The sequence below is a fragment of the Harpia harpyja genome, chromosome 18, assembly GCF_026419915.1.
Source record: "Harpia harpyja isolate bHarHar1 chromosome 18, bHarHar1 primary haplotype, whole genome shotgun sequence".
Classification (NCBI taxonomy): domain Eukaryota; kingdom Metazoa; phylum Chordata; class Aves; order Accipitriformes; family Accipitridae; genus Harpia; species Harpia harpyja.
In genome coordinates, this window is record NC_068957.1 from 3593924 (window position 1) to 3736537 (window position 142614).

At 46.4% G+C, this 142614-nt stretch overlaps 2 protein-coding genes across 6 annotated transcripts; both read left to right on the forward strand.

Annotated features, from left to right (window-relative positions):
- Positions 1–3372: 3372 nt before the first annotated feature.
- Positions 3373–16947, forward strand: PGK1 (phosphoglycerate kinase 1). The gene is made up of 11 exons (XM_052813629.1): positions 3373–3527; positions 5894–5944; positions 7094–7249; positions 7369–7513; positions 9612–9715; positions 10444–10563; positions 13176–13290; positions 13592–13771; positions 14213–14390; positions 14661–14759; positions 16470–16947. The coding sequence occupies exons 1-11, from the start codon at positions 3463–3465 to the stop codon at positions 16508–16510; spliced, it is 1254 nt and encodes a 417-aa protein (XP_052669589.1). The 5' UTR covers positions 3373–3462; the 3' UTR covers positions 16511–16947.
- Positions 16948–20180: 3233 nt separating this feature from the next.
- Positions 20181–82170, forward strand: AMOT (angiomotin). 5 transcript variants are annotated; one of them, XM_052813555.1, is made up of 13 exons: positions 20181–20379; positions 46852–47018; positions 48464–49382; positions 55895–56348; positions 58166–58310; positions 59722–59814; positions 62533–62678; positions 73191–73340; positions 75131–75321; positions 77586–77708; positions 78380–78612; positions 79469–79693; positions 80738–82170. In XM_052813555.1, the coding sequence occupies exons 3-13, from the start codon at positions 48511–48513 to the stop codon at positions 80836–80838; spliced, it is 2733 nt and encodes a 910-aa protein (XP_052669515.1). In that variant the 5' UTR covers positions 20181–20379; positions 46852–47018; positions 48464–48510; the 3' UTR covers positions 80839–82170. The 5 variants fall into 5 exon arrangements, with proteins under 5 accessions (XP_052669515.1, XP_052669519.1, XP_052669514.1 ...); XM_052813554.1 differs by lacking the exon at positions 20181–20379 and adding an exon at positions 32449–33238; XM_052813556.1 differs by lacking the exon at positions 20181–20379 and adding an exon at positions 41830–41974.
- The last annotated feature ends 60444 nt before the right edge of the window (positions 82171–142614 follow it).

Below are 142614 nucleotides of genomic sequence, written 5' to 3' on the forward strand. Positions count from 1 at the left end.
TATCTGAAATCTAGGTATATAAGGTTGAGAACCAGCATCTGGGGAAAAAAAAAAAGGCTATTTCGCAGTCTCATTCCTGAACTTTTCCTGTTTCTCTCTCTCAAGAATGCTCTCTTTCCTACAAGATACCTGTGCTTGAATATTGCACTACTGCAAGCAGAAAAGAAAACTTAAGAACTTGTGCTGAAGCCTGTTTTAAGTGGAAGCTTAAAATGCAGAGGGTGGTTATAAAAACAGAAAGTTTCTGGAGACTGGATCATGCAATATAGATGAAGATGCATATTACTGGTCTCCAAGCCGCAGCCCTTCAGTTTGATTCATATAAATATGCAGGCCAGTGCACCAAAGCCAGTGATCTGTCTGAACTTGCCACAATCCCATTCCTTTTGGTTAAACAAAGCAGGCAGGATCACACAGGCAACGGCTATGTCAATCTAAAGTACAGCTTCTGTTCTGTATTCCTAAAAATCACTTTCTAGGATGGTCACAGGTCTAACACCAGATCCTTGGTTTTTTCACTACCAGACCTTTGCCCTCCTGGCTTTGTTGTACTGGTTAATTTAAAAGTACAGGTTTTGAACTGTTTGCATGGGCTTTTTTCTTTAAATATTTGCAGTATATCCTAAATATTTCACAACAGGAGAGAAGGACAGAAAGGTGACTCAAGTGTGGAAATGAGCTTTGAGCCTCAAACACGTGTCTGTAATACTTCCCCTTTCTCTGTAACTTCTTTATAATGCACAGATTCTGGTGACCTGGCCATATCCCATCTGGAATTACATACTGGCACCGCCAGTTCTCGTGTGACTTCCTCCCTATTCCCCTACCTCATGTTCTTCACCAAAAAAAGGAGAAAAAGCAAGCAAGCATAGAACCAGAGTACACCTTATGAATTATGGCTGCAGTTCTGCCCTAAACAATAGATCCTTATAACTGCACTAAGCTGCTAATTTCAGGTGACTACACACTTCTTATACAATACTCCGGTAGCCTATTAGATGTATATAGTTGTAGTGGAGTTAGTCCTATCGAGTAGAGTGTTCTTGGCCATTTTTATGTATTTATTTTTATTTATGGCTTACTTAGTCCTTTATTCCTGAATGCACTTTTCTAACTGGGGATTAGCAAATCTGTCCCCTCTCCTCAGGCAGCTGTGGTATGTAGCTGTCTTCCATTTTACATTATTGTGGATGCTCAAGTTACTGTGTTCATGCCACCCACCGTGACATTTCTCCTCCATACTTTTTTACCCCTAGGAGGTGGCATGCAAGCCTTTTAAAAATAAAGCCTTGTACTAATGAATGAATCCATTTACTGGGGAAAGTAATAGGTGCTGCAAGGATGCTGTTGTGGACTGCAGCTGAAAGGAGCCTTCCTTTCTGAGTCAGCGTCAAGGAATTTAACCGTTGCCTTTGAAGAAAGCAGTACAGCACAAAGTAGAACAGGGAGAAGGAAATAGAGTAATTTCAGAACAGTTAAATAGTTGCAGCTCCTGTGGATCTGGAGTACCTGTTCCTTACCTTCTTACCCAGAGTCCCTTTAACGCGAGCATTTGTTCACCTGCTGTCGGTTGTGCTTCAGGCTCTGCAGGTAAAAGCGGCTCTTAGCACTCCTGCTTGTGTGTGGGCGATCCCCCACTCCAGAGACAGCTCTTTTGCTGAACAAACCCTGGAAGAGGATCCAAAAATGGAGCCCTCCCAGACGCTGGGAAGGGTGGATTCAGGACCAATTTAGGATTTGACTCTTGGGCCTTGGTGAATGTTGTATTAGCATCGGCAGTTCCCGATGTCCCTGCCCACTGGTGATACTGCGAGTGCTGTCCAGGTCCTCTGGTTTACAAGGACCCTGCTGGCTATTGCAAGTTCAGGGCTGGTTTACTAATTTGCAGGAGGGACCCTTGGATACACTCCAGATTTACTCTGCAGTCAATATTGAGACCATTACCGGACCTAATTTAATTTGAACCCTGATTGTATGATTTATAGCTACAGAGATGATAAACTACAGTGACACACACTGATAAACTGAGGTCTGGTCTTCTCCATCCTAATAGGTGACCACCTACCAAGGGATTTCACATCACCTACTAGTTTGTTCCTACTAGTTTGTTCCCACTTGTGTTATTTCAGATTTTAGTTCTGTTGGGTTTGCCATGTAACTTGGGTGAAGAGATGTCTCTATCCCATCTTGGAGGCCCACCCAGGCTTGTCCAAGCCTTCTGACAAGTCTTGCAGCAGGAGGCTCCCGCTCTTCTGCCCCAGAGCCCACGCAGGCTGGATGTTTTCATCGATGCGTGAGCAACGCATTAGTTTGACTCTCTACGTATCTTTGTATTTTGTTTCTCGTCAGTGCACACTTGTTTTCTTGTTTCGTCTGCACTTTCCTTGCCTGTTGTAGGCTGTTCCTCTGAGTTTGGCCTTTCTGTCAGCAAAGAACTGATTTTGTCAGGCACTCAGCTTGCCATCACGATTCTCTCAGCAGTGTCTGTGTATTTAGCGAGTGTGGCAAAAAAATCAACCTGCCAGCAGACAGAAAGGCCTAGATGTCCTATGGGTGAAAGTCAAAAGACCATGAGCTCCTTTCTCATACGTCCCATTACATTACAGACTACACACATACGCTTACATACGTCGGGCTATGCAATTTTCTGACCGCCCACGCAAACCGTACCTCTGGAAAGTGTCTCCCTTTAAATGGCTGATTTTCCCAGTTGTCTTGAAAAGTATTCGCCTATCTAGGTCATTTAAAAACATCCTGGGTTTTGTCTTGTTCTCTTAGTTGAGAGGCCAGGCCTACAGCAGACCCACGCATCGGCCGTGCCGGTGTCTGTCCTTCACTTGAAGGATTCCCACTGACCGACACGTGCTCGGCTCACCCCCAAATAAGAGCCAGAACTCTTAATTAATTTGGGTGTGCCGAGGTTGGAAATGCACGAGGATTCACTTCAGCGACATCTGATCGAGTACTTGAGGACACGGAACGGCCGGTTGTTTCCAGAAGCTGGGAGAAGTAACGTTGCTGTGAGAGCAGGCAGGTTTGTTACCGCCACGAACTGCCGTGCTTTGTTTTCCTGAAAAAAGCAGGTCTGTTTTTAATTCTCCGGCCAAATACATTTTTAAATTCGCGGCTGGATCTCCGACTGCCTCCCGGGACCCCGGCCGCCTTCCTCAAGGACAGACCCGTCCCTGCCCAAACGCCACAGAGGCGGCGGCCGGCTGCGTGCGGGACGTGACCGGGCCTCCCGCCGCAGCCCGGCCTCCCGCGGGGGCGGGCAGTCTACGGACGGGCAGGGGGCTCGACCAGTAGCGACGCGCGGCGGGTAGTGCGGTCCAATGGTTGACGGGCGGGGGCGGGGCGGGTTGGGTGCCGGCGGCGCTGGCGGTCGCTGCGGCAGAAGGCGGGCGGCGGCGGAGCGGATCGGATCGGTGCGGGGTTGCAGGCGGGATCGGGCCGGGAGCGAACATGTCTCTCTCCAACAAGCTCACCCTCGACAAGGTGGACGTGAAGGGCAAGAGGGTCGTCATGAGGTGAGGGAGCTGGGGCCCGCCGCACGCCTTCCCGCCGGGAGGGGAGGGGAGGAACGGCCCGGCCCGGCCCGGCGGCGGCGGCGGCCTTGTCCCGGGGGCGGCCCTCGGCGCCGGCCGGGCCCCGCGAGGAGGGCGGGAAGCCGCGGGGGGGTGGATGTGTGTGCGCCGCAACCGCAGGAGCTCTGCCTCGGTGTCATCATCCGCAGGCTGTTTGAGGGGAAAACTAGCTAGTCCGTCGTGGGTTTATTCGGGAGCGCTACAAAAAAAAAGTTTATTCCCCGGTTCCCTTTTTCCGTCCTGCAAATCCAAAAAGTGTCGCAATAAAAAAGTGAAAACGAGGCTCTGGCCAGCTACCCAATTAAAATAACAATTCTGCTTTTTGCAACGAGAGTTGAGTCGCAGGTATTCAGCGCGCCCTGGTGTAAAACCCTAAAATAGAAATTCATAGCTTATTTATAAAACATCAAGGCCTGCTGAAAGCCTAATGTTGGAATTGCTGCCAGATAGTGGGAGATAAGGGCACTGAGGTATATCGTAATATGTCCTGCTCAAAATACTCTTATTGTGGGATTCTTTGTCCAAGGTCACCATAATGTGACTACTACATGTCTCTTGCCTTGCTCAGTGAGTAGGCAGGTATAACAAAATTGTAACTTCTCTTCCTGTAGTCTGTGTCAGACAACTTGCTCTTTTTATCTTGTCTCTGTCATCTCATTTTGAAGTAGTTCCCTAGAAATTTGATTACCAGAAGCTAGCTGCCCGTAATGAGTATTGAAGAAGCTAGCTCAGAATTTGCATACACTTCCTAAATCTGATACAACAAAAGATCTTTTTATCTCTGCAACAACTGATTTTTTTTTTTTTTGCTATCTGACTGTTTTTTCCTTTTCTGAGTTGTGTTACAGAGAACAGTCTTGCATCGGCAGAGGATGGGTTAGCCAGCTCTTAGTCTGATAGTTAATGCACATACCTGTCTGTGCAATTCTGAGCGCGCTACTAAAACTGAGTGAAACAGCAGATGACGTGCCAATCTTTGTGTTTCCTGCCTGCACCTCATTTCTCCGAAGAGAGTCACCACGTGCTCTCAGTACTACTAAAATGGATACCTCTTTTTTCTTCTTATATTCATTATCATTTTGGCATACTCATAACCTGCTTATCTTCCAGTCCTAATGCCAAAGCTTCAAGAGAAGTTGGGAATGGGGAGGAGAAGGGGTTCAAGGGGAGCTCAGATTTCAGTTGTCTGCAGTGGGGAAGAACTGGTGAGCTGGGTCTTTCTTTTGTAGCTCTGATGGCTCTGTAAAGCAAACTATTCTTTTATTCTCTCATTTTAGAACAATAGCACGGTAATGGTGCTTTTCTTTCCCCTTTTTAGAATTAGTCCGCTGTACTGTGGGGCTGCCAGTTCAATTTCTTTCTGCTCAGCTACTCCTGTTTTGCTGGCAGCTTTTGTTGTTCTTTCCATCTGTTTCTCGTGCTGAGCAGGCTGCAAGAGAATTCAAGCAACTTCCCGAATTTTGTTGCTCTTCAATATAGATACAGAATGATGAAGGGTAAACTGTAACACCGTATTTCACTTTCCCCATTCTGATATGCTGTTACAGCCAGTTAGATGTTCCCTTCCCTCCCATAGCTGTGAGTAATTTCTGCCTTCGCTGTTACGCAACGCAGCTTCCTGCTGCTGCTAGTCAGCACATGGGCACAAGGTATGCTAGTGAGAAATGGCTGATGAAACTCCTCCCTTCCATCCTTTCGTCTGGTACAGTAGGGAAGTTACCTCTAGATCCACACCAGGTCTTCCAGGGGGAATGTGATAAGCCACAGCACTCAGCTGCAGAGAGACTTGAGCTTTAGAGAACAGAAATTCGAATTTGTAGGCGATAACTGGACAGCTTCCTTGAGCCTGCCTGCTTGCCACAGTAGTCCAACCAAGTATTTTAAAGGCCTCATTAGAGAACATAATGTCATTCTCATTATTTATTTCATTTCCCTTGGAAGCTCCTAGTCGGTGATCTGAGAGCATGTTGTTTAAAATGAGAAGGTTGTGGGGAGCTTGTTCAATCTCCGTTTTATTTCCTGCTTCAGCATCATTGCTACTGTGGTCGTGAGCATTAGGATATAGTGGTGGCGTAGCTTTACTAAGTCATTCTAGCAGATGTTTGTTCTCCATTTGTGTTCTGTTATTACAAGCAGAAATGGCTAATAATATACTGATTTCAAAATGGAACTTGTGTACAAGGCAGAGCTAAAAATCTTACTCTAATTGTAACATTGCTTTTCTAGCCAGAGCCTTTACTGGCAGGTTCCCTCACTCTTTTACAAAGAAATTTGTTGAGTATTTAATTTCATTTCTGTTTTTTTTTTAGGGTTGACTTCAATGTTCCAATGAAGGATCACAAAATAACCAACAATCAAAGGTGAGCCATAATTTCCATTCCAGATGGAAGGCCCAAAGTCTGTTTTCGCTCTGATTTTAGCCCAGTTTTGTTAGCAGTACCTGGAACACTACCATGATTAAGCTGTCATTACTCGTACCAGAATATTAAAGGTGTCTCAGAGAAGGTCCAACAGTTGTTAATTAAAACCCCTGTAGCTATTAGCAAGCTACGCTAACTACAAGGCTTCTTCTCACAGTAGCTGCTGTGAAAAGCATGTAGAAAAAGTCATTTAGTTATACAGATCCTAAACTTCATTCTTTAAATACTGTTGAAGTGTTATGACCATTTCACAACCACATCCCTTTGGATGTGTGTGAAAATTTGCTATATTTGTTGGTAGTGTCCAGGAGATTTTCTGCCTCCTGGTTATCCTGCTGTTGTTTTAACTTGTTGGCTTATGTTAGAATGATTGTTCTAGTGCAGCATACAAAGGCACAGGGTTTAGAAACAGTGATATCAGATGTTTTGTCTTGCTTGTCTGTCACTTGCAGGCAGATGCCAGTTTTGTTCACCACCATACGCTCACTGCTCAACGTTCCCATCATTTCTTTATTGGTTCAGGATCACAGACTAAACCAGGAAGCCCGGCGATGTTCAAGTGTGTCCTGGCATTTCTTAGCTACAAACAATCAGCAGAATTTAGATTACAAAATGCATTTTACTTCCGTGTCCTACATGGCATGGAAGATAACAGTGAAACATATGAAAACATGCTGGGACAGAGAATTTTGTTGATGCTTTCTGGACTGTGCTTCAGGATTGTCACAGTCCCTAGGAGAGGAGTAGGCTGGGTTAGCTCCGCAGGGAAAGCTGTGCTCTGTGGGATGTGGTTAGTCTCTTAGACATTTGTTCTAGCAAGGATAGGTTGCTAAGAAGCCCAGTGTCCCTTTCGGAGACTTACTGGTGGTGATGCCCTGCTGTCTTTTGATGAGAGGTAGGCTGAACTCTGTGAACACCAGAGGTAGGGTGGACTTCTTAAGTAATTGTTCTGCCCAGCTCTTGTGCTCCATTTCTTTTGTAATTTCTGAGGGACAGCTCTGAGGGCTCTTGTGTAAGTGGTCACTAAGTCTGCTTGCCTCGTAAACTCTACTTGAATCCTTTTTAATTTCTTCTTCTCTGCCATTACAGAATCAAGGCAGCTGTTCCTACCATCAAGCACTGCTTGGATCATGGAGCCAAGTCTGTGGTTTTGATGAGTCACCTGGGTCGCCCGGATGGTGTTCCCATGCCTGAAAAGTTCTCCTTGGCCCCAGTAGCTGTGGAGCTTAAAGCACTCATGGGCAGGTGAAGTACAAGAGCAGCCCAGCATGCATCAGGCCCTCTCTGTGAGTGGACCTGGATGCTTTCCTTTCTGAAAGGAAGAGTCACTGGTGGGATGACAAGTGTATATCTTGTGTTTGCAGGGAGGTCTTGTTCCTGAAGGATTGTGTTGGTCCTGAGGTAGAGAAGGCCTGTGCTAATCCTGCAGCTGGCTCCATCATCCTGTTGGAGAACCTCCGATTCCATGTAGAAGAAGAGGGGAAAGGGAAGGATGCTTCAGGGAACAAGGTGAAACTTCAAGTCTGGCTTTTGTGCATGCCTGCTCTGGTCTTACTACCTTGTTTGCTGCAGATTGACAAGGAGCCAGCGGCCTGTCTAAAATGCTGTTTATGAATTTGCTTTCAGAAGGATGTCATAGATAGTTGGCTGCCGAAGGTGGTGTAGTCTGTAAAAGAAGGAAAAAGGAGCAAAATAGGGCTGTGCAGGAAATTGGTTGCTGCTTATTAAACTTTATTTGGGGATGTCTAAAACAAAAACCAAGGTCTGTTGAAGACAGTTTGTTGGGGCCATAAGAATGATCCTTCTTTTTTGGTCATCTGGGTAATGTTTTAATATAATGTTTAAACATTCTGCAGCATAGGGGTTATCAAACCCTTTTATAAGCCTGTCTGCTCTTAAGAGTAGTGATCTAGAACCAGGCTGCCTTGCACCTCTGACATTTTCTTGAAGGTCAGGAAGAATGCTTGCTCCAGACAGCTGCTTTTCTTAGCGATGGTGACCCCGTTGACTTTAGGCAGGCCTTGGCTCCTTTCAGATTCAGTGTGTGGACTGGAATGCTGACATCATGTGGTGCCCTTTATGGGCTGACACAGTACTCCTGTAGCTTAGAAAAATAGCTCAGAGAACTAGTAAGCCTTTGCAGATGGCAATGAGAAATCAAGCAAGTCTGGATCATTCACTACTAGAACTGTGTGCCACTGAAAGCCAGTATGGTGGCAGGGAGAAGAGTGGGGCAAGAATTTAAGTGGCTTTGGGAAACAATCCCTTGGTTTTGTGCATTTCTGTAATTCTCAGATTATTTAGCTGGGCATATGCATAGAGAAGCATGCACTGCAGTTGAGCACAACAGGAGAGGTGCTGTCGACAGACCTGCTTCTTGTCCTAACAGAGGTGAAAGTCAGTGCTATGGAAATAGTGATGCAATACAAGACTGCATATTACTAACTGGTGCTTAGAAATTGTGGCTTTCCAAAGCAGATCAGGTGGTAGTGGTTCCTTCATTCAGAGCCTCTTGTGTTCTCCTTACAGATGTTACTGTTCTTAACAGGAGCACTTAATCTCTTTGTGTAAAGCCAGGCAATTTACCAAGTGAAGGAGCAGTTGACAGCATTGTTCTATAATCTGTATAGTCCCTTTGGCTTGTCTTCTGCTCAGGCTGTGTGAATAAAAGGGCACCCAAAGCCGTGCTGAACCCATCTGCCGTATATTAGAGTACCTTCCTACCATCATCCCCGTGGTGTTACATCTGGGTGCTAGCAGAGGCCTCACTTGGGATGGTGAGCTGGTAAAGCAGAAAGGCACTTGGAGAGGTGATTGCTTGACTGCCAGTCTGGGCTGTTCTTCAAGAGCAAGTGGCTGTAAACTAGGCCTGAGCAGTCAGTTGCTGTCAAAGTGAGCTCTGCTGTCTTTTCATGGTGGGAAAGAAAACTGAACTACATGAGTCGTCCCATCAAGATTTGGTAGGATGCTTAGAGGATGGAGGAAAATTCTTTTAACAGAAATGCATTTGTTCTTGCCCACTACATGCTAAGCCTATCTCTAGCTTTCTGATGTTGGCTGCTTTCACTGTGGCTTGCTGTAGTGTGCAGGCTATTTCTAAGTTAATCCTCGATGTAGTCACTAAAGAATCCTTCAGGAGCTCATCCTTTTACCTGTGGCACTTGGAGACCACGCTTTCTTTGTTCAGGAAGCGAGCATGAGTCTCATCTCAGCATTGCCTTGTCTCTACACACCCTTTCTGTGTTACCTATGTTCACTGCACAAAACTGGAAATCTGTTGGGAAGAGAAACTGAAAGGTTGGTAGTGCTGCAGTTCATTTCTGCTGCTGATGGACTAGAAACTTGAAGTGGGAACAGTCCTCAAGCCCGTAATAGCAGTCCTGGGGAGTTTCATGTGGAGTTTAAACCATTTAAACCTTTTTGTTGCTCCTACTGGTCTGGGAAAGAGCATATGAAATACAGTGAACCACAGAATGGACTGATGAGTTTCTCCAGCTGACCTTTCTTTGCTTTGGGTTTACAAGTCAAATTGCTGATTTCTACTTTAATTTCAGAATCAACTCTCTGTACCTCAATAGCACAAACTTGCCATTCTTTCTCTTTTTAGATCAAGGCTGATTCTGCAAAAGTGGAGGCTTTCAGAGCCTCTCTTTCTAAACTGGGAGATGTCTATGTCAATGATGCTTTTGGAACTGCCCACCGAGCTCACAGGTGTGTATCCATTTTCCTTCCACAGGCAGAACTGCAGAATGAAGTCTGCCATGGAAATACATACAGCTTTTCCCCCAAAGAGTTTTAACTTCCTTTTGGGTTTATTCCATTATCATTCTGCTGTGTTTGTTTGTGAGTAATGGGTTTAGTGGAGGTAGTTATCAATAGTGTATGCTCTTTCAAGCTTGCTGCTGGGAACAGGAGACAGCTGAGACTCTTAAGACTTGAATTGACTTTATAGGCTTTGAAGATATAAAAATCACTTGCTTAGGACATGTATAAATTGTCCTGCAATTACAGCAGATCTCTTTTCCAAAAGATTAATAGCTCCAAATTTATTATTCTCATGCAGTGTGTTTAGATATATGTACTTGCAAACTCTAGTGGTCCTCTTTGAGCTTGATTTCATAATCTGGTGCTACTGGAGGAAGACATCTCTGCTCTTGCTATGCTTATTTGTCCCTCAGTGGTTTGGATCACTAGTTAACACTATAAATGTCTTGCATATCAATATGTCTGTGCAAAAACAATCTTGGAAAGTAAGTGTGTACAGCCATCTTAACAAACCAGGAAAACAAAAACCTTGTGTTTGTTTTCATGCAGGTAGTAGCTATTCTCATGGCTGCAGCTGACTAAAGGATTGGCTTTATAATGCTGTGAGACAGGGGTGCTTGGACCTGTACTGATAGAAAATTTTTTCTTTCCTCACTCTTACTTTTATTCTGCAGCTCCATGGTAGGTGTCAATCTGCCTCAGAAGGCTGCTGGCTTCCTGATGAAGAAAGAACTGGATTATTTTGCTAAGGCCCTGGAGAGTCCGGAGAGACCCTTCTTAGCAATTCTTGGAGGGTAAGACTCAAGAACATACTGACTCCGTATTTCCCTTTAACTCCTCTGTAAGAAATGAAAAGTTATTTTGGCTTGGTTCAAAGAAATGCTTTCCTTTTAACTGTACCTACAGTTCACATTTGTAGCTAAGTCCCAAGATCTCTGTAAGATGTGGGTTAGAGAGGAGCTAACTGACCTTGTCCGTTCCTGTGATGATACTGTTATGGTCTGCTCGTCATTATCTCTAGACCTCTTACATTCTCCAAATCAAGATAGTCCGCAGAAGTTTGTTGTACAGATGAACGAAAAGAGCTGTTAGATACACATGATGGCCCTGAAACATTGTCAGTGACCTTTCCTGCACGGTTCAGAGTACAAGCATCCTGCAGGCTCAGCACTATGTAAATTGACACGATCTGTCATTATGCAATGGTGACCTACTGTAGCTGGATGGGCCTCCGCTCTTCCACAGCAGCTAGTGTGCAAAGCAACTTGAAGGTGCAAAACCAAGGGACTGCTTGTGTGTAGAAATAATTTCCCATTGCTGTTTTTTTGTCACGTGTGTACCCAGTTTAGCACTGTAGTTCTATGACGGTGTATTTCAGTTCATCACGTGAATTAAAATACTTTGCTAAGTAACACAAAGCTGGGACACTGTAACGTTCCTGTGTCCTTGATAAAGCATGTGGCTTATTCCTGGTCTTCGTACCCATAAATGTGTTTTTTAAGAAGTAGTATTCAGTCCTCACATAAAATTTTAAACTTCTTTTATGACCTCGGTTATGCTGAACAATGCTTTTTTTTCTTTTTATTAGTACCCTTCCAAGGTTTACAGCTGCAGGTGACCCATCAATAAGTGCTATGCACTCCTCATTGCCTTTGATGGAAGTTGCAGGTATATCACCAAGGGAAAGTTTGTTACCTTACCAGATGTTCGAGTTAGAACAGCAGCTAGGATGGCCAAAATGTTAAAATACCAGGCGTATTAGTAAAGTCTGGAAGTGTTGTAAATCCAGTGGGAACAAAATAACCTTTTTTTTGGGAGGTGCATAACAAGGGGGACCAGCATGTCCCAGTCTAGGAGCTTGATACTGAACTCATTTTGTGGCCAAGGACTGATGAATGCTGACTGCATTTTAGTGAGTCACAGGAGGAGCTCTGAGAGCAGTTCAGAGCCAGAAAATACTTTTATCTGTTTGAAAGCACCACTGTTCTGCTGGCGGTGCAGCTGGTTCCTAGGTGGGACGGCAGATTGAGCAGCTCTTGCTCAATTGTACCAGAGGGAAGTCACACTTGAAAGCCACGTGTGGTTCAGCTGCAGGTTTGCTACTGCTTATATATAACAAAATTGGGCCTAGAAGATGAACTGAGGACAACTGTGCTACCAAGTAAAGTGGAAATGAAGTGTGTTGGCAAAGAAAGACCATGTGCCGGAAAGTAATTCAGTGCCAGGAGCAGGGTATGAGCAAGGGAAAGAAACAAAAATCTAATTCACCTTCACATCTCTTTTTGCCTGACACTGCACATGGCAAGATGAGCCCCGCAGGGTTTTACTGTGGCTCTGTTCCATCCTATCAATGCTTCTTTACCAGTTCAGTTCCCACAGTGTAGCAGCATTAGTAACTTCACAGCTTAAACTGGGGTTGGTGGCTGGTTCACACCAGAGCTCTCCGTGGTCACTAAGGTTGGATTTGTAGAGGCAATACCTATTTCTTATGGTTAGGTCTGAAAGTGTTTTATTAATGAAATTTGTATCATTATCCCTGTTTTGGAGATGGGGAAACTAAAGCAAGAAGAGGAAATGGTCTTGTCTAATGTCACCAAGTAGGGAGGGCATGGTCAAACTAAGACTATAATGCAAGTCTCCTGAGTACCAGCCTAGGTTTAGCTCAGGGTTGTTTCCTAAGGTCCCTTATGAAGCTTTCTTTTAGATAACAGCAAAAATTCCATACATGGCATTAAAGAGGGAAGACAAGAGACTTGTGTCTATTTGCTGCCTTCTCTGCCATTCCCATATACTTCTGGTATTGTTGTTCCATTATCGTTTGTATCTTGTACCGAAAGCAGTCATCTGCTTTTGGGCAGGGGAGTTCTGTATCACAGGTCACCCTAGTAGTTTGAAGCTGTACTGTGAGTGTGGTGGGGTGCCAGACCTGGACGGTTTACAGGAGCTGGGCCTATGGTAGCTGGTACAGAGGATCTGGGGTTGGACAGTGGTTGTAAATGGCAGTGCTCTGATCTCTGCTCTGCCTTGCTGGACAGTCAGGGGAAATCAGGCTCTAAAGTGCCAAACGAAGTTTATATTTAAATAGGAAAAAAATGGAGGGCTGAATAATGCTCTTGTAAGTTGATGTTTAATGCTGGCTTGCTAATTTGCCAAATTTCCTTTCTGTCCGCTCCCAACAACTCCTTAACAAAGGATCCAACAGGATCATTCTCTCAGAGTGGCCTTGACATGCCACAGTCATGATACTGCCATTACTGAATAGCAGTTAGTTAATTCTGCTTTGATCCAAGAAGTCCTTGTGAGGCTTCATGCTGTCTTAACTAAAGATTACTACAGAGTAATTTCTGTCTGAGGAGTTTGAGCAGTGGTTACGTTATTCATTCTTTTTCCTTCTTTCTCTCGCCAGAGCCAAAGTTCAGGATAAGATCCAGCTGATCAATAACATGTTGGATAAGGTCAATGAGATGATCATTGGTGGTGGAATGGCATTCACCTTCCTCAAAGTGATCAACAACATGGAGGTATGAAAAGAGCAATTCTGTGTCTGCTCCTAGTAAAGAATACGGTCAAAATATCCCTTGTATATTCTGGTATTGAGAATGGCTGTCTCCACTCTCTGCAAGAGTAGGGAGCACTGAGAAGTTACTTGACAATCACTTGGCAAAAACCAGATTACTACCTATGTCTAGCTAGGTGCTTTAAGAAAGCAGTCTTTCCAGAATTGCTGTCTGAGCAGTTTGGTTGACTGCTGCCATTCTCTTCTGTAATGACCAGTAGCTAAACAAATGCCTCTCTCTTCCTTTTCCCAAATAATTTCTCTAGATCGGCAACTCTCTGTTTGATGAAGAGGGATCAAAAATTGTTAAGGACCTCATGGCCAAAGCAGAGAAGAACGGTGTGAAGATTACTCTGCCTGTTGACTTCGTCACTGCAGACAAATTTGATGAGCATGCACAGACTGGGGAAGCCACAGTGGCATCAGGCATTCCTGCTGGCTGGATGGTAGGTTTTAATAAGCAAGGGACTAAAAGAAATAACAGGCAGCAGTGGGGTGGGAAGGACACCTCTTAAAGGAATAGAAAAAGTAATTGTTAACAGCAAAATTCTTCTAAAACCTTCAGATCTGAATGCAGTAGAAATCCCTTTTATTTGACTGGAATTTAAGTAGAGTTGGCAAAAGTTTCTAACCAAGGCTTGAAGCATCTGACCTTCATTTAAAAATTACTTAATTCGTACTAGGAAGATAAATACCACACCAGACTCCACCCTACTACAGCAGCTGCTGGCAAATTTCTCTGTTCCTCAGTATTCAGTGCATACAGAGCAACTCTTGCTTCATATCCGGGGGTGAGGGGGAAGCTTCTGAGGATCCCAGCTAGACGTTGGTGATTTGAGATGAGGCTTGGCAGTAAGTTTATCTATGGCTTCTCTTACTTGTCTTAGGGCTTGGACTGCGGCCCTGAAAGTGTGAAGAAGTTTGTTGAAGTTGTGGGAAGGGCCAAGCAAATTGTGTGGAATGGTCCAGTTGGTGTTTTTGAGTGGGACAAGTTTGCCAAAGGAACCAAAGCCCTGATGGACAAAGTGGTGGAAGTAACTGGAAAGGGCACCATCACCATTATTGGTAAGTAGTTGTACATGTTTGTTCTTGTCTTTCTAAATGCAACAAAGAAGCTTCTACTTGCCAGTACCATGTTAAAAATACTTGTCACATTGTTTTTCTTTCCTCATGTTTTCATCTGTCCTTCAGCTTGGAGATAGGGCTTTAAAAACTGCTGTTATGTACTAATGCTGAGTATTTGGGAGCAGGACCAGCCCGTAGCAAGGCTATGACCCTTAAGCTGAACAAAATCTGAATTTCTTGAGTGTCTCATTGGTTTTGTTTGTACTACAGGTGGTGGAGATACAGCCACTTGCTGTGCAAAGTGGAACACTGAGGATAAAGTTAGCCATGTCAGCACCGGAGGTGGCGCCAGCCTGGAACTGCTAGAGGGTAACTGTTCTTTTATCTTAACTTGTTTGAGCAAATCGGGTAGTTCTGGGTGCTCTACCATGTGTTGATCTTCAAGAAAGCACAACAATAGAATGAAAGTCTTTTCTGTTCCACCGTGTGGAGTTGCACGTAGCTTTTGAGCAATGAGCTACTCATTGCTCTTTTGTAGTCCTCCTAGAGGAAGAGAGAAAAGAAAATGGAATAGTCTTGCAGACAGCACAGTCTGCCACTCCCAGAGAGCAAAAATGCTGGAATAGAAAATGAAACGGCCTTGAGAGCGGGCTCTCTTTTGTAGATGATCCCCTGAGACATGCTAATGAGACTGTTTAAAGTGCCCAGTTTCTGTTAGGGAAATCTCATCAGAATAGTCTCGAATTTTTGCCAGAAGTCTCCTTTTCAGCGCATTGTTTGAAATTCCCTGGTTTTGGGGAGCCCTCTAGTGAGCACTTATGAACCTGTACGAGGGTACTTGGAATTCAAAATGGTGAGAATTTGCAGGATTCTTCTAATGAGTTACATTGTACTCTAAATGAGTTTTCATTTCCTCTGGTAATTAGCTGTTTCCCAATATGTGTAAATTATCTAATGCTGTCAACTTCTCTGTAGAAGAGAAACTGCAATAAACTGCATTGCAGCTGTTAGTTTCCAGCAGTTATATGCGAGACAGAGCTTTTGTTTCTGTTGCCTAGGGAGTGATGGTAAAGGGAAAGAATGCAGATGGCTAGAAGGAAACACTGTGCAACCGATTTATTCAAAAGGACAAACTTGCCTAAGTTTTGGCCCAAAATGTGGGTTTGTGTGTGTGATCTTTTAAATGTAACGGAAGTCTAGCTAATTAGAAAAGCTTCTGAAGATTTAAAAAAAAAAAAAGGGCAAAAAAACCCAACCCCAAAACCCAGCAAACTATTGAGTTGTGAACAGTGTTAAAATTCAGTACTGCCACACAGCTTGAGCATTAGAAGGTAGGTTTTTTGGAAAAAAAAAAAAGCAAAACCAGAATGGTCTCTCTTCATTATTAAAGTAGGACAAAAAGCTAAAAGTGCTTTAGAAAACATTGCACTTTAATAATCTGGGCCCTCATACTCAAAAGATGAGCATATTCCTTGCTTCCATCAGTTGGAATGAGGCACGTAACTATCTAGACCTGGGTGTTTTAGTCCCAGTAAAAGACTTGAGGCTTGTAGGAGGCTTTGTTTCTTTTTCTTAATTCATTTTTAAAATTTCCACCACACACTCCAAAATTCTATTTACATGCCACAAGGGATTGAAGAAAGTATGCCATAACTCCCTAGATCAAATCAAAAATCTGTTTGCCATCAAACTTAATGGAAAAAGATCTTGGGTGTTTGGATCTGACCCTAGCAGAGACTTGGATAGAAATTTACCATTATTGTTAATTGAGAATTGATGACTGCGGTACGTTAAGAATCTGTCTGCTGACATACGAGTGCAGCTGCGCTCTGGATACTCACTACAGCCCTAAAAGGTATTTACTGTGTGGAACAGTTTAAATGTAACCCATATGCCTTAAGAGCCACAGTTGTCAACAGGGGTGTATGTAGACCCAAGCTCTTCCATTTTTAACCTATAATTTCTGATTTTGGGGGGGGGAGAGCAGTAGGTTTAAATGTTGCAGTTGCAATTGTAAAGCTTAGTTGTTTGAGGGCAGAGGGGTTCTTAACTTTATTGGTATTTTTTAACTGCTAACAGGTAAGGTTCTTCCTGGTGTGGATGCCTTGAGCAACGTGTAGAGAACAGAGTATCGCCCCACTTCCTGGTCCTGTGCACAGCCCCTGAGATTCAACACTTCAGCGCTTCTGTATTTCAACTCTGCGATAGGCAGATCACAGAATGTAAACCGAAACTGGACAGGGTTTGAGGAGAAGACAGCAGAGATATTTTACGACTGCAGTTTACATGATGTGGATTTGTCCACTGTTATCCCACTTGAATTAACGTAGTGAGTTTAAACTGTTGTTGTGAATTTAGAGTGTATATATTTATATTTTGCCTTTTCAAAGAGATTAATCCCTGTTAGATGTGTCTGTTTCTCAGAAAGGAGTGCACTGTTTAGCTTCAATGTTCTTAGCAGGCATTTTCATCACTTGACACGGTTCAGAAACAAGAGGGGACTCCAGTTTTTTGGAGGCAGATTGTAATAGCTGCTCAATAAACATATTTAAAGTGCTCCCAGTTTGTATATGGTCCTTCTTTCAGAATTTTAGAATGGTCTACATTAAAATATCTTCTTCTTAGCAGAAGGAGTCAGAGATATTTTTCCTTTCCTTAGCACTAATTATAGTATTCGTAAATATCCTTTTATTTTTGCTCAGTGGATCTATAGGCACCCAGTCATCATCAAAGTGAACTTTGTTGGTAAGGAAGTAAATTGCTACAGATGTGCTGTTAAGTTAAAACTTCCATGCCATCAAGTAATAAAGTAAGATGAAATTATGAATGTGCAAGTCTAGTAGAAAAAGTACAAATTTAAAAGTGTTTCTCATCCAGAGAGCTGCCTCATAGTAGGCAACTAATGTATCTAATCTGAATATAGGGGAAACTTTGAAGACACAGGCAGGTAAAAACTGAGTCCCAGGCAAACAGAACTGCAGTGTGCCTTTGCTGAAGTTTGTGGTCCTAAAAGCACTAAAACTAGCATAGTGAAACCACATAGTTGGACAATTAGGTTTGTGCGTGTGGCTTAAGCACATTGCAGAACCGCAAGTATCGTCAGTGGAGGACCACCAACACGGTGCAAATGTATGAAGTTGGGATTTCCATTTTGACTGTCATGCGTTGGCTCCTATGCTTGCTGCAGGATCCAAATGTGAGCACAGGGTGGCTCTAAACCAAACCCAGGACTACTCCAAACTCAGATTGGCTTCTGAGCATCCAAAGTGTGTTTTGGATTATGTTAGCAGTCACGGCTCTGCTGGTAAGAACTGTAAGAAGATGCAGTGCTCCAGCTGAGCTGCTTGTGTATCTTCCTGCTGGATCAGAGAAAAGTTAAGTGATGTAAAGCAGTGATTGCCTGTTTTTATTCCTAGTGAATTCCCAGCAGTATTGTTAGGGTGCTTCCCAGGAGGTTTTGCATGGTCTGAATAGTATAAAGCAGCCAGGACGAACCATGGAGAGAATCTGTGAGGTAAGCAGTAAGCCACAACACAGAGTATGCTTTTAAGTTAATTTGTATATATGTACATAATATTACCAAAACAAAATGAAAGCATGTGTTATAAACAGACACAGCCTATTTGCCAAATTTTACTCTGTCACGGTGGGATGCGAATTAAAACCCAGTAACACTGAAGTGTGTATAAAGCTGCATATGAAATACATACTCATTACATTTTAAAGCTGAAAGTGACTATTGCAAAGAAAAGAAACTAGAAATAATGCAAATGACTGCAGCGCTGTGGTTTTCTCCTCCTCCTTCCCTCCTTTGTAAATCTCCCAAGCATTGTCTGATTACGCATGAATGATGCAGATTTTTGCTAGGATTGCTTTCTCGCTGTTACTCATGTTTTCCAGGCAGGGGTGCAGACCTCCGACAGCTGCAGTAACGAGGCAAAGAAAGGAGTGAGCTTGTCGACCACAAAAAGACTATGGATTTTGGAAATCCAGTACTACAAAAACAAACATTCCACCATGTTTTAGAACAGATCATTCTTGTCTGGCTCTGGCAGACAAGGCCTCGTGACAGCACGGCCCATTTTAGTGTCACTCTTATACCCCTGTGTTGCTGGATTCCCATGGAGCAATAACAGACTTTCCTTCCATAGTTCCTTTCTTGGTGTTTACAGTGAAAGGTTGGTGTGTGACTGCTACCTCTGCTGGGTTTTTTCCCTTCTTCATTGAAAGCAACACAACAAAGCTATCTGTAATCAAATATGGCAAGGAGTAGTAATGCTCCATGAACACAGATGTCTGCACTTAAAAGCATTTTTCTACCTGGCTTTGGATGCTTGCTACTCATATCTCTAAAATGTCCTTTTGTTTCCCCATGGCTTGTTTTAACTAATGCAATGTTCAGGTCTGTGTGCTCAACATAGCAAGCCTTGTACAGCAAGGCCAGAGAGATACTCAGCTCTATGGGTCATAAATTAAAACGGATGAAACATCTCAACATGAGACCGCAGGAGCTGTACACTTGATGACCAGCAGCTGATTACTTGAGTTACAGAATTTCCAGATTTTTTTTTAAGCTTTGCCTATTGTTTTTGGCAACTGGCTATTGCAGTGATAAAATATTCTTAAGGCATCTAGAGGTTCCTTCTCTCACTACATTTTACATTCTCTGGAGTCACACTGGTCTTCCTAGATTATTTTGGTGTGTGTTCTGACAACTTTTCTAGACATGAATTTTTGACAGTTCTGCTTTTAGATTTTTATTGCTTTAGTTGAGAGTGTTTTTGGGGCAAGGAATATTGCTAGTTAGAAACACTGTGGAAGAGACATTGGAAGACAATGCTGTTGCAGAAAGCTCATGATGTGATGAAGGTAATAGATTTAGCACGTAAGTGGGCTGATAATAAGAGCCAGGTGAAATAAAAAGTGAAGAGCTCTAAATCCTCATGGCTGAGATTACAAAAACATTCAACATGAAAGACTTTAAATATGTTGTCAACAAAATAAGCTCCTCTTAGGCCAAAATATGTGAGCTCTCATACTGAGAGGTGTCTCGCTGCATAATTTACAATCTACTGTTAACTGCAGAAGGTAGAGAAAGTGTTTCCGAGTCATAAAACATGCAATCAATGGTACCTGAAAAAGTTAGTTGTAAAAATGGCAGTCACCCTGTAGCACTGGTGGCTCGGCGGCCATGTACGGTGACATCAGCCCTGATGTGGCAGAGGGGGCCCTGGACATCCTTGATATTTGCCGATCTGGCCGGCCAGGAAGCCAGCTGTGGCAAACGTACCTTTGTAAGCCCTAAAACTTCAAAACTTCTTGCTACGGCTCTGCCTTTCCGAGGAGGGGGGCTCCTGTGGGCAGCGGCCATTTTGTGAGTGACGCCATGATGGTGGGGAAGGCGTCCCCCTCTCTTGGAGGGAAAGATGAACATCTCCGTCCCCTTTTTTTCTGCGCGTTCCCCTTGACGCCTGCCGCCTTGGTGTGCCTCACAGCCCAGACGGTACTTCACAGAGGACTTTTGCGCTTTTAGCCCGCGGATGCCTGCGTGTCCCAGGCCTGCCGGAGAGAAGCTGCCTGCATGGGGCACCTGCCTGGACCGCCTCTCTTCCATCGACCGAGACGGGGAAACCTAAAGGAGCCTGCGGAGGCAGCTCCCTTCCGACCCAGGGCCGCGCAGCGAGGGTTGCGTTCCCGCTCAGCACCGAGGCGGTGAGGCCAGGCGAGGCGGGCCGGCAGCTCCCGCCGGCGGGCGGTGAGGCGGCGGGGCGGGAGGACTACACTTCCCGGCTGCCTTTGCAGGCGCTGGCCCAGCGGGGGATGCCGGGTGCCGTAGTTGCAGCCGCCTGGTGAAAGTTAATAACTGAATCTGGGGTAGGCACTTCCCAGAGCTCCTCGGTGTCTCTCATTGCCATGCCGGCTTTGTCACCTCGGAGGGAAGAGGAGCAAGATGGATGAGCGGGCGGCCGCTGGGGCAGGCGCCCGCGGGGTAAGGAGCGGGTGTGGAGGGGGGAGGCTCGGGCCGCCGCTGCGAGGCCGGCTGCCGTGAGGGGAGCGCGGCTAGCCGCTGCCCCGCCGGCCCCCCAGCGCCGAGGGGGGGGGGGGGGCCGCGGCCGCCCTTGCCCCGGCTGGGATGCCGGGCTCGGGGGCAGGTGCAGCGGGGAGCGGGCGCTGGGGTTCCCCCGCCGGAGGGGCTGCTGAGGCGGGGACGCGCGGCGCTGGCTCCCGCCTAACGGCCGCCGTGGCCCCGGCCCTCCTCTGGGCGCCCCGCTCCTGCCCGCGCCCCCCGCCTCCATCCTGAGGTAAATGCCGGCCCGTCCCCCGCGCTGCCCCCTCCTCGCACCTCCCGGGACGGGGCTGCGCGGCCCCGCGGCTCCCCCGAGGCGGGGGTCCCCCCTGAGAGCCCGGGGAAGGGGCTCCCGTGTCTCTCCCCAGCCCTCACGGAGACCATCTCCTTCCCCGGGCGAGGTGGGCGGGTGTGGGGCAGTGCTGTGGCTCAGCCCGTCGCCCCCCGGGACCGCGTCCAGTGTTTGGGGGTCACCGCAGGCACCCCCGGTGGTCTCGGGCAGGTCTCGTCGTGGGCAAGCGGCGAGGCGAGGAGAAGGCTGTGAGGGCTTGCAGCGGGGACTGTGTGGTGTGTGTGGTAGTAGGGACGGAGGAGTCGGTGCAGGAGCCGTCCTGTCCCTTCCCAGGTCCGTTTTCAAGTCCAGGTAATGCAAGGGGATGTTTTGCTACCTACAGTCCTGCAGAGGAGGTCCAGGGCCTCCGCCACAGCTGCAAGAGATGGTGCCTGCTCTGCCTTCCTTATCCCGCCAGAGTCCCTGTCCCTGCTGGCCCCAAACGCCCACAGGAGCTGAGCCGCATCTGCCCAAACTCTGAATTAAGCAGAAGTGACTCCAAGTCCTCTTGCTTTGATCTCTGAGAGAACAAAATGCCAGTCTGAGGGTGATAATCCCCAAAGAGTTAAAAGCTTTGCGTTTGCATCCTTGCCTGGTAGACAGTAGGGATCCCACCAGCCCCTTCAGGCTCTGGGTTTAGCCATCCCCGCTACTACTTCATCATCTGCCCTCAGGTTGAAAGATTATGCCTTTCATTAGCAGACTGATTCAGGTAGGCCCATAAATATTCACCGTGATGTTTACCACATGGTTGAAGCAGAAGCAGAAATCCCATCTGTCTCAATTCCAGGATGCTTTTTGAGGAAGGTGAGGGCTGGAAGGCCAAATCTTTAGTGTGGAGGAGCTGTGGTGGACACAGGAACTTGGGTGATCTTAAACACCCATTGCTTTTCCTTGATGCTGTAAATAGCCAAGAACTGACTGAATTCCCAGCATACGGCAGGATAGCCCAGCGCTTCCATAGTGCAGGCTCCTGGCGGGCTGTTCTGACTTCTCATGACATTCAGGTCCAGGCTCTGGCCCTTGGCATCCTCGCCTGGAATCTCCCATCGTGAGATGCATAGAGAAGATCCCCATTCAATTTTCAGGTTAAAATTTTCAGAGTGTCACCTCTGATAAATGATCCTCAATTCAGCCCTAATGCAGTATAAAATAGCAAATTCCATTTTAGTTCACTTTTCATTTTTGTTCCACTTCTTAACGATAATTTTTCATTAAGCATCTAATCCTGTCCTAGCGTTTTTCATGAGTGGGGCTCAAGGTGCTTTACAAAAGAGGTAAAAATATGATTACTCCAATTATCCTTATTAAGGCTTAGGTTTTGGGCAGCTTCTGCAGATAATATAGGTCATAAATAATTAAGAGTACAATCTAATTAAAAGAAATCCCCAGTCGTAAACCAAAGTGCCATACTGAAGAAGCCAGTCATCAAAGGCACGGCCTTGTAACCGAATCTCCCTGATCAGAACAGTATCCCATTAACCCACAAATCTTTGCTCTCCTGACCTGTCTGCCCCAACAGCAGGTACTTCCACGTGCCTGTGCAGGACCCAAGGGAGGGAGAGGGTCAGGGAGTTTCAGTGACCAAAAGCAGTCTGGAGAGTGTTCTATTAAAAGTCCCTTATCGTGTCATTTGAATAAAGATCTGGTGTTCGGAGGCTTACCAAAATATACAGCCTGAGCTGTACAAGGTTAGGCTTAGAACTGATTTAGTTTTTTAGTAGGAGTAGTTCCTGGAAATTAGAAACATTGCTCAGGCTGGAGTCCAGAAGATAGAAAGAAGGTTGTGGCCTGGATCCAGTTCATATGTGACCTAAATAGACTTCTGACCCCGAAACTTGCTCTGAACACCTTGTCAAATTTCATGAAAGCTGGACATGAACTTTCATGTTTGGGAGTTTAAGCTCTAGATTGCTAGTGCTGAACTGGGTCTGTGTCTCCTGACAGTTGCATGTCCCCACTGGAAGCTGACTATCTCAGGACTGCTGTTTATCTACATAATTCAGCAGTAGGGCTACATGGATGAAATCCTTGTTCTCATTCCAAATACCTGCCGTCACATATTACTTATTCTGTGGGAATGTTTTTGCTCCGATTTGTGGTTATGCAGTGTTCAGTGATGACCTAATTGCAACGTTCTCATTAGGCAGAGAAATTTCTGAGTTTGGCTTTATAGTTCACCTTCTCAGTAAGTAAATCATTGCTCCGTAACACTGTCTACCATCAGTACTGTCACTTTAGCCCAAGGTTTTATGAGGGATTATAAGGCTGATGAAGGCACTTCGAAGCGTGTGTATCTACAACAGCTTCTCACACTTTACCATTGTAATGTCTAACTTACCTCAGAGCGAGCATAGACCATCTCATTGATGAAAATGCCTGAGTCTGATGACCTGTAGCACCTTTCTTACCACTAAAGAAACTGCACCTGTGTTAGTTTGGTGTTGGGTAATTTCCTTGAAAGTTGGGGATATATGAGCAGCTACAAATAACGCTGAAAAAGGCCAGACTGCCTTTCTGACTGTCTCGTGATGACGCTTAATCTTGGCCAGGGAATGCTGGTGTAATTTTCAAATGTAACTCAAAGGGATGTTGGTTGCAAGTTACATTACAATGAGTCCCTAAGTCCCTTAGGGTCTTGGAGAGACCTATATCTTGATCTATCTGTGCCATAATATCTTCATTTGTATTGTGTTAAACTGTAATTCAGTCTCATATGCTGGAAGCTTTGACTAGTAAGGCATGACTGGAGCTCCGAGTAATGCTGGTGGTACTGGAAATGTACTACAAATGACAGAAGGGAACCTACAGAAATAAGGAAGCAGGGAGTGCAGACATTTTAAGCAGCAGAAGGAGGGAGGGTGAGAACAGAAGAAAGGGGGGAGGGACAAAGGACGGAAAAATATAAAACAAAAAGCAGGAAGAAAACTAAAACACCACCGTTCTAGGTGACAATCGGTGTGGTGTGGTATGGTGTGGGTGAGGCTTTGCAAACGAACCAAGTTTCCCTAAGAACACTATCATATGCCACTTACGGGAGGGAGGAGAAGGGAAGAGGGTTCCTGGAGAAGTGCATATCCACACAATGAAGTCTTTGGTTTCTTCCCTTGCACATTTGTAGAGCGCTCACGTCTTACCCTTACCCCAGGAGACATTCCCATTTCCTTTCATTTACCAGTGTTTGGAAGGCGGAAGGAGGTGAGGCACTGTTGGGTTCCCCTATTAACTTAATCTGTGGGAAGCCCTACATAAATCATTGAATTTCCTAGTCTTGATAGAACGAGATATTTGTACAGTGAAGTCAAACAGAAGATCGAGGTTCCTGCACAGGGAGGCTCTGACGCTGTTCCAGTCCTGTGCCTGTGACTCTTAACGCGTGCATTTCTTTGAAGTCTGAAGCTTAGGAGTCTGCATTAATGATCAAGGGACAGAGCTGAATACGGAATTCGTATGGTATGAAGGTAAAGGTGTGGGTATAAATGTGGGAAGAGAATATTTAAGAGCAGTCTGGCATGTATAGTTAATAATATTAAAAAAAAGTAATCATGTTAATTTCCTATAGTTACTCAAGTTCTCAAGGCTTTTAGCATCTTCTCATTCCTTGTAGACCAGTGATCTCTTGTGAGGTCCTGTCATGTCCAAAATATTAACTTCCTTGAAAAGTAGAAAACTTGAGGTTTAAAAACTTTTGTTTTTAAACTTCCCACTTTTGTCCAGTGGGAAACTTGCTCCGATCCCTTAGGCAGGAATCTCTGTTCCTCATGCAGTGTTCTGGAGTGCTGTGCTTGGCATTTGGCTGTCACTCTGTCCTGCTCAGCCAAGTGTTGGTGATCCCTGAATGCTTAAAAAGTTCCTTGGGACTCTCTGTAGATGTGAAGATCTTCTGAAGTTGACATTTGTCAGGAGCAGAATGCATTAGAACAATTATTTCTGACTTTGACTTACGACTATGTTAAAACTCAGTTATTTTTACCACTGTGTTTGTTCCTTTTAGGGCTCTTAGCTGTTTCTCTAATTCAGAAGCTGTTCTTCCCATTTTTTATTTCATAAAGTAAAAAGGTCAAAGTAAAATTCTGTGTATCTTGCTACACTTAATATACAGATACCTACTGACTGAAACAGTGAAATAGACCCTGGGTTTCAATTTCTGACCCACTATTTTAACTGCTTTTTCCAGAACTCCACCCTAATTGCTGCTTTTTCTTGATTGAGCAGCAAATCAGTTCCCCTCTAAACCCCAGGATTACCAAAATTCAGATTTTTCTGAAGAAGCAAAGGTCAGATTTTCAAGACTCAGCTTCTATGTAGGGACCTTATGAAGCAGATCCTAAGGTGGTATTTATGTCCTACCAGATATGGAGCTGCTTTCAAAATACAGGCCCTAGGCACCAGGGGGTTTGCAGTCTTGCTCTGGATGTCTCCCATGTGATGGAGGGGTATAGACCTACCACAGGGCTTTGGGTGCACTGGGCCCTCACTGGTACCGCTTATGCTCCCACATCATTTAATTCAGCTGTGCCTGCACACTCCACCTGATACGAGGGTTGACTCTGCTCCTCAAGCAGAAAAACTGGAGACCCCAGGCCTCTCCCTGTGAATGACTGGGACCCCTTTCTCCAACATATGTTGCTGCTGTAAACCGAATCTCTTCAGCATCCCAAATACTTTGAAGCCATCCTCATTAACAAGTTCCCAAGTGCCTTGCAGGCATTGAAAGGGAGGGATGGCAGGTCCAGCCCCAGCAATGCAGAGCTGAGCTGAGGCAGTGGCTCAGAGCTTCGCAGCCGTTCTCCAGTAATGGCTTTACTCTGACTCAAATAGATAGGGCTGCATTATGAAGTCTCATGTATTTTTTTTTTAAACATTGGATTTCTTTATGTATTTAATACCATAGTGTAAATGAATATTTATGAAGGTGTCTGAGGTCTTTGGATCAGATATGTCATATAAAACTCTGAAGCCCACTGTAGCCCAGCAGAAAAAACCCATCTCTGACATTGTTCTCCCCTCTTGCCCCCGGGGAATTAAAAAGACAAATTATTTTAAGCAGTTCAACATGTACTGAGCTTTAGTTCGTTAGCTAAGAAAGAGTATAATGTCTTTCCAGGACTACGTTCAAAACTAAAGAACAAAAAGCTACCTTGAAAAATGGCCATTGGGAAGCAGACCGGCAAAAGCCAAGAAACTTGAGCCCTTTGCTAATGAATACTCTGTCCTTAACTCACATTGTCTCTTTTGTTTCCCACACTTTCATGAGCTGCACATGGATTCAATTTGCCAGTCTTTAACCCTTCTTACTGATGCCTGATCTGTGCATAGTTTGGAAACTGGGACAGCTGTCACTTAGGCACTTGGCTTTGGTTTTGTTTTTTTGCTCCTGATCTGTTTGTCCCTGTGCAGTCTCTGGCTCAGATGCGGTAAAGTAATCTACCAGGGGTGTGGACAAGGCTTGGGTGCATGCTGGGGAGAGGGAGTCAAAGCTTTTCCAGCTTCCTGGCAAAGGGTGTAATAGAGACAGCGCTGGGAGCAGGTTTGCTTTGATTAAAACATAGTAGCATTTCCACTGTGACTACCGTAGAGGAAGATGTTGGTGCTATACTAGGACTTTTTTAAGAAGAGCTGTTTTTCTTGGCATAGCTCTAAAATTGATGGAAAGTCAGGGTGGAGCCAAGGGATTTGGCATCATGGGAACTTCTCACACCAGCTTGTCTTTGTGCTACAGCACAGCAGAAGTGCCTTCTGCAGAAAGAAGCATTCAACATCAGATGTTTATTTGTGACAGTGAAATTTATTCCAGTGAATGATGATTGCCCATAGTAAATATACTTCTTAGTAATAACTATATTGTTTCCAAAAACATAAGTAGCTCCTAGAGTTGCTGTTCGCTAAATTGATAGGGATCTATTTAATCATCCATTTAAAACAAAAAACAGCATTCCATATCAAACACATAATGCATTTTCATTCCTCATTTTTCCTCTAGATAAGTGTTGAACAAAGATCACCAGCAGAGAGTGCTGGTGCTCTTCCAGAACGTGTCAGCAGCTTCTGAAATAGATTGTAAAATCTAATCAGACTTTGTTCTATAATTCTATTTTTAGTATTTCATTTCTGTGAAAATGAAATGTTAATCAATTATCTGTAACTTGATATCTTTCTGTCTCTAATTATCAATGTTTTTGTAGTTTACTACAGGAGAAAGATCGTTTTTAGGAGCACAACTATGTGCTCAGAAAAATTATAATTGTCACTTTTTGAAGCAATTATTTAACAGAATTTCATATATTTTGTTCCAATGCATTTGACCTTTTTTGTACATAACATTATTTCTCCTTTCATTTCTCTTCTTTCATTTCATGTTCAAAGTAATCTGTTTACTATTCAGTACAGCTTCTATGTAGTAGGGGAAGCTGGTCCTGCTCCTACAATTATTAGAGCTCTAGCATCTATATGGCGCTCATTGGTTCACTGACACCATACTTTTAACCTTCCCAGGCAACGGAAGGTTGCTTCCAGCCAAAGATTACTTTTGGTTGGGCCTCTTTCATTTCTCAGTTCTGAGTCTGCTTCCGACATCCACATTAAAAACGAGTTGCAAAAGCTTTAAATCAAAAAGCACCCCCTCTTCCCTGTCCCCATGATATTTATCAATACCATTGCACCATTATAAGTCCCGGAGATTTTGAAGAGGTTAGGCTTTTTGGTTTCAAATCAGCCGTGGTTTTCCCCTCTTAATCTTTATGGTCATTGAAATATCAGGATTATCAAGTCTGTTTTTTGCTGCAGAACCTGCTGTGCATCTCGCTCTCTTGTGATTTCATACGTTCTTTAGTCATCGAGAGCAAACAAAGACTGTGTTGAAGTCCAGGGCCTCCATGCCTTACTCTTAGAGTTTACTGTGATCCAAATCCACTGGAAGTTGAGGGAATCTTTTAACTCATTTCAGCAGATTTTGAAGAGACATCTCTTTTTAAAGAGGCATGAGAGGCAAGAGTGCAGAGAAATGAGGGAGATGGTCAACTTTCATACATCAAGGTTGTTAACGTACAATAGACATCAGTTAAAGGCTTACAGGTCCTTCTTTGGGAGAAGAACGGTGTCTTGTAAGGAAATCCCTTTGTCCAGACTAACCCTGCTGTCCTTATCTTGCCAAAACTACACTTAAGTCTAGGGGACTGGGGCATGAATGCGTTTAGAGCAAAGCTGAAACATTTAATTTGTTTTTCCATAGTTGGCAGTTGTTCATCACTCTTCTGGTTACACAGCTTTCTTCCGAAATTCTGCATAAAAAGGGGCCAAGGTTCAGCAGTTAGAGTAATTCTCTTTACAGGTGGTACCTGATCAATCAACTCATGGGTGACACATCACTGCTGACCTCTATATTGCATTTCACTGTGGTAAGCTGTTCCTTTTCTGCCCCTTCCTGTGCAGGCCCTTTCTTCACCCAAGGAACCATGCTGAACTTGAGTTACACTACATTAGAGGTACCATCCAAACTGACATACTTTAAAAAATCTTCACACGTAGTAGCATACAAAACCTTAGATGAGCAGGAGCCATGTCACAGTGTAAATCACAATATAGACAGGACATGAAGTTGGCTATGCAAAAGTCTCTGTAGCAATTACTTCCCTCCCAAAAGTTATGTGGTCATTAAAGTTTTCTTATATAGAATTGATAGAATAATAAACTTATGTAGGAAGACACAGCAATTACTTAGTGAAGAGCAGAGGAATAAATAGTGCATAACTGCTCCTGCTCCTGTGTTTTGAAAAGTAGAATTTTTCTAGCAATTCCATGCATGTCAAGTTTCATGGTAGTAATTTCTGGTGTTGTTGGTCTGTGAATACCTGTCATTACCATCTGTTGGTGAATGATAGCTGGTTTTACATATAATTCATGCCTCAATCTCATGTCAGTCAGATTGAATTTGTTTCTCTTCAGAAATCATAGCTGGTCTGCAGCCGTACCCAATGGCAGGACCTGAGGGAGCCTTTCAGGGTTTGTTACAGCTTAGGGCTGGATTTAGCAGCAACATCAAATCCTCTAAATACAACTTAAACATGGCTGTGACCACCCTGAAGGCCCTGGCTCCTCTCCACCCCCGTGGTAAAATGGCAGCAAAAGCTGCAATGCTGTATGTCCCGAGTTCACTGTACGCACGGGCAGCAAGGCAGGTTCTGTGGCCTGTGACTCTCGGAGACTCTCCAAGTCTAGACTGAACTCCTGGCATGACTTTGGACAAACCACTTTGGAACCATAGGGTTCCTCCTGTGCCTTAGTGCCTCCTCCACACATTTCTTGTGATTCTTACATGGTTTTGAAATCTTCTAATCTTGTTTTGATTTGCATCCCCTAATGTATTTGTTCACTTCCTTTTCTTCAGTGAATGTATCTGTCAAACTGACTTTGGCTCCTATGGCAAGAAATACAAAGTAATCTCCCTTTTCATATTTACCTATTCCTTGCTCCTGCTCACCTAGTAAACTCGGCCTCAACTCCTCTTCTTAGTCTTTTTTACTGTTGCTTGCATTAGTGTTTGTTTACTGTAGGGTCGTTATTTCACCCAACAGCATTTTTACAGACTAGGCAAAGAACCCCCTGCTTTGGTGGTGGTGGAGATGTACTGTCTGGTCCCAAGAGCTAAATGGCACTTCTGAGCACTGTTAACAGTTTATTTTTATGTGCAAGAAGAAAAGCTCTGTTAAACTGGCCCGAGATCAGAGATCCACGGAAATTAATTTACACCCCTCTCAGCTGCACTGAATGGACGCAGGACTGAGCAGTAATTTCTCTCTGTACTTGAGGGATAATATCAGCAGCTTCCTGAGCTCCAGCTGCTGTGGACAAAGGACGGCAGAGTTACAGCGATTCCTGGAGGGAGGAACTTTAAGATGGAGGAATTTTAAAGAATGTGAAGGACAACCTCTTAAAAAATTGTAGGTGGAGCAATTCCAGGTCAACCAAACACTTCATAAGCCCAAGATTTATTTTCCTACTTTGAACTAGTTGCCGTTGTGCGGTTTATCTTTTGTGCTTTTTAACACATCTACTGTGACCTTTGTATGATTGCATAAATTGGCCCGAGTACGCTGGAACAGTTATTAGGAACCCCTTTCTTGTGTTGTTTCCTGAATTCCCACATTGTGGCGTGATGTGTGTATGGAAACTGCTCGCTTCCTCCACTGGCAGCCGTTCAGATGTGTGCTGGAGCTCCTGAGGACTGGGCTGGGCGGGGAGCTGGGTGAAGGGAGGATGCAAGGGGAGAATATTTTAAGGAAGAGAATGTGGATTTCATGCATCTTTGTTCTTTTCCAGTTCCGATAAAGCTCTTATCTCCAATTGTGTGGGTTAAACATGAGCAGTGCTAGTGCTCTGTAGAATAAACAGCAGCAGATGAGTTGAGGTTAATGTGCCTTGGGCAAGGCTAGCTGCTTTTCAGTGTCCGCATTAAGCAGTATTTTTATTTTCCTGATGACTCTACCTTCTCTCTTTACTCCCCACTATTTTCTTTTAGCATGTGGGAGGGAGACAGGGTGTGTGATTGAAGCACAGTTTATAACTCTCTAACTCACTGTAGCTATATATTTCCCTTACAACTCTACCCCATAGCATCTAGCAAATACGTGCTTCATTAGCTTGTTCTGTGTTGTCTTTTTTTGTGTGTGTGTGTTTGCAAACTGTAAGGTTATGGGATGTTAATGAACTGTTTACATGTCTTTCTACATTTGTTCCACTGAAATGTTCCAATGAATGAATGTCAGTTATGAGGGAAAAAATAGATGTTTGTATATGCTGCATTTGGGATTTCTGAAATTTGACTTCCTGAATTTTTTTCCAGATCTTTCTTTTCAATGTTAAGAGTTGGGAATGTTGGAAAGGATTCCTTTGCTTAGAGCAATTAAAAGGTAAATGGCTGAATCATGTTATCTCTTCTCACACGAAAAGCCCTAGTGAGGAGGCCAAGTTTCACAGGGCAAGGATTTGACATGTGGCCAGTTTTGCGCATTTAGTGCTTTTGGAAAATGGTGTCATCTTACGGCCAAACATTACCAAACTGGGACTACTTAATGGGCCTAATATTTGCATGGTCTGGCCTCAGTGTATTAAATCAGTTGTGGACACACCATGACAGCTTCTCTGATTTTTTGTTTTGCTCTTTCTTGAAATCACAAGTTAGTGAACAGGAGCCAGGAGAAAAGTAGAAGCTGTCACTTGGCGATCGTCCTGTCCTCTGGAGTTCACGGACCGGGGTGACCTCACAGGGGGAGGATTCGAGTGCATTGTATGCAAAAGCCAGAGGAGGAGGTGGACTGTGAGAAAGGCAAGGTACCATCCTTTGTACACAAATACGTCCCTATTGAAGGACCAGTTTGTTATCTCCGGCCTTGTTTAGACTGGGGATTTGCCCTGATTACAGGCATCAGGCTGGGAGAAGTTAAAGTTCTTACCCCATTTCAGAACAAGAGCTTTGCCTTTCTGGTACAGAGGTTGGTACCGCTGCAGAGATGACTGCGTTACTGCCATTCCCAAGTGCTATTAGATCTGCCAAAACAGGGAGACCAGCTTAAGCCTTTCTCTTTATCAGCATTTTGGGATCATTTTACTGGCTGCCTTTGAATGGGGAGACATGCACAAATTCTTTAAAGGTTGTTACGTGTTTAAAGCCAAACTATTTTTTTAAGTTGAAATTCTGCAGGGTGATTGAGGCACTAAAGCCTTGAACAAAAACCACCTCTGCATGTGGCTACCATCTTTTATCATGCAGTGAAATGATGAAACACAGCAAAATCATGGTTGCATTTGGGGAGAATACTGAAGTCTCTTCCATCTCCTCTTTCCGCACCAACCCTTAGATCCAGCTGTGGCAGAGGAGTAGAGGTCTGTGGGTGTTTCCTGTCGTGATAGCTTTGGAAGGCTATGTGATGTGTATTTTAGTTTTAAGCAGAACGTGATATACAGGGAACTCCTTTAATATCCTGCTTATATGCTGTTAGTCACGATCAGTTCTTGCCACGCTTTCAATTATTTTCAGCATTTGGCCAGCAAAAAGTGGGTGAGTCAGATCCTTGGCCGGTGTACGTTGGTATAAACCCATTTAACTCCACTGACTTAGCGGAATGGTTTTGATACCTGGGGCTAACCCCTGTGAACGCTTCTGCAGGTGGCCAAGGGACTGGTCGTATGAAGCCCTCCGAGCCACCCCCCCGGTGCCGAGCCGCGGGCTGCCGCCGGGCCGAGCGGGGCCAGGCCGGAGCTCCTTGGTGCCCGCAGCACAGGCAGACTGGGGCCAGCTGCCGCGGCTCTGCGGGGGCGCCGGCTCCCGCGGGGCGCGGCGAGCGCTGCTCTCCCGCGACGGGACGCGACGGGACGGGACCGGCTCGCCCGCAGCCCCCCCCCCCCCCCCAATAGCGGCCGGGGCTGCCCCGCGCCGCCGGCGGCGGAGTGAGGGGCGGCGGCGGGGCGGGGCGGAGGCGGGGCCGCCGGGGGGGGCGGTCTCCGGGCGGGGGCGGCGGGGCGCTTCCTGCCCGCCCTGGCGGAGCGCCGTCCCGCGGGGCGTCCGCGCCGCAGAGCGAGGCGGAAGGAGGCGGAGGAGGGAGCGGAGCTGCCCGGCCCGGCCCTACCCTGCCCTGCCGCCGTGTGCGCGTCGGTGTGAGCCTGCTGCCGGGGGGACGCTGCCGCCCCAGCCCCGCGTCCGGCCCTGCGGCTCCTCCGTACCCGCCTCGCCCCGCTGCGCACAGGTAACCGCGGAGAAGGAGGCGCGGAGCGGATCAGAGCAGAGCAGCTTCCCCCGGCCGCGATGCTGCGGGCCGCCCTTCCCTGCCGGGGCCGCGGGCGCTGCGAGTGCCCCGGGCGGCGCTGCCACTGACAGCGGAGCCTGCGCCGGGCCACCTCCACCGGGACGCAGTCTGCCCCTTCTTTTTGTTTATTCTGCCGTTCTTGAGATACCGCTATCCTCCTTCCAGGGACTGCGGGCAGGTCCTGTCTGGCCGTATTGGATTCTTACCCATCTGTCTTGATTGCCTGTCTGAAAGTATATTTATCTTTAATAAAAGAAAAAGTCGAGCCACAAATCCAGTTCATATCACGTTCCCCTTTCTGTGGAGTCCGGTTTATTTCTTCAGTTTAAAAAGTTTACTCCCCCCCTCCAGTTTTATTGACACTGGGGATGAAGAAGGATTTGCGAATGAAAGCGCCTTGAAATACAACATCTTTTGGAGAGAGCTCTGCAGTCCGCCTGTTGAGTCTCGAATTCCACCCTTTGCCCCTGCTGAATCCACTGTTCTGCCCTTTACTCTCCGGGGTAAAAAACCAAACAACAACAACAAAAACCCGAGGGGAAAAAAAATACCTTTGGCAGCAGGGAAGCTTTGTGTGACTGACCCAACGAGCTCCAAGTGTCCAGTTTCTGAAAAGAAGAAAACCCTTTTGTCTTCAGCAGATCAGTAGGTAAGAGACTCAGCGCATGGCGCAAGGGACTCGGCATTCATTCTTGCAGCCTAAACCTGGGAGTTAGACTGGCTCTCTTCTCTGTCAGCTTTTGCCCATCACTTCTCTCTCTCCTGTAAAGGTTACTCTTCATCTTGCAAAATTCCTGCAAAACAAATACGTTCATCCACTCTTTTTACCACTGGCAGTAAATAGCCAAAATTAGTAGTGATGTACTTGTGTGTAATTGGATAAAGTAAAATTCTGTGGAAGTCGCTGAAGTGGGTTTGTGTCAGGCTGTGTTTGAAAGCAGCCGTGTTTCTTGTGGTGCTCTTTTCTTTTGACAAAATAATCACAGTCATTGTGCTTGTAATCCACGTGTTAAGATTGTCTTTGCTCGTCATGCTTCACAGAGAAGCATGTATGTGCATTTACATATGCACGCGTGCAAACAGGGCTTCCACAATCAGTTGAGATTCCTTGTTTCACACTGGAATTTGTTTTACATTAAGTGCTTTACTGCTGTGTCACAAGGTGTAAAAGTGTTGAACCCATAATTAACACGCCTTAACAGATAATTGAACATGGCTAGGAACATGCTTGGCACTGTACAGAGTGAGTATGAGGATAAGTTTTCTTTGTTTTAAGATTTTTTTTAAAGTAAGACTGAAAATGCAGCAGGGACATGTGCACATAATAACTGGATGGAGGCCCAGTCTCTGTGCAGGGAAGCATATTTTGTAGCATACTCCTTTCTCTAGGGGCCAAGCGCTGAATGTGTGCTGCTTTACAAGTGATAATACTGCTGTGAATTTCTCATTTTCCTTCTCCCCCAGCTCTGTACCCCCGTACCCACTTCCTCACAGCCATGTTTCATTGCTACCAGTCTTTTGTGCAAGGCAAGGACCTGTGGAATTTTGCGTGGCTGGTAGTAGGACTCGTCTTTGCAGGGAGAATTATATTGTTCCCTGTGGAAACACACAGCATCCCCCGCCAGGAGGATCTGGCTGTTTATGTGTTGAAACCAGCCTTGACATCATGCTCTTCCCCACTGCGTGGGTTTTTCCTGTAGATGATACAGGAAATGCTACATATTGGTCTGTTGTGGTTTCTGTTCCTCTTTCTTTTTTTTCCTTTCCTCTTCCCTGGAGGGATATCTGTGGGAAAAGAAGGTGGAAAAGGTGTCCTGTTCCTGCCTTAGGGGGTGGGGCAGCAAGTCAGCGTGCTCTGAGCTGATGGACCCTCAGAGAACTGAGGGCGCCTCAGTCTTTGCTGAGGTGCAACAGCCAGCGGGGCACCTTGCAAGAGGACTGGGGCAGATGACTGACCAGCATCCATCTTGGGGGAGAGGACGTGGCATGGATTTTGGCTGCTGTGTCACTTTTTTCTGCTACCCTTGACTTTTTCTGGGAACTGAGCCTTTCTGCCATATCAGGGTGGGAACGCAAGAACCATCTTCTCGAGCTTGCCCTGCACCCTTGGGCTGCTCCTGTGTGAGTGATAGGCAGCATCACGTTGGTTTTTCAGAGCTGATAGAAAAACATGAACCCTACCATCCAGATCATGACCCTGTTAAATCTTTGGGTCAGACCTTCCCCAGGGTTACCTCAGTGACTGCTCCTCCTAGGAGTAGGGTCATGAGCTGACCCTGGAAAAATTTGTCCCATAGTTGAAGTTGCAGGTTCATCTGGGGCACTTGGTCTCCCTCTCTTTTTCTCCAGGACACTTGCAACATAACCCCGGTCCTTAAGACATTTCTGGGAGCCATAAACACAACACAGAATGATTTGTTTCTGCTCTAGCGCTTTCTTGAGGAAAGGCTAGGATTTCCAGGAGGAGGGAAAGGGGCGCCCGGTTTCCCCAAGCTTGTTGTCTTTCTGATTCTGGAGATGTTTTGCAGGCAGCGCTGCCTGTCCTGGGGAGGAGCCTGGAGGCAGAAAGGAAGCTGGGCAGTGCGGAGTAGGCAGAATGGGCCATATAGTGGGCCATGGGGTTGCAGTGGTGCTGGCACCTCGTAATTGTGGTATTGTTTGGCATGACACATATTTAAATTGTCATGGCTGTTTAATATACTGATAGCATGGTTCATCATTCTACCTATTTGTGGTGACACATGACATCAGATTGTGCCATAAGCATGGGAGAATGAAAGTATTGCTCTTTCCTGAAGCATGCTTGAGCGACTTTGGACTAACGTATGCTTTGTAGCACAGAATGCCGCAGCTGGGCCACAAGGTTTTCATATGCCTGTAATACAAACGTATAAAAATTCTCTGTAGTCTGTAATACAGCTCAAAGGGCAGCTGATTTAGACGTGCTTGAGTGTTAAGGTCAGGAGATCACATTCCATAGGTTACTAGATGAAAGTGCTTGAAGAGGCCATAGCATAAATATTTGATTCATATAGAAGGGATTGGTGCAAATCCTTTTGTCCTTCTCCAAAGATGTTCTGTAGGCAAAGCACCGTTAAGAGGAAAAAACCAGCAAACAACAGAAAACCTGTAACTTCTTTGTGCTAGAGGAAGTAGGACAGTAACATAGTGTATTATTGTTGAATTCCACTAAAATTCTTCTCATGAGATACACCATCTTCAAGAACAGCTAAGAAAACTAATGTTTTTAAATGTAAAATGACTCATAATGCATGGGCTCTTGAAGTTGGGTTTAACATTGTATGCAAACATTGCCAGCTGGTGGGGATCTTTCTGGATAAATAAGAACTATATTTGTACAAGAAGGCTTGAATGATGTATTTCAGATGCATCCTGATTAGCATAAGCCATTCACTTTGCAAAAGAATAGCAAGAATCCCAGAAGTGTAGATAATTTAATAGTTCTCTTGTTCTCTTTATCCTGTCTTTCATCAGCAGACTGACCAATCTTTTTGTTTATTTAGAAATAAGGTTGCATTGCTTTACTGCCGCATTTTCCTAACCATGACAGTGAAATCGAGAATTTGCAAGCCCCAAGTTCTCAAAGCATAAACGCTTCTCCCTCTTCTATCCCTTCCTTTTGTCTCTAGTTAAGTGTAATGTGATTTTTTTGGGGGGTGGTGGTGGTGGTGTTTTTTTGATGAACAACTTGCACCATTTAATTCTGTATAGCACCCAGCACAATCATGTCTTGGTCCATGACTAGGGCTCACTGTCGCTACAATGAATGAACAGCTGAAGTAAAATTTCAGCTCATTAAAGGCTTTATTTTCTTAACATGGAGCAAAATCTGATGTAGGTTTAGGTTGTTGTCACATTAATGTATATACAGAGATAAGTCTTTAATTCTAGAATTATCAACAGTCCAAGTGTATGTTAATGTATAAGTACTTTTAGCTGTGAATGAATTTATCTGTTCATATCTCTCTTGGGGCAGAACGCCGTTTTGCATTTCTTGCTTCATTCTTACTGACAGCTTTTAAAGAGCTGCAGAACTGTAACCCGACGGGAAGACAAAGCCCAATATAAGAAAGTTCTTACGTGTTAGGAGTTTGTATTAAACGAAAACCTGGCTCCAAACACCTGTAAATTATGAGATTCTCCGTTCAGTGCAGAATGTAGTGTATGTTAGGTTCTGTTCTGAATTAAAAAGAAAACTATGACCTTGTTCTTGGCAAAAGGTTCTTGGATTATTAGGTGTTCCCACTTCGGGGTAAAGTGTAAATGCTCTCAGAGTAAAGTAAGATGCCTGTTTTCCCCCATCTAACTGTTGTTGCACATTCCCATATTTCAAGGTATTTTCAGACACTCACTTTTGAAGAAGTCTTCTCAAAGGTTTCTTAATCGAAACAGCCTTATGGATTTTTTTTTTTTTTTCCCTCCTTGCTGTTGTGGACGGTATAGTGGGAGTGGAATGTCCTTGGTTGCCAATGTTTGCTGCTAGGTATCCCCCTTCATGGAGACCAAATGTTTATAATAGTGTGAGAACGGCCATTCTTGGTGATTGGCAATAAGGCTCAAGGCTCTCTTTCTCCTCTTCTATCCACTGAAATACAAGAGAGGACTTGGATCTCTTGGTTCTTCATAGGAGTGTTCCAAATTGCCTGTTGCTGGGGTTATAAAGTTTCAGGAAGCACTAGAGGATTTGTCAAAATTATTTAGTCCATTGTGTTGAATCTGGGCCACAACCGATTTCCATAAGCTCATTTTCTGCTTTTAGGAATTTTTTGCTTGTCTTACTTTCTGATGAGTAGTTACTTTCTAGATTAGACTTTCATCTACCTCTTGTGCCTGATCTTCTCTCCATATGTGCACCATAAATGGCATCATCATATTGTAGGCTTTAAATCATTGTCTTTATGAAAGAACAGGCACATAGCTGCCCTATGAGTCCAGTTTGGCTGCAGGAGCTTCTGAGTTGTTGAACCCTTTTAGACAGGAGTGTATTCCCAAACAGCTCTGGAATGCAGTGCCGGCCACAGGAAGAATTGCATACTGCAGCCTCTTCAGTAAGGCCATACCTTCAGCTTTTGTGAAAGTATTTGGTTCATGCTTTGAACAGTTCTGATGTTGAAATTGTATCCGTGTGAAAATACTGTACTTTATGAAGAACTCTAAAGTCAGCAAATATCCAAATCTTGCACTTTACTTGGCTCTCCAGAGTAGCCTTGAAATGTAATCTTCAAGACAGAAAAAAAAATCTCAACAACTTTGGGGAATAACAATGTAAAGGAGCTCCTAGGAGCAATTCATTTTTAAATATGCAATGTAATATTTGTCTTACTTGCCTACTGTGCCTGTAAGTGAAAGGAGTTCTTCAGGGTTGATGAAATTTGTGTTTACCTAGACACTTGGATGTAATTTTTCAAGTAAGAATATATTTGAAACTTACCTGTGTATAAATGGCTATTCAGGGCAAACCAGCCATTTGATGTAGGTGGAAGATTGGTGAATGAGGAATGAATAGTTGAATGAATAGGAAATAGGTGAATGAATAGGAATGGAAAAGAAAAAGTCATGAACAAAACGAAAAACTGAAAACAAAATAAAAAGGCCTGTGGAAACATAGAGTTCTCAAAGCCTTAAAGTAACGTCTTAGTAGAGTAGTGGTTATGTGAGGTGCTTAGCTTAAGTGAAGGAAGAACGTGTGTTGGAGTCTCCTGTGGTGCCTGGGGATCATGAGTTGTGGTCATCCTTCATGATGGTTGTTCGATGTGTCATGCTTTGTTGTGAGAAGCTCCCATATTGCTAGGTTGGTGCTGCAAAAGTGAGTGCTCTCTCCTGTTTCTAATAGCTGAATCGTCTCATATTTTACTGGCACGCAGTCTGCATTCTTGGTCCTGCAGAAGGGGTTCAGAGATAAATACTGCCATTCATGCTTGTTGCTTTTATACTTTCTTATCCTCTTTCAGAATGACTGTTGTCTAGTTTGGTTGTATCTAAGCTTAAAATAACCTTTAATTTTTTAAAATACTAAGTATTTGAAAATCTTTGGGAGTTTGGAGAGATCTTTGGCCATTTTCCTTGATAGCTACTGTTGGACTATGTAAGGTTCATCACTGTTGGTTAGAATATAGAACCAAGACTTTGTTTAAACCATAAAAAAGTTCACTGATCTAATAAAATTGGGTTTTAAAGGCCTTGCTATTATTTGTATTAGCAAAGCACTTACAGTGTCTAATTGTAGACCCAGATGTTGTTGAGAAGTTCTCTTATATGAATGTTTATGTATTAAGCCAATTTAAGTTTTCGTTTTAATGTATAAATTAGCATTTGTAAGACCTTGTCTAAGAGTTGTATCACAGTAGTGTGTGTTTGCTTTAAAATGCTTTGTGTCTCTACACAACTTGTTTTTTAAAAGAATTAATCTCTTAGGATTATTTACTGTAACCCTCAAGGAAAGTAATTCCACATTTCAGTGACTTTGTTCACTTCAGGGTTTGGTGGACTTTTCCTGCTGTTCTAATTTGGGTGGTTCTGTGTTCAGCTGAAACAAATTTTATTGCTTCATACTAGGGCTAGCCTGTCTTATTGTGGGGCTTGGGAAAAGCAGGGTGGGAAAACCTATCTTCCTGGTTTTCCCATTGTATTTTTGAAAAGAAACAAAAGCTGAAATGTCCTCCATATTTCTGGAGACACAGAACATAAAAACAGTGTAAGATAGCCTGTGGAGGTTCACAAGGAATTGGTAATCTGTAGTTTACTGAAATCATCACAACTGAATGCTGATATTCGTAATAGGTACAAACAAATTTGAAACACTTTTTACTGCAGAATGATAAAGGTTGAAGAGAGTGAGAGCAATTATGTAGTCTATTCCACCCTCCCTTTGGGTAAGATCAGGAAACCGTAGAGAGCAGGCAGAAAAGAGCACTCCAAAGTGACATGAAAAAAAACGGCCTTTGCTGTTGCCAAGTTGGGATCGGGTGTGGAACACTCAGGTCTTGTTTAAAAAAAGAAAAAGTAATAAAAAATCTTAGCACCCATGGGGAAAGAAGAGTGGATTTACCACCTGGCGAAAGACCAGTGCGTTTCTGATTTGGGGAAGTAGGGATGGCAAGAGAAAATTCGTATGGGAGACCACTGGCCCCATCCCAAACTGCTCAGGTGGCATTTTGAAGGGATGTTTCCATGGAGCAATCTCAAAAGGCTGAAATGGAGATCGGGGCCCAAGATGGTGCTTGTGGGAGGCAGACGGCTCTGAGGGAGGACTTCAGCTATGTGTTGCCTTGCGAGACACAGGATAGCAGGTTTTCCAGCCCGAGTGAGGCCCTAGCAGTCGCATTCCTCAGGCAGTGGAGAGCTCAACGCATTTCCTGCTGCAAGCACTGTTGGCATTGGCTACAGCTCTGAATGAGAGCTGGGGCAAGGTTAATTATTTTGGATTTGTGCTTAAGGAGCAATGTGTTACCTTTGGTTTCTGCATATTCAGTGAAGTTCGTTTTAGCACATCCTGGTGCTTGAGTGGCGTAAGATTGTGGTGCATTACTAGTTGCTGACACTGCACCATCAAAACAAACATGCAGATTTCCTTCATTAGGGGAATATTGTGTAGCTCTAACTTTTGTTTCTGCAGCTGCTAGGGATACCTTGCAGAAGTATCTTCTCCAGCTGTAGAAAATACTCAGAAAGTTCCCCTGCCATCTGCTTGCACAAGTTCTGGGATGCCTACATCGTCGATCCAAACCATTTAGGCAGGATCTGTGCTTAAAATATTTGCTGCTCCGGTTATTATGGAAAATCTTTTTAGTAGCAATGAAGTTTATATTAGCAAGGAAGAAGCTTTACTGGTATGGTTTACACAAGGTTTCCTAAGTAATATACCTAAAAACAATTATTTCCTAGTGTAACTGCATCTGCTTTAGAGTGGTTGCTGGAATAGTTACTTTGAAAGAAATCAATTCCCTGAGTGACATAGTTGTGGCAACAAAAACATAAAAGTAGGCCAGGACTTAGCCAATCAGTGCAGCACTAAAACGAACGTACTAATATCTTCCTCCCAGTGTGGTGGTGAGGCTTAATTAATCATCTTACAAGTCATTAAAGGTTTTTACAAGGTGCACATGAAAAACCCAGGTGGTTATGATAAAAGAACAACACCAAAACCACTTTTATAACATCCTTGCTTTCTAAAAATTTGGTGGTCTGGATCTTCTGTTGGGTTTTACTTTTTAAAAAAAATGCAGATCTGTCTTTTCAACCCGTGCTACCCATTGAGATCACAAAACGGGCTTTCTTCATGATACTGGGTTGTCCCAGTACTGCATTAGGTTTGTTCCCTTCCTTGAGCCACAGCATCTCTGAATGAGCTCTGTTAGGCTGACTGACAACTGGCAAGTTACCTGCATTTTAACTGTTTCTTTTTATAAAGAAAAAAAAAAAGCAGCCCTTTGAAAAAAGGAGAGGCCATGCCTGCTTGCTTTCCATATTCTGTGACTAGTCCCATTAAATTCTGTAAAACTGCTTTGTGAAATAAGAAGAGCTCCTCCATATGGGGGCTTAAAATAGTTTAAATTGTGGTAATGCTAGAAAAAGCCAGAAAATTCCATGCTAAAGTTAAGCCATAGTGATTGCTTTCTTCTCTATGCCCTTCTCCACCTGCAGTTTTTATGTGTGTCAACTTACAATACAAATTTTCAGGATGTCACAACTGACATATGAGGAAAAGCTACCTTAAGGTAGCATAAAACAGATATATCTGTCTGGGGGTTGTATTTCCATTGTTTTCAGGACTTAAGCTTTTAGGTTCGAATTTTTACTTTATTCTTAATGTAGATGGTGATTCTAATCTTTTTTTATCTCACCAGCAATTAAAACAGCCTGATCCTATCGGTAGGGACAAATGATGCACTGTCAACGTTTTTCTCCATTCTGATAATGCACATGAAACTGGTTTGCGTGTTTGAAGATTACATTTTACTCTCACATGGTTTTCATTATCTGAGAGCCCCGAGGAGAGGCCTGGACTAAATCAGTGAAGGAATGGAGAAACCACACAATGCAATGAAAATGGTGCTGAGGCATACTTGGGATAGTTGTGGGACAGGGGCTGCTGACGACAGAAACAGGGCGCTGCCTGAGTGCTAGCAGCAGCAAGAAGTGGAGCATTCTTAAAAGACAAAACAAAACTTGATCTTGAATTAACATTGCAGCTTGGGTTTACAACAATTCCCCAATTCTACAAGGATAATTACTAGAAATCTGTGAAGTTTGAAGCAGATGAATCTTGCTCGGTGTGGTCTGGGAGGCAGTCCTCTGAAATGAGACCTGATGTGACTAAACCTGTGTGAGCTTGATCTGGTTTTGTCAGGAAGACATCTATAAGGTGAGATCTTGGCCTTTATGAAGTTAGTAGCAGAGCTCCCATCGTCTGTGCTGGAATTAGTGTTTCATTAAATATGCAGAAATTGCAGTACATGCCACTAAAGGGTTGTCTCTCTGCAGATGTGTGAGTAGTGCTGTGTAATAGTTTAAGTTACTGAATGGTGTGATGTATTCACGTAGAGATATTCCCAATAAAAATAGCAGGATGAATATATCTAGATTGGTTTTGCTATTAGACCAGTATATTCAGAATAAATCCTTCTGCCCCTCTGACTTTGGAAATTTTGTGGAGGAACTTGAAATTCCATAGCATTCTTATCAAAATGCTTAAAAGCCATGAAGCATTCCTATTTATACCAGGCTCTGTAAGTGTTTATTCTTCTCTTTTTTTTTTTTTTCCCTTTGTAATATAAACCCTAAATTATGTTGGTGAAGATTATAGGTACTTCCCTGTGAAGAAATTGATACTTTATAGTGGGGGAGCAGTAATTCAAAGGTCAAGTAAGGTCCTTTCAGTTTTTTCCTTAGAGATGTTATTTAGAGGGGGGTCTTCCTGTGTTGGTGTCTTGACTTATTTATCTCTAGTCAGGCCAAGCGACTTGCTGCTTTTTCTTCAGGCCTGCCAGGCTTTCTGTGCTGTTCTGCGCCCAAATCCCAATACCATGAGCATTTGAGGAGAATGGTTAGTGGTTCTTGGCAAGGCAGTCTAGTCCTTGCTGAAGGTGGACTTGGTTTGGCCGGGAGAGTTGTTAGAACTGTGATCAATCTTCGGGTGTTCTGGTGGCCTCTCGCTATAATTGCCTGATGATCTAATATAATGGGTATGTGTATTATTTGCACCCCTCCGGGTGACATTGTTCTTGTTTTTAGTTAAAAGAAGGAAGTTTTTCTTGTTTGCCCAGTGACTCTTTCCTTCTGGTATGAAGATGAGTAATGTTGGCACTGTTCCATGCACCTGCTCAGTGCCACCCTCCAAGATCACCTGAGCCACGGTCAGCAGATCTAGGCAAGCAGGGACAGGATGGTTGAATGAAAGCTGGGGAAGTGTTTATGGTTGGAGTCTTTCGGTTAGGAGCAAGTGCTAAAAAGCTATCACAACTCTGGGATTCGTTGTGTGCCGCCTTGCAGGTTTGGGTGTGGGCACCAGGCGTTGGGAACCTTTATTCTCAAGGACTATCCTAGTGTGCATTCTCCCCCTTCCTCCTCCTTGGGTAGGACTGAAATGAAATGAAGAGCATTCAATGATAACCTGCACTATTCATTAAATAATTTTGGACCTCGCCCATTTGAGTCTGGTGCTCTTAGCCACTTCAAAGTGAGTGTGTGTGCAGAATAGCCATGTTTCCAGTGGTCTTATAGACACTTACATTAAGCGAATTTTGCAGGATCAGGCAACCAGCTTGCTGGGCTTTGTGTAGGCCATGTAGCAAAGGCGTATTTCTGTTAAACAGTGGGTGACTCAGCATGTGAGCTGGTCTCTGCGATTGCCTGGGGACCTCACAGCCAGTCCTCTCTATAGTATCTCTGTTTTGTGTTCCCCTCCTCTGTTGCGGTGTGCAGGTATGTCTGAAGATAACTCTGCACCTAAAAAAACAACCAAAGACTTCATCTAACTGATAGCATCCTATCACCTGTTGCCAACCAGGATAAGCAGTATCACATGAACGTCTTTTAAGAAAAACACAGAATTACTAACGAAAATTTACTGTTTGAGTTTGAAGTCTGTCACTGGGTTGTTTTGTGTATGAGTGACACAAAATTTAGTAGTAAAACTGAAAGTGCTTAACTGTACTCCAGCCCTTTTGAGGTGGTGAACCTGTTCCCATCCCACCTGATGCATAAGCTAATTAGCTTCTTGGCTAAGCAGTAATTCTGGGCAAGTATGTACAGGCTGTCCTCACAGGGACTCTTGCATTCCTCTTAGTTTCACAAGCTAAAGAAAGATGCTTCTCTTCGCTTGCGAGGTTATTATTGCTCCATGCAGGTTAATTGAGCTATAGCATTATAGCCACTCATCAAACAGTGGTGAGTAGCTCACTTGTCTAAGCTTGTTTACTTTTATAATGCTGAAAAATATTTGCATGCTGTACAGAAATGCGCTGCTTTGGTTCCTTACAGCCTGGCAGTATTATCATTTTAAATTCTTCATTAATCTTTCTTCCTCATGAGGGACTGGCAAGGTTCCTGTGTATAATTACATGATGTTTAAGACAGAAGCCTCAGCTACTGAGTTTTTACACAATGCCCTGCAAACGTGGGTCTTTTCTTCCTTAAATAGTACCTATCCCACCTCCCCTTTTATGCCCATTCTTGATCTCAGCGTGGTTACATGCAACACTATTTGCGATTCCTGTATTAGTTCTACCAGTTCTAGACTCTGCTGTTTCGCTCAAGAACATACAGATATAAAGTTACCATGAATAATTTCAGACTAGAAGTTAGAATAAGGTAGTAAGATGGTAGAGCTATGATGCTCAGGAACAAACTGCAAAATTGGTTCAGTCTGGGAAATCTACCTCACAGTGGTTCCTTGGAACAGAATTGGTCTAAAACTGAATTTTCCACTTGAGAAGCAAGGTGTTTCTAGGCTTTGTGGTTATGAAGAGTGTGCCATCCAATCCATAAGCCAGTACAATTTTGCAGAGTTGTTGGTAGTCTGAATTCAGCCCCATCCATCATAATAGATTTAGGCTAAACCCCCAAACATGTGTGTTTAAAATGTCTACAGAACCTATTCCGATTTCCTTCCAGCTCTATCATAACAACTTCTCCAGTGCACCTCACTAATTTCCATCTTTGGAACACTGAAAACTGAAATTGCTGGAAGACCCTAACAGAAATAGAATTTGGTGTCCAAATAAATAACACATGGGCTTCAGTACCAATTGTACTGTTCATTTTTGTGTTTCCTTACATAAAAAAGTTAACTCACTGATTCTGCTATGAGTTTCCAGCTCGCTTAGAAAGCAGATTCCAGGAATGCTGCCACCCAAGTTAGTTGCACAAGATTTTCTTTGTTAATTAAAAATAATGGGATAAAGCTGGAAAAAATAGGCTTAATGCTAACAGTTGGTATTTAAAGAAAGTGGATTTGTTGGCCAGAATATCTTCATATTGTATCTCAGTCTACCTTTCATTTTGGATTTTCAGGCTGATTTCTAGTTTACATCCACACTAAAATTAGTAGTATTCACTTCCAGCAAATACTTTCAGTGTGAATGGTGCCCTCCCTTCATCAGATCAGCAGAATAAGCTTGTATTGCTGTGAAGTGAAACTCTGTGTGTGAAATGGTTGTGTACAGAATTATTTCCTTGAACGTTTGAAGGAGTTAAACATGCACAGATTGAATTTGTCTGCTGAGAAAATCTTTAAGGCAGAAAGGCAGAATCTCAAGCTGGGTTGTATCTTTGTATTAAAAAAATAAACAACCCCACCCCCACCCTTAGATTTTTCCAGTTGGGACAAAAGAAATCTTTGGGTGGAAAGGCAGCATCATATTGCATAATAAAAGCCTTTTTATGCTCTAATAAAAAGGGTTGCTTAGGGCAACTTTGTTAAAAAAAAAAAAGAAGAGTCAGTGATGATACTAGTATGAGTGGGACAAGGAATCCTTAACTTCTGTTGTGCAACACTTGGAAAAGAGGCTAGAAATTGCTCTAGTTATCTGCTATCTTAATGCCTGGTTTAAAGGTTCTTTACTGCATATTTGCTGGCAGCTGTTTTCAATATATCCCTCTCGAGCTAAGTCACCAGTTAAGAATTTGACATTAGATGTTTTTTTCAACCACCATCTTGAAGTACCATACCACACAACACAGCCTTGTTCTCTAGTTAGATATTGTTCATGTGCCTTGAAATTGCTGTTGACACCTCAAGTATTTAACTTGCAGATCTGAGATAATTTTTGTTGGGTGTGGATGTGTGCCATAATAAGACAGAGACAGAAGTATCCACGTCTGCATTCCTTCACTACATCTGTTCACTTTATTTTTTGCAACATTCCAGGAAATTAAGTTAAATTATACAACTGAATGAATATTTTTAATTTCACTAGTTCTGTTTTAATTGCCTGCCCTTAAAGTATAAGCACACTGAGTGCACAAATATGTTCCACTTCTTTTGCATCGTTTGCCTTTTTCTTTAGGACACCTTCAGTAGTAGATTTAACTGCTTCTTGAATAACACACCTAAATACACATTATTCTATGTTCTCCTGATTCTCCCCTCAATGGTTAAAGTTTCTTTAGTACTTTATGTTCTGAAAGAGAAAAGTAACGTAATTAAAGAATGTTGGGAATTAGAGCTGTGCTCTGCAATATATTTCTGGCATGTACTTTGTCAGTGTCCTTTTCTTCCCCTCATTTTCCCAGTCTGTAAAATAAAGCTAATATTCGTATACTGATCATTCTCACAGTCATTTCTAAGGCATAATTTGTTGAAGTCATAAAGCATTTAACCATATCACCTTTCATCAAAGGATTTCTGCTGATACAGTTTGAAATATACAGCACCACTGGAAAAGGAGCCATAAGCACAGGGTATCATCATCTGTGCTGCAGCTTTCATTCTTAGCAAAAAATAAAACAATGGAGTTAAAGAATTAGCGGGTTTTAATCACTGTTTCGCTTGGAGGCACAGATGGGACAGAGCATTACTTGGCAACATTTAATCTTGGAGCAGAAATTGTCATGATTAAAGCAGCAGCTGGAGTAGATTGCTAGGGATAGGGGGGTTCATTCATCCTAAAGGGATCAAAATTGTTGGACTCTGGGAGAAAACAAGAAGCTACAAAAGAAAAATCTGAAATACGGGCCAAGGTTTATTATTTCTAGGGTCTCATCTGCTGATTAAAATGATGTTTTCAATGCTTTCCTCAGAATTATTTTGGAAGCGAGGAGAGTATCAAGTGATCTGGCCTACTGAAGAGGAGACTGAAGCCATCTCTGAGTGGAGATTTTGGACTTGCGGGAGGAAGGCTGTGTGTGTCCCTCCCATGTGGCAGAACTGCTCCTCCTTACCAAGGAAGTCAAAGTGAAGGAAATAGGTATGTGCCACTTCAAATAGGATTTCAGAAGAATCATGTTCCAGGCCAGTTGACAAGGCCTGAATTCCTAGTTTGGTGAGGCAGCCTGGAATGAGGTGCATTTTAACTTTCTCTTCATTAACGCTTGCAGAAGGGTTCTGTCTGCCTGATGCATTGAGGTCTTGTGTTACAGGGGTAGACTCCTGTCGTAGGTGGGCCTGAGGGAGGAAACTGGGTGGTTGTGGAGATGCAGAACAAAGCAGACCCTTCAGGTCTCCTGACTCCTGCAGTCCATCCCTGGTTCTGCCATGGAACAAGCTGTTGGGAGCAAGTTACCTTTTGCTAAGGGACAATGTTATACAGAAAAAAGGTGTCAAAATAAAGTGCTAGAATACCAATGGGCATTCTGCTTTCAGGGCAGAGCCACATCTTAGCCAACAAGTAAAGCATACTCTCTATTCTGAACTGCTCTAGCTCAAAAGTAGCTCTGCTTTTAGTTAAATGTCTCAAAGGTATCATTAATTTTGGATATTGCAACTCATGCAAGGCCAATGGGCTTGAGTTTCCATGACAAATTCCTGACTCCACTGGGAGACTGAGCGAAGTGTAATCACTGTTGGTCACTGGCTTAATCTGTACTTAGGATGTGCTTGACATTGGCTCTTTGTGTTTCTCTCATTGGTACACAGTGTTTTTTCCTGCCACTCAGAGGTCTTTTTCTGTTCCTTAGATCAGACAGCTCTTTTTCCGCCTCTTGCATTTGCATGCATTCAGCTGATGATATTTAGATGTGTGAGGATTTGGTTGCCTTTGTATAGCAGGAAGTTACAGAGTCCTCACTTGCACCAGTACATAGTGTTTTCTGCAGCAGGGAGACTAGGTGCTGATCTCACTCTGGGTATTTCATAACTCTGAAAACCTGCTGGCTAACGAGGTATTCATTAATTGCTTTAAACGATCTAAGCTAAGAGATTTCTTTACTTCCTTTGAACCATATACTATCTCAATGGGCCTCTCTTTTTTTTTTTTTTTCTTCTCCTTAAAACTGACAAATTGCTGATTTCACTCTTTAATCCTTGTCTGCCTGCAAATATGGGAAGTGTATGTCACTGTTGCTAACCCTAAGTGTAAAGCAAACAGGTCTTAGGCATTTTTACCATCATCCTGTGAATTATAGGTCTCCTTTCTGCCTGAAAGCAGCCTTGTTGTCTGAGGTATTCGGCATGCATCCCTACAGCTTGCAGTCGATTGATATTCCTATAAACTTGCAAGTCACCTTTCATCACCTTTCGAGGCTTTGCCCCTTGGCATGCAAGTCCTTCTTAGGTCAAGGGCCTTAATGACCCCCATTGTTATGGGAACCTTTGGTAATCTAACCTGCTTTTTTTCTGTATTTCAAGCCATTGCTCTTAAATGTCTCTTGCTTGATCCACTCAGGCGCTAATAACCGTGTCTCCTTTCCTTAGGTCAAGGGCAGCTTTTACATTCCACCCAAAAGGCACCACAGTTTGAGATGAGGAATTCAGAAGAGCAAGCAGCTACGACAGTTTTACAACGCCTGCTGCAGGAGCAGCTCAGATACGGAAACCCAAATGACAACCGTAACCTTCTTGCCTTACACCAGCAAGCCACAGGAAATGCCCCCCCTTTCAACAGCACTGGGAGTCCAGCATCTCAGAACGAAGGGCTGAGCTCCCAGGACCACCAGCTTGTGACTCATGCTGCCCGTCAGGAGCCCCAGGGCCAGGAGATACAGGTGGACAACAGCATCATGGAGAAGCAGCTCTCCCCGCGACTTCAGAACAGCGAGGATCTCCCGACCTATGAGGAAGCCAAAGTCCAGTCGCAGTATTTCAGGGGCCAGCCGCATGCTAGTGTCGGGGCAGCGTTTTATGTAACAGGGGTCACCAACCAAAAGATGAGGACTGAAGGGCGGCCCACAGTTCAGCGGGTGAGCCCAGGGAAGGTCCACCAGGATGAAGGACTTAAGGACCTCAAGCAAGGGCACGTCCGCTCCTTGAGCGAGAGGCTGATGCAGCTGTCCTTGGCCACCAGCGGTGTCAAGGCCCATGCGCCTGTCACGAGCGCACCGCTCTCCCCCCTCTCTCCGCTCTCTCCTCAGCAGTCCAGCGACCCTTATAAAAATTCTGGCTCCAATGAGTTCTACAAGAACTCAGTGCAGCCCCCTTCCCAGGCCAACATGAAAGGAATGGAGCAGCGGGGTCCTCCTCCAGAGTATCCTTACAAAAATGTGTCCACCCCTTCTATGAACTGCAAACCTCAGGACTCGGGACATTTCTATAGTGATCATCGCATGAGCCAGCAGGGAAGATCTGATGGGCCTATGATGAGGTATCAACATCCCCCTGAGTATGGGTCAGTCAGGTAAGCAAGATCTTAAAACAAACTCCATGACAGCCACATAAGAAAAGACAGTATAAAACTCAGTCCATTGCCCTCGCTCCTGAGGCTGGTTTTCTTTCAGCAAAGATCCCATCTTTATTATGTGAGATGACATACTGTGTTCAGCTACAGACTGTGTCTGGAAGGACTGTAACCCGTTTCAGTAGCTTACCTAGAGAGGCCTGACTCTTTTTAAAAACACAAACAAACAAACAAACAAAAAAAACCCCAAACAAGCCACCTTGATTTTATGGCATGGGCAAGTTTAATGCTGAGGCGCCAGAGCCTTACAAAGGTTTGCTACAAAAGCCAAAGTTATGGTGTGATTCATTGTAGAAACTTGCAGTTGCGTATTGCAAGACATAAGCTGTTCTTTAATTACATCTGCCCAGGCAAAAGATTTTTTTTTAGATTTAAACTGCATCTAAATGCCACATAGGAAAGGAGAAAGTGAATGAAAGCAATAATGGTGCAGGTAACAAAAATCACCTGACCTTCCTTTAGAGTTTTTAAAATTTTATTTTCAGTGAACCAAAGTGTAGGAGTGGAAAATGGAGTGTGCTTTGTGCCTCATCCCAGACTTGCTTGTTTAGCTTTTGCTGATTTTCCTTGCATCATTTGAAATCTCAGCCTGTTCTGGTTTCCTCTAGACAGGAAGCTAGATTTGGCTTGAGCCAAACACTGATGTCCGTGTGGGTGAAGGTGAAGTTTTATTCAGGTGGGCTAAAAATATGGCTTTACTTTACCTGTTTCCTTACCATCTCATCTCTGTCTAAGACCAGGTGAGATTTGGTGTAATGATTTTGGCCTCATTTTGAAGCTAAAAGGGTAATACAAAAGAGCAACGGGAGGGCGTTGCTACATAAGTAAATGGTGAGGTCTCTGTGCATTCATGTTTGCACATACCGTGTTGTGTTGTGTTGTGTAGTGAGGGGAGCATGAAGAAGAAACCAGTCTGTATTTGGGAACAGAGTCTGAGCTTTGGGGAATTTGAATCTGCTCAGAACCTTACTGGTCCTATGGGGAGCTATTTTCAGAGTTTGTCCACCATTGTTTGTGATCTGAAATGACTTCAGCAGCATACAAGCCTGATGAAAAGGCCCTTTGATCTGGCTAAATAAATAATAAAGAGGCCAGGAAAAGGGGAAGTAAAGGGTTTAGGGGGGGTAATGATTGTAGAAGCTCGCTGCAAATGTTTTTGAAAATTCAAAGCCCTCAAATCTCTGTGCACACAGGAAAGGGAAACAGATCCTTGATGGTTATGCTGCATCAGAAATACTCACAATATCATATATAGTGAATCTGAGACATAGCCTGCTTGCTGTTTAAGGGAGAGGTATTTGAAAACACGCCAACAGTCAGCTCCTCTAGACAGGGTGATTTTTGTCTGTATTGGATGGATCCTGGCTGCTTTGAAAGAACATGGGGGGGGGAAGAGGGGGGAGGAGAAAGGTTCAGCTGGCAAGGTTTCCAGTAGGGGAAGCAACTGAAATTTGTCTTCAAAGCATTGGGAATCTAATGAGGTTACTTTTTAACCTAAATAGCTGCACAGAGAAGAGGTTTCCTTTGCAAGCAAATGCTGTAGCAGTAGAACAATTGCAAGACTAATCCATAAATTACAGAGCAGCATAGCAAAGGAAGGGAGCAAGTCCTCTATTCCCCCTCCCTCTCCCACACACTTTAAGAGAAACTGTCATTTAGACAAGAAACCTTCTGTGTTACTAAAGGTGCAGCTGGGTAATGGTGTGAGGATTTTAAAGGCATACAACTTTGGTGAGTGCATTTTCCTCGCACCAGGCAGTGCTAACGAGAGTCTTTGCAGCCTCGCTGGAGTGATAAAGTATTTTCAGAGACTCCAGTTTTCCTGCGCTGCAGCTCTGTGTTTATCAGGATTAATTTGGATTGGTAAATGTGTGCATTTTTTGAACTGTGCGTCAAGGAAACAAAGCCCCTTCTTTCTGCTCGTGAGGCCACACCCTTTTCTGCGGGTTTTTCCCCTCATTGTTCGGGGGAATTTGAGGGTGACCTAACGATGTGGTTAAATAAAACTTGTTGAGCAAGATAAACATTGGGGAATTCACAGCATTCTCATGCTTCACCCTCCCCAGTCTGGGAAAGGAATGGGCTGTGTGGTAAGTTTAAACCAGTCTGCAAACAGTTTGCCTCACCTGCTCTTGGGCGGTGTAAGTTTGGGAACACGTATATGTTCGTAATGATGTTGGTTTAATGTAAATACTGGGCATGCCAGAGGCATCTATGCTGTTATTTGGAAATTTTAAAGAAAGTTCAGAAGAGTGCTGGCTGCATGTGAAGCTCCACAATCCTATTCTCTCCCTAATACCTCAACTGCCCTTTAGCATTGGTGATGAAAACAAACTTTCAGGTCTTAGAGGAGAAGATGGGTGCCTTGGGCTCAGCGTTCTGTGGAGCTGCAAGGTCTCCTGTGGCAGAACAGCGAGAGACGAGGGAGAAGGGGCTCGCGTTGATACAGTTTTGGGTGCAGAGGAAGCTTGCTGTCTCTCTGATTCAAGCGCCATCCTCTGTTCGGAGCCCAAATGACTGAGCTCCTGCTGTGGTGATTAATCCCATTGACTTCACAGAAACTTTTTGAGAAGGAGGTCTGCAGAATTTGTCCCATAATTAGTAAATCACTTCTGTGCGCTGCGTTCCCCTGAGCAGCATCAAAGCGGGGGATAATCAGGTATGACTAGGAAGCAGAACAAAAATGCATTGGTTTGATTTCAGCTGTCTAATCAAGTGGAGTCTGCTCCCTCCTGCAGTCAACGTTTCCCAGTTTGTGCAGGAGGGCTGTGCAAGAGAGGGGAACTGTAGCTTCTTGAATGCGAAACAGGCAGGAGAAGCTGGGAAAGCAGAAAAAATTTTAACGAGCCAGAGACCTTTCCTGATCTCTTCATTCTTCTGCCCTCCCCACTTTGTTGCTCTACCCGCAGCTCTTCTGCGTGACTTGATGTTTGCAATCCTGGCAGCCTCAGGACTCCTGACAGCTAGGTTTGCTTGCAGAGCTGCCCTTACTCCATTTCTCTGTCTTCATGACTTAGAAGCTAATGTGACCCTTGTAGTTGCAGAACCATAAATCCAGGTTTGTACTTGGCCTGCATGGTGTGTTCCTCTGATACGCGCCAGGGACTGTAAGGGAAGCAGAGATTCTTGCATGATACAGTCTCCAAAATGAAGTGGCCCGTAAAATTATGCTTAAAAACTTGTGGGAATTACTGCTCTGCATTTGGGGTTTTCAGGTCGTTATGACACTGAGGCAAATGGAAGGAAATTGCGTAAATTTGTTTTCCATGTATTTTGAGAGTCTTTCTGCATTTTTGCATGAAGTGGTTAGTTCGGATATAATTTTGCTTACTACTGCAGGGTTACCCGAGGACTGATTCTCTCATGGAGGGAAGTTTCTACTGTGATTCTATTAGCAATTCTGCTAGGTGACCCCAGTAGTGATTTGTACCTTAAAATTTTGCAGTCTGGCTTCAAAATCTTGAGAAGTCCAGTTGTGTTCATTTACCTTTCAGGATCTCTCAGTCCAAAATTGGTTTATCAGAGAAATAAATTCCGCAATTCTCATGTTAATCTGAGGGATCTCAGAGGTAGGTATTTTGAACCCACAAAATATATGTAAGTATTTTATAAGACAAAATTGAAAATAGTGGGATGCTAAAAAGTTCTTTGAATGTGTGTGTAAAAGTTTGCATACAAGATCTTAAAAGGTCTAGTTGTCACTGTGAGGTTACTAGGTTTTTGTTTTTTTTTTTTTTAAAGATAGGATGTATTAGCCCAGTTGCATTATCTTGTATTGCTGGGAATATAAACGCATTTGTGACATTTTGGAAGCTCTAATGCTGTTGGTAATGCAACAGAACTAGAGGCTCCCAGCTCCCATGTTTTAGTTTGAACCCACAAGAATGGTATAATTTCAAGATTATGAGAGGCTTTGGATGTGAGGCCAAGATGCTGGAAGTCTTGGAAATGTATCTTGTTTAGAAATACTCGGCCATGATTTCCTAGAGTTGTTCCTTACAATAGGTTTAAAAAAAATGTCATTACCAGGCATGTCAGTACAAAGACTGTCCCTTCAGAATTTAGCTGCTGCTGTTTTTTGTCTTTGGCCATCTTTGTGTTCCTTTCATTAGTGCTCATGTCCTGCAGAAATAGCAAGATTTTGCCCATGCGTCTCTGATGGCAGAATAACGAGATGCTTTTAGTCAAATAGCTCAAATTGTTAACATTGGCGTCTAAATAGTCCTCATTAGGCTTACAATATTGACACGCTGAGATCAGCGGAGTCAGTCTCTCTGAGTAACTGCTTCAGGTTGTTTTCAGACTGGAAGAGAGTATTTTGTAAGTTCAAAATTGGAAAGGTGGTTTTTTGCATCCATGAGGCAGACTGGCAACGTATCTCTTTTGATCTAACCTCTGTAGGTCATCATAGATTAAATGTCACAGCAAGGCTATTCCCTAATTGATTAAAACAGAGGTGCATGATGTTAGGTAAAGAATAAGCTCAAGGAGATGGGTGGTTTCTGAAGATGCAAAGTTTTAACTCCGCACATAACTGGGTGAGCTAAGAAAGGAGCTGGAAACCACCTGAGACAAACCAGATGACCCTGAGCATGACATTGTGATGGTTTTGCCTCATTCTTCATTATGAGAGCTGGCAAATAAAGGTAATGAAATAAATGCAACGATAAGTAGAGCTGACCCCAGGAGGGGAAGAACCAAATTGCTGCTACTAAACTGAACATTCCTGAGGAAATTAATTGCACATCTCTCTTCTGCATGACCCTGAGATCCTCATGCTGCATGTGATCATTTCTGGGGAAATACAGCTCCTGAAATGGTGTTGCTGGCAGGGTCACCTGAGTGTGAGAATGAGAGAAACAGTAACTAGAGCAGTAATTACTTGTTTTTTCCTAAGTGACAAAGCCTGGATTTGTTTCCCCATTAAGGAATTTGAGCATCAGCTTGGAGGTTTCTATGCACCTTCTTTGCTGGAAAGCAGGGAAGATGAGACATAAGATGCATGATATTGAAATAGCAAACCCTGTGCTGGGCTGAGATGTACAAACTCCTGCATGCACTGCCAGCCAGATGTGAGTAATGCAGACGTTTCCTCTTTGGACGGGTATGAAGAGTTGATGCGTTCTTTCTGCAGAGAACAGGAAGGATGATGCTGAGTGTTTGCACATCGGCTGAGAAGCCCGTTGTGTAACCCCTTAGTTCCCAGTTCGGCTTCATGCTTGCTGTTGTCAATTGACATGCCACTAATGCTTCTGGTGTGGTGGGAGAGCTATGCTGCAGGCTGTCTTGTACATCGAGTACCCCTACTGCACTCAGCAGAGCAAGCGTGTAGGGTCCTTCCTGTGAATGCAGGCAGCCGTGGGGGTATTCTGTAGCAGCTATGGCCAGGTGGAACAACATTATGTGCTTTTCCAGCTGCAGGGTTGAACTGCATCCCAAAGGGTGGGAAATCAGAAGAACAGGAGTGTTTCAGAACACGTTGAACTGCCAGACTGGGTCTACACCAGGCTGAGGCCTGTGCTTAAGAAGAGACTGGCTGCAGCATGGAGAGGGAGTGACTTCAACTGTTAGAATAAAGAACATCCAGAGAAGTTAAAGGTTGAATGTCTTTGGAGGAGGAAGCAAAACCTGCCTCCTGAGGTCATCCAAGCACAATAAATCCACACAATCTTCTAAGAGAGATTTCTTACTTGGCTAATCCAGCAGAAGTTGAGCTGGGGAATCTCCAGCGCCTGGGAAATGTGAGCTGGTGTAGCTTGGAGTTAGTTCTGTGATAGACTCAAGCATGTTATAGATTGCTAGATCTGTCTGATATCCTATAGAGGTTGTTGTTAGGAGCACTTAACATACCTACTACATAGGACTGAGGGTGGTTCTTAATCAAAAGGCTGCTTCTGACTCTTATATTGGTTTTCAGATCCTTTAACTGTGTCATTTGACCAGGCTGCAGCTTGTTGGTTGGTATTTCAGAAAGCTCGAATCAGTGGTGCTGGCATACTAGCACAGAGCTTAGCCAATCCCTTTAACTCTGTGTCCTGAATTGCAGAACAAAATTCATTGTTTTCTCCATGAGAGATGGCACATTTCAGGACACAACAAAAGAGCCCATTCCTAACAGTCCTCAGTTTAGCTGTTTTATCCACAAAGTGTGGAGAAAAGTTACAAAAATAATTTTGGTCAGTAGTTTTTGATGGAGTTTCTCTTAGTGTTTCTGTACAAAACAGACTCGAAGAAAGACCTTTGTGCACTTAGACTATATTTTCTGATAATGATTTGATTTTGAAGCATTTTTTTAAAACAAACTTACAAAAATGAGGAAAACCTTACATACGAGTATTTTGTGTGGGAAGACCTGTGCACAGGAGTTACACAGGTCATCCCACGCCTTGTCAGTGGGTTTGTGCACCATCTTCTGCATGACTTTGATGGAGCTTCTGCTCTTTATTTTCCAGGCAGAACCCCGATGTGCAGCTGCAGTTACAACAGAGACCACCTCACCACCACAGCCCAACTTCTTCCTTGACATCCCTGGGATCTTTGACTTTGCTTCAGTCTCCACCACCATCCAGACTGTCCCCTTCCCAGCATCAGCAACCTCTGACTCCAAGCCAGGGAGATCCTGGCATTCTGCCACGGACCCAGCAGCCATTCCTGTCAAACCAAGTCCATCAGGGAGATTTGTACCGACTATGCCAGCCTTTCCTAGGCCCGCAGCAGCAGCAAGGCGATTCCTATTCAGTAATGTCCCGGGCTCAGCAGATACCTTCCCCATATCAGCAGATGCAAGTAGATCCTTTTGCCATAGTTTCCAGGGCTCAGCAGATGGTGGAAATCCTGTCAGAAGAGAACCGGTCTCTACGACAGGAGCTGGATGGGTGTTACGAGAAAGTAGCCCGGCTGCAGAAGGTGAGTGTTTTGGGATATCAGGCACTCTCCTGTGTCTAGTACCATCCATAATTGAATCATCTAATCTGCAACTGTTACATTCCTTGCTTAAGGGATTGATTATCTACTTTAGAGTCTTTTATATGCAGACTGATTAGTCTGTATCTTGTCCCTTTGGGCAGCAGCTTAACTTTGTCAGAAGATAGAATCAAAGCCTTCAGTTTTATTCTAGCAGTTTATTGACCGTGCTCAAAAGAGCATCCTCATCAGCTGTCTTGAAGAGGCTGACTGCTTGGCTCTTTTGGTTAAATTAAAGCTAGTGTTCTTATGTCCAGGATAGCAGCAGGCTTCATTTTCCCATCAGTCTAAAAGACTTTAGAAACTGCAGGAAGGGCCTGTTTGGAATGACATGAGACCGTAGTCACTCAAGGAGGCAACAGGGGACGTTGCTACAAAACTGGTTGGCAGGACAGTGTGCAAGGCAAGTACTGCTACTATGGCTACATTAAAGACATTTGGACTGGAGGACTGTAACGCTTCTTTGTCACTCTCTCAGTACCACACAACTTCCCTGAAAACTTAATACCTTGGTTTGGATCGAGCTGTTTGCCACTTTTGGCTTTATGAAACAAGTAGAGTACGTGATACTAAAATGTTTTAAAAAAAATATCCCAGGGAGACCCATCATTAACATGCATGTGTAGAGGTATTTTCATTGCAGCCTCATAGAAATAACTTCTTGATGACCAGTGGTTTTCAGCTGTGCAGCAGGTCAGCTTTGCTTTTGCCTTGCAGCCGTGGAAAGGCTGATGCTACTTGCAATTTAGGACTTTGTGGGCCTTGCTGTGCTCTTTGCACTAAGCAGTCTCTGGGGCCATAAAAATGTGTGACTGCTTAAAACACTTTCTTGAGTTCAGGTCACCAGTGTGGCTTTCCACACTCATTATTCCCTATGTTACCTCTTTTCAGGGACGTATGTTCATTTTGTTGTATTTTTTTTGGAAGGTTCCTGGCCAGGAAATGCTTTAGAGAAAGTTTGACAGCTTCCTGATAATGAAGGATAAAAGTGCACTTCCCTCCACCCCCCTGTTGATCACTTGCTGTAGGCAGTGCTTATGAGGTTTGCTATTATGTGGATCCATACTTCCATAGCAATGCAAACCATGCCTAGTAAGGAGAGTTAGAAGTGAATCTCCTGCTCTGGGTGATCAGAGAAGCTTTATACTGAAGGCTAGAATGAAGGATAAAACCTATTTTACTGCAAACGTTTCCCTCCCCCATTTAGTAAATTGAATATTTAAAAGCACAACTAAGTTGTAGAAGTGTAAACATAGAACATCAGGAGGTTTTACTGTGAATTTTCGACCATAACAATTACAAAACTGCAGAATTCATCAGTAATGCAGAATCTGTCGCTAGCATTTTTTTAGCATAGTTTTGTCTGCCTTTCTTGTTTTATGTTACTCGCTCAACTTCATACTGCATTAGCTGTTTATATAAATGCTTTTTGCCCAAACTAACAGTAGTGCCAAACTGCCCCAGTCTCAGTAAAAAATAGATTACATTTACACTTCTTCAATTTGCCGTACCTATGCTCTGATCATATTGGGGAAACAGAGCTAGAGTCTGGAAGGAGAGTCCAGATCTTTGTTTCAGCCATTGGTATTCTTTATACAGAAGGATCCATCACAAACCTGAGACTGTCATTTTACTTAATGTATAGGTGTAGGTTTCTTTCAATAAAGAAAACTTGAGAGAAAGTAATCTCCTTTCTGAGACTGAATGAAAAGAATTGTTAGTGATAAAATAGTAAGTGCTTGTTTTCACTTCCACTGCAGCTGGAAACAGAAATTCAGCAAGTTTCAGAGGCGTACAAAAACCTGGAGAAATCATCCTCTAAGCGGGATGCCCTGGAAAAGGCCATGAGAAACAAACTGGAAGGAGAAATTCGTAGGCTTCATGATTTCAACAGGGATCTAAGAGGTGAATGAAGTAAAACTTCTGTTCTTCAATTTTTTTTTTTTTTAATTGTTGTACTTACTTGGTAGGACAGTGTTCTGCTGCAGAATTCACTGTGTCTGTTGACACAACTAGAATATGACAGGATACTCAGGTATATTCAGTAGTCTGAGATTTTAAGCGCTTGCTGAGAGTATGGAAAAGACAGGTTTAGAAGAGTGCTGTAGTCTCTCATTTCCAGCCTGTTTCTCATTGAGAAGAAACGTGATAAGCCAAGTACTATAAACCAGATGCAAGCCTGGAGTTCTCTCTTGTCTTATATCCTAGACACAATTTGTACAATTTGTTCAGTTTATACAATTGGAAAGACATTTTGCTGACTGCCTAATCCCACACCAGGCATGTTCACTTTATTTCCTGTCCAGTGACCCTTTTGCACTGACATACAAACTGCAGACTGTCTGTTCTTCCTGAAGGTCTTGTCATTCCTTATCAATGTAGGCATCTGGTTTTTTGGATCTCCCTTCCTTTTCCAGAGCGAGATGTTATTAGTGTCTGGTTCTTGCTAAGAGGCTGAGGCAGTATGACGGCTGGCAGTGGAGAGCGATGGTGAATGGTATTTGACCTTAACATGGGTAAAAGTTTAAGCATTGTGTAAGTTTGAAAGGCAAAAAACATCTGCAGTCTGAGATGTTTAAAGGTGCACAATCAGTCTTTTAAACTGCAAGTTTAATTTTTTCATGAAAGTTTTCTGATTATCTTACATGTCATCTGCTCTCACTGCCTCTAGTCTCTTACTAAGACTGTGTTCCCAGAAATTGTTTTGCATCCAAGAAGTAAGGCCATACAGTGCCCAGTGCTATCGAGAAGGACAGTACACAAAGGCCTGCATTAAATAATCTCATTGATAATAAAACACAGCATAAACATTTCATTCTTATTTTCATAGACTGATATAAATTTCTAACAGCCTGCAGCAGCAGAACTGTTAAGCTGTCTTTGGGGTTTTACACTTTTCCCTAAAGTCAGGTAATTAGACAACAGTGACTTAATCTTCTAGCTATTAAGATTTAGTAGAGAATTATAAGGGAATAATTTAATTGCACGGTGCGATTTATTTCAGTGGAAAAAATAAGGTGTCTTTTAACATTTGTAAAAATTGAAAAAAGAAACTTCCTATGTGTTATAATTGTTTAAAGTAATTTCATTGGAACTTTATTTAACCTGTTTTGTCTCATTGAGAATATTTTCTCAAGGACATAATTAGAAACATTGCAAAAGTGAGTGCCAGCTTCTGATAGGCTTTTTACTTCTGGCTGTGTAGAATTAGGAGATCCATTCCCCTAGCTTGCATTAGAAATGTCCTGAGCAGACGTGACTTAATGCTTGAAAGTTTTTAATTATTTAGTGTTCCTTTTGTTGAAAAATTTTGCAGAACGTATGGAGACGGCCAACAAGCAGCTTGCGGAGAAGGAATTTGAGGGGTCTGAAGACAATCGGAAAACCATCTCTCAACTCTTTGCACAAAGTGAGTTACGCAGTCATTATGGGTCAGTAGAAATGCTCCAGTCATCCTGGGAAGGATAACAATGCATCAGGTTAGCATAGTTCAGATCTGTTGCTTTTCTACCGAGACAGAAATCAGGGCAGTGACAGTCCAAAACTGGCAGTGGAGGAAGGAGGAGGGATTCAAGAATTCCTTTACTGTCAGTATGTAAAGTCCATCTGATGGCATTTAGTAGAGATATTGGAGCAGATGTAGTTTGCAGTTAAACTGCAAAGTTAATGTTTACCCCATAATGTACCGGATATTTTGTCCACCTATTTTGTCCCCTGAAAGCTTTGGAATTAAACCTTTCCAGGCTGACAAGGGTCCTGGTATGAGTTAGGGCCAGTGGGACTGGAACCTGGTAGGTCTCCTATCTCTTTCCTCTTTAAGTGCCACTACCCTATCCAGTTCAGCAAAAATAAAGGGGATGAACACTGCCTGCAGTATGCTGGGCTGGGTAAGGGTCACGAATTCTGTCCACAGCAGTGGATTTATCACAAGGCAAACCAAAATGACGGATGTGAAATGCTGCTTTTCCTTTGTACTGAAATGTCTTGAGGCTGATGGTGGTGAGCCAACTTTTCTGTCATCCCATAGTGTACTCCACCCTTCTGACAATGCTCACTTTTCTCCAATTGTTATATAAAAAGGTAGCGCAATAAAATTGCAAAACAGAGATTTTCTGTGGTGTAACGTGCACTGCTTCTACTCTGACAAATGCTGGTGGCCCTCTCTCATGTTGTCTTTAGCTTATTCCTTGTGGCTTATGTTGCAAGCAGATGGCTGTTGGGGTGTGAATTCAAAACTCCTGGTGGTAGTGGAAAGTCTGTGTGTTTAGTCTCTCATTCAAACTGGTTGGGTGGACTTTGAGGCTCATAGGTTCACCCAGAGAGGTGGGAAGGTCAAAGCTGTGAGGCCTCACATTCAGTTTCTCCTTTTGGATGAACATGGAGACCATAGTGCTACTATTTCGTCGGTCCCAGCATTTCTAGGGGTGCTGTAGGCACTTGTCAAGTGAAGCAGTACTCATTTGGGGAAAAGTCTGGAACAAAACCTCCAAAAACCTCGCTGCAAGCACTTACAGATTAACAGATTGCTGGCACTGATTGATACCTGCTGGCATAATGCCACCCTGTCTCATCTCCGCCCATTTTCTGCAATACACTTTAGCATGCTGACACTGTCAGCAACTGGTTTCCTGGGTGGAGGAGAAATACTGGGATGGGAGAGAGATGGGGAAAAGAATAGGCAGGTGATGACATTAGCCTTTGTCCTTGTGTCTTGTGTCACAGGCTAGTTCTGAGTTGCAGTCAGGGTTTGCTCTGCAGAGTTCTGGGTGCTGTTGGTGGACAGGTTTGTTTTGCAACCTGTGTGTGGGCTGTGTTGATTCCTTAGCAGAAGGGAATCTTTAGCTACTCTGTGTTGCTAAAGCTTTGCTCCTGGCTCTCTGCTGGCAGAAGAAGGGGAATAATTGTGGCCCTGTAAATATAGTTATGCACATGCTTGCACAAACGGGCCTGTGTACTCCATATGCAGTCTGTCCTAACACCCAGGATCTAGTTCCTGTTTTTCAAGCCTTCCACTCCTTGTCCTCATTCCTTTGTCGTGGGATATTGGTTTCTGGAATGCAGTTTCTCTGGTGTCATCAGTGCTGGGTGTAGATCACTCCAGGGAGTGTTCTGTGGTTATGTATCCAGCAAGTGTGCTAATGTTATCATTGTAGCTGGTTGGCTTGAGCTGGGAATGACAGCATATACAGAGGACATCAGCTCTGTGTTGTGGCTTCACTTTACACCCCTGTGTGATAATTTCTCCAGTCCCCAATAATTTTATCCTATTTATTTTTTTATGAATGCAATTCCCTGTTCCTGAAACACACAGCATGGCTTCTCCCACTAGGTCCAGCTCTTTCTGGAGAGCAGCAGAAAAAGACTAGCTGCTGTGCTTGGGGTGGCTTTAAAGTACCAGACATGAACTGAAGGAAGGTTTTATCCTTCCTTCTAGCCTTCAGTGCTGGGCAAAAAGCTTTCTTGAACTGCAGGTCTGCTTTGAGCAGTGACAGAACAGATATATGTGCCTCAGTTCTGGCCCAGGGGGTCGTTTTTAAGGGCAATAGAGGAAGACTGAGGAGTTCTCGTTGCTTACTTGTTTTGTGACTCCTCTGATGGTACCGCCAGCAAAGTGGGACAACTGGGTGTTACTTTGAGAAGGAGGACAGCTGCCCCAGGCAGAACAGCCTTCCTGTTCTTGGGGTCAGTGTGAAAAAAAGGAGCACAAGTTTTTCAGGCACAGAAGTCTGCCATCTCCTCTCCCCGCCTGGGATATTAAAATTACCCGGTTTGTTTTCCACCACTGAAAGCTCAGAGGTAAAGAGGTGCCAAGTTTCACTAACCATCTGCATAATCAGAGCAAATTACCTAACTGTACTGAGTGATGTACCTTCTATTCCTTCTCACTAGCACTGTGGCACAATTGTTACTTGAAGGTACCATGCTTGTTTTTCAGGGTTACGAGTCCTTCTCTTCCTTGAAAGCCATGCACTTCCCCCCTCCTCCCCCCCCCGTAGCACTAGATTTGCATTCTCTCTCTTGTGAGAAGTTCCAGTACAATCTTTCCTTCACCTCTGGAGTGAAAGACTCCTGAAAGGTGGGTAGAGGCAAGTGCTGTCCATTGATAACTCTCACTTTGTTTTGATAGACAAGGAAACACAGCGGGAAAAAGAGAAACTGGAAATAGAACTGGCTGCTGCACGCTCCACCAATGAGGACCAACGAAGACACATCGAGATCCGAGACCAGGCCTTGAACAATGCTCAGGCCAAGGTGGTGAAGCTGGAGGAGGAGGTAAAGATGCTGGGAGAGAGAAATTAGGGTAGCTTGGGTTCCAGTAAAAGTGACTGTGGGAATGAGTTTGTCTTGTGCAAATTATAAGGAAATCTGCTTGCTTCAAAGCTGTTTATATCAGCTTAGCTTTGTGTTGGTTAGCTAAACCACTGAACTGTGCAGAGATAAGCCCCAAGTCTCTATTTCCTTGGAAGTGCTTTCGTCTAAGCAGCCATGTTTCGTTTTCTTTTTGTTTCAACTGATAAAAATGGGCTGGAACTGAAATCCCTGCCCTGGCAACCTCCTGAACTTGGCAGAAATTCAGATCTGGATGGACTTTTAACTAATATCAAATGAATGCAGCTTGTCCCCTTGCCAGGTGTTCCACTTACACCAGGGTATCGTGGTGCACAGTGCAGATCACCGCATGTGCCCAGCATTTGTAATAAGCTGAGCATGACCTTGGTTGTTTTCTCTCCCTTTCCTCCCAAGAGGGGATAATGCCTTTGAGCTGCTTAGCTGGGCAGCTTTCACAGCAGTTTCTTTTGTAGCCTTGTCCCTGCCGCTCACACATGGCTCTCACCTCGCTGCCCTTCTGCGTCATAGTGTCCGTCCTCTTTCCTCCCGCCTACTCCTTTCCTCTCAAAGGCTCCATTTCCCACTCCCAGCCTCTGCTTCCTTTACTCCTACTCTTCCTCCATAGAGAGCCTCTGGAGGAAATCTCATGACCAAGCACACTTCCTCCACTGCAGATTTTTCTCTCCTCCTTCAATTCTGCCATCTTCCTGCCTACTAGCACTCACCGTCACCCTCAGTTGAGCACTGTGCCTATATCCACCTGCATCTTGCTGCCTTCAGAGACATTCCTCAAACCCTCCCCTTGTCTGCTTCTGTGTCTCTCTCCATTCAGGATCACATTGTGCCAAGAGAGGAGGAGTGATCAAATACAAAGTGAACATCCTCCTATCTTGTCTCGCCTGCCTTCCTCCTTTCCCAGGTACCGGTGTAGCTGCCTTCTTAATTTTAGCCTGCTCTTCTCTAAGCTCTGTGTTTGCCTCAGTAGCTCTTCTGAACCCTCCTGTGTTTCTCTCCCTGGTGTCCTTAATTTTTTCCCCTGGCAGTACCCTTCTTTTAATCTCTTTGGCTTCATAGAAGCCATCCCTCAATCTCTTCCTCTCCTGGATCTGCTCTGCTCATTCAGGATGTTGTTGCAGGGTTACCTGCTATCATACCTTATTAGCCTTTCTCCCCAGTGCTCCACCTTGCTTTCCTTTCTCCACCACATCAAATTCAGGCAGTTCCTCTTTGCTTTCCAGGCCACTCATGGTTTACCCAACCCTGTTTTTCTTCTTCCCCTGGTTGCTGAGAGGATGTCTTCTACCTTTGTCCTTCTCAATTTCCAACCAACCCTCCCTCCCCACCCCAAACAAGCACTTCTGTGCTTGCTCCCAGACTGTCCTCACCTTCACTGCAAACAGTGGCAAGGCTGCTTTGAAGCATCCCTTGCTGTGATGCTCACAACATGGTTGACAGGGGCTAGGCCACAGAGCCTACTGCTGTTCATACCAACCCAGAGACTGTCTACTTGGCCTGCCCTACGTGTGTGTTTCCGCCTGTTGTCTCCAGTTCCAGAATCAGGCTGTGAGCTTTGAGGGCAGGGAGCTTTCATTTGTACAGCACTTAGCGTTGCCAGGCTGTGGTCTGTCACTGGGGAACCAGGTTCTGTGCAATACAAATTATAATAATAAAAAAAGAAGAACAGAGTCAGAGGAATGCTTAAATATCACTGGCCACATTCAGCCTTGCGCACAGTTGACGAGTCCATTGATTTCACTAAAATTGCAGCATCTCCTGGCAAGCCTAACTTGCACCTTTGTTGCTCAGGGGGACAGGGAGCATTAGGTTATAGGGTAATTTAAACGTGACATGATTCTCTTTGGCTCTAAAACTATTCTGTCATTTGATCCTGCAGTGTTTTGGAGCTCTTTGGCTTTCGTTCAGATTTCACCACCTTATTACATTAAAAGTCTGATGTGTGACTAACTTCAAGTACACAGGACTAGTTCCCTGGAACTATTCGCATACTTGGAGTCAACATGTGTAGAGGTGCTGTGGTCAGCTGGGGCCAGCACACACAGCACTTGGCTAGGTTGAACCTCTCTGTAGGCACTAATATTGGCTCCCTCACAGTAAAGTTGAAACCTTTAGGGGTAATAATAATTGTATGTTTTCTTTTCAAAACCTCTCTCATTTTACTAGAAGAATTGGGTTCAGTGCTGTTGCAAAGTATTTCTGCCTAGGTAGAATAATAAAATGGTAAGTAACTCTGGGCTAGATTGCATGATAGCTTAAAAACCACACAAATGCTGGTATAGAGTAAAATGCCCTGCATGAAGGCTTGTGGTCATTTGCATCCAACCCTTGCTTGAATCCCAGGGTGCACAGGAAGTGCCACCCTTCCTGTTGTAGATAAATATGGAAGCGTCTGAGCGAGGGAGCAGGAATTAACTCTGCTTTTTCCTAAAGGTGAGGGGGAATAAGGGGAAACAGAAGTGGTAAAAAGTCACTTTTGCAGGTTTCCCAAATCACTTTTTAATTAAATACTTGGGATTATAAAGCATTTGTTGCCTCATTAGCATTAAATTGTGGGAACTTCTGAAATCCCCGAGCTGTTTGGTAACTTTCCGAAAGACAGCCAAGCAAGCTGCTCAGTGCTCAGGGCACTATTTAGAAGAGACTGTAAATGTCAGCCTGAGTTAGTGACATTCAGTGACCAAGATATATGGACAATTTGTCAATTATTTCTTTTATTCTTGCCAGCTTAATCTGAGTTACTAGTCCCTGTAATTGTCAGGAATTTCCAAACTAGTCCTGCAGAAGAGGGTGGAGTTTCTTATGCTAAGGTTTGGCAGCCACTCTGCTTCAGGGCCTGAGGGGGGTGTGCATATTTCAGTTGTTGCATCCTGTAATGTAAGTTTTCAGCTTCCCCCCCCCTCCGTTTTGACTTCCTATTAAGCAAAGTTACCCTGCCTTATATGCACCAGATCCTTTATGAAAAGAATATTTCCCTTCTAACGAGAGCTATGAGCCATATATCACTACAGCTGAATTTAAATGTTGCATTGGATTTGGAACTTCCAGATTCTTTTTAAATCCTTTGCCTGAATTGCCAGTTGGGACAAAACCACCTGTCTGTAAAATGCAGACACTTGTCTACTCTTACGGAGCTTTGAGAGCTTTTATATATACTGGATTTTAGCATCCAAGTTAGAGGGAAGAAAGAGATAAAGGGATGCTAAATGTGATGGAGAAAGGAATGATCTTGAAGATACCAAAGTATAGTGTGAAGCAGTTGGAAGCAAAAGCAGACATTCATAGAATACTTTCCCTGGACTGTTAGCAGGGGTGAAATGACCCTCCAAATTTGGAACAAACTGCCATTAAAGTTTTCGATAGTGTGGAGTTTATTTCTGCAAAGTGCTAAAAAGGGTGGATGATCATGAGTATTTAAAACAAGCTGAAATATGTCTACGAACAGACTTGCTAAGTATGTATATGTTTTATATGTAATATTTAAACTTGACTACTTCTCTACTCTACATAAAGATACCCAGTTATTAACCCCTATTTTCACTTGTCCATTTTCATTCTTCCCTATAGTACACATTCCACAGTTATGCATGTCAGCATCGTATTAAAATTGTTTCTAGTGAAGTATTAGCCTGTGTTTTTTAAAATCAAAACTTCAAATTATTTTCATTACATGCAATAAATTTGAGATAAGTTCAATATATTTGAGGTAAAATGCACGTTAGCTTAAAAACATATATGGCAGTCAGAAATGGTTAGTGATAATGATATTTGCAGCTAAAGCAATGAAAAATTCTCATTTTGGAGCATGGATTGCCATGATGGTCTCAATTTTGATGTAAACATTTGAATGGCTGCAGCGTGCAGCAGGTTTGCAGCTGGTAGATGGTCACAGATGGCCTTTATGTGTGAGCTTTTAAAATAGTCACATTACCATGATTTAACCAACACCTACTAGCATACACTTTGAGAGCCTTCAGCAAACAGAGCAGATGGTTAAACTTCACTTTGCTCTGGGCCAAAGGCAGAAATGCTGGGTTTACAGAACGGACCGTCCTGACCAGCCTGAGACTCGGGGTAAACGCTGGCATATTGTGAGTCCTTACCAGGTTTGTAATATTGCAGGAGGGAGTTTGATGCCAAATACTTTATCTAACCACAACTGCTGGATGTAGAGGGTACAATCGCTACTGTTTTTACACTTTTTAAAAGAAAAGGAATTTCCAGAACTTTTCTTGAACTTGGTCATTTCTGCTTACCCTGGTTAATTCACACCATGCAAGACCACATTTCAACTTGAAAAAAGTTTGTGGGGTTTTTTTATAGTAGCATAACTTCTACTCCTTTGCTCCACCACTTTACAAGCCACTGTTTTAATGAGTGCCTTAAGGAGACAGCTTTGAAAAATAGTGACTACCACTAAGAAGATATTTATATCTACTCTTTGCCATCCTCATGTGCATACCTTGCAATGGAAAGAGAAGCCAGACATCCTCTCTAATGGGTGCAAATTGGGGGCTGGGGAAGGGGAAGAAGTTTGAATGAAATATCTTTTCTAAAAGTGGCTTGTATTTAGAAGCGATAAGATCTTTCAGCCATCAGAATTCAACATAAACCAGATATCAGAGCTAAGATACTATATTCATTTCCCACTCAGCTATTGTGGAGAGAAATAGCACACTATTTCTGATAACAGTGATGGTTCTGTCTGTGGGGAAATGTAGGAACATTCATTTCCAAATGACATCTATTGTACTTTATATGCTGTGTCTGAGATACTTTCAGAACAGAGCTCTGGCTTGTAGGGAAGAGACCCAAAGGAGAGTTTGTGTGCTTGAAAGCTTGTCTGTTTTTTTCCAGTCACTTCTCTGGGTCTATAAAAAGATATTCCTAGTCTCCCCAGCTTTGTCTCGCTTAAATACTTAGAATCTCAGAGCTACATAACTACTCCTTTCAGGACAGAGTTGCTTTTAAAGGAGACACTTTTTGGATGGCTTATCATTCCTGAGTGGGTAGGGTGGAGAGGAAAGAAAACTCCCTCTCTTCCCTGTAACTAGTATGTGTGTATGTTTGTAATGACCTGCGTTCTTGTAACAATGCAGAACTGGCTTTTTATTGCCCTGTCGCTACCTCTCATGTTCTGCCTGTTAGTAATTTTCCAGAGGTGGCTTTCAGAGTTATAACTTACTTTAACACAAACAAACGGAGAGACGACATTATGACATTCCCGTGCAACGAACACTATTCCCTAGCAAGAGAGTAGTGTTACCAAATTGCTTCAGCATGAGTTCTTGCTGAGGCCAGTGGCGCCTTATTGGGCCTGAATTCAAACAAACTGAGGGTTCAAAGGCATCCTAGAGGAATATATTCCAACTGCAAGAGGGAGACGTAGTTTAAACGTGCTTGCTGTCTTTTTTTTTTTTACTACATTTCTGCCATAGCAGGCAAATTCTTGTGGGGAAACACATTTTCAGCTGCATCTGAATGGATTCAGCTTTAAGATAAACCAGAACGTAATGAAAACACCCTGAATGTATTAAACAAAGGACTTTGAAGACATCAGAAATAGTGGGTGGGAGACAAGCAGATGCTGGCGAGTGTTACCAATTTGCTGAAATAGGAGCTGTCCAAGATGAAGAGGGTAATGGCTGGGTTTGTCAAAATGCCTGGGAGAGTTTCTGAATCATTGCTAGCTATGCAGGAAGTCTTCTCTTCTTCCCCAGAAAAACTCTTTGCTGAGTAACGCATCTGGAAGCGATGAATCTCTTTACAAAAGAAGATCCTTCCTTCCCCCTCACCTGCTACGTCCAGGACTGTGTTTGTCCTGCAGAGGCAGCTCCAGTCTGAAGGATGTTACAGCCTCTAGCTCCCTTGCTTCTAGTGACTTGACAGTGAAAATTCCTCATTCCTGTACGCCCCTGCTCCCTGTGCTGCGTGCATGAAAACTCCATGCCCTTTTCAGAGCCTTTCTTCTGCAAGGACCTGGGATCCCTGGAAGAGATTGCATGGTTTGTCAAAGCCTAAATCAGATGAAGGAACAGGATTTGTTTGGCTTTTAGAATGTTAATCCATTTTCTGCTGGGCAGTTGTAGTAATAATCAAATGTCCCTATTTCTGACAGGAACGCTTTGTCCTTGGCCATTGATTTTAGACCATGCAAGTGCTCTCCGTAGCAGAGAAACCTGCAGGTTGCCTGCTGCCAGGCATTAAGTTGTCTTAGGAAATTTTCCTGCGAAAAGGTTCTGAGGACTAGTTTGTTTTCTAGGTTTAGTGAATTTGTTTAATCATTTCATCCCTGTATGTTTAGAGTGATTGATTCATTTTCCATTGCTGGAAGCCCTGCAGTTTGGGGATATTGGTGTGCGGACATTCTCAGGCAGTAAATCTTTCTGACTAACTTGGAAACAGATTGCTCTTCAGGTCAGCCAGACTCTTGTGAGCAAGGAAGCCTCCAAATCCCAAGCGTATCCTGCTTCTCCCAGCTGGCTCTCAACTGCAGAAAGCAATCTTGACAAGGGATAGAGGAAATAAAATGAAGATAGAAATACTTGATCAGGAGGCCAGGGAATCTTTCAGGGATATTCTCTGCATCAGTTCGCACTTTTGCATACTAGATTTCTGCAGAGTCCCAAGCCAGTCCTTGCCACCTTTATTTTTCTTGTCTTCGGTCCTGTTGCAGAATTTATGTAAGCATTGTAGTGGATGTGAACTGGAGAGTGACTGCTCTTGTTTACAATAGTTTAATTAGAAAATCTTGTTGAGTTAAAGCCTGACCTCTGATACTTGGTTAGGACATTTTCCAAAGCAGTTAGGCATTGACCTGGAGAAGATATGCACATGATTAAAGTTTGCCGTGTGCTGTAGGAAATGCTGGGAAGGGATACAGTCGTGCTGAGCTTCCAGACATGCACTGAGGTTATTTGAGATCTTACCGTCTTAAAGAGGTGTTATAATAAAGATACTATTATGAGTACAATGCTTTGCATTTTCAGAGCACCCTTCAAGGCAAAACAGTTACAATACATTATGTGAGCATGAGCTTGCTTATTAGTTAAATGCAGTACCATCAAAAGGAAAATTACTATCTTGTCAAATTTATTTAAAATTATATACTGAAGGGCGTGACTGCATCCTTGTAAAGCTTCAGGAATGAACTCTTATCTAGAGCACGTGTTCACTGCAAGGCCTGTTGAGAATTCCAGCATCCTTTGATGCCATCTCCCCCGTGGTAGATGTTACTGTGGCCCTTGGCACCAAGCAGCCAGTTTCAGTTCTTTGCTGGAAGAGAGAGGGTGGGGAATCCATGGCAAATGACCAAGAACAAGCCTCAGCATGCTGCCTTTTTTTCTTCCTCCCATCTCATTTATGTCTGCAGCACCCTGGCAATACTCAGGAAACTGTTTCCAATTGCCGTCTTAGGAAAACATGATCATACTCTCAATTTATGGTAATGAAATCCCTCTGTGCTTGGAAGAATGATTCCTGATCCTCTTTACATTGAGATAACAGATAAAGTCAGAAAGATTTAAAAAAAAAAAAAAAAATTAGATTTCAGTGCTACCACTTGTGGAGAATTCTGATTCACAGAAAGGTAAATTGTTCCTCACAAATACTTGCAGTAGCAGAGATGGCAGAGCTCTAAATAAATGACGCTGCCAGAATATGCAGTGAGTTGACCAAGTGCAGCAAGTACATGAAATGAAACAATCTCATATATAAAGGATAATTGTGTCAAAAGACACCTTAGGAAAGCTGAGTTGTCTAGAGCGCATGCATGCCTTTAAAGCTTACTGAACATCTGTGTTCCAAAAAATGGAAAATTATTTGAGGGATTCCTGATTTAATTCTGGTTTTAAGCCGTTAAAAAAAATACACACCCCCCACCTCCCCCCAAATTTTCTAACATTCCTAATTCTTCCTGATGCTGGAAGATGAAGTGTATTTTGTGAAGGAGAACAAAAAAGTTGTCTTCATGAAAAGCCACTGAACAAGCTGTGCCTGTACTTTAGGTCTGGTGCATGAGTTAGGCATGTGCAGGCAGTGCTGGTAAGTTGGGCAACAGCTTGTGTTGCAACATTTCACCTGCAGGTTTGGCTGATGGGAGCACTTTCAAAGTGAATGTTTCAGTGGAATTTCTGTGTCCTAATTCTTTTTTTGGCTGGGCTCTTGGTATTCTTTGAATGCAGGCCAAAACGTTAATCCACATATACGCATACTCAGGTTTATTAATTATGAAACTAGTAAAATGTTGTCGGTGGCTACTTTTGCAAGGAGAATTTTACCTGTGTGTTAAAAAACTTTTCAGAAATTTAAATGCTTTGTGGTAGGTAATAAGAGACCAAATATCCATCCATCCTTCCTTAATTTTTTATACAGAAGAGTGGGGGACGAGAGCTGATTTTCAAGAGATTATTATTCAGCTCAATGCATGATATTTTGCCGCTAGCAAGTTTATTAGGTTGTTCCTTACTCTTGTCCAGGTCAGTAAGCTCATATGCAAAACCAAGATCCTGAGTACTTTCCATTTCTAGGTTCTGCTGCTGACTCATAGTTTATCATTTTTGGCTAGTTACAGAACTACTTTGAGCTGCTGTTAATCTAAGTGTAAAACTAGTGCATTAATCTACACTTTACTGGAGTCTGAGAAAGCTTAAATCAGTGTAATTAAGCACTATAATCTGGAATAAAAAGATCTATTAAGTATAACATTTGTATTGATTTTCTGCAGAGCAGCAGTGGAATATTAAGTTGTATTAAAATGTTCTTGTTCCTCCCATTCCAAACAAGGGTGAAATCTTGAGCAATCAAAGAGTAAAAATACCTTTCTACTGTACATACACTGGTGGGAAGGCCTTTGGCTGGATTACTCACTATTTATTGTAACTTTTATTATAAAATACTTGTTTGGGGAAAATCCTCCAGGGCAGCAACATTCATGCTGTGAGATTAGATGCCTGCTGACTTTATGAAGAGAAGAAAAGGATACCATGTCTGTGATCACTAGTGTTTGGAGATTTTTCTCTCTCTGCTATTCACATTGCAGTCTCTAGATTGCCTCAAGGAACAGGAGCGTGAAAAGAGAAAATTTTGAAGAAACACATGATAAGACCTTTTTGGAAGGAAGGTGCGATATAAGAAAGGCTCATATTGTTCAGATCAAAGCCCAGCAAGCCTAGTATCCTGTCTCTGCCGAAACTTAAAGCAGATTCCTAGGGAACGCTATCAGAATGGGGCCAACAAACAGCAATACTTTCCCAGAATACTTTCTGCTTCCAAGAAGGACTTCCTGAGCCAAAAGTGGTGTCTTTTGTCTTTAATATCCCTCAGTGGACTTTTCTTCCATGAAGCTGTAGAGTAGCTCTTTGAACTCGCATAAGGGAGTCTGTATTTTGCATTGTGGTGCTTCTCTAGACTTTGGCTCTGACTGTTGGGAAAAGTTGCCTTCTTCCTGCTATTTTTGTATTTCAGGGTTTATGACAATCATAGCTAAAAAAGCAATGCCCCAGATTTGCCGCAGAAGGCCAGCTAATTGTGATTATTAGTCTTCTCCTTAACAGAAAATTATGTCCATAGGTGTGCAGTCTTCCATATATTAGAATAGAGCTGGGCCCTGGGTGTGTTTTATTCTTTTTTTTTAATTCATATTTTAGTTTGGTTTTATTCTGCCTGAACTGTGGATTAACCTTGCTAAGACAGTTATTGGGGGTCTCAGCATGGTAGTTTTCATTGCTTACCCTGAGGCAGGATAGCAGCTTGGTTTGCAGGATGAATGATGGAGGAGGACAGAAGCTCAGGGGCAAGAAACGGAGCAGGACCTCTCAGGTCACACTGGGCCAAGATGACCGAGATGCATGTCCAGACTGCTAGAATAAACCTGGCTGCAGTATGGAGAGAGCACAGGCCACGTCTAGTGTATGCTTTGATCCTGTTCATTATTTTATAGTTATGGGACTGGAATAGGATCCTGCAAGTTTTGATTCAGTTTCTGCTTAATCTCATAAAAACACTGCCAGCAATTTTCAATATTGCACTGAAAAGTGTTCCCAACCTGTGGACCAGCTCTAAATGCTGTCTTTGCTACAGTTACTTTGGTAATATGTCAAGGCATTTAAACACTCTTTATTATGAACTCAGATGCCCTTTCTAGCCCATTGCTGTTCTCAATCATTTGCAACAGATAATTACCTCAGTTTCCCCATCATTACCATGGGGTCGCTGAGGACAAAAAGAACAAATATACCTAGCAGGAAAGCAGAGGTGGGAAAGACCTGTAACATCCTGAGCGTCAAGTCCAGAGTGGGAGCCTGAGGCACACTGACAGCAGTCATCTGGACATGTTCTTCCCAGCTGCTGTTTCTGTGCTCTGCAGTGTTTACAAAGCCAGAAGTTCACTCACTTGTTCTCATTATTTAACTTATGCTGCATTTTCTTCCTTTGTTTCAGCTCAAAAAGAAGCAGGTCTATGTCGAGAAGGTGGAGAAGATGCAGCAGGCCTTGGTTCAGCTGCAGGCAGCATGTGAGAAACGGGAACAGCTGGAACATAGGCTGCGGACCCGGCTGGAGAGAGAACTGGAATCTCTCCGGATGCAGCAGGTACCTGCTGTTTCCCTGTGCCATACTAGGTTTCTTGTAGGATTGTACAGTATACCCCACACCACAAATAAAAGAAGGGCAGTGGTTTTCTCTGTCTTGTAAAATTAACAATTTTTTCTTTTGGTAGCTAGAATTATGGATTTGCTGGCTGTTGTATTGTTTTTACTTAATTTAATTCTCTGTTCCAACCAGAAAATTTAGATAAGAGAGCAATAGGGGATTTGTCACATGACAAGATTCAGACATAGCCATATAGCTAGATGGTGTTCTATCTTTAAGTAAGCTGGTTATATTTACTTCTAAATAATTTAAAAAATATTGCTCACAGTTTGAGATTTTATATAAAATTCATTAACAACTGGCCTGAAAAGAGGCCCTTCAAAAAGCTTTTCCATTTAAAAAAACCAAACCAAACAAAACCAGCAAAACCAATTCTATAAATGCAGTTGATGGAAATGGATGGGAGCTTCACGTAGAGTATATTCTTATGATTGTAACGTGAGTCTTTTTCAGTGAAAAGAATGAATGAGAAGTAGATTGTGCAGTGGTGTTATGAACTGGATGAGAAGTTTTAGTTTTATTTCAGTCTATGTCAAACATAGGTGAACTGTCAGGTTTGTAAATTTTACTGGATATAGGATGCAGGCCTGTGTTCTAAATAGCATTTAGTTTCACGTTATGTTTATCCCCCAACTTCCACCTCTGCAAAAGAATGGGTATTTAAATCTTATTTGTATTTTTGTATTGGTTTGAGTAGGAGTTACAGTAATTTGATAAACTTTTCTGTCTTACCTTTGGAAGAGTAGGTACTCTGAACCCCACAATTTTTGACATTGACCCTGAGTCAACACAAAAAAATAGCTTGCTTGTGAGCTGAACGTAAAGTAGCTTGTCTGCCCAATTTCTTTTCTTTTGAACTATTTTTTTTTAATTTTTAAGTCAAATATCCTGCTAATCCCAGAAGAGACTTCCATATAAAACTATGCATTTTATCCATTGAGCTATTAGCTCAGCAAATCTCCACTCTTCCTTGTTTTGAAAGGGAACACTGCCTGTCTTCCAAATCTTGCTTTAGAACTGAATTTTTAATCCCCAGCTACTTAATCCACAGGTATACACTGATCATATTGATTTAATAACCAAATCCTTTAAAAATATTTTGTATGTATTTTTTTTTTTAAAGGTGTGATAACCCTTGTCTGCTAGTTAGTGTCTTGCTGGAACAATGTTGGAAGTAAGTCTGTGTTACTTTAGGCATTATGGATGGGCTGTAGACATCAGCCCTGAATAGCATGATCTAGCTCCTGGATGCACATGTGGGCTTTGCACATGGCAAAAGGCCTTAGGAGTATTTTCCGTCTCAGATATTTCCTTGTTAGTATTGACCAGCTCTGGAATGGCACCAGGAAGCACTCTAGTGTGGGTGCTGTGAGTCAAGCTGTCTTTCTTGGGAGCAGTGCTTGATGTTTTATGACTTTTGAGCTTCAACATTTGGAAAACAGAAGGAGCCTTTCTTGCATTATATGAACTCGTTTCCTGGTTATGACAGAGTGAGGCTGAACTGCTCCTGGAGATGTTTCAGATGAAGCTCTAAAGGAGACCGTTACCATCACCTAGTCTGCCCAAGATGGCATAGGCCGCTGCATTTCACTCTGGGGGGTTCTTGCGTCAAGCCAGTGCTGCTCTGGACCAGCCTCCATCCTTCAGACAAAAAGCAAACAAACCAACCCTGAGTCTTACAGATGCATCCTGAGATGACTTTTTTTTTTTTTTTTGCTTTTGGAAATCAGCGTCAGGGTACATCTCAGACTGCCAACGTCTCAGAGTACAACGCCACAGCACTTATGGAACTCCTGCGCGAGAAGGAAGAAAGGATTCTTGCTCTGGAAGCTGATATGACCAAGTGGGAACAGAAGTACCTGGAGGAGAGTGTGATGAGACAGTTTGCTTTGGATGCAGCTGCAACTGTGGCTGCTCAGAGGTAAATGAGACTTTTCATAGTACAGGGATTATTTTCTTTTTCCAGTTGAATGTCATATTTCCCACCAAGGAATGTTGTCATATCACCCTCCCATGATACCTTGCCTTGTGGTCTGAATGGCTTCTCAGACTTCTGCATGCAAGTGGGGCTTGGCTGCTTTTCCTGGGAGCTGTGCAATTGCCTACAATTAGAAACTTTTTTCCAGGGGAAGATTCCTCCACATGCAGGAGCCATTTTCCAGACTAGAGTTGTTCTGAGCCATTCCTAGAAGCTGTTGATTCAAAAATAGGTGTATGAGAAGGGTTTTGGTTTTTTATTTTTTTAAACAGGAATCAGTCCTCACTGAAGTCATGTGAGATGGGGTAAGCTTGGTGATTCACATCATTCACCCTGAATGGCTTACTTGTTCTCCAGAATGTTTTTGCAAATTACTTTGTGGTATTGTCCTCAGCATGGTTACTAACCAGAAACATCTACTAGGAAACTCTGCTCAAAACATTCTGCTGTGTATGGAGAGCACTGCTTGTGGGGGTGGGAAGGGAAGGGTGTCTGAAATTTGGTAACAAGCTCACATTCCAAGACAACTGTACAGAAACACTTATTATGGCTGTAAATATACCCAAGTGCTTCAGCTAGTTGGTAAACAAGAGCTGTTATTGGAATGCAGCTCCTTAGTGTTAGGTATTGCTTACATATAATTTCATTGCTCGCTAGTTTCTGGTTCTTGATGGCAGATTTTATTTTAGATTGTTTCATGAACCAGATTCAAACAGGGATGTTATTGCAACTGGCTTCCTAGCTCATAAGATCATACTAGAATTACAGAGGTAAAGTTGCAGATCTGCTGTGTTAGTGTTTAAAAACTTATCTTATCTTGCTCCAGAAGCAAGCTGTTATTTTAGGGTATTGATTCTTCTTGTGCACTGTTTTCCGCCTCCCCAGAGATTCTCTAAAGGCTCTTGCTACTGCTTGTCCTTAGAGGCCATGTTATATTTTCAGAATGCGTTGATAAGTAGGGGTCTGGTCTATTGTTTATCATGGAATGAGAGGGGATGTATTAGGCCTGTTCCAAGTTTTGTTAGAATGCCTTCCAGTCAGGAAAGAGCCAACTTCTGTTTTTCCATTTCCTTCTAGCTGCTTCTCCCCTAAAAGAGAGTATTCTATTAGTGTCAATACTTCTGCAAGTTTATATGCAGTTGGCACCTATAGTATCTACTTCAAAAATACAGGCTGTGAGGGATTCCTCTAATTTCAGTGGCAACCTCATCTACGCTGTACACGAATTTCTTTCCCTTTTCTTTGATAGTGAAAAATAGCATCCCTTAAGAAGTTGAGGTTGCAGGAAGGATGCTTTACAGCACAGGCAGAAATCTGGGTCAGGTTACGTTTCTTTGGTGAATGACCTTCTTATGCCCTTCACATTGGTGCTTTGCTGTTCCTGTTCTGAACTTTTGCAGAGTTAAAGGTACATTTACCAGACAGTTCTTAGTCCTGCTGGGTCTGAGAGAACAGATTTCTTGTTACAATGAATTGGAGCTCTTGGTAACTCCAAATTTTTTTGTGTTTGGTTTTTTCTAATTATGTTAATGCATAGCTATGTCAGTAACATGCTCTTAATGTTATGAGTCATAGAGTGATACAGAGCATAGCACAGTGACTTTGTTCTGACTGAACAGCAACAAGTAGAATGAAATACTCATTATGTTTTGGTTAGTGGACTGAACAACTATCACAGTGTTAACATCAGGCACTATGTGGAATCAGTCTGTTTTCAGTCCAGTCCAAGTTTTTTGGACCAAGCTGCTTAGGATTCCTTAAGAAACTTCCATGCCTAGTTCCCTTTGATACTCAGATTCCCTGTATGATACTGTTGGAAGGGGAAGGGAAAAAGCTTTCTGGCTGAAGCAAAGTTTGCACTGTTTCAATTGAAGGAAGGGCCTAGTGTTCTATACCATCCTTCCCCCTCCCCATGTCCTTGGATTTGCCTCATCAATCAGTTTACAACGGTACAGTGAATCAGTTAGATTATAGACTGGCCTGAGATGGACAGTAGATTGTATACAGTATTCTTGTAGTGACTTGCATATTTTTGTAATCCTTCTTTCATTGGGGCTGGGAGTTGGATTTTTGGAAGACACTGAGCCAGCTGCAACTCAAAAAAAGTGGATATTCTTGTTTGTTACTTTTGAGCAATTATTTTGTGCTGTTAGGAGGAAAGCAGCAAACTTAGCTGGTCCTTCATCTGTTCTACTGCTTGTTCTCAGGGACACGACAGTGATCAGCCACTCGCCTAACCCTAGCTATGACACGTCACTGGAAGCTCGCATTCAGAAGGAGGAGGAGGAGATCCTGCTTGCCAACAGGAGGTGTCTCGACATGGAGGGAAGGTAAAATGCAGTTTGGTCCTATCTGGCTTCTTTAGGACAGGGATTTTAAGTTAATTGTCTGGGTAGACGCCTCAGAACCAGAAATTCTTGTGTCTTCACCAATAGCAATGATGTAGGATGCCAGACGCTCATTTGGCCAAGAAAGTATCTGCATAGCAATCCAAAACCTGTCTTGATACTGAGGGCTAATGCAAAAAAGTCATCTTAGATTTTTTGCATCTAGCTTCTTGTTCTGCTCTCTTCGGGGCATCTTCATCAGACCCCAGGCTCCAGCCACCTCTTAACAGTCTCACAGAACTGTTTTCCCTGGGGTTAGGTCCAGTGCAGGCTCCCCAAAGTGTGTTAATCCTCTTCTTTCTGTTGCTCTCATGTGCTGCCCATAACTCTCAGCTTTGTCTCAAAGCCCCTTCCGTGGCTGTTTAGAGCAAATTCCAGTAGCCAAAGCTGGGTGGGTATCTCAGTGCCTTTCTCTCATGCGTGTATACAGAAAGTCTCATGCATGATCTGCTCTGGTGGGCCAGTGAGCAGCCAGTATTCAGGGCAATAAGCTCACTGGCATCCTCTCTCTGCCTCCCCAAATGCCTGAGGGAGTCAGCCATGGGGGCACTGAGGCCTCAGTCCAAGGAGACAGGAGTACAAGTACATTGTTCTTCTTTGTATTTCTCAAAAAGGATTAAGACTCTGCATGCTCAGATCATTGAGAAGGATGCCATGATCAAAGTCCTGCAGCAGCGCTCCCGGAAGGAGCCTGGTAAGACAGACCAGCTCTCCTCAATGAGACCTGCCAAGTCACTGATGTCCATTTCGAATGCTGGCTCGGGCTTGCTGTCCCACTCATCAACGCTGAGCAGCACTCCCATTCTGGAAGAGAAGAGGGAGGACAAGAGCTGGAAAGGCAGCCTAGGTAATTTTTAAATAACAGCGGCAATCCAGATATGCGAGTCACTGCTTAGAGGGGAGGCAGGAGCAGCAGAAGGAAGAAGGTGTGTTGGACAGACAGATCAGCTGGCCTAGCGTGCAGTAAAGCTGACTGCAAGCAAGATGGGAGACATTTGGAACAACTGTTTGTTTTAGTCACTTTTGGGAAATAGTGACTTCTGATGTCCAGGCTCTGTCATTAAAACATGTAAGCTTTCATTCCCAATTTGGTACCTGACTTCAGGGATATTTGAGATAAAGTGTTCAGAGTTCCCAAGCCCTTGCTTTCAGCTGGGTTGTTACAGCTGTCTGAAGGTGTAAAGTCTCCTTGAATAGGAGCAGAGATACTAATCGGGATTGCTATCCTGTAGTGTTGTGCCTGCACTAACATGACTCCTGTCTGGAATGGCTCAACACCATTGTTCAGAGAAAATGCATTGTAACAAAGCAGATCTTAGATGATTTTTTTTTTTCCTGGGGGAAGTTAGGCCCAAAGGCCCTCCCTATGAAACTAAAAGACCCTGAAATGTAAATGAGAATCTGTTGTAGCTGATTTCAGAGTGTGCAGATTTATCCTGCCATAGATGGGCCACTGGTTAGAGACAGGGAAATAAGGTGTTAGTGCCCACTGCGTATCTTTGCATGCAGCAACATGAAGATGCTGCTATTCTTCAGGTACTTCAGCAACCAGTGCTGAAAGGTGCTATAGAAAGGTAAATTAGTGCTGTCTGCTGAAGCACGGAGCACTTTCCAGATCCTAGAGCAAGTACTACAGAGGGGTACAGAACTGATACCAGTTAGTTTTCTGGGTTTGTGAAATTTCCTTCCCTTTTTCCACAAAGGTGTTCTGCTGGGAACAGAATATCGCTCCGAATCCATTCCCTCCACCCCCTCTCCTGTCCTTCCTTCCACACCGTTGCTGTCAGCCCACTCGAAAACAGGCAGCAGAGACTGCAGCACCCAGACTGACCGGGGGAATGAACAAAGCAAAGCTGCACCTTCCACTGCAGCTCCCACACCAGGACGACTCCCCAGTACCAACCTGGCCTACAGCGCAGACAAAACGGGTAACAAAGCTCAGCTGCTCTCCCAGAGGGGCCCCTGCCATGGTCTTGCCAACAGTTCTGCTCTGTGGGGCAGGCCCTGCCATGCCTTTTTCCATTCAGGAAAAGTGGGTTTAGTTTTTATGAGGACAGATGGGTTTCAGAGGCAAGCTTGACAATGTTCTGAGGGGTCTCAAATGCCCTGAAGGAAAAAAAGCCTTAAGAGTGGTAGCATAAGCATGGACACACTGGGTGGAGAGGTATAGCAAGGTTTAAGAATTGGAGCAGTTATATGCAAATCCCTGGACAGCCTCTGAGTCAGTGTCTACTCTGAAGTAAATTGCGAGTAGCATGTGGGGTTTAAACAGTGTATGAAAATGGGCCGTAGAAACTGGCCATTGCATTTTAGTGGGTATTCAAAGCAAAGTGGGCTCAGGTAAGGGGGAGGAAGAAGAAGGAAAGGTAACTATCGTGATAAAGCTGTCTCGTTATTATACTGTCCCAGTCTCAGGACCGACTTCAGCATTGGCACAAGTAGATCCAGTTGACAGTGACTGTCACAGAAGCTGAATTTGCTTCCCACAGAGCTCCGAGCTGGCAAGAGCTGCTCATTTTCCAGCCCGCTCTGCCAAATCAATGCAGATTACACAACCTTGCCTCTTCTACTTACAGACACATTACAATTATGTTGTTCTTTATGGAAGAGTGGATTTGGCTGGTCTGCTGTGCATCTTGCCCATGCTGTGCTATTTAATGGGTATCGAGGGAGACAGGGGAACAGGTTTTGTGGTGAAAGTCTACACTGACTACATTGGTTTAAATGCAGTCACTCCAGTTTTATATGCCATTGTGTACCAGTGGGAGATACCCAAAGGGAATTTGATAAAATATCTTTATTTGTTTGGCTATATACATGAAGAATTGAATTTTTTAAAACAAAATAAGGAGTTGTGAGCTGTCTTTCGGCCAATGATAGAAGATGACTTTTAAAATGTTAACGTCATTTTTCTAACCTCATTGAAGTTACAGCTTTTGATTGTCTGTCTCTTGTTTTTCCTCATCACGTAGATGGGCCACTTTTCCACTCCAGCACTCTTGAAAGAAAAGCCCCTGTTCAGACCATGGGGCAGGACCTCCCAGATGGAGAGATGGTAGAATACCTCATCTGAAAGGCTGTACCAGGATCTGAGCTGGGATACAGTAGCAAGAAATTTTTAAAAGACATTTTTGTTGGGAAAAAATTGTCATACCTGAGTAATAAAAGAACACTCAGCTGTTTGCTCTTGTATATTATGTCTCAAAAGTATGGACAGGTTAATTTATAATTTGCTCTAAATTATAAAAAACCCGTAACACTTGTTCTTTGAAAGTTTCCCCCTTTATTTTTTAAATAATGGATCTGGTAACATCTGGAGAAAAACCAAGAACTTAGGTGCACTACATCTGATACTTCATTTCAGTATTTTTAAAGTCTCTTAAACAGAAGTACCTGCTCTCACAGCTGTTGGTTAAATGTCTAGCTTGAACACAGTAAGGTAAGCATAATGGCCTTATAACGATCAGAACCAGGGACTTAGTTGTGACCATCACTTAGTGGTTTTAGCATACAGGTGTTCTGAGAAACTTTTATAAATTTGAGCTGTGATCAAGGGAGATTTCTCTTTACACTTTCTCTTTACACTCAGTGTAAGAACTCAGAATAGGTATTTCACATTCATAGGCTGGAAAGATTTTCATTTTCAGTGTGGTAACATTTTTTTTTTTTTTTAAACTTCCCAAATTGTGTTATTTCTTTATTAAAAAAAAATGACTCCGGTGATTAATGTCGCATTTCACATTTTTAGTTTCATTGAAAGATTTGCCACACTTTTATACTTAAGTACTTTTTCAATAATTTATACAGTGGATAGTAAATAATATATTGCATTCATGTTTTACGTAAATTAAAAAAGGAGAGTTTACAGGCTCAGTCTTGATCTGTTAGATCAGATTTCTGCCATTGTAATGCCATTGGCTTTAGTGGAACTCCAGATTTACCATAGTGCAAGTGGCAAGCCCTGTTGCTTTTCAGTGTTAGCAACTTAATCTACCGCATCTGTGGAGATCTTTCTCTGTAGCAGATTTTTCTATATTTCAAATGCCCTTCTACTTTGTATGTCTCTCCTTCTTGGAGATACTAGATTCTTCTTCATATAGCAAAGCTTCAAAGGTAGAGCTTTAAAGAGAAGCTCTGTGTAAAGTTTCAGATGGCAAATTCTCTCCTTCCAAAATATTTTTTTTCTTCATCTAACTGGAGAGAGCAGCTTAAAGAAAGTCCCAGAGGCATTACAGAAGAAAGTTGCACATTTAAATCATCAGGTTCACTTTCAGATTTTTGGGAACTAGCACAGATGCAGCAATGCTTTGATTGCAGATGCTATAATGAGATATTAAGACCAATAGAAGTAAATGAGTATTTTTTGTTACTGTCTTTGCATTTTATTAAAACACTTCAATATTAATTTCTGTTAAAAACTACTTTTTTTTACTTGAATGTTAAAATACCTAATTAGCCAGTGGTCACACGTTGGGAACCTGGCTAGTCTCAGCTTTCTGTGCAACATTAAAGTAGCCACATTTTCATTTCAGATCATTTCACCCCAGAAATAAGGAAAATCGGCAATCCATCATCGAACAGTTAGTGAATGTCCTCAATTCCTACTTAGCTGGCACAACTGATACGGTGTCCAATTGAAATGGCCTTACCAGATCAACAGATTGTAACATGAATTTCACAGTGGCGGGTTGGGAGGTGAAAGGAGGTCCCTTCCGTCTGCTGCACGGGTGACGTAGCAGTGCCTAAAGATCAGCCGTGAGTTGGATTCTCTTTGTCTTTTAGTGATAATCACTTAAAAAACCAAGGAAAACACTTCAATCATTTCTAGCAGATTTGCTGCTTGTTAATGTTCTTCAGGCTGTATTCTAGACCCACAGAAGTTGGAGATGGCAAAATGCATATGGTAAGACAGGAACTAAGTCTAACTAGCCTGGCGTTACCAGTGACTGCTCTAACAGGCAGCACAAACTCCCTTCCATCACCACTGCTTAAGACACTTCAGAGCTGCACTCTAAGGCTTTGACTGTCTCTGCCATAGGGGACAACGTCCTTCTGGACACTGTGGTAGTCCCTCCCTAAGTGTATCCTAATAATCTGTTTGAATTAGTCCTCCACCCTTTTCTAGACAAACTGTTCACAGCCTCTTCATTCTCATCCCTGAGAATGTCTTACTTTTACTTCTCTTGGCTTAATTCCATCCCATTATATGAAGTAATGCCCACTCTGGATGATTTGAAGTGATTTCTCTTCCTCCTCCACAGCTGTTGGAAATGCAGGAGAAGCTTTTCTCATTAACTCTAAGGTGTCCATCTTTCTGCCATTTCAGCATGATTTTCTGTATTATATTTTGTGGTTTGGGCTTAGAATGAACAATAAGGGAGATCAAATGCCATTGAGTGTCTGCGTGAGAGAGGGGGACGGATGTTTGAGTGCTTTTCTGTTCTTTTAAAGTCAGGAAAAATGATATTCCATCTTTACAAGTACTTCTCAGCAGCAGGAAAGAAGTTTTGCAACTGCAGGGCTTGATAAACACTTCCAACTCGCTTGATTCACATTAATTCTAAAACATCTAGGAAAATTTGGATTCTTTACAGATAAAATCTGTTTTAGAAAACTGATTTTCCCCAATCTATATTGGCTGTTCAGCTGGACTAGGTAAAAATAATTTGTTTATCCTCCTTGCAGCTCATTGTTTTCAAACTGAATGCCACTGTAATCTATTTTTACAAAGAAAAAAGGACATAATAGCTTTCTGTGAAGAAAATACAGATTATGGACAGCAACTGTCTCCTCCAAAAATGGAAGCCAGGCGGTCTCTGACAGCCCAAGCCATCAGGATTGCAGGAGCCTTAACAGTTCTGTGCCCATGGAAGTAAGTTTGGAAGAAGATGGTGGAGTTTTACATTGCTTAGGTCAGGTTCTGTGCCCTATTTTGTAGTTTTGATTTCTTGCAAAAGCAAAACCCCCAGAACTTTTGACATGGAAGTTTGAGGTCATTTTCCTGTGCTGACAAACTAGGAGCCATCAGGAATGTATTCTTTCCCTCGAGCTTCCTCAGAGCCATCCTGATGTGAATGTAAAAGAGCTGCTTGCTTTGAGGAAGATGTGTACTATAGTCTTCAGTCTCTCTGTACAGATTTTTATTTTGTTTTTAAAACAGAAACTGCTTTAAGGAGACAAACTGCACACCTAGTTCCTTTTCCTTCTGTAGAGCTTATTTCTAGTAGAAAGTGATTTTTAACACAATGATTGCAATGACCTTCTTTGCAAACCAAAATTTTAGACTAAGAGTTTTTCTTAAACTCGGGTATTAGAAGCAGAATTGTAGCTTTTATAAAGAAAGCCACATATTCTTCCTTGTAGAACAAAACAAGAAAATCAAGTTTAGTTATTTTTCCTCTTTCCTTTCACTGCTTACAGAATGGCCAAACTCACAAGTCCTTCCCTTGGGCAGTTCCTTTGGGATTTGACGGCTCAGGGAACTGCCTGAGATCTAGAGGCTTTTGCTCCCATCTGGCTGTATGTCATTATTAACTTAAAGTAGGTCCTACCTGGCAACTCTTGGGGGGTCTAGAGCAGCAATTATCTGTCTGTGGTCTGAAGACTCATGGGGATCTGTGAGTTGCTCCTCGTGAGTCTGCAAAGGGTGGCTGAGGTCAGCAAGTACTGTCAGGGGGCTGAAATTCTTTATGTGTGGTCTCTGCCTCTGTTGGCAAGTTTGTAGAGTGAGAGGCTGAAAACTGGCATTCGCTTTGCTTTGGTTTTGAGGCTGCCTGAGTGAGGGGACTTGCAGAGTTTTAGGCCAGCACCGTTTCCAAGGACACCTCCTGCTCCAGGAGCCCACGCCGATGACCAGCAGCGCGTGAGACGTGTAACAACCGCATCCCGTGAGCCGTGACACCCGTACAGTGAATCCCGACAACCGCGGCCAGACAATGTGCTTTTTCCATTGATTATAAAATGGTGGCGGTGCAAACTCGGTGCAGTCAGGGCAAGCAAAACCCCGGGGGGCAATTTGGCTTTCTCTCCCTCCCTACGAGGGCTGGCACAGGTTAGCTGGGGATTCACTGTGCTTCTTCGCGCCGCGGCCGATGGTTTTGCTCCGTGCCAGGGGCGGGGGCTATGGGGAGGGGGGTCTCTTTTCATGTATTTGTATAGGAACTCTTTTTTAAAAGCTAGCATTTTTATGTCTAGAAAGTAAAAAGACAATGTAAAATGTAATTGTACTGTATTTATGAAGAAAATACATTTCTTTTCAAAAAGATCTTATTCTAAGTTGGTTTTAGACTCTGACTTCCAACAACAACATCTCTTAACCTTTCAGAAGCATTGAAACCCACCTGGTTTGCACTGTGCTGCCCCAACTATACCATTAGGGCTGTGCTAAACGATTGAGATTTAAGAAAAAGGCGACCGCCTGCCCTCCTGACTCGAGCAGAACCTGTGTTGCTCCGCGTTCTGAAGTATTTGAACACTCGCTTTCTTTCAGCTTGGGCTCTGCTCAGGATCAGCAATGGAGATGCTGAAATAACTGGAGAACAGTCTGGAGCAAAGTAGCTTCCAAGCCTTGCCTCCGGGGAGAGCGGGGAAAGAGCTGCCCTTTTGCTTTGACCCTGGAGCAGGGTTCATCCCCGAGAGATGTCGCTCAGGACTCGTCCTGTCATGTAGGTCTCCTCCATTTGCAGAGGAGGAGCTCTGGGGGCAAATGGCTTCAACCCAGTTTCCCTTGCAGTAGAGTTGTGGTCTAAAAGGGGAGAAATGAGTGATCGGTTAGCTGCTTCTCTTTAGGATCCAAAATAGCAAAGCATAAATTAAAACACTAGAAGTTTGCCATTTCACAACCTTAGAAAATGTGTCAAGAGAATGATCTTTCCTATATAAATCTATATTGAAGGGAATCGTGGATTATTTTTTCCTCTTTATTTAAACCATCAAGTTTATTTTGTAATTTGTGACTGAGCTGTTTTGTAATTCAGCTGTTGAAACAGCCCTAAAGTCTTTGAAGATTATGGCAGCTTTAATTCTAGGAAAGAAAACCAAAAAGTAAGTGTAAATATGCACCAAGAGAACTTGTAAATGTCTATTGTTATGTTTGTAGTTAGCTATAAAAATATTTTTTGTGTTTTTAAAGAATGGATCCTGTGTTTCCAATTTTTTTCCACTGATTTGCTTGCTTTACAGTAAATTTTCTTAGTATGAAAGCTTTATTGATTATAAAACAAAACCAATCTTCACCTTACCGAGTCCTTGCTGCTGCTTGGCCTCCATCTTTAAGTTTTCAACTCCTTATGGGAGATTTTGCAGGATAAAATAATTGTCATTCCTGTCTCTTCCCTTAAGCATCACTTTTTGTTTTTTCCTCTGACCGGTACTGCAGCTGGGCACAACTCTGCACACTCTCACACCTTTTTAATAATCAGATTAACAGCACTTGCTTACCATAACTTTGAGCCGCTGTGACAGTGCCAGTCATCTCTCCTTTGTTGGCTGGACTGTTTTTCAGACATCTAAGGGTAACGGCACGTGAGTAACCTGCAGTCATGTGAGTATTTTCTACATCACAGTCTTCAATAGACCAATGTGCTTTTTGTTCATGAATTTTTGGTGCGTTCTGTTGCCTCCAATTTGTCTTTCCTCTCTTGTCATGCTGTCGGAGGGAAGGAGCAGGGGTTACGGGGAAGCTGGTTGAAAGTGGTCAGCCTTGATGCGTTTTCACTGTTGACTTTTGAATTTGATCTTAACATAGTTGTCGCCTCGCCTGGTTGTCGGTGCTGTAATAAATACCAGCTTGACAAGTCCGGGGGCCGGTGGTCAGTTTAGCACATACATCCCCTACGCTTTCAGGCCTTTTGATGTTGTTTCTATAAATCTCTCTGGCATGCCAGAGTAGAAACAAAACGACCAAAAAAACCTGGCCAGACAAAAAAAAAAAAGCTACAGAAGCTTGCTAATAGCCGGCTTATTTAACAAAACAACTGTGGCCCATCTGCAAACGGGTGCGAGCAGAGTGTTTGGACATTTCGCAGCGCCCCTGGTAGCGTGACGAGCCGATCGGCGCGGCTTCAGCCCGGCTGTCTGCCGGGAGAGGAGGCTGGAGCTCCGTGGGGAGCAGCGAGAAGCCGCGCAGAGATGACTTGGGTTTTCCTGTCCCCTGAGCTTTCCTGGAAGCCTGTTGAGCAGCCCGCTCGGACATAACCATCTCCCCGAGGCTGTCCCTTCGCTGGTCCCCGCTCCGCACGATGCAGCTGTTGGACACGTGCGTGGTAAAGACATCTCCTTCAATCCCATCTCCTGCTACTTGGCGTGCCAAGATTTGGGGCTTAAAAGGGGAGAAAAAGATTAAAAGGTTGGGTTTTGTTTTGTTTTGTTTTTTCCTCTCAGCTGGCTCAGCCTTTAAATGACAAAGCCCCTTTGCTCCAAATCCTCACCAAGTGCAACTTGGGTAGCGGTGAGTTGTTTCCCCGTCAGTCCCGCTGCTCCCAGCACACTGTGAGCACAGCACGGTCCCAAGAGTTGCACTACCAGTTGCATTATTTTATTTATTGTAAAGCGCTGCCTATCATTGTTTTTAAATACCTATGAAGAAAAGCAAAATTCCATAATAACACAGGACCTTTTTAGAGACAGCTCTCTGCCTCCCCTTCCTGTTCCCCAAGACAAACAAAATGTGAGCATTTTCTGTATTCTGGAACATTTCTCTGAATTTTTTAAGGAAGAGTAATATAAAAGGGCAGCGAAAGACTGGCCTCATAAAGGTGCCTTTAAAGTCATATTTACATATAGTGACATGTTTGAATGAGAGAATCTTCATGTTGTATTTTGGAGGTAACCTTTAGAGGAAAATTTTCATTGATCCCTTGCCAAGAGAAGTACTAACCTTTTAAAGATAAGGCCTTTATGTATATACATACACAGACATATACATATAAATACATACAGTATATGAAAACTCATGTAATTTTGAGAATCTCATTGTATAAGATGAAATTTTCTTTTCCTCCCCAGTCATTTTTTAAACAAAAAATGGTCAGGTTTGGAACTTCATTATTTCTCTACCCTTCTCTTTTCTGTTGCTGCATTTTAGAACTAAAAAACAAGAAGAACACCACCTGTGTGCAGCATTTCAGTTCTGTATTTCAGTATTTTGGGGGTGGTTTGGTTGCTTTTCCCTCGCTGATGGGTCGAAGCACAAGAGGACAGGACAGGGATTTGCCTCCTGCCGAAGGGGTGTGTGGAGACAGGGCGATTGGGGCTGTTCATGCGCTGAGCACGACCGGGCTTGGTCCTCACTGAGCTGCAGTGCCCAGAGCGAAGCGCTTAGCAGCACACAGCCTTTTTCCTCATTAGGTTTCAGTGTTAACGGGGCTCACCTAGGCTGCTTTTTTGCTCTGCTTCAGGCCTCATGCAGCATCACTGCAAGCAACCAGCGCAGACTGGGGCTGGACTACTTCCATTCGTTTCTCATTTTGAAAGGCATCGCATTCAGATCACGAGACCTAGCATCAATTTTTATTAAATTACCATTTTCGGAGGTTGGCAGGAAGAAGCCACGCGCTGGGGCTGCCTGGGGCTGAGTCGGAGCCCTGCCAGCCGGCAGCGATGCTACACGGCAGCAACCCCAAAGGGACCTAGCCCTTTCTTCACCTCCAAACAGCGCGGGCTTTTTTGTTTCCTTTGTTTGAAAGGGTTTGGGTTTTCCGTGACCACCCCACAGGGAGAGGCTGTTCCCGGTTTGAGGAGAGGAACGCTTCTGCCTATTTCCCTGCTTGCGAAAGCTCCCAGCGTGACTCCCAGCAGCTCCTGAGCTGGATTTCTGCTCCCTGCCCGGCCGTCCCAGCCCAGACCCCAGCCCCGGCGCTGGCTGCAGCAGAAGGAAGAAGAAACCACAAGGATTTTCTTCCCGGAGCCAACCAGCATCAAAGGGGCAACCTCTGGCGAGGGCTGTGCGACCGCTGCGTCTGGCATCCTGCGTGCTCTGGGAACGCATCCCTTCAGCCTGTCCTGCTCTGGGAAAGCCCGTGGAAACGTGGTAGGTCTGTTGATTTTTTTTTCCAGATAAACTTCCATCTTCATTCAACTCCTTCCCATCCCTTTGCCTTCCCCACACAAAGCCGAGAGCAGTCCGGACCCTTTTATCATCTTCAAGAGCTTTCCTAGAAGGAAATATTTACCCTTTCGATTCAGCTCCGTGATTAAGTCCTGAGTTGATGGAAAGACCCCAGTGCTGAGCTGGTGTTCCAGCATCTCTGCTGCTTTCCAACCCGCAGCGACGCATTCGGGGGCCGGGGGGAGGCTGCCGGGTCTTCTTCTGGGGGGGTTAATCAGGCAGCGAAACAAAGACTTCCCATCAGAAGTCATTTACAGAGTGCAGGATTATGGTTTGCACAGGTTTTGGGTTTTTAAATGCTGAAGAGTTCCAGGAATGTCACTTCTTGGGGGGTGGGGGAAAGCAGTTTCTGCCCCGCCGCACGTCCCGGCTCCCCAGCCAAGCAAGCCCCATGCTGGGACAGCCGAGAGGGCACCAGAGGCTTAGAAAAAGAGAAAACAGAAGGATTGGGAATTGCTTAATTAGAAACAGTTTTCTCCTTTAATGTTCTGCAATTACTTTGAGGTCAGTAGAATTATTAGTATTATTAATCACTGAATTTCCAGAGAACTAAAGTTAATAGTACCATAATTGGGACATACCGTACAGCAGTAATTGCTAAGTGCCAGCAGGCAGCTAATTAAGTCTTCCAGCCTTTCTCTCTAGGCAGATCTCACTTCTTCGAAGTCTGCATCATGGATAACTTGGCTGCGGAGGGTTAAAAGTTTGGGGTAAGCGCACCGACAGCCGTGGATCGGTGAGGCTGAGGTTTTCAAGGACTCTGCCCGCGTTTCCAACCGTGCCGATCGCATCTCAGGCCACTTGCCTTTGGGTGCTTTCGGCGCATGTCCCAAGGCGGGCAAGGAAAGCTGCCGTCTGCGGGAGGTCCTCCAGCTGGAGCCGGGCCAAGGTGCTGACGTTTCGGTCCCGAAGAGGCTGGGAGAAAGCCTTTCTGTCCAGGTTTGTTGCTTCATGAGGTTGTTATTGCTCTACCTGCAGAGAGGGAAAGGGGATTTGGATAGTAAAGTATTGCCGTGCTCTAGTGAGAAAGGTAGAAGGCACCTTTCGGTGATAAGGAGTGAAGCATGGGGGGTTGCAGGATGCTGAAGTAAGGGATCTCCCAGCCCTTCATTTGAAGAGGGAGTTCCTTCTGGACTCGATAACCCTCAGCAAGTCTTTCGGCAGCAGAGGAGAGCCCCAGCTTCAGCCCCTTGCTAACACACCGTGCCATCACCCACCGCAGACGCTGCAGCCCAGCCTGCCATGGCGCTGGGATGGGCGATCTCTTGGGGTGCTTCAGAGCCAAGAACCAAAAGAAAAGACAGAGAAGAATAGGAGAAAACAGGTATATTCGCTAGTCCCGCTCTCTGGCTGTGGCAGCAGGGTGAGCTCAGGGTTAAGGTGAAGGGGGAGCACTCGCAGAGCCCAGGGTGTACGGGACAGACACGAAAGGCTGGCGGCAGCAGGAGCTCGGGAAGACGCGACACCATTTCAACGTCCTCCAGAGCAGCTTGTCTAACGCGAATCTACTCAATCACTCATGAGATACCCTCTCCCTCCTACAGCCTGCTTTGCAGACCCCCTCCAAACCCTTCAGCCCCTTGCGCTGTGCCTGTCCCCGAGCACCCACCCCTCCTGCTGGCTCCCCAAGCCCCAGGCTGGCTCCGGGGCCAGTTTATAAACCCCCGGTGCCGCTCTCTCGCCAGCTGCGGGGAATCGGCCCTTCCCGGCAGGTCCATCCCCTCGCTGCCCTTGCAGGTGGGATCCTGTCCCCGTTGAGCCCCCAGCCCTTGCTGCCCCAGCAGCTTTCACCCTGCCCCGGGCTCTCCCCGGGTGCCGCAGGCTCTTGCTGGCCATGGCAAACAGCATCTGCCTTCACTCCATGGTAGGAACTTCTACACGTTGATGCCAGAGTGTTTCTGGAAATTTGAGAACACGTGAAAATCTTTGCATCCCAATTCTAGAAGGAAATAAGAATTGCCATGTCATTGCAGTAGTGCCAACTACAAATTACCCACCAGTGGAAAATGAGGAGGTTAAAGCTGACTAAGGAAACAATACAAGTTAAAGACCCAACGGCCGGCATAGCCATGCGTTAGAAATGAAACTCAGGTTTAACCTGGAGAGTGAAAACCATTTTAGGTCGCTTGTGCAGCCACAGTGGGTAGCGTGTGCTCTCTTCCACGTACAGCCCTAAATGAATGCTGCTGAGTGACACCCTACGGTTACAAACCTGAAATCCAAATTGAGCCCATCCCACAGCCTACTAAGATAACGAAACCTGAATTTCTGTTTTATTTCAAATGCCCGGTGTAGTGAGGATAAGCAGCTGTGCCATGCCACCTCTGCTTGTGCGTGGCAGTTTGGTGGTTTAACCCTCCAATGCTGCTGCCCAGTCTTCAAAAAAGGCACCCTAGGTCTGGATAGAAAAAAAAAAAAAGCTTTATGGAGGGGCTGAGCAAATCAGGCTTCAACGCCAGCACATGTATTTATTCTTTATAATTATAAACCAGGGGTTCAGGGTGCTGGGGCCGCACGCTGCCTAAGCAAGGCATTGCCAAGAAGACGATGCTCTGCCGTACTCCTCGTTGCGATGGCACGAAGTGCTGCTCAGCCCATTGCCCTCCTTCGCGGGGCAGGTATGTTGATGGCTGTTAGCCAACTTTCAGGCATCGCACCAGCAAAAAGGCACATTTTCCAGTGTCCAGCTTGTCAGGGAGACTGGACCGAGCCGGGACAGGTCACCCCGAGGGCCCCCCCGGCCACGGTGCTGCTCCGGCGCGGCTGGAGACGCCCGTCTGTGCCTGCTGTGCCTTTTTCTCCTTTTTTTTTTTTTTCATGTGAAGGAAGGGAGGAATGAAACCATATGTTTGGGGAGGTCGGGGATGGATTCCAGGAAAGTTTTGTTCTGGGTTAACGTTAAACATTTCACTGGCGCTTTGTCTCCGTGTGTGTATGTGTGTGTATTGTTGGTCTTTGTTTTAAGTGGGCCATCGTGGTTATCCACAGCGCTCAAAGTAAATAAAACTCCAGCAAAGCATTTGAGCAGCTTTCACGGCTAAATTCATCCTCCCTTTTTTTTTTCCCCTCTTTGCATAGGGGCCGTCGGGGAAAGAAAGCAACGTTTATCTTTGAGGCGCAGAGCTGTGCTGAAATAATTGTTATTTTCTTAATTACGGTGGGTTTTAAGCCCAATCCCAAACTTCTCTGGAGAGCTTAAATTTCTCTTGTAAAATTTCCTAAAGCCTCTAAGGCGAGACCCCTCCAGGAGCGGTGATTTCCCTGGAAAGGTGCCTTGTGTTCGAGTTGGGCTGCAGCTCCCGGGGTCGGTGTGTTTGAACCAGCCTGGGTGGGAGGGGAGGGTGGTGCAGCCCAGCACATTTTGCAAAAAAAAAAAAATCCCTTCTTGGTTCCCCTCCTGATTTTCACAGAAAAACATCATTTAGAAGGAAATCTCCAGTCTGGTGAGAGGTGATATAAAAAGTGGCTACGCTTCCCAAACAAGGAGTTTCTGGCTAATTCAGAGCACTGTTACCGGCAGCTGTCTGATCTCCTCTTATTATTTATCTCGTACTTAGGTATTCCTCTGGCTTCTCATCATTTCTGCTCCTCCTCTGAACCTCCCCTCCCTTTCCTCCAGCTTTGCTGTACTTCTAAAAAATGCCCAAATTGCCAATTTTTCCGGTTTCCATTTTGGGTTTCCTCTGCGAGCCGCGGGCTCCTCTCCCACCCCCAGCTTTCTCCCAGCACCTCTGCTTCGCCCACCCCGGGACGGGTCCCCGCATCCCTCCGGACAGAGGCGGCAGCGACACGAACCTCATCTTGACTTGCAGCTATTTGTGCTTCGCTGGGTAAGCACCTTCGAAGCAAGCGCTTCTCTGCTCCGAGGCAGAGCGCCCGCTGGAGCTGGCGTTTGGGATTTTGGAAAGCAGCATTTATTCCAAAGAGGTTCAAGTAAAACACCGAAGTTTAGCAGCAGCATTTGGGCTTGCAAGGGCATTTCCACCTGCAGCTCAGTACAACTGCTACCTACCTACGGCAAGAGACATAAAGGAACCGACTGCTGACTTTCCTAGACATTGCTGCTTTAAAAAATGAGCATTTCATGCTTCATAAACATGCTGAATGAGGGGCACGTCTCATTTATCACCTAAATAGCGCTATCAGTGTCCGCTCCGTGCTGCGGGCTGGATTCTGGCGCCGGCGATGGACAGAGCTCTCAGCACAGGCGATGAACAGATCGATAAGAAAATGCAGCCCGAGGAGCTGGAGGTGTGACAAGGCAACCATGGTTTCAAAAACTTGCTGAGACCCTTATTAAATTCATTTGCGCTCTGAAAACAATTGGTGCCTTGTTGGGTTACACGTAGCTACAAAATATTGGTCTGCAGAAGGCACGAAACGCGACGCTGCCCCGGGAGAGCAGCCCGGGGCTCTGCTGGAAGACCAAGAAGCAGGGAAATGTAAAATGTAATTAGCTTAAAAAAAAACAACCACTCAAACCAACCCCACACCCTTCTCTCACAGAGCACGTCAAAACCTGAGAACGAGAGGCAAGGCAGACTGCAGGAGGACGGATGCAGTTTTGCCCCGGTGTCGCAAAAGAAACTTTACAAGTGATGCAATATTGAAATGATGCATTTTGCAGGGGGGTTGCAGCTTTGCAACCTGATCTTTTTTGGAGCATCTTTGCCATCTCATGAAGCAGAGCCCGCAAGCCATCCCTGGGCAGAGATATTAAGCTCCACCAACCGTCCATGGCTCGGGCACAAGCGCAAAAGCATCCCTGCTACAGAGCACACGGGCTGTGGCTGCGTCACCCAGGGCTTCTACCAGTTTGTCTCTTCTCCCTGCGGCCCTTTGGGGTCCATCCCGGGCGGCTGCCAAATCCAGCCGGAATCGGTCCGTTTTTTTCCCCGTCCGACCCGGCACAGCCCGAAGTCAGCACCTTCGCTGCCGCCGCAGCCTCCTCGCCCCGTCCCAGCCGGAGCGCAGCGCCTGGGGTGGGTTTCGTGGGGCATCACGGTCACCTCCAGCCTTGGAAGGAGCCAACCCATGTCACCCTGACCCGGTGCTTCCCCGGGCTCGGGTTGTGTTTGTGGGGTTGAGGCCACTCGTTTCTCAAAAACCTCTAGATGGCAATCGCTTGCAGCACAGCTTCTTCCCGGCTGCCGACATGGAGCTCGCTGGGAAAACTGTGGCTTTATTGCCAATGACCCTTGCTGTTGCGCCCCGCTTGGGGAAAAAAACAACGCTTTGAGCCTGGTGGTATTTTTCAGCATCCTTTTTGTGTTGCTGCCTGCTAGTTCGCCGTACGGGGAGGGGTACGGCACCTCCCCGCTGCTGCAGCACCTCTGCCCGGGGACCCGGCTCCCGACGTTCTCCTTTGGGAGCAAGAAGCAGGAGGGCAAGCTGGAAAGCGCGTCTCAGGCCTGCCATCAGCCCCAACACCGGCGTCTGTGTCCCGCGGGGGCCCAGCATACCTGGAGAAAAATAATAATTAAATCACCCATTTTATTCCTAGCTGGCTACAAAAGGTTTTTGCCATTGCAGCTGAACTTAAAAGTATCTTTTTAAGGGCAGAGTGACCGGCCAAGCAAGGAAGGCCTTGCAGGTTGTCTCTCTGCAGCAGGTGCCGAGGTGGGCTGAGCTCGGGACACCCTGGATTTGGCCCCCCCCCAGCCAGGAGCCGCTCGCTGGGTGCTCCGTGTGGGGCCGTGGTGGCCAGGGGCCAGCTTGTCCTGCTGCGGATGGGTGAGACTGGAGCAGCTTCAAGTCAGACAACAGCAAATATCGACCTCCCTTGGGGCTGGGCAGAGCATCGTCAAGAGAAGCGACACGACCGGAGCGCTGCCGTGTGCGGCACCGCAGCCCTCCCCGGCAGTCCCCGGCGATGGATGCAGTAAATAGCATTTGTTGTGTTAAGAAAGGAGAGTGCTTCCAGCCCAGGGGACCGCTCACAGCAGCTGCCAGGCGTATAGAATGGCAAACATTGCCAGTTTTCTCTGATAAAATACAATCACAGCTTATTTCAGCCTCAGCGATGGGAGATGGGGAAAAAGCGAGAGTCACCTTCCAGCTTTGTTTCCTGCATGCTCACACTTACACACAGGCGCTTTTGCTTTCTAATTTCCATCTCTACTTTCTGCAGGTTACTGAGCTGCTGCAGGAGCTGGCAGCAAGACAGTGGGTTTTCACATCAAGCCCCTCGATTTGCTGTAGCTGCTGCATCCTACCTCCAGCTAAGGACAAGGCTCGGCTCATCCCGCAGCCCCGGCTTATCCCGCTGCCTTCAGTTTCCCAGGTAACAACTTTTCTGCAAATACGGGTTCAGATTTTTCAAGGAAGGTGCCTGGGCTCTTTCTGCCCCCCAGGCGCATCCCCTCTTTTCACCCCCATGAGAACCATTTGCAGGTGAAGGTGTAGCACGTGTCGGTCGGGGTGGGAAGCAGCGAGAGCCGCAGCAGAGCAGCCCAACGCACGCCGCTCAGCACGGCTGGGCACAATCACCAATTACCCCCCCCCCCCAAAAAAGGGGCTGCTCATTCACCCCGGGTCAGAAACAGGATGGCCTGCTGGGCACCAAAGAGCTTTTCGCAGCATCTTTGGAGGACTGGTTTTTCCCTGGTGAGACTTTTGCCCAGGGCTGGAAGTTCACTCGACACCGAGGACAGAGAACCGCAGAAGGGAGCAAGTAGAAAATGATGAACCATTATAGAAAATGACAAATCATTAGAATAATAAATAATGCAGTAAGAGGTAATTAATTATCTCTATTTATGTTGTGATGCCTGGTTATTGATTTAGATGTGTTTTCAGCCCTGACTGCTTCAGGGTTTCATCTGTGTTTTTCCATCTCCCCTTTGTTAAAGCCCACCGTGCTGCAGGGCTGTGCGGGAATCGCAGTCTCCTGGACCGAGATCTAGTCCCGTATTTCCCTGGCACAGACCGGCCTACGCCAGCGCCGGGCACTTCTGTGTCTTTCGGCACAGACGTGGCCACACATGTTAGGATCAGACTGTAGGGACAGAAAAATAACCCACGGCTGAACCCTGGGAATAACAGCGTGGACGTGGTCACATCCCATCCCTTGCTGGTGCAGTGATGTCAGAGACACCAGATGTCTCCGTTACTGCCCAATTTAACGGTGCCTAATGAGGTCACTTCCATAAAAAGAGGCAATTATTTCCTGGGAGCCATTTGCTAACGTAATTAAGTCCGCTTTTATGCCTGGTTTTAGTGACTGGCAGAGAGCAGGGCTCTTGTGAAAAGCAAAGCAAGGAGGAACCGATTCAGCCAGCCCCACCGCGATGTGTCAGCCCATCCAATCCAGGAGCTTTTTGGTTTCTCTTTCCCAGAAACGGGTCAGGTTGGCTCTGGCTGGATCCAACCCGCAGCCTCTGCATCAGGAGTTGAGTTTCCCCAGTAGCTGCTGGTTTGGACTGGAGGGATGAGGTCGGGGGTCCCCGCCGGCTCGGGCTCGGCCGTACCCAGGAGCGCGGGATGCGGAGCAGCTTTGCCTGCGGTACCGGCTCGGCTCGGCCGGCGCCGGGCTGCCAGGAGCGGGGCTTAGGGCGGCCAAACAATTCACCGCTCGGATTTGCTCACGCTTGTTTGCCTGGGACTGCAGCTGCTGCTGCACCCTGGGCTGGTTTTTCATCCTGTTTCCCCATAGAATTGATAGAAAGGCTGTTCCAGGGATACGCCGCGTGCAATGTCATTTCTAAGTGTAAAAGGTGGGGTTTAATGACTTGTCCTACCTGGTATCTTGGAGGCAATGGAGCCTGGAGAAGTTTCTTCACTCCTTTTTTCTTAGAAAATTGACTTGGTACAGATGTCGCTCTCAGCATTTTTATTAAAATAAATAGGAAAGGGCTGTGCCCCCAGAGGCCATCCCGCTCCTTTTCCCAAATCTGATGGGTGAAACGCAACCACGAGCATCTGCCAGGGCAGAGCAGCCGTAGAAACAACAGCTCCAGCCCTTCCTGCTCGAGCACAGCTTTAATTAAAAAATAAACTGTCAGACACCATAAAAAATTAAAAGTTAAATGCCTTTAACATCCATCTGCGAGTCTTCTGTGCAAGCCTGATGAGTCAGAGCAGCTGCCGCTCCTTGCTTGTCCTCGGAAGGCTCCGTGTCCCCAGGCAGGAGCCTGGCTCCCGCTGCCGGCACCTGACGTTGTCCCCCCGCGGGGTGGCACGGGGGGAGCGTGCCCACCTCCCAGTCGGCAAGGAACAGGGGAGCCTGAGCCCCTCCTGCAAGCTCCCAGGAACGCTTTAAGTGCTTTCGTTTAATTTTATAAGGATTATTCGGCTCCCTCGTGGACGAGGCAGATGTCACCCAGGTGGGGGGGAGTTTTGTGACCGCACAGCAGGGCCAGCGCGGGGGGAGCTGCCACCGTGCTGGGGAGCAAATGGGACAACAGGTAACGGGGGCCAGGACTGGCCCCCACTCCTGGTTTTGGCTGGGATAGAGTTAATTTTCTTTCTGGTAGCTGGTATAGTGTTATGGTTTGGATTCAGCACGAGAAGAATGTTGATGACACACTGATGTTTTCTGTTGTTGCTAAGTAGTGCTTATACTAAGTCAAGGATTTTTCGGCTTCTCATGCCCAGCCAGCAAGAAGGCTGGAGGGGCACAAGGAGCTGGGAGGGGACACAGCCAGGACAGCTGACCCAAACTGGCCAAAGGGGTATTCCATACCATGTGACGTCATGCCCAGTATATAAACTGGGGGAAGTCGGCCTGCAGGGGTGGATCGCTGCTCCAGAACTAACTGGGCATCGATTAGCGAGTGGTGAGTAACTGCATTGTGCATCACTTGTTTTGTATATTCCAATTCTTTTATTATTATTATTGCCATTTATTATTATTATTATTATTTCCTTCCTTTCTGTTCTATTAAACTGTTCTTATCTCAACCCATGAGTTTAACTTTTTTTTTTCCTGATTCTTCCCGCCCATCCCCCTGGGTGGGGGGAAGTGAGTGAGCGGCTGCGTGGTGCTTAGTTGCTGGCTGGGGTTAAACTGTGACATTCCTTAAAGGACTATGGGGGACTGACCCTGGCTGGACACCAGGTGCCCACCAAAGCTGCTCCATCACTCCCCTCCTCAGCTGGACAGGGGAGAGAAAATATAACAAAGGGCTCATGGGTTGAGATAAGGACAGGGAGAGATCACTCACCAATTACCATCAGGGGCAAAACAGACTCAACCTGGGGAAATTAGTTTACTTTATTACCAATCAAATCGGAGTAGGATAATGAGAAATAAAACCTAATCTTAAAACACCTTCCCCCCACTCCTCCCTTCTTCCCAGGCACAACTTCACTCCTGATTTTCTCTACCTCCTCCCCCCTGATAAGCACAGGGGGTTGGGGAATGGGGGTTGCCATCAGTTCCTCACACCTTGTCTCTGCCGCTCCTTCCTCCTCAGGGAGAGGGCTCCTCACTCTCTTCCCCTGCTCCAGCGTGGGGTCCCTCCCACGGGACACAGTCCTCCACGAACTTCTCCAATGTGGGTCCTTCCCACGGGCTGCAGTTCTTCACGAGCTGCTCCAGTGTTGGTCCCTTCCCTGGGCTGCAGTCCTTCAGGAACAGACCGCTCCAGCGCGGGGTCACAAGTCCTGAGAGCAAACCTGCTCCAGCGTGGGCTCCTCTCTCCACGGGGCCACAGGTCCTGCCAGGAGCCTGCTCCAGCGCGGGCTGCCCACAGGGTCACAGCCTCCTTCAGGCATCCACGGGCTGCAGGGGAATCTCTGCTCCGGTGCCTGGAGCGCCTCCTCCCCTCCTTCTTCACTGACCTGGGGGACTGCAGGGTTGTTTCTCTCCCGTATTTTCACTCCACTCTCCTGGCTGCTGTCGTGCGGCAACTTTTTCCCCTTCTTAAATACATTATCCCAGACGCGCTACCATCATCACTGATGGGCTCAGCCTTGGCCAGCAGCAGGTCCGTGTTGGAGCCGGCTGGCATTGGCTCTGTCGGACATGGGGGAAGCTTCTGGCATCTTCTCACAGAAGCCACCCCTGTAGCCCCCCGCTACCAAAACCTTGCCACAAAAACCCAATACAGGGGGTCACAGTGATGGGGACAGCCAGCAATCCCACAGGGGATCTTTTCATCTACCTTATCTTGCTCTTAGTACTGTAATCCTTTCCCCACACCAGTAACTGGGGCAGTTTATCACTGCTCTGCAAGGGGAAAGATTTAGAAAATTGCAGTGCTGCTTCCCTGCCAGGCCAGCACTAAATTATTTAATCTCTTCTAAAAAATCAGCCCAGTGTCTGTTATGGAGGGAGACTCCCCAAGCGCTACCTGGAGCCTCAGTCTCTCCTTTTACAGAGCTTTTTTGCATTCATCTCCTTTTTGCTATTACTGCTCCCCGTGAAGGCAGACGTCCCCCTGTCCAGCACGCTGGGGCTGGTAAAACTTGCTCAACCCCCAAGTGCGCTGCTGCTCTTGTGAGATTATTCCTGCTAATGAATTCCTTTGTAGCAGAAGCCAGATGCAAAGCCATCAGCTCTGAGCGCTGTTTGGCTTTTGCCCTCACATCGGCAGCCGCTGGCTTTGGAGACTCCTCTTGGAGCCGCGGCTCTCGATGCCGTTGGCCGGGAGGACAAACTTCGCCGCCGGCGCTCTGAGCCGTGGCCGTATTCCTGCTGCGCTCGCCCAGCGATGCCCTGAAGCCTCCCCCTGCAGCCGCTTCCAAAACGTTATTCCAAAATATTTCCCTTCCCAGTGGTTTTCTGGATATTTGGGTGTTGGACGCGCAGGGGTGTGTTGGTCAGAGCAGAGGATGCAGGAGCGGGGGCCGTGCCTGGGTACCAAACCCCATCGCATCCACCCCGAGACGGGGTGCTCTGCCCTCGGGTGCCCCGGGACGTGCGCCCGACCCGCGTGGTCCCCGGCCACCGATCCGTATGAGCTGTCCGCACCCGGGCGAGGAATGGGTTTTGCAGCAAGCACGGGTGGTTCTGGGCAGGAGGTGCATTGGCTGAGGCGGAGGGGCTGCGGGGGGAGCAATTACTCTGGGGTCGGAGCAATCGCGGCACGGCTGAGAAAATAGGGCCATTAAACCCCAGACCTAACAGACTTTCCTCTCCCTCTGGATCGATTTGCTGAGTGTTTATCAACCAGCAGGAGTGACAGGCTGTCCCAGGCACATCGGCTCTTTCTGCTTCTCCATCCTTCATCCCAGGCTCGCTGGGCTCTTGCTGATCGCTTTGCCCCAGATTCCACATGGGAAAAACCCAGCTTGCGATGAAGGACAGGAAGATGATGCCCAGCAGGAGCATCACCGAGTCATTTACTCCCTACTCACTTGTAGGACCACGCATGCCGGAGCCCACAGGCTCTACCACGGATTTGTTCCAGGAAAAAACAGACTAATAAGCTTCCTGGCAGGGCTGTGAATAGAAAGAGGATTTTTATGCCACGGGCCGCGGCTCACCCTGCGCTGAGCTCCCCCTGTAAAGCAGCAGAACCTGCTGTGGGTTTGGTCTCGGGAGGCTGAACGGTCCTTAGAGGGGCCAAAGCCAGCGGTGCCCTCCCTGGCCCACAGGCAGGGACGCCCGCCGCAAACGCCGCGGGGACAACGCGCGTGCAAAGCGCTCGCGTGAGCCGGCTGTAAAGGAGCACGGGCTGGGGATTATTCGCAGGGGCGTTTGAGCAATGATGCGATTTGGGGAAATTTGCGGTCCTTTGCGAGCCGAGGATCCCTGCCGGGCGGTGGGACACCTCTGCCACCTGCACATCATCCCTCCTACCCTGCCAGAGAGCAGACAGCACTTGCCCCAGAGGAGAGGAGGTATTTAAAGCAACTTTGTGGCATTAAATGCCCGAGATGGGCGACGGACCCAGCGCGAGAGCTCTCGCCCGCTCCAGCATCTTGGATAACTGGAAAACCACGGGTTTGTCCTTGTCCCCGGCTTGTCATATTGCTATTCTCTGCTCAAAATAAGGCGCTTGCAGCAGTCAGCGGCTGCAGTAGAAGGCAGAGTGAGAGGGCAGGACTTGCATAAAGCCTCCCTCCATACAGGTCCCCCAAACCGATATGGTATAAGGGCAAATTGAACCCCAACCTGAACCAACAAACCAAACAGAAGGCCGGGCTCTGGGAACCTAAACCGGAGGCAACACGCACCTGAACAGCTTTTTTGCCTTGCTGACACTGTGTCATGGGGGAGCTGATGCTTGCAGGCTTCTCCACCGCGGTGGCTCTCCCACGCTGGGTGCGGGTCCCGGGCGTGCACCCCGGCTCACCCCGGCATCCCCCTGCCACGTCCTGCTGGTGTCTGGGGGATATGGGGTTGTTGAACTGCCAGCTGAACCTCCTCTAAGGCCCTTGATGCCCACTGTGATTATCTTGGATGCTGAACATACTCTATTTTAAGTCAGAGATCTTCCTTTAAAACATCAGCTTTTCTTCTGAGCTTCACTTCTTCCTGCCACGGGCCTCTTGTCAATAATTTCCTCCTTGGAAAGGAGAAAGCTGGGTGCTTGCTGGGAAATTTAGGGGTTTGCACAGATTCCCTGCGATTAAGCATCTTGTTGGAGGGCTGGATGAAAGGTGGTCCCGCCGCCCTGCCAGGCGGGTGCCGACTGCGCTGCTCTCCCTCCAGCTCTCCGCTTTCAGTGCCGAAGCTCAGCCCTGGGAGTCCCCTGACACCGTCACGGCTGGCTCTGGGTGCGAGGACTCGCCGTGGCATCCGTGTGCTCGGGGCCAGCAGCCGGGTCCGTGCGGAGCTCAGCACCACTGACACGGTCTCGGATGCCTCGTCTGAAACGAGGCTGAAGTAAGGTGGTGGGCTGACCCAGGCTGGATGCCAGGTGCCCATCAAAGCCGCTCCATCGCTCCCCTCCTCAGCTGGACAGGGGAGAGAAAATATAACAAAGGGCTCATTGGTTGAGATAAGGACAGGGAGAGATCACGCACCAATTACTATCACAAGCAAAACAGACGACTTGGGGGAAATCAGTTTCACTTATTACCAATCAAATTGGAGTAGGATAATGAGAAATAAAACCAAATCTTAAAACACCTTCCCCCCACCCCTCCCTGCTTCCCAGGCTCAACTTTACACCTGATTTCTCTACCTCCTCCCCCCCGATAAGCACAGGGGGATGGGGAATGGGGGTTGTGATCAGTTCATCACACGTCTCTGCCGCTCCTTCCTCCTCACACTCTTCCCCTGCTCCAGCGTGGGGTCCCTCCCACGGGACACAGTCCTCCACAAACTTCTCCAATGTGGGTCCTTCCCACAGGCTGCTGTTCTTCATTAACTGCTCCAGCGTCGGTCCCTTCCCCAGGCTGCAGTCCTTCAGGCACAGACTGCTCCAGCGTGGGTCCCCCACGGGGTCACAAGTCCTGCCAGCAAACCTGCTCCAGCGTGGGATCCTCTTTCCATGGGGTCCCAGCCTCCTTTGGGTGCATCCACCACTGTGGGGTCCTCCCCGGGCTGCAGGTGGATATCTGCTCCACCGTGGACCTCCCTGGGCTGCAGGGGGACAGCCTGCCTCACCATGGTCTTCCCCACGGGCTGCAGGGGAATCTCTGCTCCGGTGCCTGGAGCACCTCCTCCCCTCCTTCTTCACTGACCTGGGGGTCTGCAGGGTTTTTTCTCTCCCATATTCTCACTCCTGGTCCGCGTTGGAGCCGGCTGGCATTGGCTCTGTTGGACATTGGGGAAGCTTCTGGCAGCTTCTCACAGAAGCCACCCCTGTGGCCCCCCCCTACCAAAACCTTGCCACAAAAACCCAATACAAGAAAGAAACCCCATCTTGGTAGAATGAAAACAAGGGCACAGAAAGGGCCACCCACTACCATCACTGCTGCTGTGGCATACTTTGTTAGCGTGAGGTTAATTATACACCGAGCAACGGTCTAATCAGCAGTGACGAGGCTGCCTGCGCCTCGTTTCCCCACAAGTCGGCCACTAGTGAACACAGCTGCTGCAAAACCTCTGTACCCCCAGTCTGTGGTGAGCTTTAACTTTTTGGCAGAAAAAAACTTCACCCAATTGAAATTACCTCCCCAAAACTAAAAATTTCAGCCCTTGCAGGATGAGGTGGAGATCCTGCCCTGGGACCAGGGATCTGCCAGCGGGATGTCCCCAGTCCTCTGGGGGAGGCTTGTGCTGGCTGATACTCAGGCCAGGGATGCTGCAGAAATAGCTCTCAATTGACCTTTTTGGCTATTTTAACAGATTTTTTTGTTTTATTTCTTTTCTGGAGAAAAAACAGGGTTTTTTTGGAAAAAAACGCCACAGCCTGACATGGCAAGGGAGGGCACGGGGTGCTACGGGCCACCAGCCTCTGGGCACCTGGGGCTCTTTCTGGTGCTCCAAGACCTGCTCCTGAAAAACATGGCCTTGAAAAAGCTGTCGAGTTTTTGTTTCGGCCATTTCCAAGAGAAAAAGGAAAACGTGGCCCTTCCTCAGAGGGCTGGCTGGAGGAGACGAGGGGAGACCCAGTGGGATCCATCTGAAACTCAGCACGGCAGAAGGCATCCCTGGGGCTGGCTGGATGCTGGGGCACATCCCAGGAGGAGTCCTGGGGGACCATCCAGCGCCGGGGAAGGAACCCGTTCTGGGATCGGAGCTCTCACTGCTCAAGCCTGGCTGAGCACAGGAATTGGGGATTTAGGGAAAAAAACCAGTGATTTTTGAGTGAATAGGTAAAAGCGAAGGAAAACGGAGTGGGCAGCAGCACAGCTTCCCTAGCACAAATAGGGATAAAAGCCGTCTCTGATGGAAACATCAGACCCGGCGCTGAGCGATGATTTAATAACTTTTACGGGCGAACCCCTCACAGGCGGTCTCGCCGCTCAGGCAGTGACTCACCGACAGCGTGCCGGCTGCGATCCGGAGATGAGAGGTATGTTTCACCCCTTCCCGACGGCTCGGGAAAGGCGAGTCCTTGGGGGAACCTTCTCTCTTTTCCCCTTGCAAGGGACGCAAGACCCAAGCGTGGCAGCGAGGCTCCCCGGCCGCGTGGCCAGGGCTGGTGTTTGGGGGCAGAAAGGGAAATCCCACATCCAAAAGGCCCCTTCCCAGGGCAGAGGGAGGAGGAGATGCTTTTCCTTTCCCCCCCCCATTGTTTGAGGATGCACCTGAACGGCCACGATGAGGCTCTCTTGCTTTCCATCTGTAGTCAGCTTCAAGGAACCTTTTTCCAATGGTTTACAAGGGGAATATTTGTGATTATGGAGTGAAAAATGTGAATACTCTGCAGTATTTTCTGAAAAGTTGCCATCGCCGCGCACAGCCCTGCCAAAACACTTGCCCGCAGGAGCGCTCGTGGGAAGTGAGGACGCGGCGTGGGGAGAAGGTGCTTTGTCACCAACGGAGAGGGTGGCACCGAGGCCGCTCACCCCGGTGGGCAGAGGATTGAGGGACACCCCAGTTTGGGCAGGGGGCTGGGATGCCCTGACCTCCCCTCGTGCGCTCAGCCGGGGCAGGGTACCCAGCACTCCACTGGTACCAGGGATGCTCCACCGGCCGGATCAGCACATCAAAGCCCCCATCACCATCCAGCTCCAGCTCCAGCGACACCAAGTGTGGCTTCTGCCAATAACAGCGTCGAGCATCCCACAGCAACAGCTCCCTGGGGCTCCCCGATCTCCAGCAGAGACACCGGCACTGAGCTCCACAGCACAAATCTGCCCCGTGCTCCAGGGAGGTGGCCTCCGGAGCCGGCATTTGCTGGCAGAGCGGTGTTTGGAGGACTCTCTTTACTCTTTTTTTTCATTACAGCGCTTTGCACTACATTTTATAATGCAATTTCTGGAAGCAGTCGTGAGGAGCATCTGCCGACAAGCACCTTCCGTGGCCACCAGCACTGTCGAGCAGCACTCGAGCCCAGGGCGGCAGCTGAGCAGAGACACTACACGGAGCTGGACGGCTTTCAATATCTCATCCTTCCTGACTACGTCCTCACTGAGCAGGAGAAAGGAAAGGGGAGAGGCGGCGGCTGTGTCTCTGCAAATCCCGCTCCATCACGCAGCAACATAAATCACCACCAGCCGGGGTCCCTGAGAGCCTGCTGCCGAATTCCCCATCTTTACAGTGCCAGAAAGAAATTAAAATATGAATTTCACTGCTAGTATTTGGCACAGCCTTCTTGCGCTGCTTAATGCTCATCTCTCCCTGCAGAATCAGCTTTATGCGTTTCACGAGGCCTCCCCAAGTTTTCATGTTGCCTGAAGGGAGAAGTAATCCCCCTAATTCATTACAGTGACCTTTAGGAGGAGCACAAGTACCCCAGATGAGATGTATGTATGCATGAGGTCTTGCTGCCATTAAGGCAATAATTGAGTGCCACGGTGGTACTGATGAGCTCCGAGAGCCGCGATGGACCACGCTGAGGAGCAAGCGCTGTTCAGATGGGTGAAGATGCTCAGGCTTCTGCTCACCGGTCCAACGCCGCATCCCGGGGCCAGTACTGCCAAGGCAGACTGACGGCCAGATGGACACGACTGTTTAATCTGCACCGACATCAGCAGCGACACCTGAGTGTTTACAGTACTGTCAAAGGGCAATAGTCCTTCACATCAATAAAAAAATGCAATTTTTTTGGAGGCTGAATGACTGCCAAAGGGTTCTTGGCAATTGCTCTGCGTATAGGCTGTGCCAGAAAAAAAAAAGAGTAAAGCATGGCTATTCCCCAGCCGTCTGCCCCGAGCTCCGGAGACTGTCAGAGGGGCAGAAGAGCTGTCCCATGGGCTCCTTCTCTGCAAATTCAGTCCTACCATATGGCTGCGGGCCATCTTAGTGCCCCATGCAGACTCTAGAAGGATCCAGAGCAGCTCCTGTCCTAAAGTGGTGAGCATAAGTACAGAAAGATTTATCGCAGGGACCCGGCACCAGGGTGCCCCCGATAAATGACTTATTTTTTTGCTTTCTCATACCCGTTTTTTCTCCAGGGAAGAAATGCTCAGCTCGGATCTAGGAGCAGGAACCTGTCCTCAGGCTCCCCAGAGCATCCGACCGCATCCATCCTGCCCCGGGGTAACTCCGGCGGCAGCAGCAGCCCGCGGCTGGAGAGGCAGGAGAGGCTTCTGCACAGCCGGGGCACGGGGGGACCTGCCACCTCCATGGGGGCCACGAACCCCCCACCCCGGTCACCACGTCCGCCTGCACAGGGCCAGCTTGTCTCAGGACAGACACCTTTTTGTCCCTTTTTTTCCTCTCCCCTGCAGGATCCTGCTGCCAGACCTGGCAAAGCCCCCGTGCCAGAGGGGTGTCCCGCAGGGTTTGAGACGGTTGAAAGCACCGGCGCTGCTGGAGGGCAGACATGGGTGCACACCGAGCAACGTGCAAACCTCTACTCCTTCCCAAACGGGGCTAAAACCCACCACCGCTTGGAACGACTCTGCGTAACTACATTTTGGGTGGAGGCTCGAGCTCCGTTCTCCTCATGGCAGCAGCGCTGCTGGGTACAGTGGTGTACAATGTGGCTTCTGCTGTTGAGGTTTATTTTCCCGGTACAGCTTTATTTTGCATGACAAACCCTGGAATACCTCTCTAGCTTCCCATTTTCAAGGGGGCTGTTGCAAACACCCTGCCCTTTTACACTTGCTCCAACACGGCTCAGCTGGAGGTCTCTTGTGCCAACTCTGGCCACCAAACCTCCTGCAGAGGCTTTTTTTCTTAGCTTAGGTAGACTCAAACCTGTTTGCAGGACCTGCAGACGTTCTGCCTGAGCTGCTCTGAGGGTTCTGCATGAGGCCACAGCCCCGAGGAGACTTTGTGTTCGTCCTCAGCTGCGTTACGGCTGCTCCAGACAGACCTGGCTCCCTGAGCATCCAGGTTTTGCCTTGGATAGACATGGATAGTGACAGTGGTGAACCCCCTCAGCTGTTCTGGTACCCGAGCCGCTGTCTTCGTGCTCCTGCCCAGCAGGTCTGTCCGTGCTGGCGGCTGGCAGCAGCATTTGATCCTTTAGTTTGGGACCTGCTGGTTAAAACAGCTCCTCGATGCCCAAATGAGACGCGTAGAGGAGAAACCCGCCTGGTGGGAGCTGGGGGTGAACACGGAGCTGTAAATCCTGCCAGCCCAAGAGAAAAGCAGCAGTTTGGAAGTTGAATTATAAAGTCTGTGCTATTTCCCTGTAATTTAAAGGGCAAACCCACCAGCAGCCTGGGTCGGACGCAGCGGCCCTGTCTCGCCCCGCATCCGTCCCTGCAGCCCATGCTGTTCCCAGGTGCATCCCCTGTGGATGCTCTCTCAGCGGTGGTGCTCCCAAGCGAATTGCCATGGAAACAGAGAGCCAAGGCAAACAAAATCTGCCTTTGAGCAGCCACTGAGGGGGTCTTGGGAGGGGATGGGCTGCGTTCATCCCTGCTGTCTTCAGCCAGGGGCTTACGGCTCCAGAAACAGCAGGGACGGGTCAAGGAAGCCTCATCCAAGAGCTCCCTGGGCATGTTGCAACCTTCCCCGGGGCACTCGGGGTTAATAATTCCCTATTTCTGTGACCCGGCAGGAGTTTGCAGCAATTTCAGTGTGCACGTCAGACTGATGCCGCATCTTGCTGCTGCGCTGGTGGGAGCCAGCTGCAGGACGGAGCCGAGGAGCGAAAACTCATTAAACCGTGGGGTCTCAAGTGCTTGCACATCCGCAGGAAAAAAAATCAGTCCCTGCTAATTTGTTCAAACTGTTGCACAGGCATAGGCATGACCGTATTTAGAGCTGAGATCTGGTCTCATTTTCCTTTCCAAGTGGCACTGGTGGCTGGCTGAAGTGCCCTGTCCCAGCTGCCCCACACCGCACACTCTGCCCGACCCCACCTTGCTGGTGGTTGCTGGAAGCCCGCTGACGAGCCAGCTTTTGCCTTTTTTGCTCCAGGCTCATGGCCAGGAGACAAGAAAAAGCAGCTACCTGATGGAAACAAGGTCTCTAAAATTATTCTTTAATAAATCTCAGTGTCCTATTGCCCAAAACCTCAGCAGGGTCAAGGCACCCATCCCACAGGGCACGGGCAGCCCCTGCCCCGAAGAGGAGATGCAGTGGGAGCACAGCGGGGACCAGCCATGTGCATCCAGCAGCATTTTTCCTCCACTTCAAGGTGCCCAGAAAAGGAGGCTTTCCAAAACATCAGTTTCTGTTCAACCAGGAATTCCTCTGAAATCTCTCTCCTTGTCCGTGCCGGGTTTCCAGCCTCCAGCCTCTTTAGGGCGCAGTCGTTTAGCTGGGTTTCATCACTGCTGCAAAGCTAACTTTGCCTTCTAGACACTTAGGTATAAATAATCTTTTACTATATTAATTACTTTGCACAGAAGGATAAGACATAAATTATAACCCAATGGGTTGTAATTGCATGTTCTTAACATGTGTGCCTCATTACTAATTATCCCCGTTCTCCCAAGCAGCTTAAAAAGCAGAAGCATTGAATCATGGCTTCCAGGGAATAAAGCTGCTGAGGCAGGAGAGCGAGCCCCTTCTTGCCACCAAAGGGGGGTGAAATAACGTCGCAAATACAAAAATAGCCCCTCCCCACCCCAAATTAAATTTGTTGGAGGCCGGTGTCTGCAGGTCTCCCGTGGGACAGCGATGCCCGCAGCAGCCCCGAGCCCTTCCTCCCATCCCGTGGGGCTTCACTCTTGCCTCTTTCCGCTGGCAAAGCAGCTTCTCTTGGGTTTATACGAAAAAAAACCCTATACTGAAAGCTTTTTGACTTACATCTGCTAGGAGGACTGTGGCTTTCCAGCAATTACCCTTTGGGGCAGGGTGGGTGGTCACTGGCTCTGCAGAACATGCAGTAAAGAAAGAGGCAAAAAATGTCATTGTCGTGGCTATGAAGTGACCTGTAAGATGACCTGCCACCTACACTTGGGTCACTCCAGGAATTAACTAATAAAATATTGTGCTTCACATCCTCGGCGTGGGCAATAGCACCAGACATCACCATAGGTTTCGTGCTCACCACAGCCCAGGTAACACCAGCAGATTTCTGGTACCCGCAGAGAAGACCTCGGGATGCCAAAGGTATATTCAACTCCAGACTTCACAGCTCAAGAGCTTTCAAGTCCAGACTGTTGTTTCTGCTTATAGAAAGTGTCCTATATCTCAGACCATGCAGAGATGGACATGTCACAAGAGGACAAATTTGTATTTGCAGTGGCAGCCTGTCCTGGGCTACAGGGACAGGAGTAATGCTGGGGAGCTCAGTGAAGACACATTGCATTTACTCAGCTACAAAATAAATCAGGATCTTGTCCTTAGGACAGCTTTTCATAGCCTTCCCCAGCTATCTTCCACACAGCCTCCTTCTGCTCCTGAAAGCATTTATTCTCTACTGGGAGAGCCCATAGCAGCACACCCCAAAGCCTTTGCCCCCCTCAGCTTGCTGCAGAGTCCTTTGGCTCCAGCCCCCCATTTCTGGCTGCCTTGCAGCACAAATAACACCTGGAAGCTTTTTGGGACAAATTTCCAACCTCAAGACGCTTGAAGTCACAGACTGCTCTATTCTGGTGGTGCCATTCAGAGGGCAGAAGCAGGCTCGGCCGTGCTCGCAGCAGGGTGCGAGGACCACGCTGAGCCCTGGTTTTACGGTGCCAAGTGGGACTGTGCCTAAGGGTTAGGCTGAGACCAAAGATTTGTGAAAGATTAAGAAAGGGAGTAGCTGAGCCCTGATTCCCTTTTACCCATGTACCCATCCGCGTTGCTCTGCAGCTCTCCAGGGTTCAGTGAGAACCGGGGGGGTGAAAGGCAGGGAGAAGCCTGCGGGCTCGGGGCGATGTCCTTCCCGAAGCCACGCTCGCCGCAGTGAACGTCTGAGCCTCTATCCAGGGACTTTCAAACACCCAGCTCAGATCCCGCTATAAAAATAGTTGCAAGTGTTAATTGCAGGCAGCGACAGTTCAGCAAGCTCCTACGGAAACCTCAGCTGAACCTGGGAACGAGCAGATAAAATATGATCCTTGCACAGCTTGCAGGAAACTTTGCATTTTGTAGAAAGGGATGGCTAGGCGGGAGAACAGGGAGCGTGTTGTTTCTGTTCTTTTCTGGCAGGAATACAGCGTATTTGCAAGGTTATCTTTCTTTGAATGGCAAATTTCCGCTCCTCTCATAACTCCTTTATTGCTAACAGCTTTGTCGCACAGCTTTCCTTGACACCATTTATTTTTAAGGACGTATTCCATCATTTATCCAACGCATCACAGAGATACTTGGACTTTCTGTACATGATGCGAGAGGCATTGCCAGCCTGGCCGAGAAACTGCCCGTGTCCAGGGTGGGCACTCATCCCCCACTCTTGTTAGCACCATGGCTCTAACGAGCCTGGCAAAATTAGCTTTTATTATTAGTCGACTGGAGAAAACATTTCAGCATCTTGTAAGATCACCTCCCCATGTTGACAGTGCATTCCCGCTTTTGCTGAGCCTGGTTGTTGGAAGCTGGGGGATATTTTTTCCCCCTTTTATTTGAATTTCTGTAGGGGTGACAAGGAGGGGGAGCAGCCCCAGCCCCAGCTCTCTGCCCCGCATGCAGAGAAACATTGCTACAAGCGGGCTTAAAAATGATTTTACGCTGCAGATTTTAAGACATGAGTAAAACAAACCTAAATTCATAAAGATTTTTTTTATGGTACCACTGTGATTTCATAGGCAAAACACCGCAGAAGGAGCTGAGGAGCAAAAGGAGATTCCTCCATCCCTGGGGCAGCTTCCCAGGGGAAAACACGGCCCCGGAGGTGGCTGCGTCCCTCGGGGCGAAGGCGAGCAGAGCCAGGCTCAAACCCAACGGGGACGTTCATCCTCCTCCTTCTCCGGCCACAAAGGGGGCAAAACTCCCTCGGAGTCGGGATGGTCGCGGGGTGCCACGGACGATAACCCGCGGCGCTCAGCAGCCTCCCCTTCAGACAGGAGTTTGGAGACGTCTGTGTCTGAGTCTCGCCAAGCGCATAATTGCCATTTCGAATAATTACGCCTTGAATTAAAATAGCTGCCGAGCAGTCTGCAAAGCATTTCGTCTTTAGCGCCTTGATGCCTCAGCAGGGATAAGCCGTGCAGGTCGGAGCCGGCATGGGGCCGGGAGGCCAATATCCCATCGGAGATAGGGCTGGGGGGGCTGCACATCTCCCAGCCCCGGGAGCTTTTAGTGCCATTGCTATCGCAGATATAAACCAGGGACCTGTGGCTGTTTTGGGGGGATTTCTGAGTTCTTTTTCATAGTTTGGTTCTGGCGATGCTGTCCATGCTCAGTGTGTGCACGGTGGAGCGGCCGTGACCCTCCCTCCCTCCTGTGCTGCTGCTCGGCCCCTGTTCGCTGCCAGAGGCCGTATCCAGCGTCCCATCCCCTCTGCGTGGTAAATGGAAGAGCATCAGCAGATGCCTGATTTGCTGCTTTGAATGTGCATCCAAAACCGGCATCGTTTGCCATGGCTGATAAAATTCTTTTTCCATTCTGTGATTTTTTTCTTTTTTTAATTTTCTGAATTTGAGGACAAAACAAGGTAAACAGCGAGTGATGTCCTGTACTGATGGCAAGGAGCTTCCAGGCAATAAAGCTGCCGTGCTGCTTTGGCCCTGTAAAAGACAAAAGATGTTAGCATACCTGGATCCGTTACAAGTTTTATAAAAGACCTCAGGATGAGGGGAAACTTTGTCATTTAACTTGCAGAACTGCCCAAGAAGAGAGGTTAACTAACCTACGAGTGATTTATGCTCGCTGAAGGTGTCTTGTCAAAATGAGCTTAAATTTTATGTGGCGCTCTCCTCCCAAGAGGAACATAACATACATTTTTCACAGACTGGTAATTTAATAAAGCAACTTTTTCATTTGGAAAGTGCAGACAAGGTAATTTTTGCTGGCCTCCAGGCTGGCAGAATTGCCGCATCCCCTGCTCCCACCCGCAGCAAACTTCCCCTCCACTTCTGTTTGCTTTGGAGCTTTGAAGGCTAGCAAATAATTACTCCCCACTGCTCTGGCTTAACGTACGTCTTCATTTGCTATAATTACATGACCATTCTAATTTATTTATTTTTTCAAATTGCAGCAGCAGTAAGCAAGGGGTGACAGGCTCCTTGTCAACTCTCCCTGCTCCCATCGGAGCCGTAGGTATGCAAGATGGCATTGCGCATCATTTTCCTAATCACATCGTACCGCCGAAACGCTTGGCTACAACCACAAGCGTTGGGTGCCAGGCAGCTCCTCCAGCCTCCTCCTGCGACCGCGGCCCCTCACGGGAATTATTGCCACTTGCGAGGTCAAACGCTGTCAGCACGGACGTCCCGGCTGGGACGGCGCGGGGCGACCGCCCGAGCAGCAGCAGGAAGGTCTGGGCATTTAATAGTCCCTTTGGTAATAAGGATCTGATAGATAAGTGACAATAAATGCCCTTTAAGCCCCACGGCATGTAGCTGCTGTGGCAGGTTACCCCAAGGATCGCTTGATGGGGACACCCCGGGTGCCCACCCGTGCCGACCGAGCCCCGGGGACGTGCCGGTCCCTCCTCTGGATCTGAGCCCTTCTCCTTCCCGCGCGCAGGGCCATTCCAGGGCCTGCCCCATCGATGGAAAAGCCTTTAACCTCCTAGTTAGGGACGGTGATTCAGAATGAATTCATTATTTTAATTAAAAAGAGGCTTTCCAGCTTGCAGAGCATCCCTTTAACACCAGGAAAACACCGGGGAGCAGCGGGTGTCTCCATGCCCTGGCTACGAGCATCCTCAATTTGGGGGTGCCCAGCTCCACGCATCCCCAGGAGTTTCCTGGCCTGAGACACAACTGATTTTCCTCGACCACATTTCACAGACCCGGGAAGCGGCAAAAAGCACCGCAGAGTGCTGTCAGTGAAGTCACTTGCTAAAGGTGAGTATTGTAAAAGCACTATTTATGCACGAGCACATGGGAATAGCTCAGAAACCATTTGAAGAGGTGGTGTGTGCATAGCTGGCTCCCAAGCAGGGAAAAAAGGGCTAAAACCCACCAAAGGAAGTTTTCCCTGAGGATCTTTCACTTGTTTAAAGCTTTGCAAGGGCTGGGGGAAGAGCTCCAGTCTCTCCCCCTGCTCCTCTGCAGCAAATGATCCACATCTCCTTTTTTATATATGTACTTAGGACAAGCTGTCCAATTATCCTCAACTTAACCCCCTGCCCTTTTAATACCTGCGTTTCCAGAAAACGCTGTGGTAGTTTTATTTGACCTCAGCTCCCAGCATCGCTCCACTGAGTTGATTTAATTCAGTTCAATATTCTCCTAGCGCCCGGCAGAATTTGAGGCAGCCCACCACGCCTGCCCGGCATCCTTCAGACCTGCCCGAATTCGGCTCCGGCGGGGGTTCCACGAAAGCCCTCCCGCAGGTCTGCGGTGTCCCCTGGGAAGCAAAGTCCCACAGTGGGGTGGTGGCGGCACTTTTAGGTGCCAGGCCACGGGGTCTGCTCCGCCAGGACTCGTCAGCCTCTGCGATGCTGCCATTGCCCTGCATCCCTGGGAACAGACACATGAAACGACGCATCTGAACAGCCAAGGCAGGATAAAAAGCACATTTTGCTGCAGAGAAAAAGGTTTTTCTTTAGTGACCGTGAGCATTTCCCCGGGCCCGTCTCACTGCTCATCCCCAAGTTTCCCACCTCCCATCCATCCTGCTCGTTCCGACCAGCAGCTCCATCCCTTCACCCGCCCAAGTGGGGATTTATCTTTTATTCTTCCCTGCAGATGAAGTGCCTGCCAGGCTGCCGAGGCTGTCCCTGGTTTCTGCACAGCTTCAGCTTTGTTCAGAGTCCAGCTGTTTGAAGGACACGGCAGGAGCGTCACCTGAGCTGAGACTGCATTTGGGGACATTGTCCAGGCAAAACCCGAGCTCCAAAAACCAGTACTATGAAAGAAATATCTAAGGCGGACCTGTGTGATACCAGCGCAATAGCACTTGATTTGGTGCCTCTGCCAACTAAAGCAGTTTTTAATTGTGACTTCTTCATTCCAAATCATAATTTTTTTAGGAGAAGTCTTTGCAGTTGTGGAAGCGGGGAAGTGAAACTGGGGCTTTGGTCGCTTGCAGCAAAGCAGAAGCTCCTGCAAAGCCCCGGGCGTGCAGCGAGCCCCTGGGAAGGCTGAGCAGAGTCTGTCCCGCCGGCTGCTGCCCACGGACATGCTGGCATGCGGAGCGGGGTCCCTGTCACCTCCTCTCCCAGTCGCCCCCCAGCCACAGGTACTGTCCCAGCAGGTCCCAGGCTGCTCCCCTGCTGCTCCCGGGGTGCAGGGTCAGGAGGGGACCCGTGGGGTGCTGGTAGCACCCGGTAGAGCCGGACCCCCCCCTGCTTGGGGTGCTCAGGATGTTCCTTGCAGCAAGAAAACTTCCATTCTTTGTCTCTTCCAAGGAAAAAATGATTTACGAGGCTTTGCTAAGGTGTGCTCTGGTTAGATGATAGCTATTGATTCCTATAAATACATGTGTAGGACAAAGTAACTAATCACATCCGCACTCAGTTGACACAGGGCTGTGTCCGTGCAGAGACTGGTAATTTCAGCAGAGCTATTGATTTCCCTCATTTCATCCCCCGGCACCGCGCGCGGGGCGACGGCACCTCTGGGGTGGCACGGAGCCGGCTGTGGCATTCGCCCGGGATTTCCCACCGCTCCGCCTGGCTTCTGAAAGCCCCGATCGGCTCACGTTTTCTCGTGTGCCGGGTGAAATCGCATCATGCCTGGAAGCGGGCGGATTTGCTGTGATAGCAGGGAATCAGAGGACTTGGTTTAGGAGCAAATGACCCCAGGCGTGGCAAGTGCCGGCTGATAAGGCTCTGCTGCTACAGCCATTTATTTATTTTGCTGGTGAGATGTAAAATATTTGCATTCGGGTTTAATAACTGAAGGGCTGATTATCGCATCCTGGGGTGAGAGGTGATGGGAACTCTTGCTTATCTGCCTCTCCATCAAAGGGAGCTTCAGAGAACGGTCCTGGAGATGTGAGGCGGTTGCTCCCGTGGAGGCACAGGGAGAATGGCTGCAACGGCACCGAAGTTACGCTCCAAATTGCAAACTATCCTTAAGACTTCCAGCAGGTAGAAATGTTCCCCTTGAAAGCAGACAGAAAAAAAAGCCCCATTCCTCCCCCAAACACGGTGCCCAGGGTGATGCCTGGGCTTGGTGGAGGCATGGGGAGGACAAACCCGGCCACCGCCGGCACTGGGACAGGCCCCCCCGCTCACCGGCAGTTGAGGCAGAAAACCAGCACCTCCATTCCCCAGCTTCTCATTTACCCCAGGGAATTGCCTCCCATTCCAAAAAATCTGAGGGCTAACAATTTTCTACCCCCTTTTAAAAAATTGTTATTAATTTCTCCCTTTTTTTGAGCAATAAAGAGCAGAGGAGAGCACACCGAAGTGGGGGGGGGGGGCTCAGCCACCCCGCCACCCTCCAGCAAACACCAGCAACGAGAAATTTTATGGAAAGGAGGAATTTTTGCCCCCTGAAGCTGCTGGTGGGAAATGCCAGAGGCAGGCAGCTGCCCAGGGCTTTCTTCATCAACATCACATCCCAACAAGAAGAGACCCCCGAGAACTACAACTTTTCCCCCGCCGGGCTTCCACCCTCCCAAGTATTGGATGGTCCGCTGCCTTTCTGGCACGACCCGTGTGTTAGCCAGAAATACAGGGCTTTTTGGGAGCGACGGGACAAGGGTACAGCCGGGGAGCAGCCCCCCCATCGCCCGCAGCCTCCAGCCCCCTGCTCCCCCTCTCTCCTCGGCGCTGGCAGGCTTTTGCCCCGACCCCTGCTCAGGAGAACTCGCCAAAGCACCGCCAGGACACCGGCGTCTTTCGAACCCCTTTTAGCAGCTCTTTGGTCAGATCTGGTGCACCGAGAGGCACCGGCACTATTCCAGCGGTTGCTGCAGCAGCAGCTTGGGGTATAAAGCCAGCAGCTTTCTAAGGGTGTTATTACTCACCACTCTTGCAGAGACCCTTATAATTCATCTATTGTGCGGGCAGGATTTCTCCGGAGTGAGTTCCATTAAGCTGCGTGTGAGGGTTAATTAATTTTTAATGTTAACAACCTTTTCTTTGTATCACATGGCGGCTCATCAAGTTCTGGAGGGGAGAAAAAGCCCACCTTCCCACAGCAGCGGCTCAGCTCTTTGCTGAGAACGTCTTTCAGCAATTATATATGTGAACGTAATTTTCTCTGCTTATAGCTCTACCCTGTAATCTAGGGAAAGTGACATTTTCCACTGCACAATATGGGTTAGGCTTTCGTTCTGATGATGTTGCCTTTGCCAATAGATTTTTTCCCAGTGGCATATGGCACGCAATGTTACATCTGCTCCCATTTCCAAGAGATCCTCTACCCTTTGTTGAATTTTTACAAATGCTATCAGTCTAAATAATCCAGAAGGCTGCTATGGCAACAAAACGAGAACTCAGTTTCTCTCTCTTTCCTTTTTTTTTCTTTTTTTAACCCTGGAGTACAAGGGAGAATGACACCGGCTGCATGTTCCAGCAGCCAGCGATGGTGGTGTTGATGCCTTGGGATGGGGTTTGGGTCCCGATCAAACCCCACTGCCCTCCCATGTCTGTCGGCGTTGTCCTACATGCAGGAAAGAGCAGAGCAAAACCCTCAAATGATCTCTTTATATGGGCTGCGTCACTCTGGTTTTGAAGCTGGATGTGACCTTTTTAGCACTGAACATGCCTGAGTGGGTAAATGAAAAGCTGCTCATCGCTGGCTGCCGGAAAATCCTTTTATCCCACTTGAGCGTCCCACACCGGCCCACTGCAGGGAGGCACAGGGAGCACCTGGGCCAGCGGAGGAGCAGCTTCCACCTATTCGGGGAAAATTTGAATTTCTGCAGACATAATAACTTCTCTAAAAGGGTCCACCAGGAATCTCTGAGACTGGAACCCCTTTGGACAGCTTTCCCTCTCCTGCTCCTCCAGATGCTCTAACTGCCTTGTTAACCAACCGTCCTCTGTTCATAGCATTGCCCTTGCAGCCTTGTTATCTGTTTTGATCATTTTTATCCCCATTTCTGTGCTGCTTCCATGGGAAACCTACTAGGTGGCTTTTTCTATCAACAGCAATGGGAGCACAGTCCTTCATCTAATCCTCCAGGACTGAAGGCATGTATGTCATGCAAAAACTTGTTCCAGTAGTCTGAATGTGGAGCTGTTCTGCGTTAGCTGGAGATAAAAATTAGAGAATGAAATAAAGCCACAATTCTGGCTTGAATTAGCCAGCAGCTCGTGTAGCAAATAAAAATCAGTGAGGCGCAGAGCAGATAAGGTCTGCAAGGGGCTCTTTAAGACTGTCTCCATTCATTGAAAGCTACTTCCAGGTCGTGGCCTCCTAAGAACTCAGACACACAAATTGTCTTAATTTCTGCTAGGAAAAGCAGCCGGAGCTACGGTCCACCATTAGCCAGGCCCTGGTTTTGAGTGGTCCGCATGGGAGCAGGTTTTTAAGGAGACTTCTAATGCTGTGTCCCAAAGACAGCTTTTGACCTTACCCATGGGATGCTAAAACTTTTGAAAACCCTTCTGTAAAAGAAAAACCCAGTACACGTCACTGGGTAAGGGCCAGCTTAGGCAGTGAAACAGCTGAAGCAGGGCATAAATAAATCAGATATAAATATGCTTTATTAAAGCAACTAAAATGACCTATCAAGACCCGCATTAATCTGCACTTTCTCCTGCCAGCTCACCTTCACTGCACATGCACCAAGGGAAACAGAGGGAGGAGAAAGGACGAGGTTTATGGGTTAAATATTTACTACCGATGGTGTTAATGACCATTTTTAAATCCATATTTGCATTTCTCCTCAACACAGAAAAATCAGCCTGGGATAATGAGTTAGGGGTAAGACTTGCCTTTGCTGGGGGCTGTTTGTAGCAGTGGCACTGTGCACCTGAAGCAGCCCTGCTTCATCCCTCACTCCATTTTTTTTGGCAGCAAAAACTCCAGAAGATGCTACAATCCCTTAGCTAAATGCGGTGGACCTCGTACTGACCCTGCACGCGCGTAACACGGCCGTCCCATCCTCCCCAGTTGGAGCCGTGCATTGGGATGAAGGCTCTCCAAGAGAAACAACATAAGCCCCATGGGCGTTTGTGGTGGGAGAGCTCCCGAAAGCAATTTCCCCCATCGCACGGCCACGGCGGAGGGTGCAGGGTCTTATACAAGAGTGTCCTTCCAAATCAGCACCGCAGAAATTCACCCACTGAACCAATTAACTTAACGAGCGAGGCAAAAATAGGTAGTGGTTCACTCACAAAGGGGAGTTGTGCCAAGTCCTAGAGAAGATGCAAATCACTTGGATAATTAGTAGCAGATAAACACATCTGTGCACAAAGTGTGACTCAGAAGGCCACCGCACTGTGAGCCGTTGCTCTCACCTGGATTTTATTTCCTTGGAGGGAGAAACCGGGACGGGCAGTGTCCCCGAGGGGTTCCCACCCGCAGCACGGCCGGGGGTCTGCCAGGTCTCGTCCCACACCCGCGCGTCCCCACACACACTCCAGCTGGGAAATCCCTCTCTGTCACAGCTACAAAGCATAGCCCGGGACGTATTTCCTTATTTTTCGGTAATGCTTTTTGACGTGAGGTGGTCAGCCCGAGGCAGAGGGATGCTTGGGATGGGTATTTGGGTACTGCTGATTATGGCTTGAAATGAAATTTGTTAGCAAACCGTTTCTAATTACCGGCGCTTTCAGGCACCAGCTGTCCCACGCGCGCGATGCCAGGCTTCGCCGGCGGCCGGCTTGCAGCCAGGGACGGTGAGCAGCGCTTCCCGGCACGGCCCTTCTCCCGCAGCTCCATCCCGGCCCTGACCCACGGGAAGAGGACGGGTTTGCAAGGGGTTTGTCATCTCGACGCTGAACACGCTCAGGATAGCCCTCGGCCATAAGAAACCTGTCAGACCATTCTGGTACAAAGGTATTAAGTTAATAAAAATTGTCTATAAAATCAGACACAAGGCATCGCAGTTTTATGAAGATCTAAACCGCGCAGTCTGTTTTATTGCCGTCCTTTATAAACTATCTGCCCAAAACTCTTTGTTAGGTCTATAACTAAAAGACAGCCCATATCCAAATTTATTGTGTTTTGAAGACAGTGAATTACCTGGTCTACTGAAGGAGATCGTTCACAGTTAAAACTTTAATCAAAACGAGCACCTCCCAGGGGAGCAATGACATTGCCCAGCAGCAATGTCCCCAGATTCAAGGGACATGGTGCAGAATAGGCTCCGGGGGTGTCTGGCACAGCGTGGCACCTGCACATCTCCAAACGCTGCTCATTTGCAGGGAGAAAAATGAGTTGGCTTACGGAGAGGAGCACGGGGACGGTGCTCTTGGGGTGACATCGGGCGGACCACGAGGGACGGCCGGAGGCCACCGCCGTGCTGGTGATGCGATGGGTGATGGAGCTGCCGGCTCCCCGTGTCCCTGCCGCGGCTCCTGGGAGGTGTCCCGGTGATGCGGGGCTGCAGCGCGGGCGAATCCCCCTTCGCCGGGGCGGCTCTGGGGTCCGGCACCACCCGCAGCAAAGCCAGGCCATCCGCTGGGCACCCGGGGCTGTCCCGTCCCGATGGAAACGGGCTTTGGTGCATGGGCAGACCATGATTTCCAACCTCAGCAATCTGGGAGGAAGGCACTCAGTATAGACTGAATACGTATGATTTATTTATTACAGCCCCAGTGTATTCTAGATAGTGAGGGAAACGAGTCTTTGGCCACGTGTGGGAGAAAACCTGCTGGAAATGGGGCAGGAGCTGGGTGTTGATGCTGGCAGCTGCCCTTGTGCCGGCTGTGGGACATGTCTTGTGACAGTACTCGGAGAAACGGGACTGCCTCCTGATGTGCCAGAGGCAGGCAAAGTCAGAAGAGCAGTAATTTCTAGTGTATTCTGTATGCATGTACAAACACACACACACACATATATATGTATACATAGATGTATGTAGGTCCTGAGTAAGAGCAAGGCTGCCATGAGCGACCTTATGAAAGCAAATCTGGGCACGGTGGGAGAAAACAGAAGCCCTCAGCACACAGACCAGCATCTTTCAGGGCTTCACAGGGTGAGAGATGTTTTTGGGTACAACAGCAAAGACGGTGCAGATGCCCGCTGCCGTGCTTCACCACTGCACAGTGTGACCCTGCGGTGCCGGGAGCGGCGAGGGTCCAGGGCAGGACCGATGCGAACACGGGACGTGGGGCCAAGCCATCATCGCAAGCGCTAAAGAAATCGCCGTGAAAATCCTCAGACGTGAAAACAGTTGCATTGTGCATTTCTGAACAGGCTGGCAAATGAATTATTCAGAGCAAAATAATCAGCGTGAGAACTGGTGTTTTTTAGGCTCATACAAATAATTGCATTAGCTAGCAGAAAATGATTAATAGTAATAGTTTTGTGGCTGTGGCCGGCTTTTGCATATCACATGCGAGCAGGGCTGGTATATTGTGGAAAACCAGAGTCTGTGTTGGTGCTGAAAGCGGCACCTTCACCTTGCGGGGCTCAGCTCTGCCGCTTTCCATCACCGTACGCAGCGTTTACCCGTTCGAGTGGGCCCTGCGGCTTCCTGGAGGACTCGGGAGGTTTCAGTGGGATCATTCAGGTAACGGCGTAGCTCTGCGAGTGCGGGCTGTGGTGCCTCCGGGAGATGCTCCTGGCCGCTTCTGTCCAAGGGATCAATGACATGGCTTAAAAACAAATGACCACCTCCAGGCAATATTTAAGGCCATGATAAAGATACAGAGAAGACCTGAAGTTTGGTGGCACTTACCTGATACCACCTCATCCCAACAGCCAACCTTAGCAGGCGCTGCAGTTTTTAAATGCTCATTTCTTCCTCTATTTGGGAAAGAGAAATGCCTGTGTCATGACAGATCCCGGTCTTGCATGGCTTGCTGGTGCTATAAATATTTTACAACCTCTTGTAGTGCTGCTGGAGGAGATTTTGCATATCCCGACCCCTTCCCACACAGCAACCTGCCCAGGCAGCAAACAGACTACGTGGCCAGAGCAGCTCTTGCAGCCATCAGCCAAATGCCACCACAAATGAGGAGCAGCACTAAAACCTGCTGAGGCTTTAGCAGATTTTAGTGCAGCACCTTCTTTTCCCAGGCCAACCCTCTCCGCAGGGGAGCAGGTACACGAGGAGGAGGAATGAGCTCCCCTGCATCCCACCCAGCCTGCCTCGAAACAGTTTTCAGCTCGTGGCTCAAGAATAAAAGAGTCACCTTGGAAATTGCAATGCGAGCTTGGTTTATCTTTAAAAGCACACGTCTTTTTATAATTGGCACTTGCTTCTCCGTGAAGTTCTCAACCACAGCGCCGGCCGGGGAAAGCGCTGTGTGTTTTATACCTGCTTTCACCTAGCCGCAGTCCGGGGAAAATCCGTCACCCAGCTGCCACAGAAGAACAGTTTGTTGGTGAAACCTCATTATCTGGGGCGTCATTAACTTCCCGCATCATCCGCACAGCGTCCCATCTGGCACACATCAAATGCAAACAAAGGCACGAGCAGGAGCGTGTGAGATCTCAGGGTATTTCGCAAAGGGTTGTTGAATGGAAAACAGGTGCTTGTTGGGCAGCAGAAAGCAGGTTTCAAGCTCAAGATACCTATGTATGTATGTGTATATATATATGTATATATATATACACACACACATATATATATAAAAAAGAGATTTTTTTTTTCCTTCCTTGGATGACTACCAGGCTCCACTCTACTAATTGATCCCCCTCAGCCGCAGAGTACAGAATGGCTCCGACTGCTGGCCGCTGCCGCAGACGGATTTGATCTGCCCAGAAGGGACAGCAATTAATCATTTTTGTCATCAAAAAGCAGTTTTTCTTGAAGGTTACAGTGCAATCTAATCACAGGCCTTTTTCCCTCCAACAAGGTGCATCTGATGGATAGAGACGTGGCAGCAGAGCTCCTGGTTGGATGGAGGTTTTGCCATCATCATCCCGCAGGGGTATTTTTTCGGTGGGATTTGGGATGACCTCGCACTTGGTATGAGCTGGAAGGGACAGGGTGGGGGTCCTCCCTTCCCAGTGACACCCAGAGGGGTGTTAGAGGGGTTTCGGGCAGAAATGCAGCTCTCCCAAAGGCCTCCTAAGCATTGTTTTTATTGATGCCTCCTTTGGGACTTCAGTCACAAAGGTCCACTGTGTGCAAAGAAAAAAGGCGTCAATGGTCAAGTCCAAAAGTCCCACAAATTGGAGAGACGTAGGGTGGAGCCTTGTCTGATTTCCTCCATCCAAATTCTGCCTCCCTCTGCCAAATTTTCACTCATTGCGAGATCCAAAAATATAACTGTCCTACCGTGAACTTTTGCACAAAATGTTCGAAAAACTGCTTGTCATGTGCAAAAGCCGGGCTGATAACACCGATTCCCTACAAGGACAAAATCAACTGAGTTCTCACAGCCCGGTGCAAACACTGAGTCATCCTCCAGCCTCTGGAGCTGCTCCGGATCCCAGTTAACCACTTGCTTGTTCCCACAACAGCAGCAAGGGGGAAATTCCCGAGTAGCACCTCCAGCACTCATGTATATAGGGATTTGAGATGCCACACCATGTCAGTGACGTGGGGTGTCCTCCCGTGTCATTGCCAATAACCAACACAGGAGCAGGAGATGGAGCATGAGAAAAGTCCGTGCTGAGCAGGTGGGAACCCTCTTCATGTTAAGCACCAGCCTCATCTCGCACCGCAACACCTAAATCATCATGTTGCAACGAACTGATTTCCCTCCAGCCTGCCCCTGCCCAGCTCTCCATGCTGCTCATCCTTCCCTGGAGAAATCCGTTTTCGTCCTTGCATGGACCGGTTGCATCTACTGGCATGTGGAGCTCATCCTCGACCCTCCCATACGGAGCAAAAGCTGGATTTGCCGCAGGGTGCTGTCTTTGGGGCTCTGGCTGATGCATGGGTTAACAGCACTCTCTTTTCTTGATGGACTCCCCATTTTTAAGAATTGATACTTCAAAAAAAAACCCCCAAACCCCAGAAGAAAAGGAAAGAAGAGCCATTGTGAGCTCAGGGATGGATGCCAGCGCGAAGGGAGTTTATTCTCTGCCTGCAATGCTGAAGCACGGAGGGGAAAGCAGCGACTGCTGCCTTGGCTCAGCTACGCACCAGCTGTGTGCGGGCACCAGGACCACAAACGGTGCTCTGCAGCTGCGGACGCAACCGCTTAGATGCTCTTTGCAAGACAACACTGCAAAAAAAAAGCATTTAAAATCGAGAAGTGATCATACGTACAGTGCCTATCTGGTATGTGAGTGCAAGAGCAAGCCTCCTGTTTGCTCTTGGCCTCATCAAGTTTTTGCAGTTGGGGAGTGCTGGGTCCGTCCCAGCACCGGGGCTGACCCCCTGCGCCGTGGTCCCAACTGCAATGCCCAGCAGCTCACTGACACTTTGCCTTGTATGCAAAACAGCCCACCAACGTCACGTTTGGAGGATTTATAGAAAATAAGGACGCGTTGGGTCTCGATCCGCTGAGCATGCCCACCTCACACCGGGTTATAACTTCCAGTTTATAACTTCACTTTGCTTGAGTCGTGGTTGAATATCCAGCGCTGAGTGTGCAGTCTTGCTTTTTAACATCGCTTCTGAAATGCCAGAGACGCTTTCCATTCTGCGCGACTGATCTTTAAAGCTCCGTCATGATAAAAATAGATAGAAAGGAAAAAAAAAAAAAACCACGCTGGCTCTAGCACTTCTGGCCCGCGGGCTCCTGGCTGGGTCCTTCAGGAGCAGCAGGCAGCGGTGGTTCACAACTGTTGCCTGAGAAGAGGCAATTTCTGTAATATTAGACAATTATCGGTGATTTCGAGAAGAATACCCCAAAACCTTCACTGTGCAACATTTTCTCAGAGCGACTTCTTCAATATTTGGTTGCCACTTCCCGACATGCCCTTTGGTCCCTGCCCGAGCATCCCTCCTCTCTCTCGGAGGAGCCCTGCCTGCGCCCGCGGCAGCCTGGCTCCTGCCGCCTTGTGTGTCTGAGCCTTTCACTCTTGGATCACATTGGCTTCAGCTCCTATTTCTCCCTTTGATTTTCCTGGAATGAACTTTAAATGGCCTCCTCCGTGTCTCCTTGGTCTTGGTCTGGAAGGCAGTTGCCATGTGAGAACTCATCCGATTACATTTCTTTTAGCTTTTTTTTCCTTACATACTTTTTTTTTTTTTTTTTTCCCCTTTTTGCTTCTGTTTTCTGATGCCGAGGTCGTGCAGGTATCATCACGGATAACACCCTCGGGGCTAAGCCTGCTCGTGAACCTGGGGAGGGAGCTGGACTCTGTGCCAAGCTGGGGACACTGGGCCAGGGGAACCGCCTGGTCCGTCAGGTTTGTTCTAAAATCAGAGGCAACTCCAAATACAAAAGCACTGGCAAAGGGGCTAGTGAGCATCCAGCCTCCCCCAGCACCACCACAGTCAGAAACCGCCCTTCACATAACTACTCCAACAGCTCCAAGCTATAAATCCTACCACCACCTTCCCCTCCGTATACAGGGCTGGAAAGTACAGGCGTCGTTCCCAGGTGTGGCAGTGCCTGTACGAGCAGAAGCCGTAAATACCATCCCAGAGACGTATCACAGGCTCAGGAGACACAGCTGAAAAATGGGAACAAATTAGGAAAATAGTGATAAACATAAATAATATTTTTTTCCTGAACCATTGTATTTCTGTCAATGTGACTCGGAGGTTTTTCATTTATTGTCTCTGATTTTCCCATTTCTTAAAAAGCAGAAAGGTCAGGGAAGTGATTTCTGTCACAGCAATTCAGAGGAGGAAATTTGTTGAAGGAATTTTTCAAAGAGGAAAATACAAAAGGATTGCTTTTCTTAAAAAAAAAAGATGACTGGCAATAAAAAAATAGCCATAAAGCGAGCAACTTTCTAAAAAGATTATTTTAACAACATTTGACAACAGTAACGGTGAGTTATTCTGAAAAAGGGAGTCTGTGTTTTTGCAGTGGCACAAGAAGGGGAGGATGGAGTGGAGGGGAGCCTGCTTGTTTGGCTTGGGTATTTTGAGAAATAGGGAAACTGCATAACTCGGACGGCGAGGATGAAAGGTGATATATTTCTTGGTAAAACTGCTAATAAGAACAAAAAGAGGTTTATCAATGTTACATTCTCTGTGTCTTGAGGACCTTCCCGTATTTTAGTGAAATTTCTGAACCTACGCAAAACCCAACAGACGGAAGAGAGCAGAAGTAAAGCCTCTGTGGATTTATGTTGTTAAGCTGGGAAAATAATGATAATGGATGGGCTCCAGGCCAGGCGGTACGGGCTGGAGAAAGCTTTGCCGGTTTGCGTGCCAGGTAATTTCTGACCTGAGAAACGTGAGCCACGGCCATCTTAAAAGCAAATTTCTGACTTGTCTAATTGCTTAGTGATGTTGAAAGGCTGTCTAAACAGTCAACAGGGAAAGATGAGGCTTTGCCTTGCCCTGGCGACAAGGGCTAGCCGGGGTCGGAGGGGCTCTCCTGACCTGGGCTTGCTGGGTCGAGCAGAGGAGCTTCCCCGTCCAGGAGAGATGCTCACGCCGCGACCAAACTGGTGATCTCTCCCCGCAGACATCTCGTCTTTGGGAGCTGGCTGGCTTCAGGGCACTTTTAAAGTGTCACTTGTTTAAATTTCGCTGTTTAAGCTAATGCCCCTGCTGCAGGGCTGACGTGGCTGTAGCAGTCAAAATGCAGTTCTGGCTTAAAAATAACATCCCCGTGGAGGGGCTCATTTTAGATCCATTTTTCACACAAACTTATGGAAAAGGTCTCGTTTAATCCACTTCTAGATGGAAGAGGGGTTGGATCTCTGTAAACAGTGATGTGGTACCATTAATAATACCTTGTAACTTGCTGGGCCTGCATGCATAGGCTTCTCGGCAGAGTAAAGCTCTGCTTGTAGATAAGATGGAGAGTTTATAAAGCAGCCTAATTAATAACCCGCTATATTATTGCCTACCCATCCTTCCTGCCAGCCCACAACAGGCCCAAATAAATGACAATTACTAGAGAAAACGACACAGAAATATGGCTCCAGCATTGCTCCAGAAAGCGCTAATATCTTTTTAGAAGTTATTTGGCCATTAGGAGCGATTGGAAAGGGTACCGCTCCCGACGGAATAGAGCTGCTTGTCCGCTGAGCCTGCCTTACCATGACGTATGGTTGCCTGCTTTATCCCAGTGTTGAAGCAGAACCAGGGCTGATGGATGTCTGCTGTGCTTCATCTGTCGGGAAGTGACAATATAGATTGATTATCCCTAATTTTGAGTCTGGTTTAGCAGATTATTTCAGTCAATTCCCCATCAGTTTCTAGCAGGCAAACAAAATGCTTTTGCCTTGGGTTTTCCTTAAGTAATGCTGTAATTTTGGGGCTACTGTTAATCAACAGAAATGAGGCCAGATTTCAAGGTAATTAAGCCCCTAATTAAGCACCCGAGCACCTCTGTGGTCCGGCCCGGGATGCATGGAGGGGCTGGTTACAAAGCCCACGTGTGTGGCGGGCAGAGCTTGCGGGGGAAAAAAACCACACCACCAACCAATAACAGTCTCCCGGGGAGGAAAACAAACATCTCCAACTTTTATTTTCCAGTTGTATTAATTATTCAAGAACCGAGAGAGAAGCTGGGAAATATTAACCGGGTTCGGCGAGAGGAAGGGTTGCTGGTTTGAGAGGAAGGCGGAAAGGGGCTGCATCGCATCCCAGGGTCCCCGAGCTGCGTCCCCCCGAGGACGAGCCAGCGGCAAGCACAGCAAAGTCAGCACCTCCCAGCTCTTAGGGGAGATGAAATCGATTTTTAAAATAAATGATGGGGGATGGATCTGGGGTTTTTTGGTGGATCCCCCCAGGGAGACCCTGCGTGACCCCCAGTGCCTTACCTGGGCTGGATCTGTCCGCGACGGTCGACGCTTGGGGCTGTCATTGGCTTTTCTTTTTAGAGACGGCTGCAAAGAACCATTCATCTAAATAAACCCAAAGGGACATGGGGCTGCTGACATGGCAGTGAGATTTGCACTGGGGGCGAATGCTTTCTCCTAAGGGATCACGGCTTCCTCTGCTCAGTAAGCAGGCGTGGTCGTTTCATACATCTGTTGAGAATACTTAGGTTTTTAGACACTGTAAAACTTGTTTTCAGAGAAAAGAGTCCATGAAGCCCAAAAATGGGCTCCCTCCCTGAGAGCTTTCCCAGTCCCCCGAATTCAGTGGGCACAATAACTCGCCCAACGCAAGTGTCAGGTTTAACCTCATCGTTAGCACTTTCCCCATTGCATATTTACAGTTGCGTGGGGCTGGGCTCACAATCTCCTCCTCATTTTCCCCCGCGGCTGCTGGGGACGGCGAAATCTTTTCCAGGGCTGTAATTTGGAAATAATGTTCGTCAAGCGACTAAAGAACAGCAGGATCAAATTGGTGCTGTTTTCCCGGCAGGCTGCCAGAGAGGAGAAAGCGATGGCCGGCGGGGGCTGCTTGAAAGGATGGATGAGGGGCAAGGCGTGCCAGCCGCTCCTGAGAGAGCTGAAACTAAAATATTGCAAATTGCAATTGTTTTCAATGGGGTGGTTTGTAATACCTCCATCGCGGTACACCCCGCATCCCGCCAAGCGGCAGGGAGAGGCTGGAGGCTCTGGCTGAAGCACTCGCGTTGCTCCATCACACCTTTTCCTGACCCAAAATCATGCTTGGGAATATTTTCACAACCCGAAGGAGAGCTGAGTCTCCTCTGTCATGTTGATTTCCAAGCAGCTTAGCCCCAGCTCATCTTAAACAGCCTGATATCTCAACTAGAAAATTCCCGCAGGAATAAGTGTTTGTGCTGCATTTCTGTTGCAACTGCCAGAAAAACAAATCAAAGAGCTTTTCTTGCCAACATATTGAGCCCTGACACCAAGAAAGACGTTTTCCAGCAGCGCTAACGGAGGGCATGGTCCCCAGCCAAAAATGTCCAACACCCAGCGAGGGCTGAGAGCATCATGAGAGCTGCCGCTGTCTGTAAGCGCTATTGGGGAGTACGCCCATATCGACAGTTTCTATCGCCGGTGCAATTGCTAGCTCTATACAAAGCATTTTCTTTACAAAGAGGCATTTTATTTTAGCTGCAGGTATGAGTAAGAGCATTAATGCGATTGCCTGCAACGCAGGACGTCAAACAAGGAGGAGGCAGTGAGGGTAATGAGACCTTGGGCAAGGAACAAAATTTGATTTTGAAGGATGAGGCTCCGGGGGATGCTGGGTTTTCTGATACAAAACACCTGCCTGTGCCTGGAAGTAAAGCCTGAATCTATGCAGCCCTGCCTGCTGGGGAAGAGAGGAGGAAATGAAGGTAAAAGCTTGCTCCCTTTTCCTTAGGGAAGGAAAAAGGAGAGGGGAGCAAGGCTCCACACCCCGACCCAGCTGCCCCAGGGTTCATCTCCAGGAGCGGAAAACAAATATTTTGTGGCTCCCCACAGACATCAAACCCACTCCCGGGGCACAGGCAAGACTGTTGACAGGCCAAAGGTTTTTTTCCCTTAACACCCCATTTTCACGATTCAAATGTCGGTAGAAGCGCTGAGCTTTGTGCACCTCTCACCCCAGGCGCTGCAAAAGGCCCGACCCCGCAGTGTCACACTGCCCCGAGCGTGTCGGGGGCAGCGGAGGATGCGAACTCCGCGCTCCGACGCCGATTCCGTGCGGTGCGGGAAGAGCGGAGCACCCGGGAAGGAGGGCACCACGCCGCGGCTCGCCGGCTCCGGGGACCACTGGGGACTACTGGGGACTACCCCAACCAGGGCTACCGGCATTTCATGGGGCATCAACTACCTCGAAGTGAAAAAGAAACGTCTTGGGCTGGTAAACCACGCCGGGTGTGCAAAACAAAAGGCTACACTGAGCGCCGCAGCGATAGCGGATTTGCGCTAATAAATTCTGCCCGAGTTGGGATGATTTTCTGTCGTTCTCATGAGCAGAGACAAATTGAATCCCATGTACTAAATGGCATTTTGGCACTTAGCAGCAAATGATGGATTTCTCTCGGCCACCTCCCCCCTCTCCTCCCTAATGAGCTCAAAGCAGTTGGTGAACAGCACTGGATCTTTGATTTGATAAGAAGTGTGCGAGAAGAACAGGTATTTGTTCTTGGCAGGCTGCTTTAATCGGTTCAGCATTTAAAGTGATCGGCTTCAGCGCAGTTACCAGTTTACCAGCGCGCTCTTTGCAGCCCATGTGATGTTGCAGCGAGTCCACCCGAATGCCTTGCTTGCGTTTTGGGGTTTTTCCCCATTACAGTCTCATCCTGGCATCCCACAGAGCAACTCTCTCCCCTTGGCCAGGTTTTCTCCAGCTCTGCGTTTGCACCTCTTGGCGTTGGCCAGGACCCGAGCCCGTGCTCAGGTCTTCTTATAGGCACCGTATGTATGTATCTTATACATACCAATGCCTTGAAGGTGGCCATATGCAAGGGCTGGGGGCAGCAGGAGTGGCCTCGTTCCTCACTCAGCTCATTTGTCTTGGCGAAGGGATGCCCCGTCACCCCGGGGGAGCAGAGCCACTGCCAGCAGCAGTCCCCCAAGGAGCACCCCCTTTTCCACACTAACATCATGTAGGAAAACTCCCACACCCCATCTTGCACGCAGGTGGCAGCGGGGCTGCTTTGACTCTTGATTCTTTAAGCCTCATGAGGCGTTAAGCAGTTATCCTCATGCTGGCTGGGGCTTTAGCTTCAGTGTAACTCTATTTTCCGCAACGGTCTGCTGCTGTGGGCGGAAAAAGCCCCTAAACTCATATGGTTTTGAAGTGCCTTAAAATCCCAGTGGGAAATGCGGCACATGCTTTTGTGCAAGGTTTAACGCACGCTTTAGTGTACGCTTTTGTGCATGCTTCCGTGCACGCTTCTGTGCCTGCTTTCGTGCACATTTTAACGCACGCTCTTGTGAAAGGGGATGCAGGGGAAGGATGAGCGCGGCAGAAGCCTCTGGGAGCTGCCGGGAAGGGTCCCCACGGGGGACCTGCCGTGGCGGAGGGGGCTGGCAGCCGGCAGAGGAGGAGCAGGAGCATCGCACCCTGCTGCTACCCAGGCTTCGGCCGCAGCAATGTCAGCCCTGCGTCCTCGCTAACAAAGAGCGAAGGGGCTGTCGGCCAAACACTTGGATTTCTCCGAACAGCCCTGCTGAAAAAAACAGGTTGGGAAGACGAAGAGCGACTCGCAAGCTCGGGGCGCAGGGCGAGGGCGGCTGAGCCCTCCCGTGGCTGTTTCCTTCGGGTTTCACTATAAAATGGTTTTGGTGGGAAGACAAAGGTGAAGACTGCAGGAGGGAGCGCAAAGCGACTGTCACCGGTGGCACCGAATTTACACAGGGGAAAAAAAAGTGGTTTTACTCCAAGGGCTGGGACACCCTGTAAGACATAAATGCCCCGTTTCGGCTGAGCATCCGCAGGGCTGGTGGGGTGACACCGGGGCTCATCTCGGGGCGGCTGAATCTCAGGGCTAAGCTACAACATCCTTTAACCTGGCAGAAACCCGGCTGGGAAGAAAGGGTTGGGTGTCCTTCTCCTTTGACAGGGCTAGACAAGAGTCACAGCTCTGCTCCTCGATGCAGAGAAACAGGAGGTGAAAAGTGCTAGTCTGTACTTAAATACAGGGGAGGGGGAGAAGGAAACATCCAGGAGGAGACAACACTTAACAAACACGCTTGTCACTCAGTGGTTATTGACAAGACTAATTCGTTCCTAAATGCTGCAATAAAATGATTCCCAGAATAGTGCAGCTGTATGATTACAGGCAAAGTAATAATTAAATCTTATTTATTGGTTTTCATATATATGCACGTGAATGTGTGTGAAATGTTAAATATTGTTGAAGTAGGAAGGTGAAGCACCTAGAAATCTTGAAAACCATCTTCAGACCCCAGCTTTGCTGCTATGCTCATCGGGAACAGGACCCAGCTCTAAATAATCCATCCTGCAAAGGTGCTCCTTGCCGGAACTCCAAGTGCTTTCACATCTGTCCTTAGAAATTGTCTCACAAAGCAAGGTGGATATTTTCTATTACCATAGCATGGGCATGGGAGATATTACCTGTTACAAGCCCCTGGTCTAATTTTCTACAACTTGTCAAGTAACCATGGGATTCAAGTCTCCATAGAAACATCTGTCATTTTATAAATGTTTACCCGTAAAAAAATAAATTGGTGATAGATGCCTTGTGGACCTCATTTCTTCTGCCAAACTGATTAAAATAGTACCGGGGGGGGAGAAAAAAAGACAAGAAAAAGCTTTTGCTGTTTTTCTCCAAACAATTCAATCTTACCAGCTGTCACATAACGCAAACCATGCCCCAGGCTGCTTTTGGTGCCTAAGCTCTTCTGCTTCCCTTCTGACCTCTCGTTTTTGATAGCATCTCTTTAGAGATCCCTCCTGTTTGTGTAGCGCTTCTTTAGAGGGAAATGCTGTGCCAGCTATTAATATCAAATTACTGTTCATTCCAGAAAAAATACATCTCCTCCAGGACAGTGATGGATCCATGGGCTACTGCGCAATTGGGTGGCTGCGACAAGCAGGGCTGGGCGGGTTGGAAACCTGAATCAAAGCCTGATCTGGTTTAACAATTTGACAGCTTAGTTTCAGCTTTGGTCCCTTCAAAGCAGAGGGCAGGCTGGGCTGCCAAAGCCAGATAAGCAACTTTGCCGTGGAAGGCAGTAATGCCATCAAAGGCTTTGGGGATCCCAGTCCCTGGTTGGAGCTCAGGGTTCATTTGAGTGTATAAACTATTTTAATTCAACAATATTTTCATTTTACCCTCTCGTCTTCTGTCTCCCAAGTAATTCCCATTATTAACTAGCCACACAGCGACAGGCTGATCAACAATGGGTACCTTCATGTTGATTTTATATATACAAAAGCAAACGAAAGGACATGAGGAGAAATTTCTTACCTGGCGAGAGGGTTCAGGCAGCAGCAGAGGTTTCCCAGCAGGGTCATTCCTGCCTCGCCAGACCCCCCCACATGGACCTGATTCCTCACCCACCGGCTTCAGTCCCCAGAACCGCCAGCTCTTAACGCTTTAGAGAATATAATTGTTTTTAGGAGGGCCGGACAGCAGCCCCCATGGTGCAGACGCACGGGGTCCAGTGCGGTTGGAGTGCTTGGGATGCTGTGCAGTGCCAGCAGCCATCTGGACCAGGCAGCGGGTGATGATGCCGAGTGCGGCACGACAATTCCTACATCATTCCGCCTTTGTGGTTTGCCGTGGTACCAGGAACTCCTGGAGGAATTTGATATTTGCTTGTCTATAACAAAGTTACAGTTTGATACAGTTAAGAATAAGCTTCGCTGTAAACTTTGGGGATTCATCATACCTCTCCTTGTTTACAAGACAGATTTTTTGGTATGTTTTTAAGTTGAACTATTGAAACCAGGACATGTCACTCACGGGACCGTGCCCTCGTTCCTGCTGCTGTCTGGGGTGTAGCATGGCTCTTCTCCCACACTAAAACCCTGAAGTGAATTATCCTCCTGATCTGGATCAGAAACATGCTGAGCTTCATCCCCAGCAGTGTCACCGAGGCACGGCACAGAGTCAGCTCTTGGGATGCTAAAATGGAAGGAAGGACAGTGGAGGTGAAGCCCCAGCCCCACCGGGGTGAGGCTGCCCTGTGGTTTGGACACTCTGCTTTTGCAGGGGGGCTGGATGGATTTGAGGTGTATCTCATTTGCAGCTAAGATTTTTCCATGAAATAATAGGTTTTGCTGCTAAAAATATTTTTCCTGCCACTTTACCAAAGCTTTGCTTTCTGTAACTCCTTACTGTATCTCACATCCCTCACTGCCTGCGGGTAAACCCTCCTGTAACTCTGCCTCTAAGCCAGGTCCTGCCTCGCAGCCTCCCCAGGCCTCTGCAAAGAGCCGGTCCCCTGTGCCATGCTGTCGTAGTTTAACCCCAGCCAGCAGCTAAGCACCACGCAGCCGTCCACTCACTTCCCCCCCACCCAGGGGGATGGGGGAGAGAAATGGGAAAAAAAAGAGTCAAACTCGTGCGTTGAGATATGAACAGTTTAATAGACAGAAAGGAAGAAATTAATAATGGTAATAATAACAGAACTGGAATACACAAAACAAGTGATGCACAATGCAATTGCTCACCACTCACTGACTGATGCCCAGTTAGTTCCCAAGCAGTGGTCCCCTCCAGGCCAACTCCCCCCAGTTTATATACTGGGCATGACGTCACATGGTATGGAATACCCCTTTGGCCAGTTTGGGTCAGCTGTCCTGGCTGTGTCCCCTCCCAACTTCTTGTGCCCCTCCAGCCTTCTTGCTGGCTGGGCATGAGAAGCTGAAAAATCCTTGATTTAGTCTAAACACTACTTAGCAACAACGGAAAACATCAGCGTGTTATCGACATTCTTTTCATACTGAATCCAAACCATAACACTATACCAGCTACCAGAAAGAAAATTAACTCTATCCCAGCCAAAACCAGGACACATGCTGTTCTGTGCTGTGCCGTGTTGTCCTGTGCCACACCATGCCATGCCGGGGGCGTTTACTGTGTCCAGCTTGCACACCCACATGGAGGGGAATCCTGAAGTTATTTAAAAGGAATAGACCTACGGAGGCTTCTGGTGACTCTGTAGACGCCCCCAGACCCCAATTTAGATGCTTAAAATCAAAGAGTACAAAAGCCCCAAGCCATGTAACACCTAAACAGTATATAAGGAACCAGACATTTCACTAAGAAAAAAACCTTTTAATTATAACAGTCTCATAGTAAGAGAAAAAGTTATTTGGCCAACATTTTCAGACTCACTGGAGGACTAAACTGTTAAAACAAAAGAAAGAAAACCATATGAAATAAGAGTCTTGAGCGTTTTTTTTTCTCCCTGACCCAGAACAAATGATACCTCAAAATAAATGACGTAACACTTCATGACTTATTGTTCTTTAAAAAATCATTAAGTCAACAACTGTTAGTGCTGCCTCCTGGGAGCAAACTTGGGAATGCCATTAATATTAAAGTCCAGGACATCTGTCAGTGGAAATGCCGTCTCTTTCCAACTCTTTATTTGCACGTTGAAAATAATTTCTGCAGTCAATACCTATTTGAGTCATACTTGCAGAAGAGTGAAAAATATCTCCTGGTTTATAGGTGTCAGATTCTCTGCTGGAGATCTGTGCCAAAATAACGAATATTTAACTTTGAAGAAAAACTAAATTCTATTCACTGTGCCCCATAGGCAGTTACTTTTAAAGAAATTAGGGTACCAATAGTTGTAATTTAGAGTCTTTTACATGCCTAACACAAAACAATGAAAAATAAGACGTGCCGAAGTCTGCTCAATGCCTTGAGAAAATGTACTTTGAATTATTCAGAGGCAGTTTGTCTCGCACGTGGTATGCACGAAGCCCCTCCATTAATCCCCCGCTCTCAGGAGCTAAGGGCAGGGGAAAGCAGCCGTAGGAAGGAAAAGGTGTGTGAGCACGGCGAGATGTTTTGGCTCTGCCTCGCCGTGGCGTGGGGCGAAACCCCTCTGCCCTCCGTGGGATGCTGTGCCGCAATGCTGCGCTGGGATTCCCCATCTCCCGGACCCTGTTTTTGGAAGAGCGGCTCCTTCGGTAGCAGCCAAGCATAAGTGACTTAGAGCTTAGAGTATGCAGAGTATTAAAAATCCTTCTCTTTTTCCCTGGAAAATCACCGACTGTAACCTGGAGGGCAGTACCGCACGTCAGCCCGTGTGGGGCTCTGACAGGAGACCATCGTCTTCCCCGCCAGCGTCTCCCAGCTCTCAGCTGGAGCTGTGCTTGCTTTCCTTTCCTGACGGGGAAGCTTTCCCTTCACAGATAGCACTGGACATGGAGAAAGCTCTGGAAGTGTTGGCAAGGGGCCTTGGGGTGTGAAGTCTGGGAGCTTCGATGGGGGAGTGCAAGCAAAGGAGAGAAAAAAACCATTTGAAGAGCAAGTTGTGGGCACAGCATGGCTCAGGGCTCCGCTCAGCACCTATGAATGCCAACAAGAATTTTACCTTTATTTTTAATATGTTCAAACCCAGGGCCATTACGAAGCTTTTTCATTACAAGATTTGGTTCTGAATTCACCCTGGCAGCCCTTTAAGGGGATGCTTCCAACACAGAGAAACAAGAGGTCTCGCAATGATTGATGGAAATATAGAAATATTTGGAAACATTAACAGCAGGGTCAGACTGGAATGGAAACTCAATGAATCGGAGGTCCAGCTCAGTAATTTAAGTGGAACCAGCTTATCAGGAGGTCCTAAAATAGAGCTGGGTTGGTAACACTGCCCCGAGTCTCCACTTTTCAGCATAACAGTAAGGTTTTTTCACTGGGATTTCTGGCAGAGTTTTTGTTTGCAAGTTAAGCAAACCCTTGCATAAATCTCTCTGGGACTGGCAGCGCCCGGGCTCCTTCCGCAGCGCGAGACCAGAACCAGGGCTTTGCTTGGAGCCGCACGACTCGAGCGTGGCCCTGGCCGCCTTCGCAGTGTGACCCTAAAGAGGTCCTTGAGGAATGAAAGCAATCCGGTGGCCTTTCTGCTTCTTCCCCCCTGCCACTTGAGCAAAGAAACTCATCCTTCAGTTTAGCAATAGGAATTTATTACATAGCATAGTACAGGTAAACCTGCCTTCTCCATGGAGCAGAGGATAACGTCGAAGCACTGTAGCCCGTGACAGATTACAGACAGGGCAAAATCCCTCATGTGGCCGGGGAAGATAGTTCCTCACTAATTTCCTCCAAGAGCGAGTTTATCGTGCACCAGTTGGCATGAAATAAAATCCAGTCTAGAAAAACGGAGAGGTTATAAAGACTGAATGAAGCAGAAGAGCTGAGCTCTGCCCTGCTGCGGGCTGGCCCCATTTGCATCCAGGAAGCAGGGAACACGAAGTCTCAGAATTAGACCTAGTATTAATATTAGGTTTAATATTTTCAGAGCTGGAGGGAAAAAAAGTTCAGCTTAAACCTGGGGCTATGGGTGGGGTCTGTTCTAGTTTAGCATGTTTTTTCTCCCAAGCAGAGTCCACGGGAGCAGCAGAGCTGCCCTTCGGAGCGGGGACAGACTATCCATCACCTCTCGCATCCGAGCTGGACGTCTGGAGGAAGGCACAAGCGATGACCATGAGCAGCAGCTTTCCAAGGACGTGGCCTCCGGCAGTCCCTGAGGCTGTCCTCGAGGCTGTCCCCGTGCAGGGACACGGTCCACGCTGTCCTAGAAGGAGGGTACGTGCGTGGCATCCCAAGCAAAGTGATCTCCTGGATAATACAGCACCCGAACGCCAACAATTAGTGTGTGGCTTTTAGCTGCAGAAATGACCAAAACATTCAGAACAATTTATTTAAATAAACAAAAAAAATATCAGATGTCTGATTTTATTTTAAAAAAGCTGAGGTTCCTCTCTTACATTTTCCAGGTAGTTCAAAAGTAGCTGGATTTAGAGCTGGTTTGGGCTGGCTTTCAGTTTTTATTTTTCCCATTTCTACTTTAGGAAGATGCCTTTTAGATGAGAGCTGGGGCCATCCGCATTACTCACCCAGCCTTTTCCAGTAAGTTTGAAGATGCAGATGGGACGAAAGTTCATTTTATAAACAAGGCGGCCTCTAAAAGAGGGTGAGTGTAAACATGGGGCAGGGGATATTTTGACATTTTATGCAAAATGTGCTACAAATGAAAATCTCACCCTTGCAGAGGAATACAGAGAGTCCTCAGCATCACCAAGCCTTTCCCGGGGAGGGCAGGATGCTCGTGAGGACGTGTGTGCCCCCACTGCTGTGACCCCTGTATCACAGACACAGACCTTAAATAACTCTGGTTGTTTAGAGCCTGAGAAGACATTAATAAATATTCTCCTCCTGATGAAATCAATTTAATTGGCTTGACTCAAGTAGGACTAATGGTGTACTCCATCTCCTCTCTGGGCATTTTTCAGACTATGTACCGTAGCTGTAAAATCAGTTTTTATGATCTTCCTCCAATGAAATAATGAAATGAAATCCCCGACGTCCGATGTACCAGGCACTATAATTCATGGGTGAAACAAGAACATGTGTTTGGGGGACAGCTCAGGGCAGAAGGCAGGTTTTATTTATTGGGTTTGGGTTTTTTTTTGCTACTGCACTTTATTTCATTATGTAACCTCTCATACTATATTCAGCATTAATTCATGGGGCATTATTTGAAGCTGATAATGTAAAACCAGTGAAGTGTGTACTGGATGAGTGTTTTATGTGTGTGCACAATTACTTTGCTGAATCTGTTTTATCCGCTTTCAAGTGCCTCTGTTTCATATATCCCAATGTTTTAAATAGCATTTTTATTAGAGTGCTTAGGATTTAAGTAGGTAAACTCTTCTGAATGATGCTTTCTGGGGATCTCTGGCATTTAAAAAATTAAAGCGGTGTAGCTTAGGCTGGCTTAACTCTCCAAGCTCTTTAGCATGCGTTACGTGACTCGGATGCCAAATTTGAGGCTCTCTATGTCCTCTTTGGTCCCACAACCAAAGCAGCCAGAAGAATTTGGGTGAATTGCGGGAGTGATAGATCAGAGATCTTGGGATCTCTCAAACTGGCGGAGGCCAGCGTCACCCCACAGCAGAGCAGCGCAGCAGGGGGAGACAGGGCGTAGGGACGGCTGCTTTCTCTTCCCAGGGCACAATGGAGATGGTACAAAAGCAATCGGCACTGAGCTAACATTTCAAGCAATAAAAGTGAAGTCATTTCAGTTCTGAAGGCAGCAAATTACCTGGCTGGGTTGCTGCATGTGACAGCCAGCATCCGTAACACTATCACACAGTGGGATTTTTGGCTACTGCCTCTACTTTTCCAAACCACTCGTTATTTGTTCAACCATTTGTACATTCTTCTTTTTTAGGGAGACTTTTTCATCACTGAGTATTCATGTTTACACGTACTCTTATAAACCTGCCCTGATCAGGGTGGAGACGGGACTTGCAAGAGCCGTAAAGCCCCGATCCCTCCCGTTGGGGCAGAGATGGAGACCTGCAGCGCGTGAGCTCAGCACTCACCGGTGCCTTCGGGGTAGCAGAGAGGGGCCGAAGACAAGCGAGACAGAGCAGTGAGTGGGGAAGGATGGTTTTAGGAGCCTGGTTTGGGCATTGACTCGCCAGCCTCACCCTCAGCACCGTTCCAACCCCTTTTTGCTATCTGGTACTTGTCCCTGCTCCCCTTGCCTCCCTGGGGAACCAGGCGCATCCCCAAATCTCCGGGATGCACCGAGCACAAAGACCGACTCCAACACACACGTGCACACACGCACTCACACGCACGCATCGGCTTTCTCTGCCGTGACCCGCCTGGCCCATGGCAGCAAGCACAGAGCCTCCTTGCACGCTCACGTTCGTTTTTGCCCACCCAAAGCAAGCAGTTTCTCTGCAGAGAGCACGCTGCAATGCGTGCTGCAGCAAAGCTGCCGCTGGCGCCATTCACGGCGGTGCTGCCGGAGAGAGGTTTGTTCCCATCGGCCGTGGATGTGATGCCTGGCTCCTCTTCCCTGTTTTTGCCAGATTTTTCCTGCTCTGTGCTGCGAGGCTTCGCAGCAGGCTGCCATCACTCCGGGGCTCTGTGCGTCCCGTATGGGGCTGGCATCACTCTGGGGCTCTGCACGGCCTCACGATGAATGTAGATAAACGCCGATGGGCTCATTAAATTAACCCTTAAAAACCCTTCGGCCCATATTGATCAGCAGGGCACGGGCAGCAACTCCCCCCTCCTGCCCAGTCAGCCAGAGCCGGGGGACAAGCGCAATGGAAGAGCCCTGCTCGCTCCATTAAACACTAAACTGCTGTAATGAAGTGTGATGGCAGTGATAAATCCTGCCATTAGCTCCTGCCTTTGGGACAGGAGCATTGGCCAGGCTGCAGGGAAGGGCTGGGACCCCCTTCCAGACCCGCTGCCAGAGAGAGGGACACGCAGAGCAAAGCTCCCCGGAGTCCCTGTCCCCAGTAATTAATTTGCAGTCGAGCTCTGCGAGGGATGCACTCAGCATTTCTGTACGGCATTTCAACATGCCTGTTTACTTGTGCTCCCCGCACCGCCAGATGCTTCTGCCCGTTGTATTTTACATCATCCTTCAGCTCATAAAAAACTTCCCAGAATACAGTTTGCTCTTGCTTTACATGTTTTTAGGTTTTTCTGCTGTGCTACAGCATCTGCCATAATATGCGTCTGCTCTTAATGCTTTGGAAATTGCTATATATCAATAATGTGTTCTGGATTTCCTGCATCTGCATCTGTATGGATTAGAGATGCTGCAGTTCAGTGGTGATAGAGTCATTTTAAAGACAAAAAAAAAAAAAGATATGGGAAATATTATGAATGCAGGAGCTTAAAACTGAAATTATTTTTATGGTGTATATTATTTTATCTCCATTAAATAGATAAACATGGAAAACCACAGCTTTCTAATTGGGGGTAGTCAAACAAATCGTGTACTTGGACAGAGACACAACTGAAGCCTGGGAAAGATGGCCATGTTTTAGGCATCTGCCTAATGATCACAGCAGCGGGATTCGAGCGGCAATCGTGGTACAAGGCAGGTATGAGCCAGTTCGGTCAGATGGGGACAAATGTGACTCTTGGAGACAGTGAGATGACGGTGGGGTCGGGTACTCAACCTCCTCTACACTTCGCAGGGTGGAGGCTTTGTCCATGCTGGGGGGGAATACAGACACGAGCATCTTGAAAGCCACAAAATTTGTTTAAAGACCCAGTTTGGCAAAGACTGTAAGCTTATGAGAGGCTTCATCCCTGTTCATTGAGTACTTAAGCCACTTTGGAGATGTATTTATCTATAAGCACAGCCGCAAATCCCAGAGTGTAGGAGACGGGATTCATGTTCATACGGCTAAGCATGTGCTTAAGTGCTTTGCTGAACAAGATACTCAGAAGCTTGAATCGACGGTGCATGTCTGATGCTAAGAGCAGGATCAGGCCCTCTGCTTGTATTGACTAATCTGACTTTAAATTGTGGCAAAACCACTACTTGTATTATACCTAAGAGCCCTCCTATTTCCATCAGATTTTTCAGATGTGGCAACAAATCCAAAAGGATGTCTGGAGTTTGTAGGCTGAATGTTTGCCTATTAAAAATACATGTCTACAAGAAAAGCACATTTGTGGGTTGTGTGGCTCAGGATAGGAGGAAAAAGCACCCGTTCCCAGGATTTTGAGTGATGGAGCCCAGTGCTGTCCCTTTGCCTTGGGGACACGGGTTGTGTACCTAGTCCTGAGGGGACTCAAGCTCAAGACCCTACCCAGAAATATACCCTAATGGGTGCTACACAGGTGCGTGAAAATGCAAGGCAGAATCTGTTCTGCTATGTAAACAGGGGATTTTCTTTCTTTCCATATAAATCATCTGAATTTCCATGCTTCCTGCCCATCCTTGATACAATGCTTTGAAGACAGGAGAAAAAAAAAGTGATGGATGCGTGTGGTTGCAGAGGACAGATGTCGGCCTGGGAAGTTTTGATAGATGCTGAAAGCCCATCTAGGTTTTCAGCCAACTATAAATTCATTTTGCAGCAAACAGATCATTAAAGGATGAGAAAGGAACAAAAAAGCCCAAACCCCTTTTCTGGCACAGATAGGGGAATTTTTCACATCACTTGGAAACTCCTGGGTATGGTACAGGATGTTTCACATGGTCACTGAGATTTCCAGCGTATGCAACATGGGGAATATGTGTTTCCCATAGCAAACACATACAGCATGGCAGCTAAGCCCCATTAATCCTTACTTAACCTGCTAACCATATTGTCAAATCTTATTCCAATACTAACAAATGTTAATGTTTTATTTTACATTGGGCTCTTCCTGTATCTTGGGGTTGGTGGAGCCACATTTATCACCGTGCCAGCTGAGCTAAAGGGAAAGCTGTGTCCTGGCAGTGCGGAGGAGCTGCTGAAGGATGCTCCTTGTTTGGGGGCTCGCCACTTCGCACGCCCTGAACACCGGCAAGATCAGCTGGCTGCCAGAGGAAGGTGGAGGCAATAGCCAAGGCCGAGAACATTGGTTCAGCTCTTTATTTTCTCGCAGACTTTGTGGCCACTGGCAGGTTGCACACACTTCTAAAGCAGGAATAACCCTTCCCACATCCCCCCCCGTGCCATTAGGGACTGTCGGTCCAGGGAATGGGGCTGGAGTCACGTATAGCACCCCACACTGCACAGCTCTAATCTCAGCAAGGTGTTGACACTAAGGAGCAGAAGAAAGCAGTTAAGGAACAAGGTTTGGTAGTTTTGCTAATTCTGAGACCCTATGTTGTTTATGTAGCCCTACGGAGAAGAAGATTCACGGATCCCTTTGCCCTCTTCCCCAAACCGTGAGCTGCTGCTACGCCCCAGTGCACTGACTAGAGAGCTCAGCCATATTCTTGCAGCAGCATGCCTTGATCTTCCTGCATTTGGATATCAGCGATGCCTTTAAATAATGCACTGTCAGTTGATTGACAAATATACTACCCCAAGCCAGTCATAGTGCTACGCCTACTCCTCTGAATCCATAGTGTCTCAATCAAAATGCAATGATACAGCATTTATCCTCCCCTTTTTTATTATTTCTGAGTTGTCTTTAACCATATATCTCATTTAGGGCAAACCAAGTCACAGCTAGATTAGATTACAGCAAGGAAATAGGATTATTTTAAGTAGATAATATAAAACATGTCTATGGAAACTCCATGCTAATTGCATTATCTTTGGTACATTGTGAGAGAATTATCTGTATTGTATTAGGTGGTGGAAACATGCCAACGTGCTATTTAAAATGTGAGTGAGTTATAACAACAAGTCAGTCACTGGTCACAAATAAATTAAAAGGCAGGAGACATTTGCGTTGATAATTTCTGCCTTTCATTTTGTCCACCTGCTCCCAAGGCCATGGCTGTGGAGAGCAACTGCACGCCGATGGCTTAGACACAGAGGTGAAGCTCTTGTGATTATATCTGCCATCAGACATCCCTTTCAAGTCCAATCCTTGCTGCTTGGAAAACATCAGAGATGGCTCTAACGAGCACGGAGAGCAAGCGCCAGCAAATGCCACTTGTAGTCAATGGTTCTGTTTTCATGAAACATTAAAGTTTCCATCATAATTTGTCCAATCTGGACCAAATGACAGTGACAAAATTTGTAATGATTTTTTTTCTCCTGCTGACAACTGGCTGGGAATAACGCAGGCGGCTGTCAGCAGCGTTGTGGTGTGCTTGGAGCTGGAGCCCAACCAAGTGTCATCAGCAGGATCGGAGATAATTTATTTGACAGGCTACTAATGAACCTAAATATGACAACAAGAATGACTTTCTAATTTACCCAAGAATTTAGAAAATTAAAAAACTGATTAGACTCTCAGTCCGGGGGTCACACTGCCCTTAGCCCCACAGCTCACGATTGCTGAAGATTCAGAAGAAAATTGAAAAAATTACTGAATCGCCAGCAATTTGGCTGAGGCAGCTGAGAGTCAGGCTGTGGACCTGGCAGCTCAGGTCCCTCATCTGTTGCTGTGTCTGCCAAGTCTCACCGCACAGCCCTGGACAGCTGACCTCTATTTTCTCCTGAAGGTGGATAGCAGCTATTTCCTCCTTAAAAAAGCTCTGTTTGAACACAAAATCATATTATTGTTACAGCAGGAGACTGTACATTGTGGTAGCGGTGGGAGAGTGAAGGTCTTACCTAGGTCTTGCAGGTAATGACATCTTGCTCAAAAAGTGCATTTTTTTCTCTCCTTCGTCATTTCTTTCACTATCATAGTTGCCCAATTCTTCAGAAAAGAAGCCTCAAATAGCCAGCCTTGCTCTGGCTTAGGATGA

Bases quoted from the DNA above. Each gene is read 5' to 3' on its own strand.
- PGK1 (XM_052813629.1), top strand. From the start codon at position 3,463: ATGTCTCTCTCCAACAAGCTCACCCTCGACAAGGTGGACGTGAAGGGC. The intron at 9,716-10,443 runs GTGTGTATCCAT...TTTATTCTGCAG, and splicing joins ACTGCCCACCGAGCTCACAG to CTCCATGGTAGGTGTCAATC. The intron at 13,291-13,591 runs GTATGAAAAGAG...TAATTTCTCTAG, and splicing joins AAGTGATCAACAACATGGAG to ATCGGCAACTCTCTGTTTGA.
- AMOT (XM_052813555.1), top strand. From the start codon at position 48,511: ATGAGGAATTCAGAAGAGCAAGCAGCTACGACAGTTTTACAACGCCTG. The intron at 58,311-59,721 runs GTGAATGAAGTA...AAAATTTTGCAG, and splicing joins TTTCAACAGGGATCTAAGAG to AACGTATGGAGACGGCCAAC. The intron at 77,709-78,379 runs GTAAAATGCAGT...TTTCTCAAAAAG, and splicing joins TGTCTCGACATGGAGGGAAG to GATTAAGACTCTGCATGCTC.